The sequence below is a fragment of the Bos indicus x Bos taurus genome, chromosome 5 (assembly GCF_003369695.1).
Source record: "Bos indicus x Bos taurus breed Angus x Brahman F1 hybrid chromosome 5, Bos_hybrid_MaternalHap_v2.0, whole genome shotgun sequence".
Classification (NCBI taxonomy): Eukaryota; Metazoa; Chordata; class Mammalia; order Artiodactyla; family Bovidae; genus Bos; species Bos indicus x Bos taurus.
Window position 1 is genome coordinate 119301665 of NC_040080.1, and position 144179 is coordinate 119445843.

General features: G+C 39.3%; 1 protein-coding gene and 1 non-coding gene across 2 annotated transcripts; one reads left to right on the forward strand and one right to left on the reverse strand.

The window, feature by feature from the left end:
• The first annotated feature begins 28290 nt into the window (after positions 1-28290).
• TSPAN8 (tetraspanin 8) lies at positions 28291-94312 on the forward strand. Its single transcript, XM_027543661.1, has 9 exons — positions 28291-28362; positions 59651-59818; positions 68673-68735; positions 75766-75903; positions 80152-80226; positions 80326-80433; positions 87385-87519; positions 90836-90919; positions 94133-94312. Exons 2-9 carry the CDS (start codon positions 59759-59761, stop codon positions 94184-94186), a joined length of 717 nt encoding a protein of 238 aa, XP_027399462.1. The 5' UTR covers positions 28291-28362; positions 59651-59758; the 3' UTR covers positions 94187-94312.
• Positions 94313-122423: 28111 nt separating this feature from the next.
• Positions 122424-122496, reverse strand: TRNAC-GCA. The gene has a single exon. It is a non-coding gene; the product is annotated as a tRNA-Cys (tRNA).
• Positions 122497-144179: the final 21683 nt, after the last annotated feature.

Here is a 144179-nt window from a genome sequence, read left to right on the forward strand (position 1 = left end):
GGTGAAATACTGGACAGCTTCAAGAAGAGTGAATGGGAGGTGGGAAAGAGGGAATGAGAAGTGGTTAGATGTAGAAGGGGCCTGTTTGCAAACTGGAAGGTGGACAGGACACTTCTAGGTGTTTTACAGGGAGTGAATAAGTCCGTGACAACAAACACTCATACGTCTGCCTTGGAAAGCAGGGCATCATCACTAAGCACCGAGGAAAAAATTATGATCGCGCTTTTAGGGTTTAGCATTCATTCATTTATAAAATATTTATGAACATTGACTTAATGCCAAGCACTATTCTAGACATACAGAAGGTGCTAAGTAAATGAGTATGCATTTTACAAATGAGTGTGTATTTGCATAAATAGACACATAACCTGTCTCTCAGTCTAGTCTCTGTTAATGATCTCAAAAACTAACATTTTAAATGAAATTTTGCCGTTGAATTCAGCTTCCCCCTCCTCCAGCATTGGGATTGGGGATTTTGGATTATCTCCTTGACCAAGAAACATTCTTGGTTCTCACGTCTCTCTCTTTTATGGGGTGGAGGGTGGAAATACAGAGGAAATAAATTCACATTTACTAAGTGTTCACTATATTCGCAGTACTGTACATTGTCTTTTTACATCAATTATTTTATTTCATCTTCACCAGAAACATATGAAACCAGCATTACTATTCTCATCCAGATGATGAGAAAACTGAAGTCAGAGGCATGAAGCTGCTTACTGCTCAGCCAGAGAATGGCAGAGCCTGAAGTGGATATGGATTCTCCCAATCCAGAGCACAAACTCATTTCATTACAGCTTTCTTCCTTACAGGCTTTTTCTTCCTGCTATTCAGAGAATATTCATGTTAGTATTAGAGAATATTAGTGATAATTTGGCTTAATACTGTAATTTTAGAAGTAGATGTATAATTGGCCCAAAGGCTTTATCTTCAATTGGAAATTTGTTCAAACCCATTTCACCATTTTAAGCTGTGGGGCAATGTTGTAAAGGGTGAAATAAAAGATGAGATATTGAGGGCTCATAGATAAAGTTGATATATCACAAAAATAATCTCTGTTCTCTGGGAACACTGGGATTTGGAAGAGTTTGACCAAAGTGTTTGGTCAAGGTATTGGGCCAAAGTATTGGATGACTTGATACTCTCATTTCACACCCTGACTCCATCCATTAGTATCCAAACCATGTTAGTGATTATTCTTTGGGATATTGAGTGGGGAAGAACTGGCTAAGGCTCTAAAGAAACTTTCTATGGTTTAGGGAGCCATTAGGAAAAAACTCATTGTAAAAATGTCCTGAACTTTTAGGGCTGGATTTCTGCGGCTGGCCAAGAGTCAGCCTCAGTTAGGATGCTGCCAAATTGAGCATCAGCAGCTCATTTGGCTTGGAAGACAAAGAAATGAAAAACAACTGACATTTGTATACTTGAAATTACGAGTTGTTTCTCTAACAAAGAGACCAAACACTTTCGGCTTGTTTTACAGTAAACATACACATTGAACAATCTACTTGGTTAGCAGTTGGCTGTGCATATGTAGGGCATATGTGATCATATGTGGATGAATAAAACTCACATATGTTCCCTTAAAAGGACACTGTCAAATAATTTTAAGATCTTTTTTTTTTTGGTTCTCTGGGCTCCATTGTTTATAAAACCTTCTTAGAAGCTTAAAAATACGGTTTATTTCCCTGTTTATTTTTATTCCTTTTCTTTTTAAAGTATTTTGAATGACACTCAAATAAATGGGGCTGGTTCTACTTAATAATAAATCCTACTTAAGCATATACAGTAATACATTGCCCAGTCAGAAATGAGGTGCTAAGAAGTAGACAATCCCTTATGAAAAAAAAAAAACTATCTTCTGCCCTTAGAATAAACATTCTAGAATTGAATAGTACTCACAAGGTTATTTTCTGACATCTCAGTGCTTTTATTTAGTGGGTTAGACATCACATATAGATATTGATGACTATGATAAATCCTATTTTTCTGTTTTCTAAAATATATTAGCAATATTTTCTACCTTATTCACTAAGCAAAGGTACTTCTAAAATATCCTTGCTTTTGGGAAAAATCTGTGAAGAATCAAATCAAAATGGCCAAAACACCTGGAAAGATGCTCAAAATTACAATTAGTTGGGAAACAAAAAGTAAAACAATGATGAGATGTCTCTTTACATCCATTAGGCAGGAAAAATGAAAAAAGCAAAAACACACATTGCTTTTGGTGATGTGAATAAAAGTGCACTTTCATATATTCTTGGTGGAAATGGGGGTTTTATACAGATTATTTTGGAAATAAATCTTGCAACGCTTCTTAAAATTATAAATACATCCTTAACCTCAGTCCAGCATTTCTTTCTTCAAAATCTAACTCACAGAGACTAAAGCACTAGTATATAAGATATAGGCACAGGGTTGCTACAGCAGTTTTATTTTTTGTCACAAAATACACAAAAACCAAAACCAGGTGAATACCCTTCAGTAAGGGACTGTTGTTGAATAAATTAAGGAAGATCATGGCATCTGGTCCCATCACTTCATGGGAAATAGATGGGGAAACAGTGGAAACAGTGTCAGACTTTATTTTTCTGGGCTCCAAAATCACTGCAGCCATGAAATTAAAAGATGGTGACTACAGCCATGAAATTAAAAGATGCTTACTCCTTGGAAGAAAAGTTATGACCAACTAGATAGCATATTGAAAAGCAGAGACATTACTTTGCCAACAAAGGTCCGTCTAGTCAAGGCTATGGTTTTTCCAGTGGTCATGTATGGATGTGAGAGTTGGACTGTGAAGAAAGCTGAGCACCAAAGAATTGATGCTTTTGAAGTGTGGTGTTGGAGAAGACTCTTGAGAGTCTCTTGGACTGCAAGGAGATCCAACCAGTCCATTCTGAAGGAGATCAGCCCTGGGATTTCTTTGGAAGGAATGATGCTGAAGCTGAAACTCCAGTACTTTGGCCACCTCATGCGAAGAGTTGACTCATTGGAAAAGACTCTGATGCTGGGAGGGATTGGGGGCAAGAGGAGAAGGGGACGACAGAGAATGAGATGGCTGGATGGCATCACTGACTCGATGGACGTGAGTCTGAGTGAACTCCGGAGTTTGTGATGGACAGGGAGGCCTGGCGTGCTGTGATTCATGGAGTCGCAAAGAGTCAGACACGACTGAGTGACTGAACTGAATTGATACCATGGAATATTATGGGAATTTCCCTGGTGGCTCAGATGGTAAAGAATCTGCCTACAACGCAGGAGACCTGTATTCAATCCCTGAGTTGGGAAGATCCCCTGGAGAAGGGAATGGCAACCCACTCCAGTATCTTGCCTAAGAAATCTCATGGACAGAGGAGCCTGGCAAGAACATGGGGTAGCAAAGGGTTAGACATGACTGAGCAACCAACACTTTCCCCAAAAAGTGAATTGGAACAATGCTAGTTGTTTAGAAGAATTGCCACCAGAGGCTGGTGAGGGAGAAAAGCAAGATGTATAGAAAAGTATATTACATGAGCCCATTTTATAAATTGTTGATCAAAAACTTTTATAGGTATACATTTAACCTCTATAATTTCTCTATACACATATTTGTATAAGCTTATATGGTGATGGAAATGGATGAATACACACTAGGTTTTTTTTGGAGGAGGTGGGAACAATTGCAGCGGTGGCATGTGAGAAATATAAAAGAAGAGGCTAACATAAGAAAAATTGAGTATGGTCACATTTAGGCAAAATCATATGTATAATTCTTGCAAAAGAGGTTTTGAAATAACAGATCTTTATCAAAATGCATTCTATCTTTCAGTTTTCTGGGTCTCTGTTAGATTAAGATTAAAAGAGGATGTGAATATGATGGAAGAAGTCAAATAATGCTGAAAACTTTGGACCTTGAAGGTTGGCTGAAGACCTTTATGAGCCTAAAGTTTCCAGTGTAATGAAGAGGAGCAGGTTGCATTCAATCATTTCGAAGTGCTGATGCCACCAAATGGTGTCTGAAGCAATTGTTGGTGCCATTTTATTACCCTACAAACTCTTGGCTTACATATGCCTTGCACAGCAAAAGGTCTATGGAGGGTTCTAAATCTCCTTGGGATGAAGCACACACCTGTGATCCTGACACTGACGTGAAGAGGAAGCCAAATGGATAGGGAGCCAAATCTTTTGCCCTAGAATCTGAGCTCCCATTTTTTTCTCCAACTGGCAAGTGCTTCACTATGGCCAAAAGACCCTGGAGATGTGATCAATATTTTCTAACTACTAGGACTAATTTTACAACTTGTATGACTTCTTTGACTGCCTGATCTCTTTATGTAGGTTTTCTTTCTCTCTCTTTTTAAAATTAACTTATTTTTTATTGAAGGATCATTGCTTTACAGAATTTTGCTGTTTTCTGTCAAACCTCAACATGAATCAGCCATAGGTATACATATATCCCCCTCCTGTTGAAACTCCCTCCCCTCTCCTGCCCCATCCCCCCCCTCTAGATTGATACAGAGCCCCTGTGTGAGTTTCCTGAGCCATACAGCAAATTCCCATTGGCTATCTATTTTACATAGGGTAATGTAAGTTTCTATGTTACTCTTTCCATACATCTTGCCCTATCCTCCCCTCTTCCCATGTCCATAAGTTTATTCTCTATGTTTGTTTCTGCATTGTTGCTGTGTAAGTAAATTCTTCAGTACCATTTTTCTAGATTCCATATATGTATTAGAATACAGTATTTATCTTTCTCTTTCTGATTCACTTCACTCTGCATAATAGATTCTAGGTTCATCCACCTCATTAGAACTGACTCAAATGTGTTCATTTTTATGGCTGAGTAATATTCCATTGTGTATATATACTACAACTTCTTAATCTATTCATCTGTCGATGGACATCTAGGTTGCTTCAATGTTCTAGCTATTGTATATAGTGCTGCAATGAACAATGGGATACATGTGTCTCTTTCAATTTTGGTTTCCTCACAGTATAGGAGTGAGAGTGGAGTGGGATTGCTGGGTCATACGGTGGTTTTATTCCTAGTTTTTAAAGGAATCTCCATACTGTCTTCTGTAGTGGCTGTATCAATTTACAATCCCACCAACAGTGCAAGAGCATTCCCTTTTCTCCACACCCTTTCCAGCATTTATTTTTTGTAGACTTTTTGATGAGGGCTATTCAGACTGGTGTGAGGTGATATCTCACTGTAGTTTTGACTTGCATTTCTCTAATAATGAGTGATGTTGAGTATCATTTTATGTGTTTGTTAGCCATTTGTATGTCTTCTTTGGAGAAATGTCTATTTAGGTCTTTTCCCCACTTTTTGATTGTGTTGTTTGTTTTTCTGGTATTGAGTTTTATGAGCTGCTTTTGTATTTTGGAAATTAATCCTTTGTCAGTTATTTCATTTGCTGTTCTTTTCTCCCAATCTGAGGGTTGTCTTTTCACATTGCTTATACTTTCCTTTGCTGTGCAAAAGCTTTTAAGTTTAATCAGGTCCCACTTGTTTACTTCTGTTTTTATTTCTGTTACTCTAGGAGGAGGATCTGGCTTTGATTTATGTCATTGAGTGTTCTGCCTAAGTTTTCCTCTAAGTTTTATAGTTTCTTGTCTTATGTTTAAGTCTTTAATCCATTTTGAGTTTATCATTGTGTGTGGTGTTAGGAAGTGTTCTAATTTCATTCTTTTACATGTAGCTGTTCAGTTTTCCTAGCACCATTTACTGAAGAGGCTGTCTTTTCCCCATTGTATATTCTTGCCTCCTTTGTCAAAAATAAGGTACCTATACATCCATGGGTTTACTCTTGGCTTTCTATCTTGTTCCATTGATATATATTTCTGTTTTTGTGCCAGTACCATACTGTCTTGATGACTGTAGCTTTGTAGGATAACCTGAAGTCAGGAAGGTTGATTCCTCCAGCTGCATTCTTCTTTCTCAAGACTGCTTTGGCTATTTTGGGTCTTTTGTGTTTCCATATGAATTGTGAAATTTTTCGTTCCAGTTCTTTGAAAAATGCCATTGGTAATTTGATAGGGATGGCATTAAATCTGTAGATTGCATTTGGTAGTATAGTCATTTTCACAATATTGATTCTTCCTACCCAGGAACATGGAATATCTCTCCATCTGTTTATGTCATCTTTGATTTCTTTCATTAGTGTCTTTTAATTTTCTGTATACAGTTCTTTTGTCTCCTTAGGTAAGTTTATTCCTAGATATTTAATTCTTTTTGTTGAAATGGTGAATGGGATTGATTCTTTAATTGCTCTTTCTGATTTTTCATTGTTAGTATATAGAAATGCAAGTGATTTCTGTGTATTGATTTTGTATCCTGCAGCTTTGCTAAATTCACTGATAAGCTCTAGTAATTTTCTGATACTATCTTTAGGGTTTTCTATGTACAGTATCATGTCATCTGCAAACAGTGAGAGCTTTACTTCTTTTTTTCCAATCTGGATTCCTTTTATTTATTTTTCTTCTCTGATTGCTATAGCTAGTACTTCCAGAACTATGTTGAATAATAGTGGTGCAAGTGGACACCCTTGTGTTGTTCTTAATCTTAAGGGAAATGCTTTCAGTTTTTCACCATTGAGAATAATGTTTGTTGTAGACTTATTATATATGGCCTTTACTATGTTGAGGTAGGTTCCTTCTATGCTCATTTTCTGAAGAGTTTTAATCAAAAATAGGTGGTGAATTTTGTCAAAGGCTCTTTCTGCATCTATTGAGATGATCATATGGTTTTTATCTTTCAATTTGTTAATATGGTGTATCACATTGATTGATTTCTATATATTGAAGAATCCTTGCATCCCTGGAATAAATCCAACTTGATCATGGTGTATGAGCTTTTTGACTTGTTGCTGAATTCTGTTTCCTAAAATTTTGTTGAGGATTTTTGCATCTATCTTCATCAGTGATATTGGCCTGTAGTTTTCCTTTTTTGTGTTGTCTATGCCTGGTTTTCATATCAGGGTGATGGTGGCCTTGTAGAATGAGTTTGGAAGTGTTCCTTCCTCTGCAATTCTTTGAAAGAGTTTTAGAAGGATAAGCATTAGCTCTTTCTAAATGTTTGATAGAATTCTCCTGTGAAGCCATCTGGTCCTGGGCTTTTATTTTTTGGGAGATTTTTGATCACAGCTTCAATTTCAGTGCTTGTAATTGAGTTGTTCATAATTTCTATTTCTTCCTGGTTCAGTCTTGGAAGATTGAGCTTTTCTAAGAATCTGTCATTTCTTCCAGGATATTTATTTTATTGCCATATAGTTGTTCATAATAGTCTCTTATAATCCTTTGTATTTCTGTATTGTCTGTTAAAACCTCTCCTTTTTCATTTCTAATTTTGTTGATTTGGTTCTTCTCTCTTTTTTTCTTGATGAGTCTGGTTAGTTCAGCTCAGCTCAGTTCAGTAGCTCAGTTGTGTCTGACTCTTTGCAACCCCATGGACTGCAGCAAGCCAGGCCTCCCTGTCCATCACTAACTCCTGGAGTTTACTCAAAGTCATGTTCATCCAGTCAGTGATGCCATCCAATCATCTCATCGTCTGTCATCCCCTTCTCCTCCTGCTTTCGATCTTTCCCAGCATCAGGGACTTTTCAAATGAGTCAGTGCTTTGCATCAGGTGGCCAAAGTATTGGAGTTTCAGCTTCAGGATCAGTCCTTCCAATGAATATTCAGGACTGATTTCCTTTAGGATGGACTGGTTGGATCTCCTTGCAGTCCAAGGGACTCTCAAGAGTCTTCTCCAACACCACAGTTCAAAAGCATTAATTCTTCGGTGTTCAGATTTCTTTATAGTTCAACTCTCACATCTATACATGACTACTGGAAAAACCATAGCCTTGACTAGATGGACCTTTGTTGGCAAAGTAATGTCTCTGCTTTTTAATATACTGTCTAGGTTGGTCATAACTTTCCTTCCAAGGAGTAAGACTTTTAATTTCATGGCTGTAATCACCATCTGCAGTGATTTTGGAACTTTTCAAAATAAAGTCTGCCACTGTTTCTCCATCTATTTGCCATGAAATGATGGGACCAGATGCCATGATCTTAGTTTTCTGAATGTTGAGCTTTAAGCTAACTTTTTCACTCTCCTCTTTCACTTTCATCAAGAGGCTCTTTAGTTCTTCTTCACTTTTTTCCATAAGGATGGTGTCAACTGCATATATGAGGGCATTGATATATCTCCCAGCAATCTTGATTCCAGCTTGTGCTTCATCCAGCTCAGCCCTTCTCATGATGTACTCTGCATATAAGTTACATAAGCAGGGTGACAGTCTGTTGTTCCATGTCCAGTTCTAATTGTTGTTTCCTGACCTGCATACAGATTTCTCAAGAGGCAGGTCAGGTGGTCTGGTATTTCCATCTCTTGAATTTTCTACAGTGTTTTGTGATCCACACAGTCAAAGGGTTTGGCATAGTCAATAAAGCAGAAGTAGATGTTTTTCTGGAACTCTCTTGCTTTTTTGATGATTCAGTGGATGTTGGCAATTTGATCTCTGGTTCCTCTGCTTTTTCTAAATCCAACTTGAACTTCTGGAAGTTCATGGTTCACGTATTGCTGAAGCCTGTCTTGGAGAATTTTGAACATTACTTTACTAGTGTGTGAGATAAGTACAACTGTGCAGTGGTTTGAGCATTCTTTGGCATTGCCTTTCTTTGGGATTGGAATGAAAACTGAACTTTTCCAGTCCTGTGGCCACTGCTGAGTTTTCCAAATTCGCCGACATACTGAGTGCAGCACTTTCACAGCATCATCTTTTAGGATTTGAAATAGCTCAACTGGAATCCATCACCTCTACCAGCTTTGTTCGTAGTGATGCTTCCTAAGGCCCACTTGACTTCACATTCCAGGATGTCTGGCTCTAGGTGAGTGATCACACTATCATGATTATTTGAGTTGTTATCTTTTTTGTACAGTTCTTCTGTGTATTTTTGCCACCTCTTCTTAATATCTTCTGCTTCTGTTAGGTCCATAACATTTCTGTCCTTTATTGAGCCCATCTTCGCAGGAAATGTTCCTTTGGTATCTCTAATTTTCTTGGAGAGATCTCTAGTCTTTCCCATTCTATTGTTTTCCTCTCTATCTTTGCACTGGTCACTGAGGAAGGCTTTCTTATCTCGCCTTGCTATTCTTTGGAACTCTGCATTCCAATGGGAATATCTTTCCTTTTCTCCTTTGCTTTTCACTTTTCTTCTTTTCACAGCTATTTATATGGCCTCCTCAGACAGCCATATTGCTTTTTCCCATGTCTTTTTCTTGGGGATAGTCTTGATCCCTGTCTCTTTTACAATATCATGAATCTCTGTCCATAGTTCATCAGGCACTCTATCAGATTTAGTCCCTTAATCTATTTCACTTCCATTCATCATCTTTAGGGATTGGATTTAGGTCATAACTGAATGGTCTAGTGGTTTTTCCTACTGCCTTCAATTTAAGTCTGAATTTGGCAATAAGGAGTTCATGATCTGAGCCACAGTCAGCTCACAGTCTTGTTTTTGCTGACTGTATAGAGCTTCTTCATCTTTGGCTGCAAAGAATATAATCCATCTGATTTCGGTGCTGACCATCTGGTGATGGCCATGTGTAGAGTCTTCTTGTGTTGTTGGAAGAGGGTGTTTGCTATGACCAGTGCATTCTCTTGGCAAAACTCTATTAGCCTTTTCTCTGCTTCATTCTGTACTTTAAGGTCAAATTTGCCTGTTACTCCAAGTATTTCTTGACTTCCTACTTTTGCATTCCTGTTCTCTATAATGAAAAGGACATCTTTTTTGGGTGTTAGTTCTAGAAGTTCTTGTAAGTCTTCATAGAACCATTCAACTTTAGCTTCTTCAGCATTACTGGTCAGGGCATAGACTTGGATTACCATGATATTGAATGGTTGCCTTGGAAACAAACAGAGATCGTCCTGTTGTTTCTGAGATTGCACCCAAGTACTGCATTTTGGACTCTTTTGTTGACTATGATAGCTACTCCATTTCTTCTAAGGGATTCTTGCCCACAGTAGTAGATGGTCATATGAGTTAAATTCACCCATTCCAGTCCATTTTAATTCCCTGATTTCTAAAATGTCGACTTTCACTCTTGCCATCTCCTGTTTGACCATTTCCAATTTGCCTTGATTCATGGACCACATTGTGGGTTCCTATGCAATATTGCTCTGTACAGCATTAGTACTTGCTTCCATCACCAGTCACATCCACAACTGGTGTTGTTTTCGCTTTGGCTCTGTCTTTTCATTCTTTCTGGAGTTATTTCTCTACTGATCTCCAGTAGCATATTGGGTACCTACCGACCTGGGGAGTTCATCTTTCAGTATCTTATCTTTTTGCTTTTGCATACTGTTCATGGGATTCTCAAGGTAAGAATACTGAAGACTGGCTAAGGGTTTGTCAATTTTGTTTATCTTCGCAAAGAACCAGCCTTTAGTTTTATTAATCTTTACTATTGTTTCTTTAATTTCTTTTTCATTTATCTCTACTTGGATCTTTATGAATCCTTTCCTTGTACTAATTTCTTTTCCTTCTTTTTACAGTTGCTTTCGATGTAAAGTTAGGTTGTCTATTCTATGCTTTTCTTGTTTCTTGAGGTAGGATTGTATTTCTATAAATTTCCTTCTTAGAACTGCCTTTGCTGCATCCCATACGTTTTGAGTTGTGTTTTCATTGTCATTTGTTTCTAGAAATTTTTTGATTTCCCTTTTGATTTCTTCGGTGAAAGTGAAAGTGAAGTATAAAAAACCCAACATAGAGGCAGCAGTTTATGACGACAGTAAAAAATGTGACTGAGGAAAAAGAAAAAAATTGACAACTACACGGTGGGGGGGAGGGGGGAGCGCCATGAAGGGAAAAAAAAAAAAAGAAAAAGAATCCAAAATAATCTACAGAACAAGTCAAAAAATAAAAATAATGAATGGTTTTCTTGAGTCTCTGCTGTTAGAATCCTTTCCCTCTCTGGGAATCACAGTCTACCCTACCTCCCTAGGATGCCCTCCAACACTGTACTGATCTCTGGACCTAATCTGGTCTTACGCATGCATGTTCTTGCTTTCAATGTCCACAGCTATCAGAGCTAGTGTGTTTTCTTTTGTGGGAGTTCTCAATGGCATTTTATATATTCCATAAACACAGAGTCTACTTAGTTGATCATGTGGATTTAATCTGCACGTTGTACAGCTGGTGGGAAGGTTTTGGGTCGTCTTCCTTAGCCACACTTCCCCCAGGTTTCAATTGTGGTTTTATTTCAACCTCTACACGTGGGTCATCCACTGGGGTTTAGCTCCTGAGGCTGCCTTGGAGTTCTTGGGTTTGCCCCTGTGAGGGTCAGGTGTGAAGGTGGTGCAGCTGCTTGGGTCCCAGGGGTTCTGGCAGCTCCAGGTACACAGGGGTGTTGGTGGCTAGGGTAGTATGAAATATAGCACTCTAGAAGGGTATAGCAATGAGTGCGTTCCAGTATTCTTGCCTGGAGAACCCTCTCTCTGACAGAGAAGCCTGGCAGGCCACAGTCTACAGGGTCGCAAAGAGTCAGACAGGACCAAAGCGACCTTGTGCTCATAAATACAAGATTTTTTTTTTTTTTTTTTGCCTATGGCAGCTCTCCTCCAGTGAGAGTTGAGCGTGAAGGTGGTGTAGCTGCTTTGCTTTCAGGGACCCTGGCAATGCCAAGTGTTCAGGGACACAAACTGCCTCTGCTGCAGGAGTTATGGCCCTATCAGAGTCTTTTTTTTAGCCTCTTGTAGCTGGCAATCAGATCTCTTTGGCCAGTCTTTCTCCATGGGTCTGCCCGTTCAGGCACTTAGAGGGATCCCTTGCCTAGGGACCCTCTCTGTTGTTCAGCTCATCAGGCATATAGAAGGGCACCCTGGGTAGGGTCCTACTCTGTAGTTCAGTGTGTCAGGCATTTGATGGGCCAGCCTCTCTATTGTTCAGCTGCCAATGCTGGCATGTGGAGAGAGAGAGGCTATGGTGATGGCTCCACCCTCTACGCATGACTCGGCAGTATCACCTTGCTTCCATGCCTGCCTGGTTTTCCAATACAGGCATTTCCCACCACGATCTTCTCCCTCACATCCCCTTGATCAGTCTCTCTGCAGTCAACAGCAGCCCTTGCACTGAGATTGCGCCACAATCCCTAAACTCCAGCTCCCAGCTGCTGCACCTTCCAGGAGACCCGCATTCTTGCCTGCCATATATATATAGGTCTGGCAAGGACTGTCTGATTCTCATTACATTTAGGCTGCCACAGAACAGCTGTTTCACTCTCAGTCTTAAATGTGTCTCCTCTGACTCAGATAATTGCCCCACTGTGGGGATTGGACCCCTGCTTCAGTTCCCCCACCCACCGAGGGTAGGTCCAGTCCTACTAATACTCCTACTTTCCCCCAGTCCCTTCATCCTACCAAGTTTTGTGTGGTTCTATATATATATTTTCCACTGGTAATGTCCTCCTGTCCACTCTCAGCTGGTGTTCTGTATGCACTTTTGTGTCTGAAGGTGTATTTCTAATGTATCTGTGGAGTACTCTGATGTACTCCACGTTCACCTTTTCTTCTGCCATCTAGTTCTTCTAGGTTTTCTCTTTTTATTGCCACCATCCTAGCTTCACATTTTCATTATTTCCTTCCTAGCTACATCTTCATGTGCTTCTCTATCCTTAGTTTGTCTCTGCTTCAATCTAGCCATAATTCACTTTTAGACTAAGTTTCCAAAGTCCTCATCATTTAACAACACTACTCAAAATCCTTCAATTGTTCCTCCCTACCCACAAACTCTGACCTCAGAGCACAAGTTTTCAATAGGGTGACTGTATTGCCTCAGTTTGCCTCGGATGGTCTCAGGTTACTTCTGTTGTCCCAGTGTAATTCAATTCAGTTCAGTTCAGTTGCTCAGTCGTGTCTGACTCTTTGCGACCCCATGAATCTCAGCATGCCCGGCCTCCTTGTCCATCACCAACTCCCTGAGTTTACTCAAACTCATGTGCATTGAGTCAGTGATGCCATCCAGCCATCTCATCCTCTGATGTCCCCTTCTCCACCTGCCCCCAATCCAACCCAGCATCAGGGTCTTTTCCAATGAGTCAACTTCTCACATGAGGTGGCCAAAGTATTGGAGTTTCAGCTTTAGCATCAGTCCTTCTAATGAACACCCAGGACTGATCTCCTTTAGGATGGACTGGTTGGATCTCCTTGCAGTCCAAGGGAGCCTCAAGAGTCTTCTCCAACACCACAGTTCAAAAGCATCAATTCTTCAGCACTCAGCTTTCTTCACAGTCCAACTCTTATATCCATACATGACTACTGGAAAAACCATAGCCTTGACTAGATGGACCTTTGTTGGCAAAGTAATGTCTCTGCTTTTCAAAATGCTATCTAGGTTGGTCATAACTTTCCTTCCAAGGAGTAATTATCTTTTAATTTCATTGCTACAATCACCATCTGCAGTGATTTTGATGAGGTGGATGAAACTGGAGCCTATTATACAGAGTGAAGTAAGCCAGAAAGAAAAACACCAATACAGTATACTAATGCATATATATGGAATTTAGAAAGATGATAACAATAACCCTGTGTACGAGACAGCAAAAGAGACACTGATGTATAGAGCAGTCTTATGAACTCTGTGGGAGAGGAAGAGGGTGGGAAGATTTGGGAGAATGGCATTGAAACACGTATAATATCATGTATGAAACAAGTTGCCAGTCCAGGTTTGATGCACGATACTGGATGCCTGGGGCTGGTGCACTGGGATGACCCAGAGGGAGGGTATGGGTAGGGAGGAGGGAGGAGGGTTCAGGATGGGGAACACATGTATACCTGTGGCGGATCCATTTTGATATTTGGCAAAACTAATACAATATTGTAAAGTTTAAAAATACAATAAAATTAGATTGGGTACCTAAGAAATACAAAAAAAAAAAAAAAAAAAAGAAACATTTTAAAGAGAGACCTAATCTAGGGACCAGAAATCTAGTGACCCTTTAGGTCAAGGATGCCACACAATAAAGCATTCTTTAAGAGGGAAAAAATAAATAAATAAAGTCTGACACTATTTCCACTGTTTCTCCATCTATTTCCCATGAAGTGATGGGACTGGATGCCATGATCTTCGTTTTCTGAATGTTGAGCTTTAAGCCAACTTTTTCACTCTCCTCTTTCACTTTTATCAAGAGGCTTTTTAGTTCCTCTTCACTTTGTGCCATAAGGGTGGTGTCATCTGCATATCTGAGGTTATTGATATTTCTCCCAGCAACCTTGATTCCAGCTTGTGCTTCTTCCAGCCCAGCATTTCTCATGATGTACTCTGCATTTAAGTTAAATAAGTAGGGTGACAATATACAGCCTTGACATACTCCTTTTCCTATTTGGAACCAGTCTGTTGTTCCATGTCCAGTTCTAACTGTTGCATGTAGGTTTCCCAAGAGGCAGGTCAAGTGGGTCTGGTATTCCCATCTATTTAAGTCTTTTCCACAGTTTATTGTGATTGCTACAGTCAAAGGCTTTGGCATAATCAATAAAGCAGAAATAGATGTTTTTCTTGCTTTTTCCATGATCCAGTGGATGTTGGCAATTTGATCTCTGGTTCCTCTGCCTTTTCTAAAACCAGCTTGAACATCTGGAAGTTCATGGTTCATGTATTGCTGAAGCCTGACTTGGAGAATTTTGAGCATTACTTTACTAGCGTGTGAGATGAGTGTAATTGTGCGGTAGTTTGAGCATTCTTTGGCATTGCCTTTCTTTGGGATTGGAATGAAAACTGACCTTTTCTTACTGTGACTTTATTCACTCACCAAAGTCCTCTGGTTTTGATACTATACTATATTGATGCCCTAACATTTAATCACTTGATTCTCCTGGCTCTGCGTGCATGTGTGCTAAGTCGCTTCAGTCATGTCCAACTCTTTGCAACCCTATGGACTGTAACCCATCAGGCTTCTCTGTCTATAGGGTTCTCCAGGCAAGAATACTGGAGTGGGTTGCCATGTCTTCCTCCAGGGGGTCTTCCTTACCCAGGGATTGAACCAGCATCTCTTACAGTTTCCTGAATTGGTAGGTGGTTCTTTACCACTAGCACCACCTGGGAAGTCTCTAATACATCCAATAACTAAACTAACTGAAGTATGTAAAAATTACTGGTGTATGGAGGAATTGGGTACAGGTAGAAAGTACATCTTTTCCCTCAAACAATCAAAAACTAAATATAAATAACTTGGGATCTATTGCCATATGCAGATGACACCACCCTTATGGCAGAAAGTGAAGAGGAACTAAAAAGCCTCTTGATGAGAGTGACAGAGGAGAGTGAAAAGTTGGCTTAAAGCTCAACATTCAGAAAACCAGCATCATGGCATCTGGTCCCATCACTTCATGGGAAATAGATGGAGAAACAGTGGAAACAGTGTCAGACTTTATTTTTTGGGGCTCCAAAATCACTGCAGATGGTGACTGCAGCCATGAAATTAAAAGACGTTTACTCCTTGGAAGAAAAGTTATGACCAACCTAGATAGCATTTTGAAAAGCAGAGACATTACTTTGCCAACAAAGGTCCATCTAGTCAAGGCTATGGTTTTTTCAGTGGTCATGTATGGATGCAAGTTGGACTGTGAAGAAAGCTGAGAGCCGAAGAATTGATGCTTTTGAACTGTGGTGTTGGAGAAGACTCTTGAGAGTCCCTTGGACTGCAAGGAGATTCAACCAGTCCATTCTGAAGATTAGCCCTGGGATTTCTTTGGAAGGAATGTTGCTAAAGCTGAAACTCCAGTACTTTGGCCACCTCATGCGAAGAGTTGACTCATTGGAAAAGACTCTGATGCTGGGAGGGATTGGGGGCAGGAGGAAAAGGGGACGACAGGGGATGAGATGGCTGGATGGCATCATGGACTCGATGGATGTGAGTTTGAGTGAACTCTGGGAGATGGTGATGGACAGGGAGGCCCGGCGTGCTACAATTTATGGGGTCACAAAGAGTCGGACATGACTGAGCGACTGAACTGAACTGAAACCTATCTAAAATTTGTTTTCTTCTCCCATTTACATGAGAAGTGGAGTTTTTGATTCTAACTCTAGTAAGAAAATCTACCTTTGCATTGTTTATGTAGCTTATTTTGTTTCACACAGATAGGAATAGTCTTATCTGGGACTTGATAAATAGCACATTAATAATTTGTTAATGTGAGAAATCTTCTGCTAAGTAATTATATAGAAATTTAAAGAACTTTGAAGATGTTGAAACACTTATATTGTGAGCTCCTTCAGCAAAAAAAGGTTGTATCTTTTTTTTAAATCCAGCTGTACAAGTACAGTGCTTGTATATAAATTCTGTCAAATAGAAATTAGAGCATTCTCTGCAGTTAGAACTGGACATGGAACAACAGACTGGTTCCAAATAGGAAAAGGAGTATGTCAAGGCTGTATATTGTCACCTGCTTATTTAACTGATATAGAGAGTACATCATGAGAAACGCTGGGCTGGATGAAGCACAAGCTGGAATCAAGATTGCTGGGAGATATATCAATAACCTCAGATATGCAGATGACACCACACTTATGGTAGAAAGTGAAGGGGAACTAAAAAGCCTCTTGATGAAAGTGAAAGAGGAGAGTGAAGAAGTTGGCTTAAAGCTCAACATTCAGAAAACTAAGATCATGGCATCCACTATCATCACTTCATGGGAAATAGATGGGGAAACAGTGGCTGACTTTATTTATTTTTTGGCTCCAAAATCACTGCAGATGGTGACTGCAGCCATGAAATTAAAAGATAATTACTCCTTGGAAGGAAAGTTATGACCAACCTAGATAGCATATTAAAAAGCAGAGACATTACTTTGCCAACAAAGGTCCATCTAGTCAAGGCTATGGTTTTTCCAGTAGTCATGTATGGATGTGAGAATTGGACTAGAAAGAAAGCTGAGTGCGGAAGAATTGATGCTTTTGAACTGTGGTGTTGGAGAAGACTCTTGAGGCTCCCTTGGACTGCAAGGAGATCCAACTAGTCCATCCTAAAGAAGATCAATCCTAGGTGTTCATTGGAAGGACTGATGCTAAAGCTGAAACTCCAATACTTTGGCCACCTGATGCTAAGAGCTGACTCATTTGAAAAGACCCTGATGCTGGGAAAGATTGATGGCAGGAGGAGAAGGGGACGACAGAGGATGAGATGGTTGGATGGCATCACTGATTCGATGGACACGGGTTTGGGTAGGCTCCGGGAGTTGGTGATGAACAGGGTGGCCTGGTGTGCTGTGGTTCATGGGGTCATAAAGAGTCGGACACGACTGAGCGACTCAACAGAACTGAACTGCCAGGTTGTAGAACTGAAATTCAGACACTGCATTCTGATTTAACTATTTTTTGTTCCAGTCTTATTAGGATATAGTTGGCATACAGCACTGTATAAATTTAAGTTGTACAGCATGATTTGGTTTACATACATCATGAAGTGATTATCGCAAAAAGTTTAGTGAAAATCCATCATATCATACAGATATAAAACTAAAGAGATAGCTTTTTTTTTTTTTGTAATGAGAACTCTTAAGATTTACTCTCTTGACAACTCTCATATGTAACACAGGCAAGGTCAATTTTATTTATCATGTCACACGTTACCTCCCTAAATGCTTAATTATCTTATAATTGGAAGTTTGTAACTTTTTACTGCTTTCATTGTATCCTCCCTCCCCCTACTTCCCACCTGTCATGAGCACAAATGCAATCTCTTTTTCTATGAGTTTGTTTTTGAAGGAAAATTGACCTAAAATACTATGTTAGTTCCTGTTACATAACATAGTGATTTGATATTTTTGTACATTTGCACTGATCACCACCATAAGTCTTTTTATGATATGTCACCATACCAAGATACTTTTGACTATATTCCCCACACTGTACACTTCATACCCATGACTCATTTATTTAGCAGCTGAAAGTTTATACCTCATAATCTGCCTCTTTGAATTGATCCTGTTGGGACTCTCTGTGCTTCCTGTACCTGGAAGTCTGTTTTCCTTCCCATTAGGAAAGTTTTCAGATATTATGTCTTCAAGTATATTCTCTGCCCCTTTCTCTGTCTCTTTTCCTAGGACCCCTATAATGCAAATGTTAGTATGCTTGATGTTGTGTCAGATGTCTCTTAAACTGTTCTCATTTCTTTTTATTTTTCCACTTGTCTTTTTTTCTGTTCAGCTTCAGTGTTTTCCATTACTCTGTCTTTCAGCTTGCTTATCTGTTCCTTGGTATCATCTAATCTACTGTTGATACCTTCTAATGTATTTTTCATTTCAGTTATTGTATACTTCATGTCTATTTGTTTCTTCTTTATATTTTCCAACTCTTACTCTGTTCTAATTTTTCACTTCTCACTCAATTCTAACTTCTCACTGTTCATCCAATCTTCTCTTGATTTCTTTGGACATCTTTACAATCATCACTTTGGATTCTTTGTTGGGTAGATTGCCTAGCTGCCCTTTAGTTAGTTGTTGTTCTGGGGTTTTGTCTTGTTCCTTCTCTTTGAACACGTTCCTCTGTTATCTCATTTTTATTGCTATGTTTGTGGTAGGTTGGTTAAATTTTTTGACTGTGGAGAAGTGGCCTTCTGTAGGAGACATCCTATGTGTCCCAGCAACATACTCTCTTCTGGTCACCAGAGCTACATGCTCTAGGGGTGTCCCCTATGTGGACTGAGTGGTGCCCCTTCTGTTGTGGTGGTCTGACTACTATGGGTGGCTGGCCCTGGACTGGTTGCTTTCCATGCTGTGCCTTGGGTGGAGGCTGTTGGCTTCTGATTGGCAAGGCTGGGTCATGAGATGCCTAGCTGTGGAGCCCAGGGAGGGTGTGGGCTAGTCCAAGGCTAGTGCTGGCTCACTGGTAGGTGGAGCCTGGTTTGGATGTGGGTGATTGCCAGATTGATATTTCTGGATCTAGTATTGGCCTGCTAATGGGTGTGGCTGGTTCCTCATGCAGCTAGTTGGAGGATTTGTGGGGTCCCAAGCTGGCCCATTGGTGAGCTGGCTGGCTGAGGGGTTCAAGCTAGTGTTGGAGCTAGTGTTGGCCTGCTGGTGGGTGGGCTGGGTCCTGACTTGGCAGGCTGCAGGGCTGAGGTGGTCTCGGGATTGGTGTCTGCCTACTGTTGGGCAGAACCAGGTCCTGGGGTCTCTGGCTCTAGGACCTGGGATTCCCAGGGCTGGTGGGCAAGGCCAGGGCCCAGGGCATCCCAGGACTGGTGCTTGCTCACTGTGGGTGAGGCTGGGTTCTGGGGTTAGTGCTGGCTCATTGGGATTCATTACACTTTCCAGAGTAGAGTCTTGTGTTCCTGAAGAGAACAGATGTGTGGATCATCTCCATCTTTACACCTCCACAGGCTTCTCTCTGCCTACACAAAAAGTCCAAACTCCTTGGCCGAGCATGCAAGACTCTTGTGTGTCTCTTTTTGCCCATGGAATATCCATCCTCGACTTTCCTGGGAGCTGCACAACTCATGTTACTTTGGGGAATTACCCAGGTCCAATGCCTGCAGGCCTGAACATTTTCAGTTTTGAGTGAAGAGAAAGAAGGACTGAAAGTTGTTGGAAGTGGTTTATTTCAGGCACATATTGTAGATTCTGTTGCTGACACACATTCTAGATTAAGGCACTCTAAGAAGACAGACCATTTGCTCCAGTTACCTGGAATTACTTAGCTGTCATGGATTCTTTTAAAGACTCACTTATTCAGTGTTATCAACAACCTGTCAATAAATTGACTTCTTCTTTTTCTCTGTTTTCTTTGGTTCAAGTTGACAAAACTTTGCTTGTCCTGACTAGACAAAACTGTTAACCAAATGGAACTGGCACAATTCTTTCATGATCTGACCCTGAGGTAGTTGACCAGAAGCCACCTTCTGACTTTGGTTCCTAAAATGGGACATGTTTAGAAAATGAGACTCAGAAGTCTTTCTTATCTGCCAAATGAATTCCTAGTCCCTCAGTGCTGGGCTCTGGCACCTGTCTGGTAAAACTTCCCTGGTCTCTTCCCACACACAATTCTGCATCCTGTGTGTGCATAGCAAGATTAGAAGTCAACTTTTATTATGTGTCCAAGACCATGCTAAGCATTTTTGATTCATTAACTAATTTACTTATTCCTACTGTCTAATAAAAGTAAGTATGGTTATTATCATTCCATTTTATGGATGCTGAACAGGGGCAGAAGGTTAAGTAATACCCTAAAGCTCAACTAGTAAGTGGCACAGCTTGGGTCGTAACCTTGCCATTCAAAGCTGTGAATCACTGTGTTGTACTGACTCTTGGAGGTTCTTTACGATGGCCCTTTCGAATGTGTTCACATGCTTATCTCCATCCCCAGGCTGAGATTCTGTTGAGGTCAAGGATTTTTGCTTTTTTCAACATTGTAATTCCAGATCACAGCGTGTACCAAGCATACAGAGAAGACTCAGTAAATGAGAGAATGAACTAGTGAATAAATTCTCCATGGCACCTGTAACACTTAATCACTTATTTGATGTATGCAATTACTTTATTTCTTCATTCTAAGATGCATGTTTTAAAAACTGCTTCTGAAATTAGAAAATATCTTACAAATGTGTATATTTAATATGGTGGCTTTATGCCTCTCACCATCTTGAAAAATGATATTACAGTGATACATCCCACAATCCACAGAATCAAGGAAATATGAGGATAATTTTGGTTATACCTATTGCAAACCATAGCAATTGAGCTCCTCCTCATTGGTGCCTCCCTTCTGAAACATCACCTCTATCTGTCTGGCTCACTCTTACTGAATTGGGTTGTTCCTGTTCATTTCATTGAACCTCATGAGTTTCCCCTCCCAAACCAGGGTTGTGTCTGTAGATGGATGATTGCTTGTTACCATGGTATTAATAAATTTAGTCTGGCCTTGAAACAGGCCAAGACAAGTTTAGATATTGGAGAAAATGAGTTTGGAACAGTGGACAGGGCCTGGGCCTTTGTGGGTGAGGAATCAAGTGCATAGAAAGGGACCATGCTTTGATTACCTTCTCTACCTGCCTCCAGGTGTGGTCACAGAATGTGTCAGTGACACCGCTTTGTCTTCATTCTTCTCATTGCAGTCTACCTGCCCTTGCATGAGAGTTACTTTTGGAGAATAGGCTCAGGAAGGCCATTCACTTTTCCCCTCCCCCAGTTCTAAGTCTGAATAATGCTTACAATCAGTGTGGTTTTCCTCATGGGCCTATTCCTTTCCTCTCAATCCTAACCTAATTAGAATGACAACCGCATGTTGGAGGTGCTGTTGCTGAAATTATCTCTTAAATATCCACTGATTTTTTTTTTCAGTCCCCGAGAAATAGCCTTTAAATTGCTGACCTTGTTCTCAGCCTCCTGCTGCCCTCTCTAGTCCCTTTTCTCTACTAGTTTTGACTAGTTACTATAGTAAAATCAATCCAATTTACACACTCACTTGTTCAAAATACCTCTACTGCTTCTCCATTATTTTCCAAATGGAGACCCTTGCACATAAGTGGATATTCACAACCCGGTTTCTGTTGGTATTTTATGGAAAGATTCTATACCATATTCTTTCACTGTTAGAATATCATGGACATTAAGTTATCCTATCAATTTAATGCAACATTTTCAGGGAGAAACAATAAACAAAACAAAGAAAACTGGGGTTTTGGGGGGGTTGTCATCAAACAAGTACATTAAAATGCATTCTCAGAGCTCAGTAGCTAGTACATGGTTAGTAATTTTCCAAAACTGCATTCTTTTGGGTCAGCTGGAGGCCTTTTTAAATTGTGAGTGAGTGCCTAACCAGAGATCTACAGAGGTGACATTTTGTTTCCTCAGAGAATTTAATTGTTATTTGCAGGACAGCAAATGAAGCAAATCTTCCTCAATCTGTGCAAAACATTTTGTTGGTTTACCTCAGCTATATAAGTGAGAGAAAGTATGACCTGTTTCTTTCTTGCTTGCTTGCTGGAAGGGTATAACTAGCTCTTTTATATTTTGACCTATTTAAACCCATATCCAGGAACACTGTCTTCAGCCTGGGCAAGGAGGTGCTGTTGGGCAGGGTGCTGTGGTGAAGGAAGGCCCGGCACTCTGGGAAGGGTATACAGATCACCAGAAAGCAAGCATCTGACATGGCAGAGTGGAACCTCAGCCCTGGCTGCTGTCACGGGGCAGAGAAGGGCACAGAGTCCTCCATCAGTGGGGCCATGGAGGGTGGCTCCGGTAGCCTCAGGGCATCACATCCCAAGCTGCCCAATTCCAGGGGGTTCTATATTTGGGAAACCAATATGCATCCTGACCCCAGAGCATTTGTTTTCACATTTCACTTTTTATTAGTCACTGTTAGTCAAAAAAGAGATATTTTAAATCTTGAGTACTGATTCGGGTCACACATTCTGTAAAGGCCCTCATCTCCATCTCTCCCCATCCCTGAGAAACAGCTTCTTTAAAGAGTTAGTCTGCTGCTGTTACTTCATAGCAGCTGGGATTTATCCTTCCAGCATTAGGAGTCTATTACCGTAAGTTAGTATTGGGGAACTGTCTCAGTTTCTTTTTGGCTCAGAGCTACCTCTTGCCTGAAATACAACATTTATAGAAGGTACATTTAAGTGCAGCTTCCAAGAGCAAGGTTTCCTTTAATAGGCTGCGTCTCCTATGACACAGCAAGGATGCTGCAACCTTCTCTCAAAATCCAAGATGAGAGGTGAGAGGGCTCCTGTAGAACTAACCAAAGGAACAAATCTATAAGGGGATCAGAGCTATGGAAAAAATCCCCTTGGATTGAATTGTTTTTCTCTCTCTTCAGGTTTTCGGAGAAAGAAGCAAATGGCTGTAGCATAACTTTACAAAGAGATTTATTTAAAATTTTAAAACAAGGCTTCACTGGTGACTCAGTGGTGAAGAATCTGCCTGCCAGTGTAGGAAACATGGGATTCAATCCCTGATCCGGGAAGATCCCACATACTGTGGAGCAACTAAGCCCTTGAGTCACAACTGCTGACCCTGTGCTCTGCAGCCTGAAAACTGCAACTACGGAGCCCCTGTGCTGAAGCCACGGAAGCCCTAGCACCCTAAAGCCCACGCTCCACTGCAAGAAAAGCCACCGCAATGGGAAGCCTGTGCGCCACAACCGGAGAGTAGCCTGCACTCGCGGCAACTAGAGAAAAACCCACACAGGAAGGAAGACCCAGTGCAGCCAAAATCCATCGGTCATTAAATAAATAAAGTATGAATTTTTTTAAGCAAGCAAATAATTTTGAAAGTATATCTTGCAGGTGAAGTCTCCCCTCACGTTTAGAAGGAGGACAGCAAAAAAGGACAGTGCCTAGTACCTTACAATACTCAATAATGGTTTTGTAAATGAGTAAGGCTTGCTCTCTTTGTGCATTTAGCTGACTCCCTGTACCTTCGCAATCTTTTCGCTTCAGTATTTTTTTCTATATATACTTATCTTTAATGTCCAGAATGTCAGTGTTAATTATAAAGCTAATACTTACAAGCTTATATAGAACTACTGTTACTAAACTTACACAGAATTACTATTATGTGTGTGTTTGTGTGTATATATGTATGTGTGTGTTGTTGTTTAGCCACTAAGTCATGTCTGGCTCTTATGTAACCCATGGACTGTAGCCCACTGCAGGCTCCTCTGTGTGTGTATCTCTACACAATAATGCTAATAGCATAAGATTTAGGTATTACTATTATTCTAATTTTAAAGACATTATACTGAGGCATAGAAGGAATTCCCAGGTGGCTCAGTAGTAAGGAATCCGCGTGCTGCATGCAGGACCTGCAGGAGACGTGGGTTTGATCCCTGTGTCAAGATCCCCTGGAGGAGGACATGGCAACCCACTCCAGTATTCTTGCCTGGAGAATTCCATGAACAGAGGGCCCTGGTGGACTACAGTTCAGAGGTCACAAAGAGTAGGATATGACTGAGCTACTGTACATGCATGGCTGAAGTATAGATGGGGTTAAAAAATTTGCAAAGTCTCAAAAGTGACAGGATTCAGATCTGCACAGTCACTGCTAGGTCCTGAGTTACCCAAAAAAATCACCTAAATCTGTTGCTACTTGAAGCAGGAAAGTGAATCCAGGTTTCTCGGTGTCTAGGAGAAGGGGTTTGTTGTATAATCTCACTTTACCAGGAAGCCAATGACTGTGCCCTGGATTTTGACTTTACAGGACTTGACCAACACAGTCTGATTTCTTCAGAGAGGTTGACACTGATTGGAAGCCTGCTTTGTGCCTGATGCTTTCCTGAACACCCTCTTCTAGACAGCATGCCGTGGAATTCTCACAACAACCTGTAGGGATGAATTCCTACTTGTGTCTTGCAGATGAGAATACTGAATCTTGGGAAGTGGACATCACTTGGTGAGGTCACACTGCTAGTAGATGGTTGAACCAGAACTCAGATCTGGACCCACCTGCCTCTAGACTTTACTTCATCCTTGGTGTTACCCCTATTTCTTAGACATTTCCAATCAATCTGCCTTTCCAACACTGATAGGGCAATATGTTAATGGCTGTATATGGCCATAATAATGGCTGTAATGGCTGTATATGCCACTGTTAGTGGCATAATTAGTGTATATTTTAATGAGCTGAGTGTTCCACAGAGAATTTCTTGAGCTTTGTTCCTACCACAAAATATTAGTGAAGCAAATGGTAGGAAATCTTGCCAAACTTAAATTGGGACTTTCTTTCTATGTATTTTTCTTGAACATGGTTGATTGACCATCACAACCATTACATTAGTGTTGAACAACCAATGTATTCTGGTTACAAATGTGAGAAAAAAATATAAGCAAAAGGATCTGGTAGGCAGTCAACTCAGTGTATCATTATACTGCAGATTTGATTATAGGCTATTTTGAGTGAAAATGGATACTTCTGAAATTCCCAACTAAATCTGACTTTCTTTCTAGGGTCCAGTTGACCTTTTAGTTTAAAATTGGCTATTATTAACACAGGGATAATGCTCAATCATATTTCTGTGTTTGTAAGCATCATGAAGGTAAAGGTTCTGGTCTCCAACTTTGAATTGAGGAAGAGCTCAGTAAATGCTATGGAACAAATGGCAAGAATCCACTTAGTCTGAACTATGAAACTGATCAAGTTTGGGTGCTTCCTTCTTCTTGTTGACTTTTTTCTTCTCCTTGAATGTCTATTCACCCCAGGCCTCTACCACATGTTTATGTTTGCTCTAAGCCCTGAGTAAAATAATCTGATCAACACAAACATTGGTGACTTACTGAATTTTTTTTCTTTTGAGAAGTATTTGCAATTTCCAAAGGGAGTTAGAGGTAAGACTGAGTGTACATGGTATTAAACAGAATTTTCCCCTCTATAATGGGCAGGGGGCCTCCAAGGCCTGTGAAACCAGTTCAGGAGCCGATGATCAAGGTACTAGATAAGCTCTGTTAGAGAGCAGAATGCTGTGTTTCATGTGCAGACACCAACGTGGCATTGCCTGTATTGTGTGGGGCGCCCACTGTTATCTTCCCTTTAGTCTCATGGTGATTCTGGGGTGAAGGCAGGATCAGAGATCAGAGTACCTGCCACCTGGCTTCGGACTTGTATCCACTGCTCACCTTTGTCTTGGTGCCACCTGTGAGATGTTTGGTGTGGTTTGGTTTCTCTCTCGGTGTATTCACTTTCACACTGTCCCTTGCCAGGGGAATCAGTGCTGAGAACAGTGAATAACCACACAGTGTAACCCAGACAGACATCTCAACAGAGCCAGAGGAAAAGCCTCTATAATTTCCTAACATTCATCTAGAGATCTGCAAATTAAGGTCATTGGCCCAAATACTGGGGAATGCTTGCTTTTGTATACCAAAGAGCTAAGAATGACTTTTACATGTTTAAACAGTTGAGGGGGAAAAAAAAGAAGAATATTTTGTGATATGTGAAAATTATGAAATTTAAATATCTGTGACCATAAAGTTTCATTGGAACAGAGCCATACTTTTCGTGTACATATTGTTTATGACCGTTTTTGTACAATAATGGTAGAGTTACATAGCTTTGACAAAGGCCTGCAAAACTTAAAATATTTATTATCTGGCCTTCCACAGGGAAAGTTCGCTGAATCCCGATTTAGTCACTCATCTGGCATCCACCAGGAGAGCTGCCTGGAAATCACTGTGAGGCAGATCCATACCATTTTTCCCTTGTAGGCATCTGTTTTCTCTGGAAGTTCTGCTAGCTTGATTAATTGCATCAGTGGATATTAATACTGGACAAGAAAGCTTGTCGAGCCATCTAGGTTGCCTGGTAATAGTGGTATGTTCCCGGTGCCTTGCCTGGGAATAATGAAACAGAAATAGCAGAAGCTGTAATAGTCTTATAACAGTCTTGGAGAAGGAAATGGCAACCCACTCCAGTATTCTTGCCTGGAGAATCCCAGGGATGGAGGAGCCTGTTGGGTGCCATCTATGGGGTCGCACAGAGTCGGACACGACTGATGCAACTTAGCAGCAGCATAACAGTCTTACAATGTAATTTTCCCCTTCTGTATACATTTCAGTGACTGAGTTTAAAAACCTTTATGATTACAGGACAAAGCAAGACACACAGTTCCTATGCATTTGGAAAATATGAACAAATGAAAGCCCAGAGAATTTAGACAACCATTCTAACATCATATAGCTACTGAATGGGAAAACCAGGTCTAGAAAAAACCCAGAACCTGACACCTCATTGCATTATGCTGCTACCCATGAATGGGACTACCATATGTACGATATTGTGAAGAATGCATTTATAGTTTTCAGTCTGGGGTTCTTCTTTTTACTCATTTCCCTGGAAAAGCAATATACAGGCATTTAGCTAATTAAATTAAGTCTAATCTGTCTACTTTCTTCATTTGTGGCTAATTAAAAGATTCTTGGGGGAATCTTTTTCTAACTCTTTCACTTGAGAAGATGAGACTGTCCCTGGATGAAGCTTAGAACTAATACTGAAAGCATCTATGCTCTGAGATTCTCACCCCAATCAGTGAACCACTGATACATACACTTCTGCTTTACAGAGATTTTTGTTTCCCCAGAGATACGAACCTCTTAAAATACAGGATGTGTGTATACAGTACAGGCAGGTTTTCTACTGTCTGAGCCACCCAGGATGCCCCACTATGCAGTGATGCACCTGTGATCAAGGCTGCCATGTGAACAGGTTGTGGCAGTGTGAGTCAGAGTTAATGGCTTTTGACACTGTACTTTCCGCACCACTAGTTTTTATAACTAAACCATTCTTCCTGGAGATGATGAGTCTCTACTCTTCTAAATTGTTGTTTAGTCGCTAAGTCCTATTGGGCTCTTTTGCGATCCCATGGACTGTAGCCCTCTAGACTCCTCTGTCCGTGGGATTTCCCAGGCAAGAATACTGGAATGGGTTGCCATTTCCTTCTCCAGGGGATCTTCCCCACCCAGGGATCGAACCTGTATCTCCTGCAGTTTGATTTTGATATTGGCAGGCAGCTTCTTTACCACTGAGCCATCAGGGAAGCCCCACTCTTCGGAATATGTTGCCCCAATAAAGAAGTACATTTGTAAAGCTACATCCTTAGACAATTCAAAGGAACAATGTCAAGCTTCTGACGTTAACTAGTATTATTTTATATACAAAAATTCACAGGAAAACAAAGAGGACCAGATGTGTGAAACTAAAACGAATTAAAAGATTAATGATACACACCCAAATTGTGTGTAAATTTAGTGTCAACATTCCCTTTAATTTTCAGGATTCACTCATGGCAGTTCTGCTTTACTGATGGTGATTCTATGTATACTGTATGGACAAACATCTGATTAGTTTATTAGAGTGAAAGTGTAAATAGCACAGTTGTACCTTACTCTTTGTGACCCCAAGGACTGAAGGGATTCTCCAGGCAAGGATACCGAAGAGGTTTGCCATTTCCTTCTCTAGGGCATCTTACTGACCCAGGGATGGAACCCGGGTCTCCTGCATAGCAGGCAGATTCTTTATAGACTGAGCTACCAGGGAGGCATAATATATTTATGTTCATCTTAACAGCTAAAATATTTTAATTTGCTCCTTTACTTTTGACTATATGTCTTGGTTTTTTGCAGAAAATAGTTTGTTGAATTGTAACCAATTTGAAACAAACCATAATGGAGTAAGATTATTCAAATAATGGTATAACGGGGTGGGGTGGGGCAGTTTGGAACAGGGTGGGGTTGCTCAGGAGGAGGGCTTACAGTGGCACTTTACAGGTTCTAACTCGAAGAGTGTGGGCTCATTGGCCAAATGATGTCACAATAGACAATGTATGTAAGATAGCATCACTATATTTCATATACTGAAGTCCGCAGAGCAAATGGGTGCTTCCTGTCTCTACACTGACTCCTGTCCCAGGGTAACTGATTAATGCTAATGACAATACAACTAAGTATGTTGATTAGTTATGCCATAAAAAGCAATCAGGGCAATCTCTTATAAAAAGTTCTTCCTCTTCCCTCTCCCTCTCTCTTCCCTTCTCTTCTTCCTTCCCTCCTGTCCTTCCTCCCTTCCTTTCTGACTGTTAAAACTTGTTCATTCTCCCTATAAAAAGTACACTAAAGTTGTTATCCACTCTTATACTCATGTGAGACAAACAACAGTTAACTTTGAACATGGAGACAGGTGTCTGAGCAGACTTACCAGAAATCTGGTTAATCAAGTCTAGTCTGAAGACAAAACAGAAAGGAACACTCAGTAGTATTCCTGTGAGAGGAGGGACCTGCATTGCAGCTGTTCTCGCTAAGCTCCTTGAAGATATTTTAAATGAAACAAACTGCTTTGATGAAACTGTAACATATGATGTAGTTTGAAATGAGAGAAGAGTACAAATCTCTGAAAGTCATATAAGTGATGAGATTTTTAAGTTTAAGGGTTTCCCTTGGGTGTGACAGCCTCAGGTTTGGGATGTTTTGCATAATTATGAATGTGGAACTGTATTTTAAAGTTGATTGTGGGTTTAGCTGGCATCAGTGTGCAAATTTATTTTTTATTTTCTAACAAGATAGGCTTGTATAGCTTCTAGAATCTTCTTTGTGGAAAAAAATAAAAGTCTGTTAAAGTAGGCAGAGCTTTCTGAAGATGGCATATAGCATGCACAAGCATACTCTATTTTTTGATGTCCTTAGTATATTTAGATTTGGAGTATACAGCCAGATAACCATAGGAAGAATATATAGTTTTATGTGATTTTTAAAAAGAATTGAATTATCCTTTTCTAACTCCTGAGGGTGTGAGTTATTACAGTGACTTTGTGTATGCCAGTCCTCTGTCTGCTCCAACTGAAATAAATAAGGGCTTTTTCAATAGACAAGAATAAGATGTGAGGAAAGTAGAAACCATGATTAAACAGTTCAGGTAGTGGAAATTTCCCATGAAACTTTTGTTTTGGGAAAGGAGGTGCCCAAGGACAGTTTTCACATTGATTCTACTTCAAAAAATCTCAAGGTCAGGATAATTTTGTGAAGCCAGTTTTCCATAGACAGCAGAGCATTGTTTCCTGGTTCTTGGTGAGAACAGGCTGTCCTTTGAATATTGCGAAGCAGAGAAACTCTTGCTTTATCAGGAAAGAAATGCAGTTGTTCAGGGAAATCTTTTGTCTTTTAGAAGGACCAAGCACAGTTGTTTTCAGCATCCAAGGGATTGTTGAGCCTTGTGTTGTACAACATGAGACTAATGAATAATTTTTGTATGATCTTATATTTATGTTCAGTGAGCATCCTTGTTCTATTCCCCTATCATAAAAAAATAATGAGCTGAGTGTACCCTAATCCTGCATTAAGGATTCACTTTGTGTGTCTCCATTTAATGGTATACATATATAATTTCCTAAATCAATGCCATCCAGGGTCTTTAACAAAATTAATGAGAAATATTTACATCTCTTCATCACCTTTGGGCCATTTGCATAACAGCAACAGATAAGAGAAATACAGCTGTACCTTCTGTTGTATTCCCAGCTTTTGTATTCGGAGCTGGGTTCAAAGGTGGTTCTATGTTGCATTTTCTCCCAAACTCTTAGGCTCAGCAGTTCTGAGTTGTTTAAACAATACATCACTTAGCCATTTTGAATCCCAGTTTTCCCCACATAAAACATAGCACCATGGATAATCACAAATTGAGTTGTTAGTACAAAAGTAATTGTGGTTTTGGACCCTGAAATTTAAATCATTATAAAATTTAAATCATTATAACTAGGCTCAAACACATCTTTATTAATCAAAATAGGAACCATTTCAGTCAACACACTTTTGCCAAATGAGAAATAAGTTTGTTCATTCCAGTAGGGTAAAAATCATGCTTCAGGATTTGACAAACTCTTAGAAAGCACTTTGTGCATACTGGAGGTTGTGGAAGCATTTTCTCTGCAAAAAGTTATTGAGATGCTTGAAGAAGTGGTAGTCAGTTGGTGAGAGATCAGGTGAATATGGCGGATGAGGCAAAACTTCGTAGCCCAATTTGTTCAACCTTTGAAGCGTTGGCTGTGTGGGCATTGTCTTAGAGAAGAATTGGGCCCATTCTTTTGACCAATGCCGGCTGCGGGCATTGCAGTTTTTGGTGCATCTCGATTTACTGAGCATGCTTCTAAGATGTGTTGCTTTCACGAGAATTCAGAAAGCTGTAGTGGATCAGACAGGCAGCAGACCCCCAAACACTGACTGTGACCTTTTTTTGGTGCAAGTTTGGCTTTGAGAAGTGATTTGGAGCTTCCTCTCCATCCAACCACTGAGCTGGTTGTTACTGGTTGTTGTATAAAATCCACTTTTTGTCGCACGTCACAATCTGATTGAGAAACAGTTCCTTGTTATTGGGTAGAATAAGAGAAGATGACACTTCCAAATGACGATTTTTTGTTTTTTGGTCAGCTCACAAGGAACCCACTTATTGAGCTTTTTCATCTTTCCAATTTGCTTCAAATGCCAAACGACCACAGAATTTTAATGTTGAGCTCTTCAGCAACTTCTCGTGTAGTTGTAAGAGGATCAGCTTCAATGATGGCTCTCAATTCATTGTCATCAACTTCCGATGGCTAGCCTCACTTCAAGGTTCTTGTCTCCTTCGCAAAACTTCTAGAACCCCCACTGTGCTGTATGTTTGCTAGAAGTTCCTGGGCCAAAGGTGTTGTTGATGTTGTGAGTTGTCTCCAGTGCTTTACAATCCATTTTGAACTCAAGTAAGAAAACTGCTCAGATTTGCTTTTTGTCTAACATAATTTTCATAGTCTTAAATAAATATAAAAAAGCAATGTCATTAGCAAAAAAAAAAAAAAGCCAGAAGTGTACATTAAAGTGATGTATAACATAACCACAACAAATTTCAACAATGCAAAAACTGCAGTTACTTTTGCACCAACTTCTATAATTCATAATGTTATTGCTAAATTTGAAAAAGTAACATAGAGTTTCTGGCATATGGGCATACATGTACACACACACACACACACACACACACACACACACACACACGAGTCATCTCCAAGCCCTAAAGAATTCAGGAAGACTGTAATAGGAGGGAGAATTTATATAAGCTTTGTAGCAGATGTCAGCTCTATTAAAGGCTTGCATCAAATATGCTGTGGAGCAAAAAGGAGAAATGGCCTTTTCCAATGGACCACTGTCCAGGTTTTAGCCTAAACCTCACTCTGTTGCCCCTGTGCCCTGGGAGCAAGAGAGGCATAGTATCTGCTATTCTAGGACTCTGGAGGGAGACATGCCTGAGTTTGAATCCTGGCTCAGTCACTTCACATTCCTTAAAGCAAGGCCAGTACATATTCTACTTCTGCTCTAAGGTGGCTGTTAGGAGAATAACATAAGTTAATGAAAGTAAAATGCTGACATGAATACACAAAACATAAACAGTGTTTGACACATTATAAATTCTCCATTAATGATAGTTATTTGTGTTTAAAGTGCAACCAGGAATTTTACAAGGCACATAAATGTGAGAAAGCTGAAATTGAAATTTTAGCTCCATCAAATAGGATGGAGACAATTGATTACTTATTGCTCCCTGGCTAATGATTTATCATTTGGAAGATGTGATCTTACAGGACACTGACACTGTTGTTGGCACGATCGATTAACATGGCTCTAGAGATGCACAGGAAGTGTAACTTGATGAACCTCTTGTTGAACTGCCAGACCTAAATTAAGTGCAGTTGAGCTGGTAGCTGCCACAAGGTACCACTGCTGCTGTATCCTTTAGAGATGCAAACAGGAATAGATTTCTTTCAATTACAAGAAAATTCCAAAGCCTTCTTTGCTATGGTATCAGCATAATTTCTTGGGAAGCAGGCGCCTGTCAGTAAGTAAAAGAGGTATGGGTGTGTGTGTATACGTGAATGCAAACCCACATTTACTGCTGCATGAGTGACTTGAAAAGGTCAGGGATCACTGAGTGCACTGACTTCACAACATAATAACAAAAATAGTGGAGACTGATTTTGGATACTAGAAAGAGTATCTCAAATGTCTAGTGAAAATTCAAATCTCAGAGTTCATTGAATTTTGAGAATTTGGTGTTAGACCGTTGTATTTTTCCTGCTTCTCCCTCCCAAGATTACTTCATTTTTGTCTGTAGGCACACACACTTTCCCACCCCTCCTCAAATTTCAGAAGAGGTGTCCCCGCTTCTGTGCAAAGTTGTGCTTTCCAAGTCATTTCTCCCTACTCCATCAAGGGGAGGACCCTGTTCCCTTACAGTTTCCTCTCGCATTTATACTTGTGACTTCTTCCCATTTTCTGACTCTGACATTATGACTTATGTAAATGCTCAAGAATCTCATTATTTTTTTAAATAAAACTTTTTTTTTTTTTAATGTGAGCCATTTTAAAGTCTTTATTGAGTTTGTTACAATACTGCATCTGTCTTATGTTTTGGGTTTTTTTTTTTTTTTTTGGCCCTGAGGCATGTGGGATCGTAGTTCTCTGATTAGAGATCTAACCCACACTCCTTGCGTTGGAAGACAAAGTTTTAACTACTGGACAGCCAGGGAAGTCTCACTTCTCTGTATTTTTAAAAAACTTCTCTTGTCTTTCTTTACCTACCCACCTTACTTTTTCTTCCTCCACCGAATTCATCCAAAACTCATGTGTAATTATCTCAATGTCCTCAACTCCCATTCACTTTTTAAAAATTTAGTTTACATTTTTACCAAAATGTAAAATTTGATTAAAATTTCAGCTTAAGGGGTCAGATAGTTTTCCGAAGCTTATAACAAAACCCCAGACTTTGCCTCTCTGGCAGCCCATGGGCAACACACTTTTATTTCTTTTATTTTTTACTCTTAATATCTTTATGTAGCATACTACTCCTTGATTTTTACATTGTAGGCTCTATCTATTGACCACTTCCATGAAAAATGAGGTTTCTTCTATTGCTGACTCTGTCCTTCACACATGTACTTCCAAGAATTCCCTTTCCTGTATAGTTAAAGACCAATTTTGGTGTCACATGGCTATGACTTTTAAATGTCATTCACAGGGGACGCACAGGATTAGATGTTCTTTCCTGCACACTTTTAAAATATTCCCTGGAGTTAACTTGTCTTCATTTGCTTAGTTTTTCTATGAACTGATTCAATCCCTCAAAACACACCAGGGATTTTATCAGTTTCACCTTTTGCAGACTTCTTTACTGGAACTTCTGACCTGCTTCAGTTTTGACTGGCTGTGACATGCCTGTCCTTCTGTAGTCTTAGCTCATCACTCACGATTTCCTCTGCCTAACCCTTGAGGTGGGTTTCCTGTTTCTATACCCTCTTCTTGGCAGAATATTTGTAGTAACTTCTGGAGAAAGGGTACGTAGGGGATGTAAATATTTTGGTTTCCTGCATGTCTAAAAATCTCTGCAGTCTTTTAGTATGTCTCTACATAGAATTCTGAATCAGAAGGCACTTTCTATCAGAATTTTGAAACATTGTTTTTGTGTTGCTAAGAAATCCAAAGATATTCTAATCCTTGATTTTTTTGTGACTTAATTTTATTTATTTACCTTTATTAAACAATAGTCGATTTATAATATTAGTTTCAAGTGTATGACATAGTGTTTTAATATTTTTATAGCTTATACTCCATTTACAGAGAAGGCAATGGCACCCCACTCCAGTACTCTTGCCTGGCAAACCCCATGGACGGAGGAGCCTGGTAGGCGGCAGTCCATGGGGTCAGTAGGAGTCGGACATGACTGAGCCACTTCACTTTCACTTTTCACTTTCATGCATTGGAGAAGGAAATGGCAACCCACTCCAGTGTTCTTGCCTGGAGAATCCCAGGGACGGGGGAGCCTGGTGGGCTGCAGTCCATGGGGTCGCACAGAGTCGGACATGACTGAAGTGACTTAGCAGCAGCAGCAGCATACTCCATTTAAAGTTATTATTAAATATTGGCTATCCTCCCTGTGCTGTATGGTGCATCCTTGTATCTAATTCATTTTATACACAGTGGTTTGTACCTCTTAATCCCCTGTTCCTATATGACCCTCCCTACTTCCTTCTCCCTTCTCTGTATCTGTGCATCTGTTTGTTTTACTGTATTCATTTAAAAAAAATTTTAGGTTCCACATACATGTCAAAATGCAGAATTTGTCTTTGTTATTTTTACAGACTAATATGCTCCAGGTCCATCTCTGTTGTTGTAAATGGCAATATGTCATTCTCTCTCTCTCTTTTTTACAGCTGAGTAATATTCCATTATATACATTTTATATGTATACAATACATATATTATATGTATACATGTGTATACCTCACATTTTCTTTATCCACTCATCTGTTGATTGGACATTTAGGTTGCCTCCATATATTGGATGTTGTTAATCATGCTGCTTTGAACATCAGGTTGCAAATAACCTTTTTGAATTAGTGTTTTTTTTTTTTTTTTCCAGATACACTCAAGAGTAATGGAATTGCTGGATCATATCATAGTTCTATTTTTAGTTTTTTGAGGTGCTTCCATACTGTTTTTAACAGGGACTACACCAGTTTACATTCCCATGATGGGTACCAGGGTTCCCTTTTCTCCACCTTTTTGCTAACACTTGTTATTTGTGGTCTTTTTGAAAATAGCCATCCTGACAGGTGAAAGCTGATATCTTATTGTTTTGATTTGCATTTCCCTGATGATTAGCAATGCTGCACGTATTTTCATGTAATATAAGCCATCTGTATGCCTTCTTCCAAAAAATGCCTATTCAGGTCTTTTGCCCATTTTTAAATTGGGTACCTAATAAGTAGCTTTGTGGGGCTGGAGTGACTTTGAGAAGATACCTCACATACAAGGGCAAAGGAGAAGCCCCAGCAAGATGGTAGAAGGGGCAAAATCACATTTAGAATCAAACCCCATACCCACCAGAAACACTCAGAGGGCTCAAACAAACCTTGTGTGCACCAGGACCCAGAAACCCCACACAGACTGAGACAGAACTGTGTTTGTGTGTCTCCTGAGAAGGTATGGGTCAGCAGTGGACTGCCGCAGGGGCAGGAGCTCTGGGTGCAGCAGACCTGGGTATGGCATAAACCCTCTTGGCTGCCATTAACCCCACCATAGAACTGCCAGAACTCACATAGGACTGGGGAAACAGACCCTTGGAAGGCACAAATAGAACCTTATGTGCACCAGGGCCCAGGAGAAAGGAGCAGTGACCACCCAAGAGACTGACCCAGACTTTCCCGTGAGTGTCCAGGAGTTTCCAGTGGAGGCGTGGGTCAGCTGTGGCCTGCTGCAGGCTTGAGGGTACTGAATGTAGCAGTGTCTGCATGGGACCTTTTGCAGGAGGTCGCTATTATCTTCATTACCTCCACCACAGTTTGGCCTCAGGTAAATAACAGGGAGAGAACACAGCCCCGCCCATCAACAGAAAATTGGATTAAAGATTTACTGAGCATGGCCCCGCCCATCAGAACAAGACCCAGTTTCCCCTCAGTCTCTCCCATCAAGAAGCTTCCTTAAGCCTCTTATCCTTCTCCATCAGAGGGCAGACAGACTGAAAGCCACAATCACAGAAAACTAACCAATTTGATCACATGGACCACAGCTTTGTCTAACTCAATGAAACTATGAGCCATGCTGTGTAGGGCCACCCAAGACGTATGGGTCATGGTGGAGAGTTCTGGCAAAACGTGGTCCACTGGAGAAGGGAGGGGCAAACCACTTCAGTATTCTTGCTTTGAGAAACCCATGAACAGTATGAAAAGACAAAGATAGGACACTGAAAGATGAACTCCCTGGGTCGGTAGGTGCCCAATATGCTACTGGAGACTAGTGGAGAAATAACTTCGGAAAGAATGAAGAGATGGAGCCAAAGCAAAAACAATACCCAGTTGTGGATATGACTGATGATGGAAGTAAAGTCTGATGCTGTAAAGAGCAATATTTCATAGGAACCTGGAATGATAGGTCCATGAATCAAGGCAAATTGGAAGTGGTTAAACAGGAGATGGCAAGAGTGAACATCAGCATTTTAGGAATCAGCAGACTAAAATGGACTGGAATGGGTGAATTTAACTCAGATGACCATTATATCTACTACTGTGGGCAGGAATCCCTTAGAAGAAATGAAGTAGCCATGATGGTCAACAAAAGTCTGAAATGCAGGACTTGGATGCAATCTCAAAAATGACAGGATGATCTCTGTTCGTTTCCAGGGCAACCATTCAATATCATGGTAATCCAAGTCTATGCCCTGACCAGTAATGCTGAAGAAGCTGACATTAACAGTTCTATGAAGACCTACAAGACCTTCTAGAACTAACACCCACAAAAGATGTCCTTTTCATTATAGGGAACTGGAATGCAAAAGTAGGAAGTCAAGAAATACCTGGACTAATAGGCAAGTTTGGCCTTGGAGTACAGAATGAAGCAGGGAAAAGGCTAATAGAGTTTTGCTAAGAGAATACACTTGGCATAGCAAAGTTATAGCAAATACCCTCTTCCAACAACACAAGAGAAGACTCTACACATGGACATCACCAGATGATTATATTCTTTGCAGGCAAAGATAAAGAAGCTCTATACAGTCAGCAAAAACAAGACCAGAAGCTGACTGTGGCTCAGATCATAAATTCCTTAATGCCAAATTCAGACTTAAATTGAAGAAAGTAGGGAAAACCACTAGACCATTCAGGTATGACCTAAATCCAATCCCTTATGATTATACAGTGGAAGTGACAAATAGATTCAAGGGATTAGATCTGCTAGTGCCTGAAGAACTATGCACTGAGGTACATGAAACTGTACAGGAGGCAGGTATCAAGACCATCGCCAAGAAAAAGAAATGAAAAAGGAAAAATGGTTGTCTGAGGAGGGCTTACAAATGGCTATGAAAAGAAGAGAAGTGAAAGGCAAAGGAGAAAAGGAAAGATATACTCATTTGAATGCAGAGTTCCAAAGAATAGCAAGGAGAGATAAGAAAGCCTTCCTTGGTGATCAGTGCAAAGAACTAGAAGAAAGCAATAAAATGGGAAAGACTAGAGATCTCTTCAAGAAAATTAGAGATACAAAGGGAAAATTTCATGCAAAGATGGGCACAATAAAGGACAGAAATTGTATGGACCTAACAGAAGCAGAAGATAATAAAAGGTGGCAACAATACACCGAAGAACCATACAAAAAAGATCTTAATGACCCAGATAACCATGATGGTGTGATAACTCATCTAGAGCCAGACATCCTGGAGTTCAAAGTCAAGTGGGCCTTAGGAAGCATCACTACGAACAAAGCTAGCGAAGGTGATGGAATTCCAACTGAGCTATTTCAAAGCCTAAAAGATGATGCTGTGAAAGTGCTACACTCAATATGCCAGTGAATTTGGAAAACTCAACAGTGGCCACAGGACTGGAGAAGGTCCGTTTTCATTCCAATCCCAAAGAAAGGCAATGCCAAAGAATGCTCAAACTACTGTGCAATTGAACTCATCTCACACGCTAGTAAAGTGATGTTCAAAATTCTCCAAGACAGGCTTCAGCAATACGTGAAGAGTGAATTCCAGAAGTTCAAGTTGGATTTAGAAAAGACAGAGGGACCAGAGATCAAATTGCCAACATCTGCTGGATCATCAAAAAAGCAAGAGAGTTCCAGGAAAACATCTACTTCTGTTTTATTGACTATGCCAAAGCCTTTGACTATGTGATCACAACAAACTGTGAAAAATTCTTCAAGACATGGGAAAACCAGACCACCTGACCTGCCCCCTGAGAAATCTGTATGCAGGTCAAGAAGCAACAGTTAGAACTGGGCATGGACCAACAGACTGGTTCCAAATCAGGAAAGGAATTCGTCAAGACTGTATACTGTCACCCTGCTTATTTAACTTATATGCAGAGTACATCATTTGAAATGCTGGGCTGGATGAAGCACAAGCTGGAATCAAGATTGCTGGGAGAAATATCAATAACCTCAGATATGCAGATAACACCACCCTTATGGCAGAGAGCGAAGAAGAACTGAAGAGCCTTTTGATGAAAGTGAAAGAGGAGTGTGCAAAAGCTGGCTTAAAACTCAACATTCAGAAAACTAGGATCATGGCATCCGGTCCTATCACTTCATGGCAAATAGATGCGGAAACAGTGGAAACAGTGACAGACTTTATTATGGGGGGCTCCAAAATCACTGTAGATGGTGATTGCAGCCATGAAATTAAAAGACTCTTACTCCTTGGAAGAAAAGTTGTGACCAAACTAGACAGCATATTCAAAAGCAGAGACATGACTTTGCCAAAAAAGGTCCGTCTAGTCAAAACTATGGTTTTTCCAATAGTCCTGTATGTATGTGAGAGTTGGATTATAAAGAAAGCTGAGTGCCAAAAAATTGATGTTTTTGAACTGTGGTGTTGGAGAAGACTATTGGGAGTCCCTTGGACTGCAAGGAGATTCAACCAGTCCATCCTAAAGGAAATCAGTTCTGAATATTCATTGGAAGGACTGATGCTAAAGCTGAAACTCCAATACTTTGGCCACCTGATGCAAAGAACTGACTCACTGGAAAAGACCTTGATGCTGGGAAAGATTGAAGGCGGGAAGAGAATGGGTTGACAGAGGATGAGATGGTTGATGAATTGACTCAATGAACATGAGTTTCAGTTAACTCCGGGAGTTGATGATGCACAGGGAGGCCTGGTGTGCTGCAGTCTATGGGGTCGCAAGGTCAGACACGACTGACCAACTGAACTGAAAAAGTGACTCAAACTTCTCACTCACAAGGAAGGATATCTGGATATCTGAGACCGTAATACTTCTCTCCTCTTCCATGTCCCCTGTTAGGTGTGTGGGTTCTGACTAGGTCACTTCTCCATGCTTCCCATCAGACTCCATTTGGATCTTTCCTTACAGCCTAGAATAGTTTCTTCCAATGTGTAGATTGTTTTCAGTGAGAATTGCTCCTCATATGGTCATATTTTTTATGTATTTTCAGGGGAGGTGAGCTCAGCATCCTCCTACTGTGCCCTCTTCGTCTTCCTTACTTATATTTTCTTTTTCTCTACAGCCACTTTTTTAGGAATATATTTGTGAACAGTGTCCTGAAATTTCTCAGGATGTGCCTTGACATGGAATATTTTATCTGTTGTATTTTGGGGGGACACTCTGTGGATGCTTTCAATGTAGGACGGGTTCTTGAATTTGTTATTTGATGATTACTTTCCTCCATTTTCTTTATTCATTCTTTCTGAAACTTCTATTATTTGAATGTTGAACTTCCCTTGTTGCTTTTCCAATTTATTTTCTTGTTATCTTTTGACCTACTTATTAGGAGATTTCATCATTTTTCTTAGGTTTTCCTTTTCTAAGATTTCCCTTTTTTCATTTCTGCAAGCATATTTCTATTTTTCCAAGAGTTCTTTCTTATTCTTTGTTTCCCTTATCTGCAGCATTTCTGTTCATGTTTCAAAGGTAACATGTCTTATTTTTCTGACATATAAATATTAGTGTTTTGAGGTTTTCACCTCCCTGCACAGTTGATTTATTTGCTGCTTGTTTTGTTTTCTGCCTTTCATGTTAGTGGCTTTCTTTAGTTGTTTGGGGATCCTCGACTATATGTTTATGTTTAAGTTGAAGAACTTAAAAGCTGATGAAAATATCTGAGAGGGTAGTGTGCATTCTGCATCATGGACAATAAGCTTAATGGTGGAGATGCAGCTGCCTGTTTCCTCAGGAATTCCTGATGTCCATATTTTAGGACTTTCCCCTTGTGCTGGCTGGAGTCTCTGGGAAAGATGTTTCTAATCTCCTGCATGGAAGTTATAATTCTAGCTGCCAGTTTTATGGGGACAGACTTGTCGAAGAGGGCTGAAGATTTCAATATTTGGTATTCAAAAGTCCTCCTTTAAATCCCAATTCCCACTCACCTGGAATTCACTCTGGGTACACTTCCAGTGACCGTGTTGGCATCTTCTGGTGCAAGAACTTTTTCACCCTTTACAGACGATAAACTTCTAGTCTTCTGTAAGCGGTGAAGTCTTTCTACTGGAGAAGGCAGCCATCTTGGAGTCTGTTCTGTACAAATCCTCAAATGATTCTTCTCTTTTAACCCCTTGTGCATGCTAGTCACTTCGGCTGTGTCCGACTCTTCGCAATTCCATGGACTGTAGTCCATCAGGCTTCTCTGTCCATGGAGTTTTCCAGGCAGGAATACTGGAGTGGGTTGCCATTTCCTTTTCCAGGGGATCTTCCAGACTGGACCCAGGGATTGAACCCATGTCTATTATGTCTCCTGAATTGGCAGGTTCTTTACCACTAGCACCAGCCGGGAAGAGACAAACTTCAGCAGCATCAGAACCTGGTGCCACTACCTCCAGAATACTTGGATAGGGGATCTGTGGGAAGAAATGATTGGCTTCTTAACTGTCTTCACTGTTGATTTAGGATTCAGCGTTCTTGATATCATGTAGTCATTTGCCACTCATCCATCAGTTTTCCAGATTCCAAATTTTTTTGTTGCCTCCTCGCTTGTTGGGTTTGTCTCCACAGGTTAATGGGTTTCAAAATTTCTTTACTGTTATCTTGGTGAATTCAAGAAAGAACAAGAGTACACGAATATTTTCTATTTGCTATCTTTAACCAGGTATTCCTACTCATCTTTCTTTAAAAAAAAATTATTTTATTTATTTTTTATTTTGGCTGAGCCTCATGGCATACAGCATGCGGGATCGTAGTTCCTTGACCAGGGGTCAAAAGCCATGCACCCCCTGCAGTGGAAGCACAGAGTCTTAACCACTGGACAACCAGGGAAGTCCCCTATTCACCTTTCAAGTAACTTCTTTAACCACACTTTTCACTACCAAAAGCTCTCTGGTAAGGAAAGTGATGACGAGACCTCCACAGGATTTGTCTTACAAATGGCATTTGAAATGAGCCATTTTATCATCCTTGAAGGGCTTCCCAGGTGGTGCTAGTGGTAAAGAACCCACCTGGCAATGAGGGAGAACTGACATGGGTTTGATCTCTGGGTCAAGAAGATCCCCTGGAGGAGGGCATGGCAACCCACTCCAGTATTCTTGCCTGGAGAATCCCTTGGACAGAGGAGCCTGGCGGGCTATAGTCCATAGTGGCGCAAAAAACTGGACACGACTGAAGTGACTTAGCATGCATGCAGGCATCATCCTTGAAACCATTCCTTTCCCTAGGATTTGCAACTCTCTCACTCTTGAATCCCCCACTTCTCCTCATTCCTCATCCCTTCATAGGGTCCTTTTTCCTAGTCCGTACTTTTAACGCTAAAGTATCCCAACATTCTTACCTCTGTCTTTTCTCTTTTGACTTTTTGCCTATCTGGGGTCATTTTATTTTTTCTCATGGTTTTGATTATCCCCTTACAGTGAGAGATTCATGAATCTCTATCACTGCTGACTTTTCTCTTGAGTTTTAGTTTTTGGTATCCAACTTTCTGTTCTTTGTTTTTAGCCTCAACTTTAAAATTTTCATGACTAAGCTTATCTTTCCTCCAAAACTGTTTTTTCTTACCTTCCTGTCCTTCACTGTGAAAGTAGCTAACGTTGCCTCCATTTGCACATTCATTTCAGAGCTCTTGACCTACATATGGTCTTTGGAGTCTTTTTTAAGTTGCTTGTAACCTCTTACCAACTCCTTGATTAATGATTAATTAAAATCTAAATGCATGCTTATTTGATATCTACATGAATGTCATGACATTATTATTTTTTAAAAAATGCTTTAACAGTAACCAAAAGTTGTCTTGGATGATTGTCTTATCTTGGATATTTTAAAATACCTTACGTGATGGTCTGAATAAGATATACTCTAGAGATGATCTGAAACTGTCCTTCCTATGGGACATCAATATTATCATTTAAGATTAATAGAACACATTAGTCATTCAGGGTCAAGTTTAAAACCTTTTGTCTAAGGAGAGGCTTGACTTCAGGCTAAAACTTAACAGTTCATCTCCTGCCATGAGGCTGAGAACAAAGACAATTTTTTTTTAAAGGTATGTAGAGGACCATATGGGGCCCTTATGGGGCTCTGGGCATATGGAATTAGAGATGTGGAAATAGTCCTGAGGATTATAGAAAGGAAGATTTGGCAGAATAATAAAGGAAGGAAAATTACATCTTGAACACCCTTTCAATCTTTATCAAATTATAACAATTTAAAAAATCATTTAACCATAAAAGAGTATAACTTAATTAGATCCACTAACTTCTGGAAAATGACAAAGTATGAATTTTAAAAATCTATGAAAGGAAAGCAGGTCAATTTAGGACTGGCCACACAAAGAACTTTAATTTGGACTAACCAAAGAAAAGAATCTGTCTCAGTGATATACCTTATTTATGGCAAACTTTGACAAGAAAGATAAGTTTAAGAAGGTCAAGAGTTAAAGAGTAAGATCTGAATGTATCTTGCTTTAATGAAAAAGTCCATCATTTGTAATCAACACATTGATTGTATGCAAATGTATGTGGTTGCAAATGTTCAGAAACAAAAGGTTTCCTTAATTAAACATTCTACCTCCTTATATTTTGATTACATTATTCATTTGCTTTACAGAACAAATGTGAATTCCTTAATTATCATTATATTAATTAGTGAGGTTTTTCATAATATGGAAATCTAGAGAATGATTAATGAAGGGAAAAAGAGAGGAAGGAAGCTGAATTTCTAATGAGATTTTCTGTTTTGTAAAATTTTCTGTGTATTTCCCTCTTGTTTAAAGATGTAACTGCCAGTGCTTATTTTTTGAGTATCTGTTAGGGTTTAGAAGATTAGTCAGTGTTCTGCAGGTCTTTACAGACTGGCTACCAAGAGAATAAGGTCAACAGTCATAGCAATTACAAATATGATCACTTATTGAGAATTTACAAAATGCAGTCTTGTGCTGAGTGCTTTATATGTAGCTATCTTGTGAAAGAAGTAAAATACCTTTCCTTTTCCTGAATAATCCCCCCGTCAACTCTTTGTATGACTGACTCCTTATTTCTTCACATCAGCTAAAACACTACCTCCCAAAGAGTATCTTCAAAGTAGATTCTTACTATCATTGACATTCTTGATAACTTGTCCTTTTCTTTCATTGTTATTGTTGAGTTGCTAAGTTGTGTCTGACTCTTGAGACCCCATGGACTGTAGCCTGCCAGGCTTCTCTGTCCATGAAAATCTCCAGGCAAGAATAATGGAGAGGGTTGCCATTCCCTTCTCCAGGGGATCCTCCTGAGCCTGGAACTGAACCTAGGTCTTTGACATTGCAGCATATTCTTTACCATCTGAGCCACAGGGGAAGCATTTACTTAGGGAAAAGCAAAAATCATAATATCTATTTATTGATTAACATTCAATATTCACTAGATATGGATCATAGTATGAGAGACATAAAGTTGAAGAATATAAACCCTAGCTGCATGCACACTAGTAGAAAGAAAATGCAAATAGACTACTAATAGAGAATACTTAAATTGAGTTATGGGAAAAAAACGCCGTAAGAGATGAGAAGGAAGAGAATTGCTTTACAATGTTGTATTGGTTTCTGCTGTATAATAATGTGTATCAGCCATAAGTATATGGTTATTGGCTCCCTCTTAAGCCTCCCCCACCTATCCCAACCCACCCTTCTAGATTGTCAAAGAGAAATGGACTGAACTCCCTATTTTTAAGGCAACTTCCCACTAGCTATCTAGTTTACATGTGGTCGTGTATATATGTCAATGCTTCTATTTCAATTTATCCCACCCTCTCCCTCTCCTGCTGGGTCCACAAGTCTGTTCTCTACATTTGTGTCTCTATTCTTGCCCTGCAAATAGATTCTTCAGTACCATTTTTCTAGATTCCACAAAGTGTTAGTCACTCAGTCATGTCTAACTCTTTAGCCCACCAGGATCCTCTGTCCATGGAATTTTCCAGGCAAGAAAACTGGAGTGGGTTGCCATTCCTTTCTCCAGGAGATCTTCCTGACCCAGGGATTGAATCCACGTCTCCTGCACTACAGGCAGATTCTTTGTGCTCTAAGCCACAAGGGAAGCCAGATTCCATAAATATGTGTTAATATATGATATTTGTTTTCTGCTTTTTCTGACTTCACTCTGTATAATAGGCTCTAGGTTCATCCACCTCAGTTCAGCTGACTCAAATTCATTCCTTTTTATGGCAGAGACATTACTTTGCCAACAAAGGTCCGTCTAGTCAAGGCTATGGTTTTTCCAGTGGTCATGTATGAATGTGAGAGTTGGACTGTGAAGAAAGCTGAGCGCCAAAGAACTGATGCTTTTAAACTGTGGTGTTGGAGAAGACTCTTGAGAGTCCCTTGGACTGCAAGGAGATCCAACCAGTCCATTCTGAAGGAGATCAGCCCTGGGATTTCTTTGGAAGGAATGATGCTGAAGCTGAAATTCCAGTACTTTGGCCAACTCATGCGAAGAGTTGACTCATTGGACTCTGATGCTGGGAGGGATTGGGGGCAGGAGGAGAAGGGGATGACAGAGGATGAGATGGCTGGATGGCATCATCGACTCGATGGACGTGAGTCTGAGTGAACTCCGGGAGTTGGTGATGGACAGGGAGGCCTGGTGTGCTGCGGTTCATGGGGTTGCAAAGAGTCAGACACGACTGAGTGACTGAACTGAACTGACTGAGTATTCCATTGTATATATTAATATGTACCACAACTTCTTTATCCATTCATCTGTCAATGGACATTTAGGTTTTTTCCATGTCCTGGCTATTGTATATGGTGCTGCAGAGAACTTTGGGGTACATGTGCCTTTTTGAATTATGGTTTTCTCAAAGTGTATGCCTAGTAGTGGGTTTGCTGGGTCATATGGTAGTTTTATTCCTAGTTTTCAAAGAAATATCCATACTGTTCTCTATAGTGACTGTATCAGCTTACATTTCCACCAACAGTACAAGAGGGTTCCCTTTACTCCACATCCTCAGGGAAGAGATCTATTTTAAAAACATGTCATGAGTTAAGAGTTGAACAGACCTGACTCCATCAGTGATTATTGATATGGGGAGAATATTTGAGGCAGGAAGAATGGAAGGAATAAAAGGATATATAGAGCTGGTAAAGTCAGACAAAGTCCTTATTCATTGGCATGGATGGTACACATTGGGAAGTCTTAGGAATTAAGGTTAAAAGGGGAGATTGGGAGACTGGTGTTGAAGGGTTTCGAATGCTCTTCAAGGTGTTGAAAGGCCTCGAATATGAGGAATTTATATTTTGTTTAGGAAACAGAACTACCAAAGGTATTTTTGTTAAATGTAAGAGTTTTTAATTGATTACTTGTTCTGACTGTCCACCAGAAAGTAGAGAGATGAAGATTACATTGAGGGAAAATTCTCCATGGGTCTCTCACACTGCCGCATATCTTCTGAGCAGACATTGAAAACTTTTATTTTTGATAGGTTTTCAGGAATGTCCTTGGAAAATAGATACTGCATTTCCCTTGTGGCGGAGGGATTTTAAAGAGGACGATTTTAAGAAATTGGCGTTTCCTAACCTGAGTCTCTCAGTGTGATATAAATTAATTATCCTCAACATCCACCTAGACTGCTGGGCATTTCTCCTTTGGGACCTGGGGATCCAAAAGAACCAATGAAAAAGAGGCTCATAGAGGTTGCTGTGCCATGAGTTATAAAGACATTTGTCTTTGATTAGGAGTCTCATTGTTGTCAATTCCAATAGGCTAGTTTGTTAGTTTGAAAGTAGGGTAAAACATCAGAACCTTCACAGTTCTTGACAGACTGAAATGTTAAGATCCCAGGAGACAGTTAATGTAGTAATTTAATAATTACAATATGGTTTTGGCAGTGGACTTGAGGCTAGAAGTTTTCAGAGATGGAATTAACAAAATGTGTCAGTAAATTGGAAGAAAGAATTAAGAATAATATTTTTGAGTCTCAGTTTCCCATGTAAGGATGCTTGTTTCATTAAAAACAGCAAATGGGATTAAGGGAATGAAAACAAAAGCCATAGAATGGGAGAAAGTATTTGCAAAACACATTATCTGTCAAATGAGTGTCTCTAAAACCCTAGCAAATAAGAAAACAAACAACTCAAAGAACAACTGAGCAAAAGATCTGAAAAACACTTCACAACAGATCTATAGATGGTAAATAAAGGTATGAAAAAGGACTCATATGTTATTAAAGAATTGGACATTAAAACACAGTGAGATACCACAACACACTTATTAGAATGGCCAAAATCCAGAATACTAACAGCACCAAACGCTGGCAAGGATGTGGAGAATCAGCAATTCTCATTCATTGCTGCTGAGAATGTAAAATGGTAGATCTACTATGGAGGATAGTTGGCAGTTTCTTTCAAAACTAAACATACTCTTACCATATGATCCAGCAATCATGCTTCTTGGTATTTAGCTAATTGAGTTGAAAACTCCTGTCCATATGAACACTTGTATATAAAGGTTGACAGCAGCTCTATTCATGTTGCCAAAATTTGGACACAATCAAAATATCTTTCGATAGGTAAATGGATAAATAAGCTGGTATATCTATACAATGGAATATTAGTTACCATTAAAAGGAAATTAATTATTGAGCCATGAAAAGTCATGGAGGAAATATACATGCACATTCTTAAGTGAAAGAGGTCATTCTGAAAAGGGAACTCTGAACTGCTTTTATTCACAACACTTCTGTTACCAAATAACGGTTTTTTTTCCTCCCCACACCAACCAATTCTCCAACTTTCCCGACACCAGAGATATCCTACAACTCTGTTCAGTTCTGACATTAACTACTCAAAGTTAGCACAAACTCCAGGGGTTAAGGACTCAGTCTCATGGTGTGCCCACCCCCCGACCCCCCACTTCAAATGCTGGTCACTTCTGAGGGACTGGCTTCAGAAGTCCCCATATGCCGTCTTCAGGTTCTATAATTTGCTTATGTGACTCACAGAACTTAGGAAGGCACGTTCCTTAAAACTGCTGGTTTGTTATAAAGGATACAACCCAGGAACAACCAAATGGGAGAGATATACAGTAGAAGGTGCTAGGGCAGTGCTGTGCACAGAGCTTCCAGGCCTGCTCTAGTCGTGCCACCCACCCAGCCCCTCAATGTGTTCAGCAACTTAGAAGCTCTCTCAATATCATTAGTTAGGGGTTTTTACGCAGGTGTCATAAGATATACATGATGGGTTAAATCCTTAGCTATTGATGATCAATTCAATGTCCAGCCTCTCTTCCCTCCCAGAGGTCAGGGGTGGGACTGAAAGTTGCAATCAAGCCTTAGTCTCTCAGGCAACCAGCTACCATCCTGCAGTTATTTAGGGTCCTCCAGTCACCAGTCATTTTATCAGCATACAAAAGACATTGTTATTCTTCTGAAGGTTCTAGGGGTTTTGGAAGCTGTCTGCCAGGAACTGGGACAAAAGCTAAGCATATATTTCTTATTATGCCACAGGATCAAATGGTATAATTCCAACTCTGCAGCATTTTGAAAATGGCAAGACTATACATAGAGTAAAAAAATCAGTGGTTGCCAGGAGTTGGAGTGGGGGAGGGAAAGAGGATGGGCCAGTGGAGTATAGATTTTAGGGCCATGAAACTATTGTGCGTGATACTTGAACTGTGGGTTGGGTTTATGTCATACTTTCACCAATATCCATAGAATGTACAACACAGAGTGAACCTTACTGTGAACTATGGGCTTTAGTTATTAGTAATGTGTTAATAGGTAACACATCAACTGTAATAAATGTACCACACTAAAGCAAGATGCTGTTAATAGGGGAACTGGTGGGGTCAGGGGTTTTCTCTGTCTTGGTGACGTCACTAGTACCCTGTTGTTCACAGTAGGATCTGAGTGGCATCCAGGATCCTTTCTTTCTCTCACCTTCAACATCGATTTTAGCTCTAAAGCATATCTTGAATCCAATTGCTTCTCTTCCTCTGCACGTTCAACCTAGACAAACCACCATCATCATCTTCCTGGATCACTGTATCATGTCACTTAACTGCTTAAAACTTGCTGTGTTAGTTTGCTAGGGCTATGATACCAAAGTACTATAGACTGAGTGACTTAGGAGACATTAATCTTCTCACAATTCTAGAGGATAGAATTCTAAGATCAAGATATTGGTATGTTGATTTCTTCTGAGGTTTCTCTCCTTGGCTGGTAGGTGGTCTTCTCTTTGCATCTTCATGTGGTCTTTCCTCCATGTATGTGTCCTAATTTCCTGTTCTTACAAGGACATTAATCATATTGGATTAAAGTCCAATTTAGTGACCCCATTTTACCTTAACTACCTCTTTAAAGGGGACTTCTTTGGTGGTTCAGCCATAAAGAATCCTCCTGCCTATGCAGGAAACACTGGTTTGACCCCTGGGTGTATTTGTGTGTTTGTTTGCAGCCACAAGTTGGTGGAATACAAGGTTCATAAGAGCAGCCTCATTTTCCTTTTGCAGTGTTGTATCCTGGCACATATGGGTATTAAAATCCTCCAGTCACTGTGCTAAGCAATAAGAAGGTAATGGTGAATAGCTCTTTGTTATTATTAAAAAATAAGTTAATGTGTTCAGGTAACTTACTATTTAGTCATTCACTCAATAAATATTTACTGAACACCTACAACATTCTGAAAGTGAAAGTCACTCAGTCGTGTCCAACTCTTTGTGATCCCATGAACTATACTGTGCATGGAATTCTCCAAGCCAGAATACCAGAGTGGGTAGCCTTTCCCTTCTCCAGGGGATCTTTCTAGACCAGGGATTGAACCCAGGTCTCCCACACTGCAGGCGGATTCTTTACTAGCTAAACCAAAAGGGAAGCCCTATGTGAAGAACTGACTCATTTGGAAAGACTCTAATGCTGGAAAAGATTGAAGGTGGGAGGAGAAGGGGACCACAGAGGATGAAATGATTGGATGGCATCACCGACTCAATGGACATGAGTTTGAGCAAGCTTCGGGAGTTGGTGATTACAGTGAAGCCTGGTGTGCTGCAGTCCATGGGGTTGCAAAGAGTCGGATACCACTGAGAGACTGAACTGAACTGAACTGTATCCTGAGCCCCAGGGACAGGTAATAAACAATACATACAGAAAATGTTCCCAATATTCTGAAGTTTCCATTCCAGAAAGGAAAATTTCAATTGGACAAAGAAATATGTAATCCAATGAGTAGAGAGGATGAGCCATCTCACTCTGCAGATGAAGAGGATTCCCCAGAGGGGAGAGGAAATGGGAAGGCACCCAGTTGGGAGCACATTTGGCAAGTCCAAGGACCAGCAGGGAGTCCACTGTGGCTGGAGCAGCCTGAGCGAGGGAGAAGGGGAGGAGGAAATGGGGTCAGCGAGGCAGCCAAGGGCCCATCTTGTGTGGCTTTGGATTTCATCTTAGTTGTGATGGGATCCATTAGAGGGTTCAAAGCCTGGGGGTGACATAATCTTTTACTGCACAGAGCAGTGCTTTATGAACTATTTCCTGAAAGCTCTTTAGGGGATTGGCTGAGACTCAGTGGTTCTTGAGAAACTTGATATTTCTGGCTGATACTGCATATACATCAGGTCCTGTACTGGTAGCTAGAAATACTGGAATATGTTCCCAGATTTGCACATTCCTTTCAGATGGGCCTTAGCTAGGCCTGGATTTTTGGCTTAACAATACCTCTTCGCACTTGTGTATCCAAGAAAGCATGAAGAGTGAAGAGGAAAGAGAGCAGAACACTTACAGCAATTCTCTGGCTCGCTAAAGCTTCAAGAAGAAAATGCAGAGAAGGTTTGGGTCCTTTCCACAATTAAAAACAATCAGTACCCTTTCCTTTGGAATATTTTCTGGAAGTTTAATGATTAATGTAGGTAGAATTAGGAGTCAATATGACTCCATGTAGGGCTTCCCTGGTGGCTCAGTGATAAAAATCTGCCTGCCAATGCAGGAGATGCAGGTTTGACCCCTAGGTCAGGAAGATTCCATGGAGAAGGGAATGGTTATCCACTCCAGTATTCTTGCCTGGGGAAATCCATGGACAGAGGCGCCCAGCGGGCTACAGAAAATCAGACACGACTTAGAGACTGAGCACAAGCATGATGACTTCACGTAAAGTGAAACAATCCCTTGATTTTGTTTTACCCACAGGCACTTACATGACCCCAAGAATAGCTTATTTTAAAAAGTTTTGACCTCCTCACATGGTTGGCCTATGACTAAAGTATTTTTTGAATCAATCACGTTGTTAATAAATAAGAGAATTACTTGGAAGTTCACGGAAGGACACAGTACAGGCTGAGTATAAATGAAAAAAGGAGCTAGAGGAGATTTCTAGGAGAAATGGCGTATTCCATGCTCATTTCTGGAAAGATTTCATTTGGTTATTGTATCCTTAAAGATTGCATTTGAATAGTGTACTTTTATTTGATATGGATTGAAATTAGGGTGATCCATTCATACGGGCCAAGAGTAAGGAAAACGTAGCCAGGCCCTCTTGTTTCTAGGTGTTAGGTCATAGAATTCCTGGGATATTTATTTTGTTTGCCTTCTTACATTAAGAAAGGCTTTCCAAGTGTACAAGGAAAATCTAAATAGGACTCTCCATGATTAAAAAAAATTCAAACCAGAGTCTGAGTTCTTTTCTACCTGAGCTTATAAGGGATATATGCTGTTGCCTCTTACAAAGATGTGAAATGGAAGTTTGAGATTCCCTGATAAATGACTTCTTATAATTATTTCCTGTTATGTATTGTCTTCTGGGAAGCAGAATAGACATGCAATTTATTCCACTATGTGAGGTTGAATAAACATTTCTAATTTGGAATTAGTCACTTGTGAGATCCTAATGAGGTAAAATGCCTGTGTTTATTTCTGACTAGTCATGGAAGAGGGCTTCTCTGGTGGCTCAGAGGGTAAAGTGTCTGCCTACAATGCTGGAGACCCGGGTTTGATCCCTGGGTCAGGAAGATCCCCTGGAGAAGGAAATGGCAACCCACTCCAGTATTCTTGCCTGGAAAATCCCATAGACTGAGGAGCCTGGTAGGCTACAGACCATTGGGTCGCAAAGAGCCTGTGTCACATTTTCTTGGCTCCTTTAGTTTGAGAATCTTGTGTCTGATACAAACATTAAATATGCTTGTATCAGACAGCCTATTCTTTTTTTTTTTTTTATCCCTACCCTATGATATATATATCTTTCTTTTTAAATTCTGTGTTGGTGGCCTCCAGTAACTTCCCTACCTCTTAACCCCTGATACCCCAAGAGCCTAATTATACTGGCAGCTAATGTGTACCTGTGAACTGTCCACACAAAGGCTGATTCAGGAAGAACTCATGGGAAAGTACATTGGCTTTTAAACTGTACATTTAAAAAGCAAACAACCAACCAAATATTCAGCACAAAAATGGAGTATCCAGTGATCCTGGGCTGGTGATTACATAGCTGTGTTTTGCATTCTTCATTCTCTTCTTGAGTGTCATCCATACAAGGGCCCACATCCCAGTTTGGAGAGAAGAATAAGATTGACCTCTGAGAAATCAGCTAGTAAAATCTATATAAATGGAACAAGAAAGCAGTCATGTTTAAATGAAGAATTTTTGAAATATCTAAAATGCAATGAAAAGGTGATCTTGGAAGCAGGACTGAATTGTAATTGAGTGAGTGAGTGCTAATTTGCTTCAGTCATATCCAACTTTTTGCTACCCTATGGATTTTAGCCTACCAGGCTCCTATGTCCATGTGATTCTCCAGGGAAGAATACTGTAGTGGGTTGCCATTTTCTCCTCCAGGGGATCTTTTCCATCCAGGGATCAAAACCAAGTCTCATGTCTCCTACATTGGCAAGTGGGTTCTTTACCCCTAGCATGACCTGAGAAGGCAGTTTGGTAAATGGATACCTAGTCAATTTTGATGTATTCTTATCTAGGGATAGACTGTGATCACAAGACAGGGCATGAACTGAAGAGAGTACAGGGCAAGCCACCTGGAGGAGAAAGAATACAGTGGTGCATTACTGTCATATTGTGGAAGAAGAGTGTCTTTTGGTGGATTTAGTTTTTGGATTCCCGGGATGGTTCTAGACTCACCATCAGCCAACCAAATCTTGGCAATATGTCTACTTCCTCCTTTACTGAATTTACGGTTCCCTCCTTCCACCATGAAAACCCCTGTGTGTGCTCTGGCTTCTCTGTTGCTTTCTGAAGGAAATGGCAACCCAGCCCAGTATTCTTGCCTGGGAAATCCCATGGACAGAGGAGCCTGGCAGGTTACAGTCCATGGCATCACAGAAGAGGCAGACATGACTTACCAACTAAACAGCAAACAATAGTTGATGTACAATATTATATGTTTAAGGTGTAGAATATAGCAATTCACAATTTTTAAAAGTCATATTTCATTTATAGTTATTATAAACTATTGGCTATGATTTTTATGCTGTGTATATATCCTTGTAGCTTATTTATTTTATGTATGATAGTTTTTACTTAATCCCCTACCCATATACTGCCCCTCTCCCTTCCCTCTCCCCACTGGTAACTACCAGTTTGTTCTCTATATCTGTACATCTGTTTCTTTATGGGAGAGGATTTTATGATCATCCTGTATCTCTTGCTAGATGGCTTGATGGGGGCTATTTCTTATGATAAACTAAAAAATTGACATTCTGGCTCCTGTGAGATAATTTAAAGGGAATCTGTTCTAAGAAGCAGATCACTTAAGGAAAGGTTGCTGCTGCTGCTGCTGCTAAGTTGCTTCAGTCATGTCCGACTCTGTGTGACCCCAGAGATGGCAGCCCACCAGGCTTCCCTGTCCCTGGGATTCTCCAGCCAAGAACACTGGAGTGGGTTGCCATTTCCTTCTCCAATGCATGAAAGTGAAAAGTGAAAGTGAAGTCGCTCAGTCGTGTCCCACTCTAGCGACCCCATGGACTGCAGCCCACCAGGCTCTTCCATCCATGGGATTTTCCAGGCAAAAGTACTGGAGTGGGATGTCATTGCCTTCTCCGAAGGAAAGGCTGGCAAAGCTGAATTTAGGGAGCTGCCAGGCCAAGGACCAGACCCCAAGCCCACGCAGTAGCTGGCCTTTTTCTCAATGTGCTGTAATTTTTACAAATATAAAAGGAATATAAACACTACAGTGAGGACTAATAAGAATTCACTGTTGTTGTTCAGTTGCTAAGTCATGTCCACGACCCCATGGACTGCAGCACGCCAGGCTTCCCTGTCCTTCACTGTCTCCTGGAGTTTGCCCAAACTCATGTCCATTGAGTTGGTGATGCTATCCAATCATCTCATCCTCTGTGAATAAGAGGATTAGAGGTATCTATATTTCTTAGGTATCTCTAATCCATCATGGTCAAAAAACAGATTTTTAATTACCATACCATTTTGCTTCAATCTTAAAAACACGATAGATTTTGGTGATCCAAAGTCTGTATTCTAGTACATACTTCCATATTTTCTTTATGTGACCTTTATTGGTTATTAACTTTATGTCCAGGTGAAAATCCAGAATATTTTAGAATAAAAATACTCATAAAAGAGGAAGAATATTAGTACCCATTCTTCATAAACCATATTGCTACTTCACATTGACATTCACTCACATTTTTTTTTTTTTTGAGCTAGAACTAATACTGAAAGTAGATATGGTGGTTTCAAAATGTCCTACAAAGGAGAAGAGGGATCATTCTCATACCAGATGCTTCTTGTTCCTGGTGAGAATATGCAGAATGTTTTTATAAGCCAGGCTCCATAAGCACACAGGATAGGAAGCACAGAGCATTGTGTTCAGATGAAAGCATAAGAGGAATGTTGGTCTCTAGAATGCTGGAATCGGATCGGAGATCAAGAGCCAAGCTTCTGCTCCTATAAAACGGATCGTAAAACCCATAAACGAGCAACCTCGATTTTCCAAAAATAAGAAAAAAGTTTTATAAACGAAGTGCTAAAGAGTACCCAAACTTTCTCTTCACTCCTTTTAGAATGCATGACCTCATCCCCTCATGCACTGGCACGTTCGCACCTGAGCACAGTCATAAGGAAGAGAAAATGCAGCATCGTTTTCTTGCTACTGTTATCAGCCTTTGAAAAATGAACTGAATACTCAAAATGCCAAAAATGGCCTTCTAGTATAGAGTGATGGTGATAATGGGAGGCTATATAAAAGATGAAAAAAAATGTAATCTTTTCTCTAAAACACGTGGTTTGGTTTTTCAGTACCCACTCCACTGACAGGCGCTTCCCTGGTAGCTCAGATGGTAAAGAATCTGCCAGCAATGCAGGAAACCCAGGTTCGATCACTGAGTAGCAAAGATTCTCTGGAGTATGAAATGGCAACCCGCTCCAGTATTTTTGCCTGGAAAATCCCATGGACAGAGGAGCCTGGGGTTACAGTCCATGGAGTCCCAAAGAATCAGATATGACCGAGCAACTAACGCTTTCACACTTTCCACTGACAGATGTATTGGTTAACTAGATTTTTGAAGCAAGAATAGAAACAAGAAGTTGTCTTCCTCTCTGGTTGTGTAAAATTCAAGAGATCTGAGCATTTTTGTATTATTCCGTGCCATACCCCCAGGATATAGTGGATATTCAATAGATATTTGCTGAAAGAATAGTCTACTAAATAGTAAGTTATCTGAATATGTTAATTTATTTTTAAAAAATAATAACAAAGAGCATTTGTTTTCGTTCACATAGTAATGAGGAAAAAACTTCCTTTTTAAACTATTGTTACCAAAATATCTGGTTACTCAAAATATCTAGTTAGTATATATATATATGAATATATATACTAATATATATTATATATATAATACTAGATTATATACATATATGTGTGTATATGTGTATCTATATATACACACATATATCTATATAATCTTCCATGAAGGGAGGGATTTTTATCTTTTTTAGTAAGCTGCAGTGCTTCCAGCTCCTAGTATCATGCATGGGACATAGAAGACATTCAAAATATTGGTTGAATGAATTATTAGGCATATGTTGTAGAGGAAACATAGTGATAAAATTATGGACCTCTTATCAATGTCTGTTTTCTGGTTTACACCCCAAATGTAGGCCTAATTTGCTTGATGACCTAGAGGAAATGCTGTATAGGGTATCTGACTGTTCTATTCATGCCCTTTCCTCTGTTTTGAAAACAGGGAATCTTTCTTTTTTCTGTGCCAGGGTTCCCATACTGATATGAAAACCTAGGTTAATACAACTGCTTTGTGGAGAGACTTCATGATTATTCAGATTTCAATCCTCATCCTGCTTTACTCTATGCAGTCACTGTATGAGATAATACTTGACATGATTAGAGCATTAGGAAAACTTTATCTAAATTTACTGAGACTTTTCCTTCTGCTCTACAGCTGTCATTTCCTGTGATATCCCACTCTTCATTGTTTCTCCTTTCAGACCTGGGCTTTCACTGGGTCTAAGAGTTACTAGTGACACTCTCCACGCCCCTCCTGCACCTGCTGTTTGTCACTGTTAACTATGTTATATGACAATTTCTCCAAGTCTAAGGTGCTAACTAACTCATAATCACTCTATGTAACCCAAGAGATGGTTTATGCAAGTGGACAGAATACTGATATGATCATCATGAGATCTCATTTCTAGAAAGAGCTCTGCCAGTTTTGTGAGCTTGGGGTACTCAGTCTACCTGAGATTCCCTTTTCTCATGTGAGGATTTGTCTAGATCATTGTTTCTACATAGATCCATGTATATGTCTTTCAAAAATATGTTCTGAGGTCACATTAATTTGGGAATTGCTGTGTATATACTTTGTGGAGCTTCCCAGGTGGCTTAGTGGTAAAGAACCCACCTGCCAGTGCAGTAGATGATGGAGACTAAGAGTTCAATCCCTGGGTTGGGAAGATCCCCTGGAGAAAAGAATGGCAACCCGCTCCGATTTCTTACCTGGGAAATCCCATGGACAGAGAAGGGGCTTGAAAAGAGTGGGACACAACTGAGCAACTGAGCAAACCCATAGACACCCCGACACACCCACCTACCCCCACCACACACACACACACTTTATCACCTACTTGAACATTAGCAAGTTAAGATGCTGACAAGTCCTGAAACAAAGGAAATAATTTACTTGGTAATTGACTTTTATTGTGGGGAGAGGAAACATCTTGGTAGTTCCTTTGAAATTTATGAAGGAGTCTCAGTTGAACTTTCTAGAAGTCTTGGCTGTAATTGCACATCCCTTTGTTTCCCATGCTAGTTGCTGTGGGCATAGAGATAAATAAATAAGTCAGGATCTTGGCCTTTCATGCATAAAAATCAATGTTATAAAGGACAGTGATTTTAGACTAAAAAGTTGTTCAAATTTTAGTGGCATAACAACTGAGAAGCAAGGAGGTCTTCCCAGAGTAGGGGCAGTGGGTAAAGAAGAACAGGTTTCCACAGGTGAAATGCCATTTGAGCTGAGCACCAAGAGGTGGTTGCAATAACTCACCAAGTAGGGTGTGCTGCATGCTGTTGCTTCAGTCATGTCTGACTCTTTTGTGACACCATGGACTGTAGCCCACTATTCTCCTCTGTCCATGGGGATTCTCCAGGCAAGAATACTGCAGTGGGTTGCCATGCCTCCTCCAGGGCATCTTCCTGATCCAGGGATCCAACCTGAATCTCCTGCATTGCAGGCAGATTCTTTACTATCTGAGCCATCAGGGAAGCCCTCACCAAGTAGAGGAGGTAGGAAAGAATATTCCAGGCAGAAGGAGCAACATGCGCAGAGGCATAAAATCCCCAGGTATATTCTAGGCCTGTGAAATAATTCTGAGGTTATGGAGTCTAAGAGTGGAGGTTACCTAGGGAGAGAGGAGCAGGAGAAAGTTCTGGGAGATGTTTTAAGTCCCCTTCTGTGAAGTCTGAAATTTATCCTGTAGGTAATAGGAAGCTGTCCTTAGAATGGTTTTTAATCAGGGGAAGTATATGGCAATAAGTATTTTACAGAGGGAATTATGGAAAGACAAGAGAGAAAATTCTGGCATGGTAAGACAGATAGGAGAGGGATGAGACTGGTAGGAAAACAAATTATGATTTTATTAAAATGTCTCAAGTAAGAGATGATAAAGAGTTGAATGACAGTGTCAAAGGATGAGAAGTAAGAAACAGGTTTGAAGGCAATTTAGGAGCTCAACAGACCATGGGAAATGCTTGGATATGAGGCAAAAGAGAGAAATACAAAATGACTGTGTAGCATTTGGCCTGGGCAAATGTTGGTGATTATAAAATTTACTAAGACAGAAACAGTGAGATATTTCATATAGATTTTGTATTGGACTGAGGATTCTATTACACAGAATAATTTTCCTGTAAAAACACATAAATTTTCTTTTTGTTTCAGGGTTCAATAATAATTTAATCAAAGACTATATATACATATACATATTAAAGGAGATTCAGTATCTACAGAAAAATCTATTTCAAACTTAAGTTTGATAGGTACTCTCAGTACATTCTTGTCAACAAAACAGCATTTTAAATCTATACATTTCTTTTGATTTTACCTCTAAATGATCGATAATCATTTCTAGGACTATAAATCCATTTGTTTTTCATTCAGTCAGCAACTCTCTTTCAGCCATGGATAGTTCTGTATACATTAATATCTCAGTAGAAGTTTGTGAAATTATTTTTATTTTCTAGGAGGAAACTGCTCAGGACACCAATAATTTTGTGATTATTCAAATGTTAAGCCAGTATTTGTGTGTGTGTGTGCTCAGTCACTCAGTCGTGTTCTACTCTGTGCAACCTCATGTACCACAGCCTGCCAGGCTCCTCTGTCCATGGGATTTCTCAGGCAAAAATATTGAAGTGGGTTGCTATTTCCCCCTCCAGGGGATCTCCCCAACCCAGGGATTGAACCCACATCTTTTGTATCTCCTGCATTGGCAGGAAGATTCTTTATTACTGGAAGACCTGGGAAGCCCTCATTATTTTTTAAGTAACCCTAAATTTGGCCTTAACTCCAAATATTATTGCCACTATTACATTAAAAACTTAATATTTAGGGAATGGGATTTTTCAAAGTCATCTTTGTATGTCATTGAAAAATTAGAAAAATATTCTTTTAACTCATCAAATTTTTAAGAAGTCCATGCTTATTTAGTGTATAGAACTTCACAAAGATTTAAAAGAATAATTTTCCCCAACAATCTTTTGAAGTATAGAGTTCTTCGACTGGGGGGAAAAGGAACTCCCCTTTAGAAGCAGGATGTGGAAATTAGCATGACCCAAACTGTTTACACAAAAGCAGTCTACACCTCCCTGATTAGGGCAGGCAATTTTGCCTTTACCTGTGACAGCTGCCTTTTATTAGTACTGGAAACAAATTGTACAATCTATGATCACTGAACTATGACTACCTTCTTATTCTCAATTTTCTGTTCAAGAGGACCAGGGTATACAGAAACAGAGTCAGTGGAGAGAAGCGTTGTTAGATACAGTTTTTCAGAGGAAGAGAAGTACAGTGCCCACCTTTAAAACCAACTGAGCTATCAGAATGGCTACATGTTGGAAAATGACCGCAGTAGTGACAGAGAGTAACTCTTGAGAACTTTTCCCCTTTTACTTCACAAAGAAATAAAAATTAAAAAGCTGAACAGTCTTAGGATGGACAGGGCAGCTTCTCCCTCCCCACTTCCCTTAGCTGCAATGCATTTAAGGCAGCTTCATGGGATTGTTTTGATTTAAATTTCGAAGCTTTGGAAGGCAGGTCTAGGTAATGGTTGTTCTCACTCTTCTGGGGTTAAGGATAAATGATTGCTGTAGCTAAGCCTGAAGACTTTGCAGATTTCTAAATGCATTTTGTTGCATCAAGAACAAATTTTGTACTCTTGAGAAAAGGCAGTGCAAAAATGAGGTGACACACAATGTCCCTTTATCTTAGGGCAAAACAATCTTATTTCCCTGTAGTAGAAGTAGAAGCAGGGCAAGTCAGTTTGTGTTATCTGAATCCAACAATGTTGTATTACGGCTATGCCCTTCTCTCCCTGCTCCAGCCCCTCTCCCTTAACCTAGTAGTTACTTTAGGGGAGGCAGTTTTGGAGGAAGGATCATAAATATTCTGACCCAATACCCCAGGAGCCATGGCAAGCAAAAGAACACACCTGCCTAGAGATAGTCCTTGTGATATTTAAATGTGTAGGTTAATTTTTTTATCCACTTTAATAACCAGATTATCACTCTCCCCCCTCCACTTCTTTGCTTTCTATTTTTGCTCTGAAGGTGTGAATGCAGAAATCTCTGCAGGCAAATTACTCCAGAGCCATCACAGAACAATCCTAGAAGGAACAGTTAAACTCACAGTATCAGGATTCCTGATCCTTTCCCAACATGGCAGGTGTAAACGTCTGTATAAAATGTTCTATGTTTATCTTCAACTTTGTGTTCTGGGTAAGTGTTTTTCTTGTAATTATCAATTTTATGCAAGAAAGGGGATCTTGATACAAATAGCATAAATGAGAACAGACTGCACTAGAGAAATAGGAGGAGGAGGAGAATATATTTTCCATTGACTTGTTAGAACGTGTTTGTTCTTTCTTTGGTTATTTCAGTATTGAAAATGAGACAACGACCCCAAAAAGTGCACCTCAGGTTCTGTGCGGATAGGCATTTCATAAATATTTTGGTATTGTTATAAAACAATCACAGAGGAAAAAATATCCCTTAACTAAAGGACAGTTCTTAGTTGTATATCACATAGTTTTCCTTAGTTTAAGGACTCTGAAAAATCTGATCTGATTCCACCGGGAGCCCAATTCCATAATTCTAATCTTTACACCTGGGTTTGAAACAGATGAATGGTCAAGTGTAAAGACATCAGAAGAGGATCATTTATTTTCAAAGGTCCAAAGAAGAAACAATGGTCATTCTAAACTTGAGAGAGAAACAATAAAATTATTTAATCATGGAAAGATTAAACTAAGCCACTACTTTTGAATCAGAAATTTAAAGCCAGTATTTTGATGTATTATCACCTCATCTTTTATTCAATAAAGTTTGTGTTTTAGCCAACTCTTACATTTCTCTTGAAAGTCTACTGACATAAGAAATAACAGATTGATAAACAGCATCTAACACTGAAAAATGGAAAAATGAGATATCGATTGGGATGTTGGAAAATTGATGTTGTCATTTGTAATATAAGTGGTGCCATTAAAGATTGTTTAAAAGTAAGTCAGTAGGAATAGCTCAAAATGCTTAAATGAAAAAATTATTTTGTGTACTATATTGAAAAATGACTTATACAGTATAAGCAGAAGAAAGTTCTGTTTTTTTTTTTTTTCCACCTGGCAAATAGGCAGCTGGTATCTACATGTTGGTAAATTTCTATTTCCTATTAAAATAATAATATTCTTAATCAAACTTAAGTAGATGTATACCGTCTTACTGCCCAGAAAGACTTTCAATGTCAGTAGTCCTAATGAGTACAAGTGATATATTGGTAAAGTAAATAAGAGAGAATATAGATAAATAAAATAAAGAAGTTTTGTTCTTTGTGCTTCCTCTTTTCTTTAGAAAAATGGGCTGCTTTTGCAAATATTAAATGAGGCACATGAATACAATGCCAGATTTTAGAAGTTTGTTCTGATCAATTTCTCCCCTTTGAAATATTTAAAATTGATTAAACACTGAGAGTAGAATATAAACAAAGAAATGCCTATGTGCTTTGGTTGGCTTTGCTTTTAAGTTTTTATTATGGAGAATCTCAAACATTCACAAAATATAAAAGGGTAATCAATCCCATCAGCCAAGCCCAAGAGCCATGAAACCATGGCCAGTCTTTCCGTATTGATATTCTCATATACCTTCCCCCACCCTGCATATTATTTTGAAGCAAATCCTGGATATACCATTTCATCTGTAAATACTTTAATGTATATATCTAAAAGATAAAGAATTCTCTTTTTAAACAATGCAACCATCACACTAAATTAATGACAATTTTTAAATTGCTTATCAAGTATCTATTCAAGATTCAAATTTCCAGTTGCCTCACAAATGTTCCTCTTTGAATCTGAATACAAACAAAGTCCAAACACTGTGATGCGTTTATATATCTTTTATGTCAGTTTTCATCTTTAGGTTCTCCATCTAGGTTCATCTCCCCACTCCTCCCCCAGAAACTTCATATAGTTGCATGTTTGGTTTGTCATATATTTTCCATGATCTGGATTTTTCTGTTTGCATATCATAGTCCATGGTATCTAAAAAGCCTCTTGATGAAAGTGAAAGTGGACAGTGAAAAAGTTGGCTTAAAGCTCAACACCCAGAAAACGAAGATCATGGCATCTGGTCCCATCACTTCATGGGAAATAGATGGGGAAACAGTGGAAACAGTGTCAGACTTTATTTTTCTAGGCTCCAAAATCACTGCAGATGGTGACTGCAGCCATGAAATTAAAAGACGCTTACTCCTTGGAAGGAAAGCTATGACCAAGCTAGATAGCATATTCAAAAGCAGAGATATTACCTTGCCAACAAAGGTCCGTCTAGTCAAGGCTATGGTTTTCCTGTGGTCATGTATGGATGTGAGAGTTGGACTATTAAGAAGGCTGAGCGCCGAAGAATTGATGGTTTTGAACTGTGGCGTTGGAGAAGACTCTTGTGAGTCCCCTTGGACTGCAAGGAGATCCAACCAGTCCATTCTGAAGGAGATCAGCCCTGGGATTTCTTTGGAAGGAATGGTGCTAAAGCTGAAACTCCAGTACATTGGCCACCTCATGCGAAGAGTTGACTCATTGGAAAAGACTCTGATGCTGGGAGGGATTGGGGGCAGGAGGAGAAGGGGACGACAGAGGATGAGATGGCTGGATGGCATCACTGACTCGATGGACATGAGTCTGAGTGAACTCCGGGAGTTTGTGATGGACAGGGAGGCCTGGTGTGCTGCGATTCATGGGGTCGCAAAGAGTCGGACACGACTGAGCGACTGAACTGAACTGAACTGATCCATGGATAGTTTAATGTGTTCCCTTGTTTTCTATATTATCTCTAACTTAGTAATTGCATTTGGCAATTTAATAAGATTCAGGTTATTATTTGCGGTATATAGGGGATAACTAATTTATAAGTGATATTTTGTTCTTTCATCAAAAGGTATATACTCTCTGACCATCTCTCTTTTTGTGATGTTAGTAGCTATTGGTGCTTAAGAACCTAAACCTGTCAGTTCATTAAGGGTCTCAGAGCGGTGATATCCTATATTTATCATTCCCTTCATCTATTAGCTGGAATACTTTCAACAAGGAGAGATTTAGCATTTACTGATTGGTTAACATTAGTGCCAGTTTTTATATTTTAAGAAAGAAGATAAATGTTTTTACTCTTTACACAACAGATTTCAAAATGATGAGTTAATTTTCTGTTATCATACAGCAGTAATAAGCAAGTAGTTTTTAAAATATCCTTAAAAAATAATACTATCACCATTCTTATCCTCACTGATGTGTAATTTATTCCATTTTTGGCAATGGGAGCATCTTCAATTTGGCTCCTGAGTTCTTTTTACATGGCCCTAATAACTTTGATAACTTCTTCACTATTTAGGATAATAAGATGTTCCAGGCTCACTTTCTTGTTTCCTACCCCAGCCCTGGAATCGGCTATTTCTCCAAGAAGTCCTGATACCGGTTTTTAAAAAGCTGCAACCATTGTCTTTTTATGATACACAATATATACCAGCCATTTAAACAAACTGAAATAGAAATATGCTAATAAATATGCTTCTATTTTAATAACAAGTCTCAGAGTCTTCAAACTAGTAACAGTCCTCAAATTATAAAATAGTCAAAATATATCCCTGTTGTATAAAAACAGCATACAAAATTTTGATGACTAGTGTAAATACATAAGAGGTCAGTGTTTCATTAAATTGCTTATCAGGAATTTGAAAGAGATCTGAATTTTAAACTGAAATGAAAAGGACAGTCTAGGAAACAGGTATGTTACAGTTTCGGGATTATAAATTTACAATGAGCGTACAAGGTGAGCTGTAGACATCTGCACATGCTGTACCCGAACACTGTCACTGCTTTCCTGGGAAGCTGAGATTATTTTATGTTTACCTCTATCTCTGCTTTCCTGATAATCAAGTCTTTCTGATGATATGGATTTCAGTTAGATGTTTCTAACTTCCCTCAAAAGGCCTTGTTCTTCCCTTCAGCATAGTGGTGGGATTTACAATCTTTAGGTATCTTGAGTAAGAGCAATTGTCATGAAAAATGCAAGTGAAAGTCGCTCAGTCATGCCCAACTCTTTGCGACCCCATGGACTGTAGTCCGTTGAGTTCTTCAGGCCAGAATACTGGAGTGGGTAGACTTTCCCTTCTCCAGGGGATCTTCCCAACAGTCATAAAGGCTGATAATAACTTCTCAGCCAATAGGTGACATCAATATTTTCATTCAAAAGTTAGAGCAGGAGGAGTCTGTGAGGTTAGGGAACTATTCCTATTCTATTCTTCCCTGTACTCCCAACCCAGAGTTCTCAGCTGGAGTTTTACAATCCTTCATAGGAAATTAGCAATTTGTCACATTTCTAATGTTTACTTAAGCAAATATTTTACAGTCCCACTGATGTGGTTTTCTTATAGATATCCATGACCTTGTGTTTTCAAATGCATTCTTTCTGCTGTAACTTTCGAGAAGCTAAGCCTTTGTAAAGCAGGGCCAGATGTTGAAATAGCTCCAACATATGCATATGGTCATTTAAGCTAACATACCACTTTCTTTTGTGAGAGAACTTGAGACATGTCACATAAGTGGGCAGTCATTTCTATTGGTTAGAATAAGCAATTGAAGAAAAATAAGTGAAACTAAAAATCATTTTTAATCACTCATGCTAGAGTTTGATGCAAATTAGAGTGAATGAGAGGTATGGTAGAGAATAGGTAAATGATAGGTATAAAACCTATTTCTCCTATTGTGTTGAAACAGATAAACTACCCACATTTTCTTATGGTCCTCTTAGATAAATCTGGTTTAGGAGTGTTTTGGATGCTTGGAGTATCTTAGGGGTCTGGTGCTGAAGAAACCTGGCAGGTTGCAGTCCACAAGGTCACAAAAGAGTTGGACACGACTTAGTGACTAAACAATGATAATGACAACAAGCATGGAACACAAGGCCTGTAGCACACAGATACGGTGAAATCATTGCCAGAGGCAGAGATTGTGTAAAGGCCGGCTTTTCATGAAAGAAAGCAGAGTGAAGTAACTTTACTAAACCCAAATGGGGGAAGGTGAGAAGGAGGAGCCAGGTTATAAAACCAAATGTGTTAACAGCTGAAGGAAGTTGACACATGAAAAGTTTTGAAAAGAGCAGAAGAATGTCAGGAATTGAGAGAGTTCAGAAACCAACATTTCAATGTCATCGTTGCATTTTATATGGTACCTGGGACTCTAGATTGGATGTGCCGAGAGCAGTTAAAACAGTTAAAGCAGAGTAGGGGCTTTTGGTGGCTCAGTGGTAAAGAATCTGCCTGCCAATGCAGGAGGTGCAGGTTTGATCCTTGTGTTGGGAAGATCCCCGGGAAAAGGAAACGGTAACCCGCTCCAGTATTCTTGCCTGGGAAATCCCATAGACAGAGGAGCCTGGTGGGCTATAGGCCATGGGATCTCAAAGAGTCGGTCATGACTAGTAACTAAACAACAACAAAGCAGAGTAGACATAACTATGAGATGAGATCCCTGAAAAATAAGGCGCGATTATATTTCATTCTGATTGATGAAGTCCCCCTAGTTAAAACTTGACCATGACGAAAATGTGTGAACTTTGTAAATATAATGGTTTCCTACCACTATGCAGTTAGCTTGGAACTATAACAATGACAAAAGTCCTGGAGCCCAGAGGTCAAGAGCTGAACCTCAGTTTTTTCATCACCAGTTATGTGACTCTGGGGAAATTGGTTAACCTCTCTGAGCTTTACAGTTCCTTATCTATAAAATGGGACTAGTAATAGTTTTAACTTTATGGGCTTTTGTGAAGTTTAGATGGGTTCATACATACAAGGAACTCAGAATAATGCTGAATAAATATTTAAGAAACAGGTATTTCAGCCATCATTGTATAGGGAGTTTTATGAGATAGCAATATGAAACCATTCTGCATAGTGAGAAGTAAATTCCAATGTTGGATTTTGAAACAGAAGAAGAAATAAGATGGCAAGAATTATGATAAGGCAAATTCTTTTAGCATAAATTAGAAGAATGGAAAGAAAGTGGATTTTGAAGAAACTAACAGACTGAGATGCAAATCCTGAATCTACATTGCTTTTGTGACCTGTTTTCCTGATAATGAAGTCTTTCTGATGTTATGGATCTCAGTTAGATATTTCTAACTTCCCTGAAAAGGGCTTGTTCTTCCCATCAGCATAGTGGTGGGACCTACAATCTATAGATGAGATATCTTGTGTAAGAGCAACAGTTGTAAAGACCTATGTTCCTTGACTTTTCTTTGCCTCAGTCTCTGCACTTGTTCAATGATGGTAATTTTATGTGGTAGGATCAATGGTGAAGATTAACTAATTTACTTTATGGAAGCTTGTGACTAAGGACTGACACACAATAATTCAATTAATGCTATTTTTCCAGTTCCAACAATCAAATTGCCTTTTAATTTAAAAATACTGGAATCTTATGTGATAGTATTTTAGCCCTACTCTTATCCTTTTCCAACCTCCTGGAACAAGAAATCTGTGGGGCTAGAGGGAGGTGCTCACTCCACTTTGGGTACATACCCCAAATATAGTCATGTTGGGGATTAGGGTTTCAACGTAGAAAGTTAGGGGCCACATAACTCAGTCCATAGCATACTCTTAAGCAAGTGTCAATTACCTAATTACGTAGAATGCTGGTTCAGACCAACTGCATCCTAATTTCATAGAAAGAAAGATGTCTCAGGAGAGCTGAGTGGCAACAAAAATGACTTTCTTCAAAGAGAAACCAGAAAGGGGGGTGAAGTGGATGAAGAAGGCCTAGTAAGTTCTGCAGTATCCACTGTGGGGACCTGGGGGCCCAATATATCACTTCATTTCCTTTTACAACCTTAACAACAGAGAGGAGGACAGACCTGGATGCTTATTTTTAAATTAATACTCCAAATTATTTAAGACATTATAAAAAGATCAAGAGTGAATGCTTAAAGTCAAACTGGAGAAAGGGCTCCAAGAACCATTATGAAGGTCAGTGTTACAACAATTGGGATAAAACAAATTAGTATCAATCATGACTCTAGATTGATTATTCTTGATATAAAAGTTATTTAATTAATTTAATTAATAAATTATGCATTTCTTAAAATTGTCTCATGCATAATTTCATTAAAAAGTCAAGTAAATATAATCATAATAACTATTCATATAATTAATGTTATTTTCAGTTAAAGCTGAAAGTCAGAGTGACTATTAAGACAATTAATCTAAATCTACCTGTGAAAGGGAAAAAAGAGAAAGAAAGAAAAATGTCAGTCAACAAATTGAAATAACAAATAAAAATCCAACTGTTATAAAATTACTAAAAATCCCAGAGGGTCTCATTATCATTTGACATAAATTCTTACAGATTTATTTATTAACAAGAACCGCTAAAATGAGCATTGATCTCCATCTGCAAATGAAATTAGGATTTAGCAGAAAGAAGAAAAAGAAGTAAGAAGGGTTTTCAGACTCTAAAGTCTGTTTTTTTCAATGTTTTGTGTTTTACAGGGTGTGTGTGCACACCCATAAGATTACTAAATTATATAGGTTATTTGGTGCTTTGGCTAGGAGTTCTCTGGTAGAAAGCTTTGGTTTTCCATTGTGTGTGTCGGGTTGAAGTAAGGGCAGGGCTAAATTTGGAGTGGTGCTGGATTTTCGCCATGTGACAGTTATCTCTTGGGAGATTCCAGTTTCTTTATTGAAATGAAGTGTTTGAATTTAGATGGTTTCTGAGATCTATTAGGGAGCATAGGTTTAGCCACTCATTGCACTTACTATTGCTTTCACAAAGCCCTGGGTCTGCTTCCACACCCAATGTAATGAGAAGCCACTCAGTGAAACAGCTCTTTGGGGGTTTGGAGCATACAGCCCAAGCATGCATGAAAGCAAGGATGCCGCCAGGTCACGGGGTTTGGAGGACTCAGACATTTCTCTGTCAGAGCACCGTGAGGCCAGAATAGTCTGGAAACTCCTCTAAGGTCTATGCTGTGTCTGTCGGTTACCAGGCTTGTTCTCAGCATCTCTGTCTAATAATAGATCTTTGATTTTTTTTAAGGCTACAACATTTACATCATAAACAAACAAAACAAAAAACCCAAACCTAAAAGACAAGGTTTTTTCTTACACTAAAGTAAAATGTGTTTCACATTTTATGTGTTGGCCTTGGTCCAAATTAAATAATCTGGTACAGTCCTTACAGGAACTTAAGACTTTAGATACTGTTCCTCATCATTCCTCTTCTCTGGGTAAGCTTTACTACCTAAAAGAGCTTATTTTAAAGAGTTTGTTTGGGCACAAAAAGTGTTGTAAAACACCATTGTTGTTTAATTGCAAATTTTGTCAAATGTTCTACTATTGCCTGTAGAACATGTATCTGACTTGAATCTTGTAGGAATGTTTGGTGATTATCAGTTACACCCTTCCTTTTAGGTTTAAGACAGCTTCTGAGAGACAAGCCCAGAGGCCTGATAAGGATATTTTTTCTTAAAACTGTTATGACATAACTTTTGTATGTTGTGTGAGTGTGCATGTGTGTGCTCAGTCGTGTCTGACTCTCTGTGACCCCATGGACTCTAGTCCACGAGTCTCCTCTGTCCATGGAATTTTCCAGGCAAGAATACTGGAGCAGGTTACCATTTCTTACTCCAGGGGATCTTCCCAATCCAGGGATCGAACCCAGGTCTCTTGTGTCTCCTGCGTTGGCAGGTGGATTTTTTACCACTGCACCACCTGGAAGCCCTTTGCATGCTTAAATCTAGCAAAAACAGAGTTGAAATATGGAAAACCATCTTTCCTGTCCTCCATAGTGAAGATGACTTCTTGTCCTAGACCTATGAATGACTGTGAATGGGAAACAGATTATTCTTATCAAACTTTCCAACTACAGTGGAACATTCAAGCAATTATCTATACATGAATATTCCTCATTTATGTCTTTTAGGTTATAATGGTAGAATTAATGATAACCATTGTAAGCAGATGGCTAGGGTTGTATGGAATTAGAGTTTTAGTTTATCTTAGGCACACTCTAACTTTTTTTTTTCCTTTTTTCTGCAGCTATGTGGTGCCATTATCCTTTCTGTAGCTATTTCAATACGAGCAGGGAAAATTGGTCAAGAGGTAAATAAATATGTTATTCCACTGACAAAGTAGTTTATTTCTCTTATAGCGATGAAAGTAATGATAATAATAAAATGTTTTTATAGTATTTTCCTAACTGCCTCACATAATTATTTGTGCTAAGTGATTTTATAATTTAATTAATCAAGGTTACTCACTCTGTGCCTGGCACTGTGTTAGGCATTAATGAGTCCTTCTGGAGAACGGAGAGGATGTTACTCCCCAAATAGGAAGATTGCATTTAAAGTAGAGGTGAGAAGGGGCCAAAGCAGAAATTAGCCTTCTTCATTATTTGTTAAAGTATAGCCTGAAATTATCTACAGGATATAGACTGCTTTGTCTCTCCAACCAAGAGAAATTTTTGTACAAGACATTGACAATTAATTTGGCTGATTCCCAGGTGAGGTGGTACTCCAAAAGGAAAGACGGTAAGATGTTCTCTTGGAGAATAATTACTTGAATCTGTTTTGTTTTTTTAACTGTTTTAAAGGCAGCAAAATTCAAAGATAGCTGTAATGACTTGGGCAGCTGGTGTTGAGGGTAATCCCCTGTAACAGTAAAAGGCTGGTCATAGCCATGTAACTCAGCAGTTGACTGGTGATGTCCAACTTCCTGACATCAAGATAAGATTAGCAGGATCCCATTTCTCCCACCACATGCCATTCCATGGCTGCCAAAGCACTTATCAGGATTTCTGCAGGTCTGGAGGAAGTTTAGTTCATACAGTTAATTCTGTCTCTAGTCTTTATTTCCATACACATGGTTTCTGTTCCATACCACAGTGTCACAGTGTGGAAAGAGTGTGGGGGTGGGGGTGGGGGTGGGGAGGGTGTGTGTAGGGGGTTGTTCTGTCAATTTTAGTAAGCACAGGTGCCTGGCACCATTTCCTGACTTCCCTGTTTCCTTTCTCCTGTCTCCCTTCTTCTCAGGGATGTTCCACCCTCGAGATTATGATTCTTACCTCTTGCAGGGCAGTTACCTTGTACTCTGTTATCTGGATTCTCGCCACTGTTCAGGCTCACATATTCTATCTACTTCTAGGGCCATTTCAAAGTGTTTGCCCAAGTAAAGTTTCCTCTTTAATAGGAATATCAGTTCCTATCTAATAAGTATTAAGATATTCTTAAAACAAAAATTCAGGTAATGTATTATCTATTAAAACTTATTTGACCATGGTGCAATTATATGCTATTAGACATAATAACCTAGTTGAAAGAAAAAGAAAGTTGACATCTCTTCTGATTCTTTTTCCTAAAATGGGTGGGTTTTCTGGACCTTTCTTTTTTTTTTCCCCTCACCTTCTCTCTCTCTCACTGTTTCTTTCCTGTTTTTCCTTCTTTCTTTCCCTCCTTTTCTTTCCTCCTTCCCTCTTTCTTTCTTTTCCCTTTCTTTCTTTTCCTTTAAAATTTGCTTTTTAGAGAACCCAGAAAATCACAGTGGTGATTAAGCACATCTTCATTCTGAGCCTCGCCATGGTGAGGACACTGAGTCGGAGACAGGTGTGACAATGAGTTGATAACAGTCTATTCCATCTGGACTTTGTTGTTTTATACTTATAAATATAACTGTGACTTCTTGATGTCCTTGGATTATGAAATTTGAGTCAAGAACAGTATTCAAAAATGTATAGAATCATTGAGAAACTGGTGTCTGACTTGGGAACTCATAAATAAGCACAGAGATGAACAGCCATTGATTTAGAGGGTACTTTGGCCTTTTTTAAGATGGGTGTGCAACCTGTATTTCATTTTAAAATTTTATTATGTTTCTGGTAGATATGGGAATGCTGTATTTCCCCTCAGTGCTTCTGGTAAACAAATTTGGTGTTTAGTCTCAGAAATCACACACATTGAATGTATTAAAGAGCTGTCCTTGAGAGAGTTACTCCAAATCTGGGGATAAGAATGAGTTAATAGAGCTAGACATCATCTTGAGTTATATGTTGACTCTTTTACTCTGTCTCTATCCCTAAACAAAAGGCAGTATTTTCCAGGACAACTTTAACCAGCTTGACAGATGAGAAATGACATATTTATTCAAAGTCAGTGACAAAGAATCAAGACTGTGCAGAGAACCAAATTTTACTACTGGAAAAACAGGAGAAGTTTTAGAAGGAGACCTGAGAGCAAACACAGAAAAAAAGGATGCCAGGATGTCTTTGTGCACAGCTTTTAGCAAAGCCATGGGTGCTAAAGTGTCCCCTAGAGATGCCTTGTTCTCCCTCAGGATGAACTCAGCCCTGCAGGAGGCAAAGTGTATGTGCAGCCATCCTAGGAGATCCCTTATAATCCAAAGAGGACCCTGAGCCTTCTTCTTCAAGGTTCTGTCCTTTCCTATAGAAATTCCCCCCTCATCCGAAGACACATAGAGACAGTGTTCTTCCAAGACAGCTTTTAAAACTCTGCTGTCTCTCCCCCGAGGGCTTCCCAGGTGGCACAGTGGTAAGAATCTGCCTGCCAATCAATGCAGGAGATGCGGGTTCAATCCCTGGGTCAGGAAGATCCCTTGTAGAAGGAAAAGGCAACCCACTCCAGTATTCTCTCCTGGAGAATCCTATGGACAGGGGAGCCTGGCGGGCTACAGTCCATGGGGTTGCAAAGAGTCGGACATGACTGAGCCACCATGCACACACATCTATCCCCTGAAACAAATACCTGAACTCAAATTTTCATTTTGTTTCTAAATAAGAATAGCCACTTGTTGGGCTGGTCTTAAAACAGTGATCGTCAGGTAGCCAGCACATTGCTTTCTGGCCACGCTGGTAGAGGGTCGCTGTGCCCAGATCAGTCTCATAGAAGTGCTTCCGCCGCCACCGCTGCCAAGTCGCTTCAGTCGTGTCTGACTTTGTGCGACCCCATGGACTGCAGCCTACCAGGCTTCTCCGTCCATGGGATTCTCCAGGCAAGAACACTGGAGTGGGTTGCTATTTCCTTCTCCAATGCATGAAAGTGGAAAGTGAAAGTGAAGTCACTCAGTCGTGTCTGATTCTTAAGGGCCCCATGGACTGCAGCCTACCAGGCTCCTCCGTCCATGGGATTTTCCGGGCAACAGTACTGGAGTGGGGTGCCATTGCCTTCTCCTAGAAGTGCTTCATTACCTGCCGAATAAGTGCTGGCCACACTCCAGGGACCTCCCAGGTGGCTCAGTGATAAAGAACCCGCCTGCCAATGCAGGAAACTCAAGAGATATGAGTTCCATCCCTGGGTTGGGAAGATCCCCTGGAAAAGGAAATGGCAACCCATTCCAGTATTCCTGCCCAGAAAATCCCATGGACAGAGGAACCTGGCAGGTTACAGTCTGTGGAGTCACAAAGATTCAGACACAACTGAGTAACTAAATAACAGCAACAACATGCTGTTCATGTCTCACTGGTAGCTATTTGACCTACTGTTTCTATATCTGGGTTGTCTGACCAAAGTACTGATAACTCAGCTGGTGAAGCTTCAGCTGTCTTGGATATCTTAGGGTTTTCCTGACTGGCTACGATGTCATGAAACCACCTTGATGGTGAGTGGGTAGACCAGGTTTCCTGATGCTGCTTTTTTGGATTGTTATCTGTCTTTACTCAGATGCCATGCCTGGTTACTAACAAAACTGATTTCTTAGCTCCAATCTTAACAAGCAAACCAATTAAAAAAAAAAAAAAAAAAAAAGAACCCAGAAAAGCCTGAAAAAGAGGCAAAAAAATCTTTAGGACATAACCAAGCTTTCTAAATATGCAATTGAAACACTATCTGTAAGCATCAACTCTTAAAGACAAAAGAAGCATTGGGTATTCACAGAGGCTGACCTAATTCCTTTCATAAGTGGGAAACTGGAGCCCAGTAAAGTTAGTTGACTTTCATGTTTAGAAACTACTATATAAAGACTCTGAATATATATAGAATATAGATTTTGTTTTTAGTGCACTTACATCTTTGGCACATTCCTTCCTTCTGATTGTCAAACAAAGGCTTTGTCTAGGCTATGAATTGATTTTAAAAGTCTTTACAAATGTAAAGGTCATGAGTAGTAGTGAGTAGTAATAGTAGTCTGTGTTTTGGTATTTCCTGTTAAAGGCACACATCTGCATGCTGTGCCGCAGATGCCAGAAGGCACCTTCTTAGCTAGTGTAAGAACTAGTGGTCTGCCTAGAAATAATCCAGTAGATAAAGCTCCTGAGAGATGAATGGGTTGCTCACAGCATTCATATATCATGCAGGCACAAGGTTTCATTGTTTCATTGTGATTTGCTTCTGGTCATATCTGTAGAGCAAGAGATAGATTGAGGCTAGGTGTTATGATGGTGATGAAGGTTATGTATGTGGGGAAGAGAAGAACCAAATTATGCAGGGTTGGTTGTCCAGCCCATCATAAAGAGACCTAAGATGTTTTCCTCAATATCCCATTTCTAAATAGTCAGGCAAAATAAAGAGTTTCTGGAAGACTATAGACTATACTTCCTGGGAACAAGATAGACTTGATATGGAATATCAGGAGCTAGACTTATTTTCTTAGTTTAAAATACGGTTGGCTTGTTTTGGCAAATGTATAGACCTCTGTAATCACTATTACAATCAAAATGAGAAGAATTTTTATTAACTCATGAAAGTTTCCTCATATCCCTTTGCAGTCTGTTCCCTCTTTACTTGATACTCTGCTCAAAGTCCACCACTGCTCTGATTCCTATCACCATAGCTTAGATTTATCTACTCTTTTTTTAATTCCCCATCTGGATATTTTTTAAAAATAAAAATATAGTTGATTTACAATGTTATGTTAACTTCTGCTGTACAGAAAAGTGATTTAATTATACTGTACATATATATATATATACATTCTTTTAAAATATTCTTTTCCATTAGGTTTATCACAGAATATTGAATACAGTTCCCTGTGCTATACAGTAGGGCCTTGTTGTTTACTCATTCTGTATATAATAGTTTTCATCTGTTAACCTCAAATTCCCACTCCATCCCCTCCCACCCCACCTCCCCCTTGGCAACCACAAGTCTGTGCTCTATGTCTGTGAGTCTGTTTCATAAAAGTTCATTTGTGTCATATTTTAGATTCTGCATATAAGTTATATGATATGGTATTTATCTTTCTCTTTCTGACTTACTTTATTTACTATGATAATCTCTGGGGTCTTTGATATTACTGCAAATGGCATTACTTTATTCTTTTTAATGGCTGAGTAGTATTCCATATTGTGAGTATGTGTGTGTGTGTATGTGTGTGTAGCATTGTATGAATATCAGACAATGTTGAGTATCAGACCTTGTATGAATAACAGAGCATATCTTCTTTAAAAAATTTTTTAATTTTATTTTTAATTGGAGAATAATTACTTTACAGTATTGTGATGATTTCTGCCATACATCAACATGAATCAGCCATAGGTATACATCTGTTCCATCTCTCTTAAACCTCCCTCCCACCTCCCTCTCCATCCCACCCTTCTAGATTATCACAGAGCACTGGCTTTGGGTTTCCTGCATCATACAGCAAATTCCCACTGACTACATTTTACATATGGTAATGTATATGTTTCACTACCACTCTCTCCAGTCATCCCACCTTCTCCCCTGTCTACTGTAACCAAAAGTCTGTCCTTTATGTCTGCATCTCTTTTGCTGCCCTGTAAATAGGACCATCAGTACCATCTTTCTAGACTCTCTCTATATGCATTAATAATGATATTTGTCTTTCTCTTTTTGACTTCACTCTGTATCATAAGCTCTAGGTCCATCCATCTCATTGGAACTGACTCAAATGCATTCCTTTTTATAGCTGAATAACATTCCATTTTGTATATACACCACAACTTCTTTATCCATTCATCTGTCAATGGACATCTAGGTTGCTTCTATGTCCTAGCTATTTTAAATAGCATATGTAGCATATCTTCTTTATCCATTCATCCACTGATGGACATTTAGGCTGTTCCCATGTCTTGGCTGTTGTGAATAGTGTTGCTTTGAACATAAGGATGCATATTTTTTTGACTTATAGTTTTATCCAGATATATGCCTAGGACTAGGATTGCTGGGTAATATGGCTACTCTATTTTTAGTTTTTGAGGAACCTCCATAGTGCTTCCTATAGTGACTGCACCAGCTTACATCTCACCAACCATGTAGGAGGGATCCCTTTTCTCCACACCCTCTCCCTCACTTTTTTGTAGACTTCATGATGGCCATTCTAATTGATATGAGATATCTCATTATAGTTTTGATTTGCATTTCTTTAATAGCAAGCTATATTGAGCACCTTTTACATGTGTGTTAGCTGTCTTTATGTTCTTGTAGAAATGTCCATTTAGTTCTTCTGCCCATTTTTTGATTGGGTTGTTTTTGTTGTTGTTGCTGTTGATAGCATGAGTTATTTGTATCTTTTGTAAATTGATCCCTTGTAGGTCGCATTGTTTGCAAATATTTTCTCCCATTTTGTAGGTGGTCTTTTTGTTTTGTTTATGGTTTCCTTTGCTATGCATAAGCTTGTAAGTTTGATGAGATCCCATTTGTTTATTTTTTCATAGATTTATCTTTCTGGATTGCCATATAAATGGAATTATACAGCAGTCACTCTTTTGAATATGGTACATTTATCTCAACATAATGTTTTAAAGATTTACTCATACTGTTGAATCAGTAGTTTGAGGAATTTAGGCTTTATAATTTAACTAGACTACCATAAAAACATATTTATGATGCTACTTAGGTATAAAACACAAAATATGCCAATCAAAGATCACATCATGGATAAAACTGATCCTTCTAAACTTTAAAAAATTTTTATTTGAAAGCCTATTGCATTTCTTCCACCCAATATAAATCTTCAAAAGGCATAAAATTGGAACAGTGCACAAGTAACATCTCAATAGAAGGTAAGCTCCTTAAAGGCAGGAATTTCTGCTTGTTTACATCACTATGGCATCTTGGTGTCTTAGAACAAGATTTGGCACATAGCAGTTCCCCAGTGGATGTTTGTTGAATAGTAAATATTAAGAAAAGGAATTTTCTGTCATTAATCTCTTTTTCATTTTCAGATTCTCGCTCCTGGGGATGCTGACCTTAACCTCTTTATTGCTGTGAATATATTAATTTTTGTGGGTGCTGTCATCATGATTCTGGGTTTCCTGGGATGCTGTGGTGCCATGAAAGAAAACCAGTTCATGATGATTTTGGTGAGTTTTCCCAGTGCATCCCAATACCCAACCTTCAGACTTTGGAGGATTATTTCCCATCCCGATTATCTGTAAGAAGGACTTGTGAAGGTTGATGTAAGTCTCTTACTTAATTTAGAGGGTTTGGTTGTGGAAGCTAATATAATTATCTCAAATTAGAGGGTACCATGAGAGAAGTAATCCAAGTCTATGCCCCAACCAGTAACACTGAAAAAGCTGAAGCTGAATGGTTCTAATGAAGACCTACAAGACCTTTTAGTACTAACACCCAAAAAAGACATCTTTTTCATTATAGGGGACTGGAATGCAAAAGTAGGAAGTCAAGAAACACCTGGAGTAACAGGCAAATTTGGCCTTGAAGTACAGATTGAAGCAGGGCAAAGGCTAACAGAATTTTGCCAAGAAAATGCACTGGTCATAGCAAACACCCTCTTCAACAACACAAGAGAAGGCTCTATATATGGACATCACCAGATAGCCAACACTGAAATCAGATTGATTATATTCTTTGCAGCCAAAGATGAAGAAGCTCTATACAGTCAGCAAAAACAAGACCAGGAGGAGACTGTGGCTCAGATCATGAACTCTTTATTGCCAAATTCAGACTTAAATTGAAGACAGTAGGGAAAACCACTAGACCATTCAGGTATGACCTAAGTCAAATTCTTTACGATTATACAGTGGAAGTGAGAAATAGATTTAAGGGACTAGATCTGATAGACAGAGTGCCTGAAGAACTATGGACAGAACTCAGTTTCATTGTACAGGGGGAGGCAGTGATCAAGACCATCCCCAAGAAAAAGAAAATGAAAAATGCAAAAAGGAAAAATGGCTGTCTGAGGAGGCCTTACAAATAGATGTGAAAAGAAGAGAAGTGAAAAGCAAAGGAAAAAAGGATAGATATACCTATTTGAATGCAGAGTTCCAAAGAATAGCAAGGAGAGATAAGAAAGCTTTCCTCAGTGACCAGTGCAAAGATAGACAGGAAAACAATTTAACAGGAAAGACTAGAGAGCTCTTCAAGAACATTAGAGCTACCAAGGGAATATTTCATGCAAAGATGGGCTCAATAAAGGACAGAAATGTTATGGACCTAATGGAAGCAGAAGATATTAGGAAGAGATGGCAAGAATACACAGAAGAACTGTACAAAAAAGATATTCATGACCCAGATAATCGCAGTGGTGTGATCACTCACCTAGAACCAGACATCCTGGAATGCAAAGTCAAGTGGGACTTAGGAAGCATCACTACGAACAAAGCTAGTGGAGGTGATGGAGTTCCAGTTGAGCTATTTCAAAGCCTAAAAGATGATGCTGTGAAAGTGCTACACTCAATGTGCCAGCAAATTTGGAAAACTCAGCAGTGGCCACACGACTGGAAAAGGTCAGTTTTCATTCCAATCCCAAAGAAAGGCAATGCCAAAAAATACTCAAACCACTGCACAATTGCACTCATCTCACATGCTAGTAAAGTAATGCTTAAAATTCTCCAAGCCAGGCTTCAGCAATACATGAACTGTGAACTTCCAGATGTTCAAGCTGGTTTTAGAAAAAGTGGAGGAACCAGAGATCAAATTGCCAACATCCACTGGATCATGGAAAAAGCAAGAGAGTTCCAGAAAAACATCTACTTCTGCTTTATCGACTATGCCAAAGCCTTTGACTATGTGGATCATAAACTGTGGAGAATTCTGAAAGAGATGGGAAAATCAGACCACCTGACCTGCCTCTTGAGAAATCTCTATGCAGGTCAGGAAGCAACAACTAGAACTGGACATGGAATGACAGACTGGTTCCAGATTGGGAAAGGAGTATGTCAAGGCTGTATATTGTCACCCTGCTTATTTAACTTATATGCAGAGTACATCATGAGAAATGCTGTGCTGGAAGAAGCAGAAGCTGGAATCAAGATTGCTGGGAGAAATCTCAATAACCTCAGATATGCAGATGTCACCACCATTATGGCAGAAAGTGAAGAAGCACTAAAGAGCCTCTTGATGAAAGTGAAAGTGGAGAGTGAAAAAGTTGGCTTAAAGATCAACATTCAGAAAACTAAGATCGTGGCAATCATTCCCATCACGTCATGGAACCCATAAGGAAGACTGACAAGTAAACAATTAGCTACAGCAAAGGTGGTCCAAGAAGAAAAGAGCAATGATAGAGGAGGGAACCTTCAAGCTGGAAGCAGAAGTGGATAAGGTGTTTGTATGTATAAGGGTGTGATGAGCTTTCCAGGGAGAGAGGCTGGCAGTACATCTTTGGGGACTGAAAAATTTTGGGTATGGCTAGAGTGTGTAAGGACTATTTTCAGTAAATGATGGAACGTGGGTCTGAGTGTGGACTAGAGTCAAACCACAGTCTGTCGAGTCGGTAATGCCATCCAACCATCTCATCTTCTGTCGTCCCCTTCTCCTGCCCTCAATCTTTCCCAGCATCAGTGTCTTTTCATGAGTCAGCTCTTTGCATCAGATGGCCAAAGTATTGTAGTTTCAGCTTCAGCATCAGTCCTTCCAATGAACATTTAGGACTGATTTCCTTTAGGATGGACTGGTTGGATCTTGCAGTCCTAGGGACTCTCAAGAGTCTTCTCCAACACCACAGTTCAAAAGCATCAATTCTTTGGTGATCAGCTTTCTTTATGGTCCAACTATCACATCTATGCATGATTACTGGAAAAACCATAGTTTTGACTACATGGACCTTTGCTGTCAAATTAATGTCTCTGTTTTTTAATATTCTGTCTAAGTTGGTCATAGCTTTTCTTCCAAGGAGCAAGTGTCTCTTAATTTCATGGCTGCAGTCACTATCTGCAGTGATTTTGGAGCCCCCTCAAAATAAAGTCTCTCACTGTTTCCATTGTTCCCCATCTGTTTGCCATCAAGTGATAGGACCGGATGCCATGATCTTAGTTTCTGAATGTTGAGTTTTAAGCCAGCTTTTTCATTCTCTTCTTTCATTTTCATCAAGAGGCTCTTTAGTTCTTCTTCACTTTCTGCCATAAGGGTGGTGTTATCTGCATATCTAAAGTTATTGATATTTCTCCTAGCAATCTTGATTCCAGCTGTGCTTTATCCAGCCTGGAATTTCTCATGATGTACTCTGCATAGAAGTTAAATAAGCAGGGTGATAATATACAGCCTTGATGTACTCCTTTCCCGATTTGGAACCAGTCTGTAGTTCCATGTCCAGTTCTAACTGTTGCTTCTTGACCCGCATATAGATTTCTCGGGAGGCAGGTCAGGTGGTCTGGTATTCCCATCTCTTGAAGAACTTTCCACAGTTTGTTGTGATCCACATAGTCAAAGGCTTTGGCATAGTCAATAAAGCAGAAGTAGATGTTTTTCTGGAACTCTCTTGCTTTTTGAGAGAGCTTTAATGGAACTCTAATATCATCCCTGGTGGTTGGTTTTTGTTAATAAGGCCTCATTTGCACTCTGGGGACTTTAATTACTTGAGGAGCTTGTTTTTATGAAAATTAATTTGTGGGAACCTCTGAAATTAGAATTCAGTATATCTGAGGCAGGTTTCAGGACTACATTTGTAAAAGACTCCAGGTTATTCTCATAGTGGTAGAGACATTGTTTTGAAGCCAGTTCTGAAATTTGTCTTGAAGTTTGAGTTTGTATTTGATGAAGAAAAAAATCATATTCAAACAACTTCATTTAAGTTTTTGAACTTCCCTCCATTCAACATCATACTGATGCCTACAATCCTATGATTCAATTTTAGTTTTAATCATTTTCCTTAGTCTCAGAGAAGGCAATGGCACCCCACTCCAGTACTTCTGCCTGGAAAATCCCATGGACAGAGGAGCCTGGTAGGCTGCAGTCCATGGGGTCACTGAGGGTCGGACATGACTGAGTGACTTCACTTTCACTTTTCACTTTCATGCATTGGAGAAGGAAACGGCAACCCACTCCAGTGTTCTTGCCTGGAGAATCCCAGGGACTGGGGAGCCTGGTGGGCTGCTGTCTATGGGGTCACACAGAGTCAGACACGACTGAAGTGACTTAGCAGCAGCAGCAGTAGCAGTTAGTCAGTCTCTGGAGCAAATGCTTCTGAGTAGTAATGGCTCCAACTTTGATTCTTGAGGCAGAGAGTGGAATAAATGAAGAGCATGGTTAATACTCCTACTGTAATTAGGATCCCTACTGCAGAAAGAAGTGCCATGTCCAAAATGTCCCCAGGTGGTTAAGGAATGTACTGGGGATAATATTGAATATATTTTCCTTTTCTTTTTTTTCAGTTTTTCGTAGGACTGCTTATGATCCTACTCCTGCAGGTGGCGGCAGGTATCGTAGCAACTACTAGGAAATCTAAGGTGTGTACACATATTATACCTGACAGTTTTGGAAAAGTGTGAAAAATTGACATGCTACCTCCTGGCATGAATCATTTAACAGCACTTTTCAATTTTCAGACTGAACAAGCTCTGAATAAGACTCTCTTGATTAATGCACGTCTTTTGAGTTCAACAGATGAAAATGAAAGAGTATTCCAGAAAGCCTTTTCTGAACTTCAAGAAGAGGTAATTAGAACTTGTGGGTTATCTGGAGAGTTGGACATAGTTCTCCTTTTACTTAGTTTTTGACAGCTGTGTTCCTTAAGAATTGGAAAAATATCTCTCTTTTGCATATTTTGACCAATTATTCTGTCACTATGCAATAGGAAGAATCTGGGACTATTTCTAATTTTTTCCCCAGCTTCTTATGAAGTTCTGAGGCAGTTTAGGACAGATATTAAGAGGATATGTTTACAATAGATTAAGTCTTGATTGAGCCAAATCAATAATTGCTTTAATATTTACCATTTAGAAGGATAGTGTGTTTTGAATGCTTGGAATTTCCCTTCTCTCTTTCTCTGCCTCCATGCCCCACTTTTCTTTAAAAAATAATTATGCTGCTGCTGCTAATTCGCTTCAGTCATGTCCGACTGTGCGACCCCATAGACGGCAGCCCATCAGGCTCCCCCGTCTCCGGGATTCTCCAGGCAAGAACACTGGATTGGGTTGCCATTTCTTTCTCCAATGCATGAAAATGAAAAATGAAAGTGAAGACGTTTAGTCGTGTCTGACTTTTAGCGTCCCCACGGACTGCAGTCTACCAGGCTCCTCCATCCATGGGATTGTCCAGGCAAGAGTACTGGAGTGGGTTGCCATTGCCTTCTCTGAAAAATAATTATAGCTATTGTTTATTGCTGCTTAGCATGTATCAGATTTACATTCAATAGCTCACTTAATTCTGACAACAAGTCTATGAGATGGATAATATCATTACCCTCATTATCTTTATCCAGAGAAGACAATGGCAACCCACTCCAGTACTCTTGCCTGGACAATCCCATGGACGGAGGAGCCTGGTAGGCTGCAGTCCATGGGGATGCTAAAAGTCAGACACGACTGAACATCTTCACTTTCATTTTTCATTTTCATGCATTGAAGAAAGAAATGGCAACCCACTCCAGTGTTCTTGCCTGGAGAATCCTGGGGACGGGGGAGCCTGATGGGCTGCCGTCTATGGGGTTGCACAGAGTTGGACACAACTGAAGTGACTTAGCAGCAACAGCAGCAGCATTATCTTTAATAGACAGATGAGGGGATTACAACTTAGAGAGGCATGACAGCTAACAAGTGATGGGGTTGGAATTTGAATGCAGGTCTGTCTGACTCACTAATTCTTTTTAATCAGTAGACTAGCCCCCGTCCCCCTTGGTATGTATGTATGCATGTATGTATTTACTTTGGCTACTTCACTGTCTTCAGGGTAAAGTCAAGATTTGGATATAGGTTGAAGGTATTCCACTCTTTGGCTCTTACCTCATATTTTAATTTTACTAAAGACTACTCCATGAATAAAGCACTCTGGTCCAACCAGTGTCTACTCAGGATGTCTTAAATAATTCTGCCTTCCTGGCTTTGCATCATTCCTCATCCTTAGAATGTAGTTACTACTTTTCTTTTTTTTGACTTGCTTTCTTTTTTAAAAAAATTTTAATTGGAAGATAATTACATTATTGTGATGGTTTTTGCCATGCATCAGTGTGAATTGGCCATAGGCATACATATGTCCCCTCCCTTCAGAACCCCCTCTTCCCTCTATCCCTCCAGCTTGTCACAGAGCACTGGTTTTGACTGCCTTGTGTCATACACCAAACTCCCACTGGCTATCTCTTTTCCATATGTTAATGTGTATGTTTCAATGCTATTTTCTCAAGTCATCCCACCCTCTCCTTCTCCCACTTAGTCCAAAAGTCTGTTCTTTCTTTACAAATACTACCTGTACTTTGAGACTTGACTGAAATATCGCTCTGTGAAACTCCTCCCCTCTACAGATTATTTACTCAGAATTTCCATCATATTAAAGACATGTAGCATTTATTTCATGTATGTCATAGAAATCCTCAGAATCTCAGAGTAGAGCAGGATTTTACAGGACATTTAACCTGACTTATCATTAACTGGGGCTTCCCAGGTGGTATTACTGGTAAAGAACCTGCCTGTCAATGCATGTAGGTGTGAGATGCGAGTTTCGTCCCTGGGTCGGGAAGATCCCCTGGAGAAGGGAATGGCAACCCACCCTAGTTTTCTTGCCTGGAGAATCCCATGGACAGAGGACCCTGTTGGGCTACAGTCCATAAGGGACACGAAGAGTCGCACATGACTGAAGTGACTTAGCACACACGCCATTAACTGAAGTACTTTATGTTTATGTTCACCCACCTTCTAATTAAATATGGAAGAGCCGACAGTTTGCCCATTTTGCCCATCCCATCCCATTCCCTTTGCATCCAAGTCTGATGATTAATGTGTCCTTTCTTAATTTGAAACAAAATCTTTCTCCCCTAGAATTTATATAATTTAGTTTTAGTTCTTTCTTACGGAGTTTCAGAGGAAAGAGAAAATCTGCTTCTACAATTGCAACTTTTTCTTTGAAACTGGCTTCTTGTATGACTTCTAAGAGCTTTGATTTTCAAGTCAAAACATCCTAACATCCCTGGTTACTTGAACTATTTATCAGATGACATTTCCCCCAGAGCCCAGTTCCTATTTGGATAGACTCCAGCTTGTAAAAATTCTGCTTAAAGCATCATTTCCAGGAGCTGAAACCTGATACGCACTAGTCCCTGTTTAACTTCCTCTGTGTTGTGTTTCTCCTAGCTCAGCCAGAGCTGCATTCCTTGATCCTCTCTCTGCCTGGATCATTCCCACTTTAGAGTCCAGATTAATCCAGGTTTAAAAGCAGGAAAAATTTAGGCAACTCAGCTTTTCCACTGGGAGGGGCCAAGCATCCTTGATTTTCCCTGTTACTCTAGGACGAAATATACTTCAGGTAACCACGAGTCTCTGGGTGGGTCCTGAGTCACACTTGAGGCAGTTGTCCCTGGTATCCAAGGTCTTAGTGTCATCCATGGGATTCTAAATGTTCTGTTTGTTGTAGCACAATTCTTTTTTTTAATATATGTAAATTTATACTTTTCTTCTGAAGACAATACACTTACTGTCATATTTTGATACTGAAGCTTCAGTAATTCAGCCACCTGATGTAAAGAGCCGACTCATTGGAAAAGATCCTGACGCTGGAAAGATTGGGGGCAGGAGGAGAAAGGGGCAACAGTGGATGAGATGGTGGATGGCATCACTGACTCAATGGACATGAGATTATGCAAACTCATGTTTGGGAGATAGTGAAGGACAGGGAAGCCTGGGGTGCTGCAGCCCATGGACTTGCAAAGAGTTGGACTCGACTTAATGACTGAACAACAACAAAAACAAATAATTGCTTTACAATGTTGCATTAGTTTCTATTGTACAATGAAGTGAATCAGCTATTTGTATGCATACCTCTCCTCTTGCGCCTCCCTCACAACCCCCATCCCAGCCCTCTAGGTCACCACAGAGCACTGAGCTGAGCTCCCTGTGTGGGGCACAATTCTGACCTATTTCCGTGCATGAATTCTGTGCCTGAAGCTTCTTGGGTTCACAGGACTATGGTTCTTTTTTACAGAATTGTCTATTCTGGTTTTTGTTTGTTTTATAATATATATCCACCAGGACGTTCTTTTCTATTTTTTTGTAATGCTTCTTTGGAAAAAGAAAACTCTGGCTGGATGACCTGGGGTCCCATCATACAGAGATAATTTGTAGTTACTAAGTGACTTTCTTTTTGGTTTTCAGGGAATTCCCACACAAATTCTCTGCTAATATACTATTAGAACATGCCCATCTTGGATTCTTGGAAATGATTATTTGTATCATTCACTGAGAAGTGCCTAGTTCATCCAATGCTCTCACACTTTCAATACATCCCAGCCAACTTCTTCCCCAGCTGCTCCCACACCTGATCTGGTGACTAGCTTCCAAACCAAGTTAAGTCTTTCTACCTCCTTCTCTGTCTCCTGTGTATCTCTATGCTGTCCTAAGGGATACTGTACTCCAAAAATGGATTGATCTGTGAGAGTATATAGTGGGATTTATATTCTTTTTGATCTGCTGTGTCTGTATCAGTCATTCAAGTTTATTTAATCAGAAAGAGTGAGCAATTGATTGTGTCTACTGTGGAAGCAAGGAAAGAAGTTGTTTCAAGATTATTCTCTTTCCTAATATTGATTGACCTTGAAACCATCCGAAGTCTCCAACTGTTTGTCATGTGACTATCTAATGAATCATATATTTGAGCAAGTGAATCTTTGAGCCAAATCACAAGGCTTTATATCCGTCACAGTTGGACCTGCTGAAGGCCATTGTGTGAAATATCTTTGGAACTCCAGTTTGTATTCAAGTGTATTAATCATCATTCCCATCTCTATATCAACTATAGAGTTGAAAAGGTATTTTCCATAATGTTATCTAAAGTATTCATATCAGTGTTGAACAGATCCTGTTCACGCGAGAGTATAAAGGAAGCAATAACAACCACCACCACAAAACACAATCAACAATGATGACAATATATGTTGAGTACTTTCTAGCCCAGGCATTGGGCTAAACACTTCATATCTTCACATGGATATTCTAATTTTATCTTTGCAACAAATCTATGAAGGAATGAATGATACTATCATTAAAAACTATCATTATCTGTATTTTACAGATGAAGAAATTGTGGCATAGAGAGGTTTAAGGAACGTGAGTAACAGGTCACTCAGTAAGTGAAAGTCCTTTTAATATCCTTGTATGGCAATGCATCTGAGCCTAAAAACCACCCAGTCTTGGTTCTATTTTCTTAAGCAATTTTTTCTTCTTTTCTGCATGAAAAGTTTTGTCTCTAATTAGAGCAAATATGACAAGATGAGAGGGAATTACCTCTCACTTTCATCTGATAATACTATGACCCATTACTCTGAGTCATTGGGCTTGTTGCTTTCTTGTCTTCCTTTCCCAAACATGACAGCAACTTCCCTTAGTGTTTGTCCATGTTTAGTTGCCATAGGAAGCAACACGTCAAACAAAGCTAGTGGAGATGATGGAATTCCAGCTGAGATATTTCAAATCCTAAAAGATGATGCTGGTAAAGCGCTGCACTCAATATGCCAACAAATTTGGAAAACTCAGCAGTGGCCAGAGGGCTGGAAAAGGTCAGTTTTCATTCCAGTCCCAAAGAAAGGCAGTGCCAAATAATGTTCAAACTACCATACGATTATATTCATTTCACATGCTAGCAAAGTAATGCTCAAAATTCTCTAAGCTAGGCTTTAACAGTACATGAACCAAGAACTTCCAGATGTGCAAGCTGAATTTAGAAAAGGAAGAGGAACCAGAGATCAAATTGCCAACATCTGTTGGATCATAGAAAAAGCAAGAGAATCCTAGAAAAACATCTTATTCTGCTTCATTGACTATGCTAAAGCCTTTGACTGTGTGGATCACAACAAACTGTGGAAAATTCTTCAAGAGTCGGGAGTACCAGACCACCTTACCTGTCTCCAGAGAAACCTGTATGGTCAAGAAGCAACAGTTAGAACTGGACATGGAACAACAGACTGTTTCAAAATTGGGAAAGGAGTACATCAAGGCTATATATTGCCACCCTGCTTATTTAACTTCCATGCAGAGTACATCATGCAAAATGCTGGGCTGCATGAAGCATAAGCTGGAATCAAGATTGCTGGAAAAAGTATCAATAACCTCAGATATGCAGATGACACCACCCTTATGCCAGGAAGCGAAGAGGAACTAAGGAGCCTCTTGATGAAAGTGAAAGAGGAGAGTGAAAAAGTTTTTTTTAAAACAGAACATTCAAAAAATGAAGATGGCATCTGGTCCCATCACTTCATGGTAAATAGATGGGGAAACAATGGAAACAGTGAGAGACTTTATTTTGAGGGGGCTCCAAAATCACTGCAGATAGTGACTGCAGCCATGAAATTAAAAGATGCTTATTCCTTGGAAGGAAAGTTATGACCAAAGCAGACAGCATATTAAAAAACAGAGAAATTACTTTGACAACAGATGTCTGTCTAGTCAAGGCATGGTTTTTCCAGTAGTCATGTATGGATATGAGAGTTGGACTATAAAGAAAGCTGAGCGCAGAAGAATTGATGCTTTTGAACTGTGGTGTTGGAGAAGACTCTCCAACAAGAGATCAAACCAGTCAGTCCTAAAGGAAATCAACCCTGAATATTCACTGGAAGGGCTGATGCTAAAGCTGAAGCCTGATATGAAGGTGGCTATCTCATTGGAAAAGACCCTGAGGCTTGGAAAGTTTGAAGGTAGGAGGAGAAGGGGATGACAGAGGATGAGATGGTTGGATGGCATCACTGACTAAATGGACATGAGTTTGGGCAAGCTCCAGGAGTTGGTGAAGAGTAGGGAAGCCTGTTGCGCTGTAGCCCATGGCATTGCAAAGAGTTGAACATGACTGAGTGACTGAACAACAACCAAATGTTTGGTTTATTTTAAGCCTTAACCTTCCTGACATTATTCTAAGAATTTCATTCTTAATTTCCCCCTCTTTGTTGTTTTACAGATGTCTAAGTAAAATCCAATCTCATGGAAGGCCAACTGAGCATCTTCTTTGGGTTTTGAGATGCTTCTCCCCCTTTCCTCCAAAAGTGATCAAAGGTCATGAGATATAAGGTTCACCTTATAAACCTCTCATATTTTTTAAGTAAAGGTACTTTAAAGGAATGTTAACTTTCTCATGAGCCCTCTAGAAGCTTATTTCCTAAGATATAAGAAACATAAATCTGAATCTGCCTCTCTTTTGTCATTAAAAAATAGAAGGTGAGTGCTTAATATTTTTTCCAAATTCTTCAGACTTTTGCACCTGAAACTTTATTTTTCCTCCATTGATATGAAGTCCAAAATGGAATATTCTTTGATTCTTGTTTCTACATTCAGGGAGGTAGATGAGGTTACTCACATAATATTCTGGTTTAAGAAGCATCTTTATAGTGATTTCAAAAGAATGTGATTCAATGTATTGACAGTGTTTTTATCCTCTCTAGTGACTGTTTTTCACATCTACTTTTCATCAAACAGTTAAAATGTTGTGGTTTGGTCAATGGAGCTTCTGATTGGGGAAGTAATTTTCAACACTATTATAGGACATGTGAATGTCCAAGTGAATCAGATTCTTCTTGTACAAAGTATAGTGGAAAAACTATTTACAAACAGGTGAGAACAAATCCAATTTGGCACAGTAAGTGGTTCTGTTATTTTATTCACAATGAAAATCTCTACAAAATATTAAATTTCAGCAATTACAAAAAAAAGTCCCAGGAATTTCCCTGAGAAATAAAAAATAAATCCTTTTTAAAAGATAAAAGCAGATATAAAAGAATAAAAGTATTTTATTTCTTCTATGAGTTTGGCATCATTTAAACTCAACTTTACTAGATCAAAGAATCATTCTGCTGCAAGGGGAGGCAAGTACAAACTAACAGATAAAATTTATTTTGTCCTCTCTTTGGTGACTTTAATCATTTTTTCTCCACTATTTTTTTTTTTCTATTTTAACATATGCTTTAGAAATGTATATTTTTACTTTAATTTTCAAAGTAAAGCTTTATTTTTCAAATCAAAGTTTGCTTTCTCAAGTAATTGTATTGAATGTAGAAAAATAACTTGGGCTTTAGAGATTTCAGCTTTGAATGTTAAGTGTACCTACCAGTTTATCTAATTATTGTTTCAGTTGAGAAGTTGCTTCACACCTTTAAAGTCACTGAAAACTTGGGTTTGTGTTTCATGTGTTATAGACGACATATTTATGTTACTTGCAGGTGTTAATACGTGGATGTCGTATTCCTTATTATTGCTTAATTCATCAAATATTTACTGACCACTTTCTATGTGCTGGCCTTTTATCAGCTGCTGGGTATCCATTCCTGAATATGCTGCAGTGTCTGCACTCATGAAGTGAATGCTCTCCTAGGGAAGAGAGAAAAATAATCAGGCAACTTTAATTCAATGAACTACTGGTATTTCTTGGATAGGGACAGGCACAAGATATCTAACCCCATCTATCTCAGTCTTTGGAGTTCAAGATACAGCTTCCTGGAGGACATGATATCTACCCCTTACCGTAGGGTTTTACATAATTTATTCCTTCTTCCTGGAAGAAACTTTGGATGGATGTGTACAAAAATGACAGTTGATATTAATGTTTCACTTATTTGTTATTATTCTTTGGTGCCTACTATGTGTCAGATAGGCCTCCCTCATAGCTCAGTTGGTAAAGAATCTGCCTGCAGTGCAGAAGACCCAGGTTCAATTCCTGGGTTTGGAAGATCCCCTGGAGAAGGGATTGACAACCCACTCCAGTATTCCTGCCTGGAAAATCCCATGGACAGAGGAGCCTGGCAGGTTATGGTCCGTGGGATCACAAGGGTCAGACAGGACTTAATGACTAAACTACCACCACCATGTGTCAGATAGACTTTGCTAGACTTAGACATGCTTTTGGACCCTCTAGGAGATTATAGTCTAGTTGGGAAAGAGATACATGAAAGATATGATATTTCAATGGGTTAATTTCTATAATATCTAAAGATTTATTTTCAGTCTAGCATGGGTTGAGTACTGGCTACTGAGGTTAATTATATATTGGGAAATAAAAAGTATCTCAGGGGAGACATCTCACCTGTTGACTATCACAGCCCTTTTACTGATGGGTTGGCAAAAATATTCATTCAAGTTTTTCTGTAACATCTGCAAGATGTTATGAAAAAACCCAAATGAATTTTTTGGCCAGCCCAATAATTTTATCAAAATTAAGGAGACTGTTCTGAAGAGAAATTGCTGTTCCAATATTTAAAGTAACATATTGGGGGAGAAATTATCCATCAGATTACAGAGCTACCAAAGTGATCTGACTAAAATACTTCATTATTAATTTTTATACTCCTCTCTGTTCTCCTTCTGTCTACATAATTTTAGTGACACAATCTCCACAAGGAAAAGTGGGAATAAATATTTTAACAAATGCAGTTTCCTCTTAGGTTATTGAAGGAATTAGTAAATTAAATTGCAAATTGCTATCTGTGTCTTGTTAAAGATTCAACTCAAAGATATCTTTCCTAAGAATAGATTTTGAAAAGCCCTAATATTATCCTGAAAAATAATAGATATTCCCTCCAAATTCACACATAATTCAGCTGAAGGTAGTCTTCTGGTTGCACCAGTTTCCCAAAAGGAAGATCATAAAGTCACAAAATACTTTTGTCTGCCTTGTGTCATTTGAAAGAAGTCTGGAAAAATAAGAAATCTGGAATGTCCATATTTCACATTTTTTCCCTTCCCTTTTGCCAAGATAACCTGATTATCTAGAGGGGAAGAAGGGAGAAAACACCTAAAATATAATGAATGTGACTCAGTAGATATCATTAATCTCATAGTTTATCTTGAATGATATAATAATTCCCTCTAAAGTTTACCATTTTGAATCAGATGAGAATGGAGAAACCTATTACATGCAGGAATGCAGAGAAAAAAACTGTTTTACTCAACCACATGGAGAATTTTATTTAACAAACAGCAATATTTTGTTAACCCTTTGCATTTATAAGACTATTATAGGAATAATATATTTTCTGGCAATACAGACAATACCACTATTATATTGCATATTCTTTTTCCATTTAAAAAAATATCCACATAATTTACAGTTGCTGAAAATTTTAGGTCTAGCCTAAAATATTTTTAATGAATTTATTTTTAATTGTAGGATAATTGCTTTACAATGCAATCCCTATCAAACTATCAATGGTATTTTTCACAAATCTAGAACATAAAGTTCACAATTTGTATGGAAATACAAAAGACCCCGAGTAGCCAAAGCAATCTTGAGAAAGAAGAGTGGAGCTAGAGGAATCAACCTGACTTCAAAGTATACTAAAATAATTTGAGCTTAATATTTCATGCTGCTTTGAATAAATGTTTAAAAATGTGGCAGAGAGACAATTTTCTAAATTCTTTTTTTGTCTAAGGTAAGAATGTAACAGTAGATAGAATGATTTTTTTTTTTCCTTTTTAAGGTAAAAATAACCCTGAGACATATTAAGGGATTTTTGAAAAAGAACTTGTTTTAAAAATGAAAATCTATACTATAATTAGCTGAAACCTCAACTAGGGAACTCTCTGCTGCAGGTTACAAACCTAAAAGATACACAGTCAAGGTGATAATAGCTCTAAAATGAACAATCAGAAGTTAGGGTAAAATGAATATTTATAGCTAAATAGTCCTAGATTCAGCAATTAGGAAGTTGAAGCAAAACTTTGTTCCTCAAATGCTTCCTAATGTATGAACAAACCACAACAGTTACAACCTTTTAGGGGCACCAGGTAGGAGCTGGAATAATAGGAATAATCCAATTCCTTTTTGTTGAGTATATTGAGTCATGTAAAAAGTCAACCCAATGAATAAAAATCTGTACATATTACAACAAGGTCAAAATTTGGCAAAAAGTAATTTTGTATATTTTGTTTTTAACAGTCATGCTTTGCCTCGATTAGCCAAATGTTTTCAAAACGTCTTTTCATAGTTATTGCACTAGCATTTGGACTGGCGGCTATTGAGGTACAGTATTATCTTGCATTATTTATTCTTTGTTTATTCCCTTGTTTGTTCATTAATTTTTCTAACAAATGTATGAAAAGCAAAATACAAACCAGGTACTCCAGAAAAGCACTGGGTACCAAGTGCCTGAGGCCCAGCAGCTGCATCTATTGTCCTTGGGTCTGGGGAGGGGATTATAGTCTTAGGAATTCAGCAGGGCTGAAGCTATTCTTTCTGAATGATTTCTCTCCTGGGGGGAGAAAATGGAATTAGTTTCCATACAGTTTTTCGTCCCAGCTATTCTTTTCCCATTGAAAACTAGCACAGAGTTAATGTTTCTTCATTTGAAGAAACAGCACCAAACAAAATGAAAATACAAACTTTACGACTTTTTATCTCTCTTCCTGATTTTGAAACAGAAAATAACTGAGCTCAGAAGTGTGGAGAGCTATTTTCCTGTTATTCTGTTATAGAGAAATCTAACAAGTTCTAAAAATTAGACAGTTGACTTTGATTTTCTCACTGTAAGAACTATGGACTCACTTGGAGAAGTTTTTGAGGAAGCTTTGCTTGAGATGTCTGCATTTGCTCTCATCAATTTGATTATTGACTTTGAAAAACAAGAATTCTGTATAGGTTTTTATCTTGATGGGCCCTCCTGGTAGGACTTTTGCAGAAACTGAAAGTTTTTTTTTTTTTTTTTTTAATGTGACCTGAAATTCTTTGCAAAAAGATGAAATAAAACTTTCAGGGAAGCGTTTTGTAATCAATAATTGGATCTTGCTAATTTAGATATCAAGTGAGTCAAATTCACTCACAACCCACGTCAGGGCCTTGGCAAGAATCCTACCAGTATAAGGCATCTCCCTAGTTAACACCTCTGTAGGCTGGTTTGCTCAGTGAAGTAACTTCTGCTTCACTCTCACAAATGCTGCCCAGTGTTCTCCTTGGGTTTTCTGGTAGCTTTTACCTCTCTTGTGCCACATCACTGTCTGAGAGGAATTTTAGCAGAGATTGAAGCAATTTAGTATCCTAGATTGTCATTTAGGTTACTGGTGGACTTTCCCAGCCAAAGCATAAGAGAGAGGGTTGAAACTATGATTAGCAAATTGGGCTGTTAAACCTGACCTCCTTGTGCATGCTAAATCACTTCAGTTGTGTAAGACTCTTTGTGACTCTATGGACTGTATCCTGTCAGGCTCCTCTGTCCATGGGATTCTCCAGGCAAGATACTGGAGTGGGTTGCCATACCCTCCTCCATACTTCCTTCTAGCCCAAATGAATAGGTCCAGGTATGAAGCATTCTTGGTTGGTATATGTAGCTGTCTTTCTTTACATCCAATATATGACCAAAATCAAATGATGCTGGGCAATAAGTCTTTCTCTCTATTCTGCCCATTGTAAAAGTTCCTTTGTTTCTTATTTTTTTTTTTAATTAATTTCTTTGGTTTTACCAGGTCTTAGTTGCTGCATGAGGGATCTAGTTTCCTGAGTAGGGATTGAACCTGGGCCCCTTACTTTGGGAGCCCCGAGTCTTAGCCACTGGACCACCAGGGAAGTCCCCAAATGATTTATTTTTTATCTATAGACATTGGGATTCTCATTATTAAGTTAAACAGCCAAACTATGATATCTCTCCTTACTTGACTATAGCAACTTAAAAGCACAAAAAAAGATCAGTACTTTCTCTCTTCACTTTAATTAAGAAAAGAAAAAAGAAAAGAAAAAATCCATTGACACTGATAGTAACCACTTGTAGGCTAAAAGTTATACTAACAGAAGGTTTCAGGAATGGAGCAGTTAAATAAGAGCAAAAAGTAATTTTACATTTTTTAGATGGCTTCAGAATATGGGAGCTTGTGCACATTACTTAGCAAGATTATTCTGAGTCTTAGTGTATATTACTGTAGGATGAATCTCCTAATTATTACCTGTTTTTGTGAACAATGATACGTTTTCTCTTCAGAGGCAGTAAAATGCAGGAAAGTGTGATATTAACTGTCTAGTTTGCCGATGCATGGTGGGCTTCTATTTCAAGTTTGCAACAGCAAAAACCCACTTATATATTGGGAAATAAAAAGTATCTCAGGGAGACATCTCACCTGTTGACTATCACAGCCCTTTTACTGATGGGTTGGCAAAAATGTTCATTCAAGTTTTTCTGTAACATCTGCAAGATGTTATGAAAAAACCCAAATGTTTTGGACATTTTCTTCTTTCCTGGTACTGGTCTCCCAGATTTAAGGCTTGGGAGCAAAGCAAAAGACTAAATTGTAACATTTTCTCAAGTCATTCTAAAAGGATGACTTTTAGAACTTTCTGAATGAAAGTTGTTATCCTTCCAGAGAATTGGTGTTGATATATATATATATATATATATTTTTTTTTTTGGTAGGAAAAAAATATTGGGCATCAGTTCTCATCTGGAGGGCATTTCCAGGAAAGGAATAGTGAGCAGGACATCTTAGTACAGGGGGAGCACTGGACATGACTCAGCATAAATGGTGTCTCACCCTTTCTCTGCCTCTCCTTGGAGGAGGCTGGTGGAGCCAAAACTTTCCATCAACAGTACACACAGGTCCTTTCTGTCATTTCTGCAAAGCCACAGCATGCCACTCACCAACTTCAGAGCCAATTAGGCACTGTTTTGAGGTCCCTTATTCTTGGGGGAACCACCTAATGAGATGGAAATTATGCCGCAGATTTTCAGCTGTACATTCTCACTTTAAAGGAAATGCCTGGATGTTGCTATTCCCTTTAGATTTAGAAGATTTTTAAGAAAAAAAGTTACTTTTTTTCCCCATTCTTCTTGGAGATGCCTAAAAATATGGCAAGAGAAATTCTAGACTCCTCGATTTTGACGTGGATGATCTAAACCAGATGATAGAAGCAGTCGGTGTCTTTAGTCCCGGAGGCCTGAGTTCCCTGGAGTTCAGGGCCATGACCTACAGAAGGGTGTGTGTGTTTCAGAAGGTTGGGTTGCTCCAGAGGCAGTGCTACTGCACGATCAAATAGGGCCAGATGGAGGCAGACTGCCAGCTGAAAACCCTGATGAAGACAAAAAATACTCAGAAGCTTTCTCAATGTTAGACTCCCAGTAAGAGAGATGGCTTAGATTAATAATATTAGAATTGTCAATAGCCAGAATTTTTTCATAAATAATGTTCTTTTTATTTATAATATCTCTAGTGTATCCCTTAAATTCCACGTTCCTCCTGTCATTCTATTTTCTAGGTACTTGGTCTGATATTTTCAATTGTCCTGTACTGCCAGATGAGGAAGAAATAAAACTGTGGATGTGTCAAGCCATCATCAGTCAAACCCCTTTAAAGTTTTACTTTGGAGTTGTTACTTTAAATATATGAGTGCCATGTTAAGAGCAGCTTTCCTATTAAAATGTGTCATTTAGCTGGATCACAGAGATCTTCCTGTCATATTGAACATATTTAAAGTTTCAGAGACACAAGGAAATTATATGACTGTGCATTTTCCCCCAAAATAAAAGCAATAGTCTTTTCTTTGGTGCGATCCTGTCTGATTATTGTGTTCAGGTGGTACTGAACACAGCTTAAAGGATTCATCTGGAGCCACCCAGTGGAATAATAATCTCTGAGTAACAGGGCCATAGTTAGTCAGGGCTGTGTGTCTAGTCTTTTCAGAAGCAATACTCTCTCATGAGATGTCTCAACCATTGGTGATAAGATTGAATTAAGGCTCATGTTGGAAGACTGAGAGCGGCCTAGAGAAAAGTCACCACGTCTTGTCTATGTTTACTAGTGGCGTCTTGCCATTAGTTTGCCAGTCTTGCCAGGGTTTACTAATGGGGTCTGTTTTTCTCTCTGTTGAGGACAAGAAGATGCTTCCTTTCCAGCCAGTGAATTGCTGGTATGTCTGTGGATTTTCCTCTGGGACATAGTTATAAGTGCTTTTATCTTTTGAATTCTCATGAGCATTTTTGCATTTTACTTTATACTGAGGCATAATATCCACACAATAAGGGCTTCTCAGGTGGTGCTAGTGGTAAAGAACCCACCTGCCAATACAGGAGACATGAGACATGTGGGTTAGATCCTTGGGTCAGGAACATCTCCTTGAGGAGGCCTGGAAACCCTCTCCAGTATGCTTGCCTGCAGAATCCAATGGACAGAGGAGCCTGGCAGGCTGCAGTCCATGGGGTTTCAAAGAATTGGACACAACTGAAATGACTTAGCCTGCACGCATATGTACGTATATACAATAAAGTGTACAAATCTCAAGTATTCACTACCTGGATAGTATGCACTGTCCAGATGAAGATACAGAGCATCTCCAGCACACCAGATGCCCTTCATGCTACCCTTCACTGTGGGGCATGCTAAAGCTGGCTTTCACCATGTCAACTAAAAAAAGATGTACAACTTGAGAGTTGTGAATTAAGTTTTATTTGGGACAAAATGAGGACTGCAGCCCAGGAGGCAGCATCTCAGATAGCTCTGAGAGACTGCTCCAAATTGGCAGTGGGGGAAAGATAATTTATAAGGTTTTGATGAAGGGGGAGTTCAGTACCATGAAGCACTCATTTTACAAAAGGCTTTCTGTTAGTCATGATGATCTGATATCACCATGAAGGGATTTAGTGCTTCTCTAGATATGAGGAGATGCAAGGATTGAGATCATAAAATCTGTTCCTAAAAACATCCAACCATCTAAAGACCTGTCCCACCAGATTCCCTGGAGCACAGAGCGCCTCACTCCACCCTGACTCCCTCGGGGGTTGTTGAAGGCCAGCAGCTATAGCAGCTTGGGGTTCAGTCTCCATAGAGGCAGATGGCAAAGGCTTGTTGTTCAGTCGTTGGCAATGCTCTTGCAAGTGCCAATTTCTAGTCGACACAGCTCCCTTGTAGTCATAAATCCGACCATACTTTGGGGGGCATTTCATGACCATTTTGTCCCGCGTTTCTGGGAAGGCTCATTCCCAGTTCTGAAGAAGGTTTTTGTTGATAAGACACTCAGTGTATTATTACTGGCTTAGGTCTTAATAGTCAAAGATCTCTGGACACCTGTCTTCTAGTTATGGTCCAGGAAAGTATTCCTTCTCGTTGCAACTTTTCATACCTAGAGTTACACTGTTACAATCATGGATCATATATCAAGCTATACATTTGATCAACTGCTTCAAGTCTAGTTATCATTTTTGTTGGAGGCTCAGTCATATACTTGGTAATACAAGAAATAATAATCTTGTGAAACAAGCAAAATACAAATGGTATAGTTAATAACACTAGTGGAATTAAAAATAACTATTTTAGCAATGAGCCTCCCACACCAGTTTTTTTAAAAGATCATCAAGACTAGGGAATGGGTCACTTAAAGCAGAAATCTGATTTTTCATGTGGTTCAAATGTGTTACATTCAAGGATTTATAAGGTATGAAAGTACAGCACTCAGTTTGAATGATAGCACAAATATCTCCCCAAGATGCTCTAAGGTGTCAAGGGCCTTGCAATGCGTAGCACTGCCTTTCTCATTACAGAGACAGAATTCAATAGGCTAATAGCCCAGTTACTATCATTTAAATCTTATGAAAGTTGTTAAGGCTTAGATATGGTCAATTACATTCTCCAACCCCATTGAAGGCACACACACACAAGCTGCCAAGTGGTCATATGGGTAGAATACAGAACTTTGACCCATTGGGATCATACCAGTGGTAAATTGGTTAGCGTTACCTCTAATTTGTTAACACGTATGACCTTAAATTCATGCTACATAAATTCCCAGGCTACAGTTTCATATCCATCCCTGTAGATGTGAAGGCCATGAATTAGGGCCACAAATCCACTGAGTTCCATACCAACCACTGTAAGGGTAATAATAGGTATAGTTCATAAAGCACCCAGCCTTGTCTCATAATTACCAGGTTGACCATTTTTAGTATGATTTAACCGTTCGCAACATAGAGGAACCTTTAAACCTAAATGACCATAGCCTGGTGTTAATTATGTAGATTCTCCCCATAGTTGTGGGAGTTTTCCTTTAAATAGATGAGAAGTTGATTTTTTATTGAGACTTAGCTCATCACTCCAAATAAGTTTAAATGACTGTAAGAGAAAAGTTAAATCTATGGCCAACATTCCCAGAGCAGGTATTATTAACTGGCCAGGTGAGAGAATCCCATCTAATAATATCATGAAAATAGAAAAGGACTGAACATTCATCTAAAATAAATTTGCTAGTGGGTATCCCTAGAGAACAGAAATCCACCAAGGTAATCCCGTAAGTACTAGACATATGTAATTGGCCACAACCAAACAATTGGATTGAGTTTATACTAGGATAGAATCGTGTCCATGATAGAAAACATTTGATTGATAGGCACAGGTCCAAGGAATCAAGAAAACATTATAAATGATCATAAAAGTCAGACCAGCATCTTGGGAAAGCTGTCTACTTCTGATGTCATCTTCTCGTCCTTGTGTAGTTTAGTTTCCTTTGTTAGAGCATTGTTTTAAGGTGAGATTGACGTCAGCAGGCCTCTCTATAGACCAGTCCAGCTTAGGGGCCTTTGGAAGTGGGAGTTAACCCAAGAGTCAATTTTCCTTCAGTTTCACTGGGCATGAGCTAGTTAAGAGAACCTGATAGAAAGGTCCTCCCATCCAGGTTGGAGACAGTTCCTTAAATTACCTCTTCCAGTCTTGATTGCAGGTCATGTATGAGGCATCTGATCTTCATCCAAAGACAGATTACTAAGATAAGCTTCAGAAACAGCCCTAGAGTGTCCTTTAATAGTGCAATTAAATTTTACATTAATATATGCTAACAACATAGAACTATCCTCCATTAACCAACTGGGATTTAACATTCATTGAAACATCTTTTTCTCCCTAAAATCACCATCATTTTTACCAAATATAACCAAATTAAGACTTGTTTGTAATATAGGTCTTGTTGCAATAAACTTGGCCTGATGATTTATACAACCATAATTGATCATAGACTTTTTTGCTTTGCTGAGACTGTAAAAGTCTCAGACTGAAAGATCTAAGTGAATTCCTCCCTTTTAAAGATCTCCTTCTTTACCGGGAACATACTTCCTACTTCCCTCAAGCAACCAAAAACTGACTTTTATTTTAGCATTTTATAGATTGGTGAGCATAAATACCAGTAATAATTTCTAAAATCTTGGTTTTCTTAGAACATTTTAGGATGACACCAAGCATCACTTATTTTTAATCCCAAATCTCTTTAGTGTCTCTATAAGAGGTAATCAGTATTTAGTAGTAAATGTTTCAATAACTTAGCTATTCAATACACTTCCAACATTTAGTTAAGCACAACCCTTAGAAGTTCAAGTTACCCCAATGCTCTTGGCATGTGCCAGTTTGTAGTAGACAACTCACTTGTCAGAGCAAAATCTATACATGTACATATACATCTCTTCCCATCTTCGTGCTCAGTGACAACACATTAGTACCTTGAAATCCACCATTGTGGGAGTACTTAAGTATTTACATCACAGAAATTCTGTAAGATCAGGGCATTCTTTTGGAGTACTGGTTGTTAAACATTTATCAATACATCACTACCCTTCAGCAAATACCTCCCTAAAGGTAACCATTCTTCTAATTTCTATGACCATCGATTTATTTTGCTCCTTCTTGAACTTTCTACAAATAGAAAGTAAAGTCTGCATTCTAGCTTCTTTTGCTCAACATTTTGTGAGATTCATCTGTATTGTTTCATGTCACTTTAGTTTATTCTCGTTGCTGAGAGGGTAACAGGCAGGAAGGCCAGGGGTCTCCAAACAGAGGAAACAGGCTACAAGTGTCAGGCATTTTTTATCTCTTTCTTAAGTGGCAGGTGTCATCTGCATATCTGAGGTTATTGATATTTCTCCCAGCAATCTTGATTCCAGCTTGTGCTTCATCCAGCCCAGTGTTTCTCATGATGTACTCTGCATATAAGTTAAATAAGTAGGGTGACAATATACAGCCTTGACATACTCCTTTTCTTATTTGGAACCAGTCTGTTGTTCCATGTCCAGTTCTAACTGTTGCTTCCTGACCTGCATAAAGTTTTCTCAGAGGCAGGTCAGGTGGTCTGGTATTCCCATCTCTTTCAGAATTTTCCACAGTTTCTTGTGATCCACACAAAGGTTTTGGCATAGTCAATAAAGCAGAAATAGATATTTTTCTGGAACTCTCTTGTTTTTTCCATAATCCAGCGGATGTTGGCAATTTGATCTCTGGTTCCTCTGCATTGTCTAAAACCGGCTTGAACATCAGGAAGTTCACGGATCACGTATTGCTGAAGCCTGGCTTGGAGAATTTTGAGCATTACTTTACTAGCATGTGAGATGAGTGCAATTGTGCAGTAGTTTGAGCATTCTTTGGCATTGCCTTTCTTTGGGACTGGAATGAAAACTGACCTTTTCCAGTCCTGTGGCCACTGCTGAGTTTTCCAGTTTGCTGGCATATTGAGTGAAGCACTTTCACAGCATCATCTTTCAGGATTTGAAATAGCTCCACTGGAATTCCATCACCTCCACTAGTTTTATTTGTAGTGATGCTTTCTAAAGCCCACTTGACTTCACATTCCAGGTGAATGATCACACTATTGTGATTATCTGGGTCATGAAGATCTATTTTTTTGTATAGTTCTTCTGTGTATTCTTACCACCTCTTCTTATTATCTTCTGCTTCTGTTAGGTCCATACCATTTCTGTCTTTTATTGAGCCCATCGTTGCATGAAATGTTCCCTTGGTATCTCTAATTTTCTTGAAGAGATCTCTAGTCTTTTCCATTCTATTGTTTTCCTCCATTTCTTTGCATTAATCGCTAAGGAAGGCTTTCTTATCTCTCCTTGTTATTCTTTGGAACTCTGCATTCAAAAGGGTATATCTTTCCTTTTCTCCTTTGCTTTTCGTGTCCCTTCTTTTCACAGCTATTTTTGAAATATAAATATTTCACAGACAGCTTCAGACAGCAATTTGGCTTTTTTGCATTTCTTTTTTTGGGGGCTAGTCTTGATCCCTGTCTCCTGTACAATGTCACGAACCTCCGTGCATAGTTCATCAGGCACTCTGTCTATCAGATCTAGTCCATTAAATCTATTTCTCACTTCCACTGTATAATCAGTCAGGTTAGGCACAGCTATTTCAAACAATGGAAATAGTCACATAATATGGGAACTGCTGTTTTAGTTAACTCAGCCTGTCACAACAAAATACCATAGACTGAGTGACTTAAACAGCAGAAATTAATAGTCTCACAATTCTGGAAGTTCAAGATCAAATTCTTGGCAGATGCTATTCCTGGTGAGAGCTCTCTTCTAGCTTGCAATCGGCCACTTTTTCTCACATGACAGCAAGAGAGAGTGAGCTCTCTAGTGTTTCATCATCAAAGGACACTAATCCTATCAGATTTGGGCTTCACCTTTATGATCTCATTTAACATTGTGCATGCACACTAAGGTGCTCCAGTCACGTCCGACTCTTTGCAACCACATGGACTGTATCTTGCAAGGCTCCTCTGTCCATGGGATTCTCCAGCAAGCATTCTGGAATGGGTTGCCATTTCCTACTCCAAGGGATCTTCCCAATCCAGGGTTTGGAACTGTTTCTCTTATATCTCCTGCATTGGCAGGCAGGTTCTTTACCACTAGTGCCACCTGGGAAGCCCTCATTTAACCTTAATTACTTTGTTATTACAAATAGAGCCACCCTGAGGGTTAGGGTACAAACATATGAATTTGGGGTTGAAGGGGCATACAATTTAATGCATAGCAACTGCCTGCACAAGTGGGTGATAGAAGAAGAAGTCAAATGGGATGGTAAGGTAAACTAGAGATTCAGAACAGTAGGATATTGCTACCACTTGTAGAACTAGAGGGATGGAGAAATTGTAACCAGAAGCCAGAATCTTGGGCCACCTGGTGGAAGATGGAACCATGGCAGGGACATAGAAAAGAGACTGTCTGGTAGGAGACATGAAGGTGACTCAGCAGCTGCTGTCAGAACAGAGAAAGAGGGAAGTGCCCTGGTTTCTTTCCTCTTTCTCTCGCTAGCCTTCTGTCAGTGCCTTCCATTGGCTGACCTTACCGGAAGCCAGAAAGCAAGGGAACTTGGGAATTGTAGTTTCTACTGATACAAACCTAGTCTTTGCAAGGCAAGGATTGGACTGAGAAGACTGCCATAGCAATAGGAGATTTAAAAAGCAAGCACATGGGTGCTGAACTTTCTGATAAAGGGTATGAGAATTGTGGAAAGTATAAGTAAGATTTAAAATTTTCATGTGAAATTACACAAAGTTTCCTGGTTTCTTTCTCTTTCGATAAATACTCATTGTGTTTTAGAGACAGAGAAGACTTTAGAGCAGTTGTTCTTAACTGGAGGCCATTTGCCCGTCAGGGCGTAAATGCCTGAAGACATTTTTTGGCTGTCCCAACTGGGGTGGAAGGGGAGTGTTACTGGCATCTAGTGGGCAGAAAACAGGGATGCTTCTAGACATCCTACGGTGCATCTCTTTATCTACCATGTCCAATCGGTCCCTGTGCCTTGTTGATACTTTTATTCTATCTTCTCTCTTCCCCTTTCCTTAGTCATGGCCCTGGTTGAAGTCATCATCATTTCTCACTAAGATCATCGCAGTAATCTCTTGATGAATTTTTCTACCTTTTACTGTCTTCAAATACGTTCCCCATTGCACCACAGGAATATTTCTAAAATGCAGATGTTATCATGTTCCATCGTACTCTTCCTAGTTTGGACATGACTACAAGTCTTTTGGTAAAAACTAATTCTCCTTTTCCCTGCTCATCTCCAGACACTGCTTCATTAGCAGCCCATAAGCCTTCAACTTCGTTCTTCTGTTATCCTTTCATTTCTTTGCCACGCTGCTCCCTAATCCTGGAATGACCTCAGTATTCTTTGGTTGGATTCCTTCCAAAGTGAAGTGAAGTGAAAGTGGCTCAGTCGTGTCCAACTCTTTGCAACCCCATGGAGTACACAGGCCATGGAATTCTCCAGGCCAGAATACTGGAGTGGGTAGCCTTTCCCTTTTCTAGGGGATCGTCCTAACCCATGGATCGAACCCAGGCCTCCCACATTGCAGGCGGATTCTCTACCAGCTGAGCCACAAGGGAAGTCCAAGAATACTGAAGTGGGTAGCCTTTCCCTTCTCCAGCACATCTTCGTGACCCAGGAATTTGACAGGGGTCTTCTGAACTGCAGGCAGATTCTTTACCACTGAGCTATCAGGGAAGCCCACAGATTCCTTCCAAGGTCTGGCTCAAATGTCAGCGAAGCATTTCTGGATCTATCAGGACTGAATTAATTTTTCCATTCATCTGTGTTTTCCCATTGCATATTATATTTATATATCACTTACCTAGTTTTTTTTTTTTGCTTTCTGTTTATTATAAGCTTATTGAGTATTCCCAAGTTACAGAGTTGAATTTGTCCCCCAGACCCTGGCAAGATACCTAGAATATATAAAAGGCTCAATATTAAAAAGCAGAGACATTACTTTACCATCAAAGGTTTGTCTAGTCAAAGCTATGGTTTTTCCAGTAGTCATGTATGGATGTGAGTGTTGGACTGTAAAGAAAGCTGAGTGATGAAGAATTGATGCTTTTGGACTGTGGTATTGGAGAAGACTCTTAAGAGTCCCTTGGACTGCAAGGAGATCCAACCAGTCCATCCTAAAGGAAATCAGTCCTGAATATTCATTGGAAAGACTGATGTTGAAGCTGAAAATCCAATACTTTGGCCACCTGATGCAAAGAACCGACTCATTTGAAAAGACCCTGATGCTGGGAAAGATTGAAGGTGGGAGGAGATGGGGATGACAGAGGATGAGATGGTTGGATGGCATCACCGACTCAATGGACATGAGTTTGAGTAAACTCCAGGAATTGCTGATGGACAGGGACACCTGGTGTGTTGTAGTCCGTGGGGTCGCAAAGAGTTGGACATGACTGAGCTGAGCTGAACTGAAGTATATATTGTCACTAATAGCACCTGTCCATTTGAAGAAAATTATCCATTTTTACTTTATAAAGATTTTTATATTTATCAATTTTATTTATAATTATAATAAAAATAGTTAATAATATAGTGCTTATTATACATTAGGTAATGCTCTAAGGCAAGTGTCCCCAATCTCTGGGATCTGATGCCTGATGGCCTGAGGTGGAGCTAATGTAATAATAATAATAGAAATAAAGTGCACAATAAATGTAATGCACTTGAATCATCCTGAAACCATGGTCCCTGGAAACCCCAACTTGGTCCCTGGAAAAAGTGTCTCCCATGAAACCAGTCCCTTGTGCCAGAAAGATTGGGGTCTGCTGCTCTAAAGAATTCACACATATTATTTAAAACTCATTTAGTTCTCACAACAATTTCATTATTTAAATTATCCTCATTTTATAGATAAGGAAACTGAACCACACGGAGGTTTAGTAAGTTCCTTAAAATTAATGGAACTAGGATTCAAATCCAGCTACCGTGGCTCCACAGTGTACATTCTTAAATTACGACACTATAGTATATCTCTTGGAAAACTTATTTATTTAAGAAACAGAGTTTTAGATTCTTTCCAGAGTATTTACATTGTTGAGGGTAACAACTGAACATCAGAGTATGTTGACATATTATCACAAACCCAAATGGGAGTGGTCTCCTTTCCTTCAGCCTTATGCTTTGTGAACACTCCCATCATAACATTTACCACTTTGTATTTCAAGGTTCTGTTTCTGTGCCTGCTGCTTTTATTTTATAGGGAGCAACTGAGCCAACCTAGACAGCATATTGAAAAGCAGAGACATTACTTTGCCAACAAAGGTCCATCTAGTCAAGGCTATGGTTTCTCCAGTGGTCACGTATGGATGTGAGAGTTGGACTGTGAAGAAGGCTGAGCGCCAAAGAATTGAGGCTTTTGAACTGTGGTGTTGGAGAAGACTCTTGAGAGTCCCTTGGACTGCAAGGAGATCCAACCAGTCCATTCTGAAGGAGATCAGCCCTGGGATTTCTTTGGAAGGGATGATGCTAAAGCTGAAACTCCAGTACTTTGGCCACCTCATGCGAAGAGTTGACTCATTGGAAAAGACTCTGATGCTGGGAGGGACTTGGGGCAGGAGGAGAAGGGGACGACAGAGGATGAGATGGCTGGATGGCATCACTGACTCAATGGACGTGAGTCTGAGTGACCTCCGGGAGTTGGTGATGGACAGGGAGGCCTGGCATGCTGCGGTTCATAGGGTTGCAAAGACTCGGACACGACTGAGTGACTGAACTGAGCTGAACTGAGGCAATGAATGTGTCTTTTAACTTTATGCCTTAGCCACACATAGCATGGTACCTCCTGACAGAAGCTTACCCAACTAATGTTTATTAAATGAAAGAAGATACAGTGTTTGCATTTTAAAAACATTAAAGTTGCCACATACATAAATGAAAGTTGACAGATCCTATGACTTACAACCAATTAACTTGATTCCAAAAGATACCTGGAGATTAAAATATCTTGTCCTCTTTCCTGAGAAGATTTGTTTAGTTGATCACTTTGATCTCCTCTTTATTATAACAATGGGTGGTGATTAAGAACTATAGAATCTGGAATCAGGTATGTCCAAGTTCCAATCATGGCTTCAATGTCTAGTCATTGAGTTATTTTGAACATGTTACTTACTTTCTCTGTGCCTCATCTGAAAACCAAGGAGATGGCTATTATGAGATTAAATGAGGCAATCAATGCATACAAAATATTTAGAATGTATGCTACAGTTACTACTCAATAAGTGTTAGTAGCTATAATATCATCATTATAAGAAAAGCAGACCTAGCATTATCATTAAATACTTACCAATTTTTGGTTTTGATTATGAAGCTTATTTATACTTCAAAGAAAGTTTGGAGCCATCATGGAATTCATCTTCAAAGATCTGAATTTTTGAAATGGATTTTGACACCAGCTCCTCCACAGAATGATAAATTTGCTCAAAATCTTTTTCCAAGACTGCTATCCAGTGATCATGTTAAGTTACAGAACCAAGAAAACAAGGAAGGAATAATAGGCCAGGAATCGAGCTGCATGGAATGACAGACAGTGAATGAAAACGGATTTAATCCAGAGCTCATCGTGATGTTAAACAGCATGCATCAAATGGAAAGAAACGTCAGTTAACTTTGCCAGTAAGGTGAGATGTGAATAAGTTGTGTCTATTTAATACGATCTGAGATGTTCAAGCTGGTTTTAGAAAAGGCAGAGAAACCAGAGATCAAATTGCCAACATCTGCTGGATCATCGAAAAAGCAAGAGAGTTCCAGAAAAACATCTATTTCTGCTTTATTGACTATGCCAAAGCCTTTGACTGTGTGGATCACAAGAAACTGTGGAAAATTCTGAAGGAGATGGGAATACCAGACCACCTGACCTGCCTCTTGAGGAACCTGTATGCAGGTCATGAAGTAACAGTTAGAATTGGACATGGAACAACAGACTGGTTCCAAATGGGAAAAGGAGTATGTCAAGGCTGTATATTGTCACCTGCTTATTTAACTTATATGCAGAGTACATCATGAGAAACACTGGGCTGGATGAAGCACAGGCTGGAATCAAGATTGCTGGGAGAAATATCAATAACCTCAGATATGCAGATGACACCACCCTTATGGCACAAATTGAAGAGGAATTAAAAAGCCTCTTGATGAAAGTGAAAGAGGAGAGTGAAAAAGTTGGCTTAAAGCTCAACATTCAGAAAAGGAAGATCATGGCATCTGGTCCCATCACTTCATGGCAAATAGATGGGGAAACAGTGGAAACAGTGTCAGACTTTATTTTTTTGGGCTCCAAGATCACTGCAGATGATAACTGCAGCCATGAAATTGAAAGACGCTTACTCCTTGGAAAAAAGTTATGACCAACCTAGATAGCGTATTCAAAAGCAGGGACATTACTTTGCCAACAAAGGTCCATCTAGTCAAGGCTATGGTTTTTCCTGTGGTCATGTATGGATGTGAGAGTTGGACTGTGAAGAAAGCTGAGCGCCAAAGAATTGAGGCTTTTGAACTGTGGTGTTGGAGAAGACTCTTGAGAGTCCCTTGGACTACAAGGAGATCCAACCAGTCCATTCTGAAGGAGATCAGCCCTGGGATTTCTTTGGAAGGAATGATGCTAAAGCTGAAACTCCAGTACTTTGGCCACCTCATGCGAAGAGCTGACTCATTGGAAAAGACTCTGATGCTGGGAGGGATTGGGGGCAGGAGGAGAAGGGGACGACAGAGGATGAGATGGCTGGATGGCATCACTGACTCGATGGATGTGAGTCTGAGTGACCTCTGGGAGTTGGTGATGGACAGGGAGGCCTGGCATGCTGCGATTCATGGGGTCGCAAAGAGTCGGACACGACTGAGCGACGAAAATGAACTGAACTGAACTGAGCCTCAGTTGTGGCAAAGCCAAGAGCAATAACAAACTGAAGTGAACATGACATTGCACCTGGCTCAGGATACCTCCAAGAGTAATTTGTGACATTATTTCAAGTGATTCCAGCAGAACATGTTGTTCTCTGAAGAAATTGCAATTTGGAAAACAGGTTAGGGTCACAGCAAATGGAAATAGTCAGGAATGTCATAAACATGCAAGAAATCATTAATAAGCTCATACCTGGAAGCTATAATAATTGGCAATCAAATTTCTTTTTTTTTTTCATAACCAAAAGAGAAAATCTTATCTAGAGACAGGCAAGTCAAAGAAAACTAAGCCCAATAAGTACTAAGAATTAAAATGAGTATCAAATGTGTATAAAGGGCATTAAGATATGAAGACTAGGTGACCTGGGAAAAGCACAGTCTCATGGGTCTGGAAGCTGGAGCTCTCAGGCTGTGGGTCTGGCTTTGTGTGATGCTGGCTAAAATCCCAATACCATTTTTATCCTCATTAATTATCCCCCAGTGGTTAAAATTCTGGATTTTGGAAAGTACTTTCCAAAGATCTAAAGATCTAAAAATACTTAGATAGAAAGAGAAAATCTCTGATGGAATAACCAACTTTCCTGGGCAGCATCCAGCCATATATAGTCTAAAAATATCTTGGAAACAAAAATATTCGAGACACATAAAGCAGACATGTTACTTCCTTATGCTCAGATTACTCTTATATATAATTATCCTATATCTTTATGGTTAAATGGTAGTAATGTGTGTCCTGGTTAAACAACTGAGAAAGGGGAAAAAGAAAGAATGGTGCTGGGATTACAAGACTGCTAAGTCTCCAAAGAAAAATAGTTATTCAAATAAGCTTTTCTGAGATGGTTGGGTTAAACTGAAGTGTTGAATTACCTGTTGTGAAAAAAATGTTGGTAAAATAATTAAAATTCTTTGGGAAACTTACCCAATCATCCTAGGAAAAGGAAAGACCACATCATATAGAGATGGAAACTGGGACAGGCCCCGTCATCTATCTAGTAGACACCAGCTATTTGTCAGGCTCAAGGCTAGGCACTTTGCATACTTTATTCCAAGTTGATATCTCAGTACCAGTGCCTGGCTCCTATCCCTCGAGTTTTTGAATTAATTGATGTGCATTGCAGTTGAGAACCATGTCTTCAGAGGAATTCAGTGAGAACCAGTTTCTGCTCCTAGTACCCCCTTTAAAAATTTTTTTAATTTATTAATATACTAAGCTGCATCAGGTCTTAGCTGAGGCACAAGGGCTCTTCAATGAAGGACAAGGGCTTTTTGGGTTGTGGACTTCAGGCTCTAGAAGGTGGGCTCAGTTGTTCTGTGGCCTGTGGAGATCTTAGTTCCCTGACCAGAGAGCAAACCTGTGTGCCCTGCATTGGAAGGTGAATTCTTAACCACTGGACCATGAGGGAAAGTGAAAGAAAGTGTTAGTTGCTCAGTATCTTTTCTGTGTGCTGTTGAATTCCAAAAATTTTGCCAAGCACGTTCCCATCAGAGCACCTGCAAACACCTACAATATGCCCAGTAACTCCTAAATGTCACCTTGACATGTGCCCAGTAACTGCTAAATATTTTCTGCTCTTGAGCCTGTGGATAAGCTTTATAAATTCAACATTAGTTTTTCCATGGGTTCCATCTCAGCCTTGTTTCAGAGTGAAAGTCGGGGTAGCTGATCAAACATTATTCTGTCTTCTATTGTCTAATGTGGAATGACTGCCTTCCTACAGACTGGCTCTAATAATTCATAGCTATAATCTCCTTAGTGTTTGGTAGCATGTAAAGAACTTAAGAAATCTTGCATTGAAAGCAGCAAGCAGGGAATCCTTGGTGGCTGAAGGGGTACAGAATCCACCTGACAATGCAGGAGACGTGGGTTTGATCCCTGGTCCGGGAAGATCCCATGTGCCTTGGATCAACTAAGTCCGTGTACCACAGCTACTGAACCTGTGCTCTAGGGCCCGGGAGTTGCAACTAGTGAGCCCACGCACCACAACCACTGAAGCCCATGTGCTCTGAGGCCTGAGCACCACAACAAGAGAAGCCAGCACCACGAGAAGCCCATGTACCACAGCTAGAGAGTGGCCACAACTGGAGGAAATCCCTGCAGTAAGGCAGACCCAGCACAGCCAGAAACAGACAAGTCATAATGAAGAAAGTAGCAAACATGATTCTGTCTTCTATTGTCTAACGTGCAATGACTGTCTTTTCTTTAGACTTGAATCTTTGCCTCAGGTGTGCCTGTGGAGTAAGCACAGCAGCCTGTGCTCTGAAACCTCCACCATTTGGCTTAGGATCGGCTGATGGCAAACATCTTTCCTGAGATCTGCACTGCACCTCCTCGGCCCATGCCAGGTCCTTCCACCCCCATGCCTTTGCTGAGGCCTCCATGGTCCAAAGACTGTCCTGCTTCTATGAAACAGCTGCTAACCTGTGGACAATATTGCCAAAAGTGTTAACCACCTGCCAAGGTCAAGCTGCAGCAGTTAAATTCCAGTCATGCCATAGTAAAAGCCCTCTTGGCATACTGTAAGTAGGGTTTTATGAACTGCCAAAGGAGCATTCCCTCCCCACTCATTTAAATCCATGGCCCATGAATACAAGCCCTATAAGAAAATTGGGTCTACTCCCAGTTTATAAATTCTACTCCCAAAGCACATACACCAAAAGTTGGGTTTGAGATAACATTCCCCAAACTATAAAATACAGTCATGAAGTAAGCTGAGATGAATGCTGGCTTCTAAAGGGGAACAGGAGGCATTAAGCCAAGGAGGCCCAGTGTATTATTTTCTAATTCACCAGCAGATGAATCGCTCTACCTTCTCTGGAGAGGGGATGGCTGTAGGATAGCTTGATGTTGAAGAGGGTCTGGGGATAGCATGCAGAGAGCCCTCCAGAATTAAACTAACAGGGGTCCCTAAATATGAAAGAAATATCAGATATGGGGAAGAAGCGCTTCTCCATAACAGTGCTCATTTGAAATAAACTTTTTATTTATTTTTTAGGCTTAAAGCCTTTATTTCCAGTTTTATTGAGATATAATTGACATACAGCCTTGTATAAGTTGAAAGAGTATTAATTTTAAAAATTGTGTTGTTTTACCATCTACTCAAAGAATGGTATACATTAAAAAAAAGAAAAAAAAAAACTACAAGTGTAAGTTTTTTTTTTTTTTTTCCCCAAGCTTTAAACTTTGTTTTGTTTTGGAGTATAGCCAATTATCAATGTTGTGGTAGTTTCAGGTGAACAGTGAAGGGACTCGGCCATACAGATACACTATCCATTCTCCCCCAAACTCCCCTCCCATCCAGGCTACCTCATGCCATTGAGCAGAGCCCACTGAGCATAGGGCTACACAGTAGGTCCTTGTTGGTCATCCACTTTAAATATGGCAGTTGTCTCTATTACCTTCCCAAAGTCCCTACAAGTGTGAGGCTTTTAAAGCAAGTCTACAAATTCTCTACTACCCCTTTCTCCAAATGTAAAGTCCAGTTCTGCTGCCCTTGATTGTGGGGATGTAGTGACTCACTCTAATGAATAGAAAGCTGTAGAAGTGATAGTGTGTGACTTCTGAAAGCAGATTGTAAAAAGCACTGTGACTTCCTCCTTGCCCTGAACTACTATATGGAAGAATCCAGGTGCTAGATTGTGAGGACACTCAAGCATCCCTCTGGAGACATCTGTGTGGTGAGGAACTGAGGCCTCTCACCAATAGTCTGTGAGTGAACCTTCTTAGAAGCAGATCCCTCAGCCCCATCCTGCCTTTAGATGACTATTGCATTCAAACTTAACTCTCTTGATGAGAGATCTTGAACCAGAACTACCTAGCTTAGGCTTTCGCCAATTTCTAGCCCAAAGAAATTATATAATAATGATTCATTGCTCTTTTCGGAGAAGGCAATGGCACCCCACTCCGGTACTCTTGCCTGGAAAATCCCATAGATGTAGGAAGGCTGCAGTCCATGGGGTCGCTGAGGGTCAGATACGACTGAGCGTCTTTACTTTCACTTTTCACTTTCATGCATTGGAGAAGGGAATGGCAACCCACTCCAGTGTTCTTGCCTGGAGAATCCCAGGGACAGGGGAGCCTGGTAGGCTGCCGTCGATGGGGTCACACAGAGTCGGACACGACTGAAGTGACTTAGCAGCAGCAGCATTGCTCTTTTAAGTCTCTACCTTTTAAGTACTTTGTTAGCCAAGAAAAACTTACAGCATCTTTTATCCAGATTCTCAGAATGGTTTCCAGTAAATGCTACTTTATCCCAAGAGCTCAAATGGTAGGTTTCTATTTCTCCTGCCCTCTCTGATTCTGTTACTACATGGAAAGCCCTAAGGTTCACAGCTAATTAAAGACAGTTGAAAGAAAAAAAAAAATCAGTAAGTGTACAGCTCAAAGAATTTTCAGAAACTGAACACCCTAGTACTCAGATTGGGACACAGAACTTTACTCCACTACTTCCATTAATTCAGAAGCCCCTTTTCTGCTCCTTTTGAGTCATCAGTGTGAGGGTGATGCTATTAGTGACTTCTAAAAGCATACTTCATTTTCCCCTTTTTTGTACTCGATATAAATGGAATTTAACATATACTACTTTGCGTCTGCCTTTTATCACTCCATGTTATGTTTATAAAATGTAGTCACACTTTTTAGTGTAGTTGTAGATGATTACTTTTCATTGCTTTATAGTTCTCCATTGTATACATACAAAATTATTTATCAAAAAGCATATATTGTTTATTAATTTTACTTAATAATTTTTACAGCTACCTTTTAAAATAAAGTTTTACGCTTGGAAACGTAGCTGCTGTAATCCCCGCTTTCTCTCCCATCTGGAGAAGGAGATGTTTTCTGTTAGTGCTTGATTCAGACAGATCCGACTCTGATATTTAATTTGGTCATTTCCATTGTGTGTGTATGTGTGTGCTTTTGATCAAGTTAATGAGAGACACACACATAAATCTATGCATGAATATATGTAGTACACAAATATTTAATCTACAAAGGGAATAATGAGAAAAATCATATAATTATCTCCATAGACACCAAAAAAACTCCTTGAGTAAAGTTAAATGCCCTTTCCTGAAAAAAGAGAACATAATAAGATAGAAGTCTGAAGATATTCCCTTAGCTGGTTCCCTCAATTCAATATCTTACTTAATGAAGAAACTCAAGAAAATCAATGCTAAAGCTAACATACTCAGTAACAGAATTTGCAGAGGAAACAGACTATAAAATGTGAGAATAGAGAAACCATTAGTCTTCATATTACCAAAATGTGGTTAAACGGGCTCCCCAGGTGGCTCAGTGGTACAGAAATCACCTACAATGCAGGAGACACGGGTTTGATCCTTGGATGAGGAAGATACCCTAGAGAAGGAAATGGCAACCTACTCAAGTATTCTTGCCTGGGGAAATCCCACAGACAGAGAATCTGGAAGGTTACAGTCCATGGGATTGCAAAAGAGATGGATACCACTTAGAAACTAAACAATAACAATATCAAATGGGGTTAAAAGATAGAGGGAAAGATTGCATTTATAATAGAAACAAAAAAGATATAATACTTAAGGATAAAATTTCACATAAAATGTTTAAAATCTGTATGAAGAAAACTTGAAAATGCTTGAAAAGCACAAATGAGGCTTGAAAAAATAGATAACTCTTGTTCTTGGAGTAGAAGATTCAATATCATAATTATGTCAATTACCTCATTAGTATGCACATTTAATGCAATCTGAATATGAATATCAAAAAGCATTTTTTTCAGAGCTAGATGAATTAGTCTAAAATTCATATGCAAAAAATAAGTATGCAGCAAAATGAAGAGTAATAATTAAAACAATAGATAATATGATACAAATAGAATAGAAATTCCACAAACACCCTGAAGTCTATCTGACTAGTTTTTGGTAAAGGTGGCATCTCAAATCACTATGGGGAAAAATGAGTTTTAGTAAATTCTGTTGGAGCAATTGGACAGCACTTGATAAAGAATAAAAGTGTATCTTCACTTCACACTATACCATAATAATTCTAAGTGAACCTTAAAAAAGAAAACATAAGCAGCAAAAAGAACCATTCTATTCTTTAATAATCTAGAAGTAAAGAAAATTTTAAAAACTATTTCATAAAATACAGAAGCAGTAAAAATTAATACATCGAGTTTTTACATAAAAGTAAAGAATTTTGGCCCGAGATATACCCATACTGTTGTCTATGTAAGAAGTAGTATAAAAAAGTGAGCCACTATTAAAGTCAAAAGATGAAGAAAAAGCTGGAGAAAATATTTACAACTTAAAAGTGCTATTGCTGGGAAAAATATCAATAACCTCAAATATGCAGATGACACCACCCTTATAGAAGAAAGTGAAGAACTAAAGAGCCTCTTGATGAAAGTGAAAGAGGAGAGTGAAAAAGTTGGCTTAACTCCTTGGAAGGAAAGTTATGACCAACCTAGACAGCATATTAAAAAGCAGAGACATTACTTTGCCAACAAAGGTCCGTCTAGTCAAGGCTATGGTTTTTCCAGTAGTCATGTATGGTTGTGAAAATTGGACTCTAAAGAAAGCTGAGTGCTAAAGAATTGATGCTTTTGAACTGTGGTGTTGGAGAAGACTCTTGAGAGTCCCTTGGACTGCAAGGAGATCCAACCAGTCCATCCTAAAAGAGATCAGTCCTGAGTGTTCATTGGAAAGACTGATGTTGAAGCTGAAACTCCAATACTTTGGCCATCTTATGTGAAGGGCTGACTCATTGGAAAAGACCCTGATTCTGGGAAAGACTGAAGGCAGGAGGAGAAGGGGATGACAGAGGATGAGATGGTTGGATGGCATCACTGACTCAAAGGACATGAGTTTGAGCAAACTCTGGGAGTTGGTGATGGACAGGGAGGCCTGGCATGCTGCAGTCCATGGGGTCACAAAGAGTTGGACACAACTGAGAGACTGAATGAACTGAACTGAAAAGTGCGAATTTCCATTATATGTAAAGAGCTATTTACAATCAAGAGGAAAAAGATCAAGCATCCAATAGAAAAGTGGGCAAAAACATGAAGACAGTTTATAGAAAAAGAAAAATAAATAACTGAAAATAAGAGAACTATAAATTAAACTGCTCTAAGAAATCATTCCTCACCTTGCAGGTTGACAAATATCTGAAAGCTTTAATGATGTGTTTTGTTGGCAGCACTATAAAAAATAAGCCCTTTTATATAATGCTGTTGCTGCTGCCAAGTTGCTTCAGTCGTGTCCGACTCTGTGCAACCCCATGGACTGCAGCCTACCAGGCTTCTCTGTCCATGGGATTCTCCAGGCAAGAACACTGGAGTGGGTTGCCATTTCCTTCTCCAATGCATGAAAGTGGAAAGTGAAAGTGAAGTCACTCAGTCGTGTCTGATTCTTAAGGACCCCATGGACTGCAGCCCACCAGGCTCCTCCATCCATTGGATTTTCCGGGCAACAGTACTGGAGTGGGGTGCCATTGCCTTCTCCTATAATGCTGTAGGCTTGCAAAAATGTCTAACCTCTGCAGATGGGAATTTAGAAATATCTGACAAAGCTATATCTCTGATTAACCATTGATCTTGTAGTCTCAACATTTAGAAATCTACCTTGTAGTTCCACCTCCACAAATGAAATGGCATGCACAAAGCTTATGTGTTGGTGTTATCTGCAATAGCAAAGACTGGGGGTCCAAATAAAGAAGATGAGTTAAATAAACTATGGTCCACTTATGAGGTACTATGCAGCTGTAAGGAAAGAATGAGGAAGATCTCTGTGAGCTGATTCCTGGCTATGAATTGATTTCTAGGCTATCTTGTTAAGGGAAAAGCAATGTGTGTTGCAATATCATACGTCTGTGTATAAGAAATAAGGAGATATAGGGATATGTAATCATATTCACTCATTTGTGGAAAAGGAGACCAAAGGATAAAATAAAAACTAATGAAAATGATTGCCATAGAGGGAGCATGGAAGGGAAGTGGAGGGAAAAGAATCAGGATGAGAGTTCTCTGAACATATCCCCTCAAAGAGAAAGTGAAAGTGAAGTCGCTCTGTCGTGTCCGACTCTTTGCGACCCCATGGACTGTAGCCCACCAGGTTCCTCCGTCCATGGGATTTTCCAGGCGAGAATACTATTTTGTAGATCAATAATTAAAGGGAAACCAATTTTGAGTTTCCCTTGTGGCTCAGCTGGTAAAGAATCCGCCTGCAATGTGGGAGACCTGGGTTCGATCCATGGGTTGGGAGGATCCCCTGGAGAAGGGAAAGGCTGCCCACTCCAGTATTCTGGTCTGGAGGATTCCATGGACTGTATAGTCTATGGGGTCGCAGAGTCGGACACGACTGAGCAACTTTCACTTCGCTTCAATTTATAGGTTAATAAATACATGTTTAAAGATTACAATTTTAATTTTCTCATTGCCTCTTTCATCTCATGCTTTAATATGTCCTGCTTCAGATATTAAATTATCAAGTCATCTTTCTTCTATGATTCTTATTTTATGTTTGTGTGCATACATATATATATATATATATTTTGCTTTCTCAGCATAGCTTCCACATAACTGAATCTCTTATAGCTCCCTGCTTTTAACTCTCTGAGCTATACTATAAAATTTTAGATTTATCTTCCAGTTCAATAATTCTTTCCCTGGGTCCTCTCCCTATGTTTTCTCATAAAAAATAAAATAAAAAATCCTGGATCACTAAAGTAACTATTTTTTCCTCTTCCTTTAAAATATTCAAAATGTATACTTTCTAAAAATATAAAGTTATAGAATTAGCCAAGCATACAAAAATGATATCTAGAAACCATAATTTTAGATGAAAGTCTTTTTTAGATATTATATTCTTGCTGAATTGCACGGAGAGAGTTTATTTGCTACCTCAATGAGCAATTATCCTTCAAACATAGTCATTTTATGACTGTTTAGAATTATTTATAAAGCTAAGTTACAGGTCAAGTAAAAATTTCCACAAACTGCTGTATCATGGTTCATTTATTACCATCCTCAGGGAACTTGACCCTTTGAGAGGGGACAAAAAACTCAGGAAATAAGAATAATTCCATTAATTCCCTTAGTAGTCTTATCAATGGGTGGCGTCAGATGAAAAGACAAGCTAATATTTTTAAGAATTGAAACATTATGTTCTGACTCACAACGGAAATGCAGGACTATAGGGATTCTCTTGTACATAACTGTGAAATCAGAAATCTCATTCTTCTGTTGGAAATCTCATTTGTCTGCACTGCTCTACATTCTCTTTCAGAACGCTTTCTCCAATGCCCTTTCCCCCGCTATTTCCCTTACCCTGTAGCTGTACACCTGTATGCTTAGAGTTTGTGTCTGCTGTTTTAGCCTTACGTACATTTTTTGCTTTTAATCTGTTATTTTTTGTCTTTTAAGGTGTCAGAAAAAAAAGCTGAGGGCTCTACAAAGTGGAATGAATACTTGACTGAGACCCAGACAAACGAATAGCTAGTGGTTTTGGCACCATGCTTAAAAGGAGGTATTTTGGCTCACATTCCATAACATATTGACTTTTTCCTTACTTATTCATAAATTAAAGCATAAATTAATGAATGATAAAAATAATAAATAAATGTAAGTAAATGTATACTCACTGGGCAGCCAGCTAAAATCAGTTTGCATGGATATTTTGCTTAGTAAGCATTCTATATAAATAGGATGAAAATAGAATCAAGCTAGGCAGGAGGGTTACTCTTATGATCACAATAATACATATTTTAAGCATTTATTTTAAATAATTAAAATTTAAAGTGCTTTTAAGGGTATAGTAAAGTGGAGTAAACATTTAACTCCATTTTGCAAAAATTAGAAAGATGATGCTGTTGTGACGTCATTTAATGAACATATAATCTGAACAATATTTGGCAAGGAGAAATTGTTAGTCTATGAGCATATAAAGCCTCAGCTGGGGAGAGTTATCTCTTAGATTCTTTTTATCCTCCTATTACTGAGTGAACGCTTGGGCTGGGAAGCAGTCAGTCATGCACAATCAAGATGAGAAATGTGAGCCGTGCTCTGAAAGTGAGTTCTGTCTAGTAGCTAAGGAAGTCATGTGTAGTCTCCTCCAAATACTGGGAGCTCACTGAATGGGCTAGTGCAGGAGTATGGCCCAGAGGAATGATAACTCTAAAACAGCAGGCGTACCACTCTGTTGGCCTGAGACAAAGGCAATAATAAAAGCAAGTGTCTAATAGTTTCTATTGTTGTGTTCCCCAAACTCATGGTTTGTTTTGTCTTCAAACCTCATCATTTTAATGATATTCTCCAAGGGGGTGGCCAAAGTGATCTTTTAAAAATGTAAATCAGATCATGTCACTTCCGTGCTTAACCCTCTCCCCTCCCACCCCATCCATGGCCTTCCATTGCACCTTGAATAAAATCCAAAGTTCTTCAAGGTTCTATATGACCCAGGTCCTGCACTCTGTTCAAACATCAGCTGTGACCTTTGCTGATAGTCCTCCAGCCTTTTTTTTTTTTTTTCTCCAAATCTCCAGTGTTCAGAATAGTCCTAGGACATGGTTGGTAGTCAATACACACTTGTTGAGTAATTGAATGAATGAATGGTTCAGAGTTCAGTTCAGTTCAGTTCAGTCGCTCAGTCGTGTCTGACTCTTTGCGACCCCATGAATCGCAGCACGCCAGGCCTCCCTGTTCATCACCAACTCCGGAGTTCACCCAGACTCACGTCCATCGAGTCAGTGATGCCATCCAGCCATCTCATCCTCTGTCGTCCCCTTCTCCTCCTGCCCCCAATCCCTCCCAGCATCAGAGTCTTTTCCAATGAGTCAACTCTTCGCATGAGGTGGCCAAAGTACTGGAGTTTCAGGCTCAGAGTAGCTGTTATCAAAATCGGCAACACATTTGAATCACCAAGAAAACTTTAAAAAGTAAAGAGTCCTGAAACCCACACCTAGAGTGTCTGGTTTACTTTCTGTTGTGAAGTGAGGCACTGATATTTTTTAGAGTTTCTTCAAAAATACTGATATACAGGTAGAAATGAGAAACAGTGACCAGGAGGAAATAATAACATGGCTTGATAAGAACCTGGACTCTCCCCCTCTATCACCATCATATAACCTTATATATTCCCCCAAAATAAATATTTCCTTATTTATTGTTAGAAGAATCTGCTAGATTTCAAGTTGCTAGCAGATGCTGACTGTAATGATAGAATAAACTTTGGTTTACTTTTATTTATTCTGTCCTAAAATCACTAGGTTAGGTTCCTGGAAATTTCTGACATGGAAAAAGGAAGGGCCATTTGAATCTGGTTTCATACACTACAGCTTTGCTGATTAAAAATATCTGGGTCTCAGCCAAAGGTGTCGTCATGTTGACTACAAGACTATTGCAAACAAACCCCAGCACCCAGGCAGATCTGAAGTTCAAAGCTTATTTAGACTGGGAACTCTTATTAAAGAAACTGTCATCTGTGCTCAGAATAATGGCTTGTAAATCTTCCAGCACTATTTTTCACCTAATCGGATTTGTCTTCTACAGAGCAAACTCAAAGAAGGAAATCTGGAAATTCTGGCCTGGTATGTACACAGACACCAGATGGCCGACAGGTACCGAGCTGGTTTTTGTAGTAGGGTACACTGAATGAAAAAGACAAATCTCTATAAGATGACAATAAATTTCCCAAATGGCCTGTGTGAAATCTTTAAAGGTTGAAGATAAAGGTTTTGGGTTACATTGTCCTTAATATGAAAAGGGGATAAATGGAGCCAGGTGGGCTGCTATTTCAGGTCTGAGCAGAGCTGTCTTCTGAAACTGTGAACATCATAAAAGAAATTGGATGGAGTTTGGAAGCAGTAAATTACAGTAGGGTCTACATTGGAAGCACAGATGCTTGCTATCTACTTGCAAGGATCCTTTTGAAGGTAGAGAAGCTGATGTCTCAGTTACAGAGGATCAACCCTCAAAAGATTCAACTATTGAAAATGGAGATATCTTTTCTTTTCTAGACAGGAAGAAACTAAAACAAACTGATTTTTCTTTCCTTCTTCCTTTCTTACACTCAAATCCTAATTCCACTACAGGTCCACAATCATGAGTCCCAATTTCCAAATCCAAAAAATTCTAGAAAGTGAGTTGTTTTCATAATTCATTTTATTACAAAACTTGTCCTGAATTGACTTGAAGCTATTAGTAGTCTTTATTCTACTGAATGTGGCTGAAGTCATAATCATATAACTGATTGTGTGTTTCCTGACTTCCCTGGGGATGGTGCTCCATATACAATTCTTAATACCTTTTCCAAATCTGAAAAACATGAATTCTAAAGTATATCTGGCTTAAGTGAGGAATAGACCCAAACTCATGAATTTACATGAATTGAAATGCTCCCTAAGGTTGATGGATTGGAGATGCCCCATCTGATACTTTTATTTTTACCATGCCAAAAAGTGGCCGTAGCTATGACTATTTACAGGGATACATACCTCTGAGGTAGTCTGAACAGAGTAGAAAGACTCTCTTACAAGTTAAATGGTTCTTAACTCACAAAACAGAAGTCAACATCTAGTCATGTATTCCGAAGGTTCTTTTTAGCACTTCAGAGCTGGTAAAAGTGGAGTCAAATATGAATTTTTACCTTTAAAAAATTATTATTCTTTTGGCAGCCTTCAAGCCAAACCCTGAGTACTGATTGTGATAAGATTTGTGTAAACATCACAGAGATAAAAGAATTGGTCAATTGAACTGAGTTTGAGCTGGGCTTGGGTAATTATTTTGGACTGATATGTAACAGATTTATTTGGATTAGATTTATTACAAGTTCCTTTCTTATGAAGTAGTCAAAGTTGGAAAAAAAAATGAGTTGATTGTTTTGAGTTTTGCCTATTAGGAATCAGATAGGCAATTTTATCAGAGAACCCCACTCCAGTACTCTTGCCTAGAAAATCCCATGGACGGAGAAGCCTGGTAGGCTGCAGTCCATGGGGTCACGAAGAGTCGGACACGACTGAGGGACATCACTTTCACGCATTGGAGAAGGAAATGGCAACCCACTCCAGTATTCTTGCCTGGAGAATCCCAGGGACGGGGGAGCCTGGTGGGCTGCTGTCTATTGGGTCGCACCGAGTTGGACACAACTGAAGTGACTTAGCAGCAGCAACAGCAGGCAATTTTATATCCCTGAAGACAGTTAATAAGAATTTCACCTAATTTGGAGGCCTTAATATGAAGAAAAAAGCCTTCCTCAGTGATTAATGCAAAGAAAAAGAGGAAAACAACAGATTGGGAAAGACTAGAGATCTCTTCAAGAAAATTAGAGATACCAAGGGAACATTTCATGCAAAGATGGGCTCGATAAAGGACAGAAATGATATGGACCTAACAGAAGCAGAAGATATTAAGAAGAGGTGGCAAGAATACACAGAAGAACTGTACAAAAAAGATCTTCACGACCAAGATAATCATGATGGTGTGATCACTCACCTAGAGCCAGACATCCTGGAATGTGAAGTCAAGTGGGCCTTAGAAAGCATCACTATGAACAAAGCTAGTGGAGGTGATGGAATTCCAGTTGAGCTATTCCCAATCCTGAAAGATGATGCTGTGAAAGTGCTGCACTCAATATGCCAGCAAATTTGGAAAACTCAGCAGTGGCCACAGGACTGGAAAAGGTCAGTTTTCATTCCAAACCCAAAGAAAGGCAATGCCAAAGAATGCTCAAACTACCTCACAATTGCACTCATCTCACATGCTAGTAAAGTAATGCTCAAAATTCTCCAAGCCAGGCTTCAACAATATGTGAACCGTGAACTTCCTGATGTTCAAGCTGGTTTTAGAAAAGGCAGAGAAACCAGAGATCCAATTGCCAAAATCTGCTAGATCATCAAAAAACAAGAGAGTTCCAGAAAAACATCTACTCCTGCTTTATTGACTATGCCAAAGCCTTTGACTGTGTGGATCACAGGAAACTGTGGAAAATTCTTCAAGAGATGGGAATACCAGACCACCTGACCTGCCTCTTGAAGAATTTGTATGCAGGTCAGGAAGCAACAGTTAGAACTGGACATGGAACAACAGACTGGTTCCAAATAGGAAAAGGAGTAAGTCAAGGCTGTGTTTGTCACCTGCTTATTTAACTTATATGCCGAGTACATCATGAGAAATGCTGGGCTGGAAGAAGCACAAGCTGGAATCAAGATTGCTGGGAGAAATATCAATAACCTCAGATATGCAGATGACACTACCCTTATGGCAGAAAGTGAAGAGGAACTCAAAAGCCTCTTGATGAAAGTGAAAGAGGAGAGTGAAAAAGTTGGCTTAAAGCTCAACATTCAGAAAAGGAAGATCATGGCATCTGGTCCCATCACTTCATGGCAAATAGATGGGGAAACAGTGGAAACAGTGTCAGACTTTATCTTTTTGGGCTCCAAAATCACTGCAGATGGTGATTGCAGCCATGAAATTAAAAGACGTTTCCTCCTTGGAAGGAAAGTTATGACCAACCTAGATAGCATATTGAAAAGCAGAAACATTATTGTGCCAACTAAGGTCCGTCTAGTCAAGGCTATGGTTTTTCCAGTGGTCATGTATGGATGTGAGAGTTGGACTGTGAAGAAGGCTGAGCACTGAAGAATTGATGCTTTTGAACTGTGGTGTTGGAGAAGACTCTTGAGAGTCCGTTGGACTGCAAGGAGATCCAACCAGTCCATTCTGAAGGAGATCAGCCCTGGGATTTCTTTGGAAGGAATGATGCTAAAGCTGAAACTCCAATACTTTGGCCACCTCATGCGAAGAGTTGACTCATTGTAAAAGACTCTGATGCTGGGAGGGATTGTGGACAGAAGGAGAAGGGGACGACAGAGGATGAGATGGCTTGATGGCATCACTGACTCAATGGACGTGAGTCTGAGTGAACTCTGGGAGTTTGTGATGGACAGGGAGGCCTGGTGTGCTGCGATTCACGGGGTCGCAAAGAGTCGGACACGACTGAGTGACTGCACTGACCTGAATATGAAGAAAACATATACTCACACACATACTCAATTAAGTAAATGGAATTTTTGAATGTACTGAATTCAGCTGTAATATCTGAGACAAGAACAAACGCACTGACATTTTTTTATCCTGGCTCAATAGTTGGTTAGAATATTGACAGTTGGTAGTTGACCACTGTGGACGATAGTTCTCCAAAAATCTGAGCAGGAAACTGTAATTTATGATAAAAAGATTATTGGGTTTAGGATCTCTTTGGGGTGTGTTCATTGTTAAGATGTTCACTACACAGACTATTTTTTTTTTTATGGGTAATGTGTTGAAAACTACAGCAAGCTTACAGATGGTATAAATTTCTTTTCCTATACCCCAACTGTAAACCTGGGAAGCATTGCCTTGAATTATTGCTCCTTTGGAATAATATAGACATCCTAAAAATTCTTGAACTGGAAAGATTTTTGCAGATCACTTACCAATCTCTATGTTTTACAGGTGAGGCAATGAAGAGTACTTATCGTTTTGCCTGTTATACACTGAGATGATGAAATCCCAGGAAATGAGCTGAATGTCAATGTAACTTGTATCTTCTAGTCTACTTGGAACCCAGTTTAGAAAGCTCTCTGTTTTAGGCATCATGAAAAGGAAGAATTTATATTTAATTAATCTCTTTATTATGAGAAACTTTCCCATATCCCATAATGTGACTAGAATATGTTGACCATTAAAAGTATATGGTTTATAATTTAATCTTTTTAGAGAGTGCAGAAGGTTCTGTAGGACTATATTTGGTGTATTTTGCCAAGTCTTTTGACTTACATGGTTTCTTTAAAGGTTCCTCAAACCTTTAGAAGTAAATAAAATAGACATTATTATTCTTATCTCTGTTTTGCAGATGAGAAAAACATAGATAGTGTTTTAAGTCTGTTGACTTAACTAAATAGCTTACTGGAGTGGGTAGACTTTCCCTTCTCCAGGGGATCTTCCCAACCCAGGGATGGAGCCCAGGTTTCCCACATTACAGGTGGATTCTTTACCAGCTGAGCCACAAGGGAAGCCCAAGAATACCAGAGTGGGTGGCCTATCCCTTCTCCAGGGGATCTTCCTGACCCAGGAATTGAACCGGGGTCTTCTGCATTGCAGGCAGATTCTTTACCAACTGAGCTATCAGGAAAGCCTACTGAGAGTTCGGACTTGAACCCAATTTTTGTATTTCTAAATAATGTGATCTTTTCACTTTATCATTCTTTCGGGTGACAAATGAGCTAGGTAAGAGAACACTCTAAATCAGTTGTAGATCAGTTGGATGTTAGCTTCTTCTCTCAGCATTGCTATGTTTAGTCACTAAGTCATGTCTGACTCTTTTTGTGAACCCATAGACTGAAGGCTGCCAGGCTCCTCTGTCCATGGGGTTTCCAAAGCAAGAATGCTGGAGTGGGATGCCAGTTCCTTTGCCAGGGGATCTTCCTGACCCCAAGGTTGAACCCACGTCTCCTGCTTGGCAGGCAGATTCTTTACCACAAAGCAACCAGGGAAGCCCTTTCTCAGCATTATAGGCATATAATAAGGGTTTAGCAGACTTATGACCCACTCTCTAGCCTGTCCGAGCCTTTGTTCAGAACATAATTAATTTGGCAACAAAAAGCCAAGAGCCTGAGAATTTATCTGAGATTTCTCAACCTCAATTCTCTAATGTTAGAGCTGAGCCTATTTATTTTTTCTTTTTAAAAATTTTTTGTTATTGAGTATAGTTGCTTAACAATACTGCGTTAGTTTCTGCTGTATAGCAAAGTGAATCGCTATAATGTTTACATATATCCCCCCTCCCGCCCGCTGTTTTGGAGTCTTTCCCATTGAGGTCACCATAGAGCATTGAGCAGGGTTTTCTGTGCTACACAGTAGGTTCTTATTAATTACCTATTTTAATGTATTTTTCTACATGAATGATTTTTATTTTTTATCCTGCTTCCTGGCATTTATTTTTAAATCTTTTTTATTATAATATACTCATTTAATTTTGGAATAATTTCAGAATTACATAAAAGTTTTAGACAGTAGAATGAGTTTCCATATACCCTTTACCCAGCTTCCTCTAATGTTAACATCTTAAGTAACCATGCTATATTTATCAAAATGAACAAAGCTAACATTGATGTTAAACTATTAGCTAAACTATAAACTTTATTCAGATTACACCAGTTGTTTCACTAATGTCCCTTTTCCTGCTCTAGGATCCTAACCAGGATACCAAATTGCATTTACTACTCTTGTCTCCTTAGCTTCTTCTAATCTGTGTCAGTTTCTCAGTCTTTCCTTCCTTTTAATGACCTTGATGTTTTTAAAAAATATTTCATAAAATGCCCCTTAATTTGAGTCTGATTGATGTTTTCTCACGGTTAGACTGAGGTAATGTATTTTAGGAAAGAATACCAGAAGTGAAGTGCCCTCCTCACATGGAAACATGGCTCATCACTGGTAATGTTGACCTTGGAGAGCAAGGAGATCAAACCAGACAACTCTAAAGGAAATAAACCCTGAATGGTCATTGGAAGGACTGATGCTGAAGCTCCAGTACTTTGACTACCCAATGCAAAGAGTCAGTTCACTGGAAAAGACCCTGATGCTGGGAAAGATTGAGGGCAGGAGGAGAAGGGGGTGACAGAGGATGAGATGGTTGGATGGCATCACCAACTCAATGGACATGAGTTTGAGCAAACCCCAAGAGATGGTGAAGGATAGGAAAGCCTGATGTGCGGCAGTTCTTGGGGTCACAGAGAGTTGTACACAACTTAGCAACTGAACAGCAACAAATGTTGTGAAAATGGTGTTTGTCAGCTTTCTCCAATGTGAAGTTTCTACTTTTTTTCCTTTCCATACTCTATTCTTTGAAAATAAGTCACTAAGTTCAGATCACACTCAAGGGGAGAGAAATTAAGCTCCACATCTGGAGAGAGGAGTATCAAAGAATTTTTGGATGTATGTTAAAACCACCATAGTAATTAATATATATTTTGAGGGAGTCACATTGAGGCTATTCAAACATCCTGTTTCTCCTAAAAGTTTCACCCACTAATTTTAGCATTCATCCATGAATCTTGCCTGCAGCAATTATATTGTGGTGTTCTAATGGTGGTTTTCTATTTTCCTCATTCTTTTTACATTTGGTATTTTAAATTCTCTTAGAATATGTATTTACTGTCTTTTATTTATTTAATCAGTCATCTATTTATATCAGTGTGGACTTATGAATGTCAATTTTATTCTTTCACATATTATCCAATCCCATCATTATTTTTTGCTCAAATTGTTCTAGTTTGGGCCATTGGAAGCTACTAGAATGCACTGTTTACAGCTGTTTTGCCTTTACCTTTACGATTTTATGACAATATCTTGAAGTTATCTCCCATTTCATCCTTCCTGGGTGCCCTGAGTCTGACTGTTAAGCATGTTTTCTTTCCTGAGAATTTCATTCTAGGTGTCTCTGGGCTGAATGTGCTTAATTGTGGTGTGCATTTCCTGTGTTGATGCTCAGCTCTGGTGCCAGACTGCTGTTCCTCTCGAATTAAGAGGCATCGTCTCTGACATGACTGAGGCAGAGAACTGATTCTGCGGTTCTGCATTGCCCCTGCTCTACCGTACATGGTTGATATATTTACAGAAGGTGGTATAAACAAAACCTAGGCTTACTATCTTTATATTTTAGGTACTTTTGAAGAAAATAGCTCTAAAATACATCGCAGATTTTTCCAAAGCAACACGAGCACAATAGATATTTTCTATGCTCTATAATCTATGTAGCATCAAGAATATTTTTTAAAAATTCAATGTTTATGAAGTAAAGCCTTAAGAATATTTGATATGCATAATGCTGTTTGTAATTATAACCTGAATGTCCCCTGAATCCCACAAGGTAGTAGATCTTAAATGAGGTCATTCTAACCATCTGTATCCAAGTCTGCTGAATCAGTATTTCCCACTTGTCAGCTGAGACTGTCAACTGATCTCAGCTCTTTCCCTCAAGAGAGGGATGTTTTAGATATCATCATGCTCCTCCCAGCTTCTTCATCTCACTGCTCCAGCTGCTGTCACTTTCTCTTGTGCTGATTGTCTGCTGTGGGTCTACTCATTGCCTGTTCTTCCTGTTAATTGATTCATCCATCAAAATCATCATTTATTAAATACCTACTACTCACCAGGCACTTTCCTATAGACTTGGGCTACACAGTAAACAAAATAGGCAAACACCACACTCTTCTGAAGTATTCAAATCAGCAGAGAAAACAATAGGTGATATAAATCTCCTTGGGATGGTCTCTCCACTATTACTGCTCTAAGTACCTTGCAGGTTCATGGGCCTCTGGATCTCAGGGTCTTACCTTTCTGTCTTTAACTAGCAGCCATCTCCTGGTATTCCTATAGCAGAGATGCTAGGACTTCTGAATTTATAACCTTTCAGGGATAGAATGGGAGGAATTAGATGCAGTTCTCATGTCCTACCCCAGAGTAACTGCTTCTTATCAACACATCATGTTCTGTTTCTAAACTTCCTTTCAAAAGAATAGAGTTTTTTTCATGCAAGGATCCCATGCAATTTTAATTCTGTGACCATCCACTCTTGTTCTCTTTCACATTTCACATAATCTGCAATTATGTGAGAGCCTTTGTTCTTCCTATGACATACTTTTATACAATTGAAATCTTGGAATTCTGTTAGATACCAGAGATGGCATCACCTAAAATCATCCACATCTGAGCCTCAGCTTTGCCCCAGCTGTCAAAGTATAGTGAATATCTTCTCTAAGTTCCCTGTGTTTAGGAGTTCCTTTTCTATTTTCTAATTAGTCTGAGTGGGCAAACTATATAATTAATGTTGTTAGATTTCTATATAAAGTAAGGGTAAATAGTCTTAGGGAAGGCTTTAGGGGTTCTCTTTTAAGAAATGTGCATGAAATTAGAATCTTGGTTTTGAGTTGTTCAGAGACTTGCTTTTTGATTTCCCTTTTCCTTTCTTCCTTCTGTTTCTGATTCTGTTCTTGGTAGGTAATTTCTAGTAAGTGAACTATGCTGAGTAAATAATTCATGTGGCACATTTCAAAACATTGGCATCAGGTATTGAATAAGGGCCCAGGATTAGAAGTTCAAAAGCTTGGAGGATTTTGTCTAGTTTTTCTGGGGACTATGATTCTAGGGCAAATCCTTGAGACTCTCTGTCTTTATATTTCAATTTGGCATAACAACTTGCTTCAAAACTTTCCAGGTTGACTTTCAGGTTGTAGCATTTCTACATTCTTATTTTAACTTAAAGGGCATCTGATGGTTAATATTTTTCCAAATGTACTGAAGGGAACACTTTACTATAAAGAAGCTAAGTGGCAAGTTTGAGATCTCAGGGAGCTAGCTGATTTCAAATATTCTGTCCTTTCATCATTTTGCTGCTAAATCATGCCCGACTCTTTGTGACTCCATGGACTGTAGCCCACCAGGCTCCTGTGTCCATGGGATTTTCCAGGCAACAATACTGGAGTGGGGTGCCATTTCCTTCTCCACTTCTGTCCTTTACATTACTCTTAACAGGGGCATGGATATGTGTTCTTATACATATGACTGTAATATTGGAAAAATAAGCAAATTAAACCTTGAAAAATTTGAAAAGGAAGTATTATTTTATCAAATATAATGACTTATATTTTCTTGTTACCCCCAAAGTGTCCTGGGAAGACAATTGAGATTTTTTTTTGGCATGTTCCCCATCTTGTGAGGCATGAGGAGAAATGGGTTTAATACAATGGTGTAGAAAAAGTGGCCAAATGTAAATTGAATCCCACTTTCATGTAGCAGAACCATATTTATAAACTTTGCAAATGTTTGTTTTCATATTTGTGTAGTCCTTGACTTTTACTTTCCAGATTTATATACAGAGAAGCAAAGACTGGCGAGAAAAGAAGACACAGACAGACAGAGTGAATGCTGTGAGGAAAAACTGCTCAATAAAAAACAATTAAGCTCAATTATGTAGGCTCACGAGGTTTATATCATTTCGACATGCTTTGAGTAAGTATCTAAATTGAAACAGAGCTAGAAAATGTTTGATGTTCGTCCATCACTAAATTTACCTTGCTTTTTGCATTATGTGTATTGCTGTGTTGCCTTACCAGTACTTGGCATCCCTGGGGACAGTTTCACATCTTTAGGATTTTTCCTCCTGTGGTTAGGAAAACAAATGTCACTTTTTTATATGAAGCGTTCTGAACTCTTGAACTCTAATGTGACAGACCAGGGCATGAGTGCCTTTGAAAGACCATCTTACTTTTCTCATCTGTGCTACAAAAGAATTTCATTTCATGCCTTCACTTCAAATAAGACAATTTCAAAAATCTGTTTCTCAAAGTATGAAAAGTCAGTGCTGTGTGCAGTATGGTGGTGGATAAACATAGAAATGCACAGTGATGGGAAAAAACTCTAATCATCAACTTACTCCTATTATTTTGGTGAACTTTACTAAAAAGTAAATCCTCTACATATTCAGCATAGCCTGTGTTACTCTGATCATCCTCCAAACACTTCTCTTTTGGGGGCATCTGAACAAGGATTTGAAGCCAGGATCCAAGGAAATGTGCTTTCTGTAACCTTCCCAGATCTGACCTCATGCAGATGTTCCGCACTATCCTCTGGAATTCTTTGCCTTCTGCGGTTTACCCTAGGACCTTGACCTTCAGCAGTGCTTTGAGGTCTTTTCCATCTGACTTATTCTCTCTGTGCAAGTGTAATGTTGGATCAGGGTGGGCACTGTTTTAAATAACTCAATGTCATTTCATGTGGTTAATTATTACTGTCCTGTTACTTCTAATGCGTTTTCATTAACATTTTATTGTAGCCTGATGCTAGTTTAAGTCCAAGAGACACTTTTATAAACCTACACCCCTTCTCTTCCAATTCTCCACCTGCACTCACTAACTGGTTCACTGTGGGTCAGTTGCAGAGCCTGCAAGTGATAAAGATGTCAGGACAGCTGACTTTATTTTTAGTGGAATAGGAGCTGAACTTTGATCAATAAACAGCCATAAAAGAAAAAGAAACACATGCATTTCTTTTCTCAGCTTTTTCAGTGAAGAAATACAAGCATGCTTCTGCTCTTGCTGCTAAGTCGCTTCAGTCACGTCCGACTCTGTGCGACCCTATGGACAGCAGCACACCAGGCTCCCCATCCACAGCATTCTCCAGCCAAGGATACTGGAGTGTGCAAATACAAGCATAATCCTGTTGAAATTCTCATTTTTTTAAAAGCATTTTCTTTTAAAAGCTTGTGACCTTGAACGATGGAAATCAGAAAAGCTTTCTCTTTATTCTCTTAAATTTCCAACAGTGATTGGGTTCATACAACACAAGCAAATTGATAGCTCTTGGTTATAAAGAAATGTAGGAAACAAAAGAAAGAGAGCAGGTGTACCAGAACCTGGATTAGGTAGAAGGTATTGGAAGAACTTTGTATTTCAGGCCTAGGAACTTTGATCCAGTGGCCCAGCCTCATGTTGAGCCCTCTCCAAACTCCCAACTCCTTTTCTACCCTGTTCCCTCTTCAATTCTCCTAGAGCCCAATTTCAGCATTTAAGCTTAATGTGATACTTCCATGGCATATGTAGTTGTTTTGACTAGTAAACACCTGTTTTTGTTTGTTTTCCTGAATCTCCTTGAAAGGTTGTTGCTGAACCATGCAAAGACGCTGGGATTCTTGACCTCCAGAGGAGAAGAATTCAATCCAGGACCAGAGATGAGGCTTGATTGCTCAGAGCTTTTGTGTAATAAAGTTTTATTAAAGTGTAAAGGAGATAGAGAAAGCTTCTGACATAGACATCAGAAGTGAGTAGAAAGAGTACCCACTTGCTAGTGTTAGCAATGGAGTTATATATTCTCCAATGAATCCAAAGAATGTCTGGAGGTGGTAAAGACCTCACCAGACCTACTTCCATAATTTACATTTTAAGATAACAGAATTAGCCAGAAGGTTTAATCCAGAGACTGTCCTAAGGCAGGATACAGTCAGTTCAGTTCAGTTCCTCACTCGTGTCCGACTCTTTGCAAGCCCATGAATTGCAGCATGCCAGGCCTCCCTGTCCATCATCAACTACCAGAGTTCACCCAAACTCTTGTCCATCAACTCGGTAATGCCATCCAGCCATCTCATCCTCTGTCATCCCCTTCTTCTCCTGCCCCCAATCCCTCCCAGCATCAGAGTCTTTTCCAATGAGTCAACACTTTGCATGAGGTGGCGAAAGATTTGGAGTTTCAGCTTTAGCATCAGTCCTTCCAAAGAACACCCAGAACTGATCTCCTTTAGAATGGACTGGTTGGATCTTCTTGCAGTCCAAGGGACTCTCAAGAGCCTTCTCCAACACCACTGTTCAAAAGCATCAATTCTTTGGTGCTCAGCTTTCTTCACAGTCCAACTCTCACATCCATACATGACCACTGGAAAACCAGAGCCTTGACTAGACGGACCTTTGTTGGCAAAGTAATGTCTCTGCTTTTCAATATGCTATCTAGGTTGGTCATAACTTTCCTTCTAAGGAGTAAGCGTCTTTTAATTTCATGGCGGCAATCACCATCTGCAGTGATTTTGGAGCCCAGAAAAATAAAGTCTGACACTGTTTCCACTGTTTCTCCATCTATTTGCCATGAAGTGATGGGACCAGATGCCATCATCTTCGTTTTCTGAATGTTGAGCTTTAAGCCAACTTTTTCACTCTCTCTTTCACCTTCATCAAGAGGCTTTTTAGTTCCTCTTCACTTTGTGTCATAAGGGTGGTGTCATCTGCATATCTGAGGTTATTGATATTTCTCCCAGCAATCTTGATTCCAGCTTGTGCTTCATCCAGCCCAGCATTTCTCATGATGTACTCTGCATAGAAGTTAAATAAGCAGGTGACAATATACAGCTTTGACGTACTCTTTTTCCCATTCGGAACCAGTCTGTTGTTCCATGTCCAGTTCTAACTGTTGCTTCCTGACCTGCATATAGTTTTCTCAGAGGCAGGTCAGGTGGTCTGGTATTCCCATCTCTTGAAGAATTTTCCACAGTTTATTGTGATCCACACAAAGGTTTTGGCATAGTCAATAAAGCAGAAATAGATATTTTTCTGGAACTCTCTTGCTTTTTCCATAATCCAGCGGATGTTGGCAATTTGATCTCTGGTTCCCCTGCCTTTTCTAAAACCAGCTTGAACATCTGGAAGTTCATGGTTCATGTATTGCTGAAGCCTGGCTTGGAGAATTTTGAGCATTACTTTACTAGCATGTGAGATGAGTGCAATTGTGTGGTAGTTTGAGCATTCTTTGGCACTGCCTTTCTTTGGGATTGGAATGAAAACTGACCTTTTCCAGTCTTTTGGCCACTGCTGAGTTTTCCAAATTTGCTGGCATATTAAGTGCAGCACTTTCACAGCATCATCTTTCAGGATTTGAAATAGCTCAACTGGAATTCCATCACCTCCACTAGCTTTATTCATAGTGATGCTTTCTAAGGCCCACTTGACTTCACATTCCAGGATGTCTGGCTCTAGGTGAGTGATCACACCATCATGATTATCTGGGTCGTGAAGATCTTTTTTGTAAAGTTCTTCTGTGTATTCTTGCCACCTCTTCTTAATATCTTCTGCTTCTGTTAGGTCCATATCATTTCTGTCCTTTATCAAGCCCATCTTTGCATGAAATATTCCCTTGGTATATCTAATTTTCTTGAAGAGATCTCTAGTCTTTCCCATTCTGTTGTTTCCCTCTTTCTTTGCATTGATTGCTGAGGAAAGCTTTCTTATCTCTTCTTGCTATTCTTTGGAACTCTGCATTCAGATGCTTATATTTTCCCTTTTCTCCTTTGCTTTTCACTTCTCTTCTTTTCACAGCTATTTGTAAGGCCTCCCCAGACAGCCATTTCGCTTTCCTGCATTTCTTTTCCATGGGGACGGTCTTGATCCCTGTCTCCTGTACAATGTCACGAACCTCATTCCATAGTTCATCAAGCACTCTATCTATCAGATCTAGGCCCTTAAATCTCTTTCTCACTTCCACTGTATAATCATAAGGGATTTGATTTAGGTCATACCTGAATGGTCTAGTGATTTTCCCTACTTTCTTCAATTTAAGTCTGAATTTGGTAATAAGGAGTTCATGATCTGAGCTACAGTCAGTTCCCGCTCTTGTTTTTGTTGACTGTATAGAGCTTCTCCATCTTTGGCTGCAAAGAACATAATCAATCTGATTTCGGTGTTGACCATCTGGTGATGTCCATGTGTAGAGTCTGCTCTTGTGTTGTTGAAAGAGGGTGTTTGCTATGACCAGTGCATTTTCTTGGCAAAACTCTATTAGTCTTTGCCCTGCTTCATTCCGTATTCCAAGGCCAAATTTGTCTGTTACTCCAGGTGTTTCTTGACTTCCTACTTTTGCATTCCAGTCCCCTATAATGAAAAGGACATCTTTTTGGGGTGTTAGTTCTAAAAGGTCTTGTAGGTCTTCACAGAACCGTTCAACTTCAGCTTCTTCAGCATTAATGGTTGGGGCATAGACTTGGATTACTGTGATATTGAATGGTTTGTCTTGGAAACGAACAGAGATCATTTTGTCGTTTTTGAGATTGCATCCAAGTACTGCATTTCGGACTCTCTTGTTGACCATGGTGGCTATTCCATTTCTTCTGAGGGATTCCTGCCCACAGTAGTAGATATAATGGTCATCTGAGTTAAATTCGCCCATTCCAGTCCATTTGAGTTCCCTGATTCCTAGAATGTCGACATTCACTCTTTCCATCTCTTGTTTGACCACTTCCAATTTGCCTTGATTCATGGACCTGACATTCCAGGTTCCTATGCAATATTGCTCTTTACAGCATCGGACCTTGCTTCTATCACCAGTCACATCCACAGCTGGGTATTGTTTTTGCTTTGGCTCCATCCCTTTATTCTTTCTGGAATTATTTCTCCACTGATCTCCAGTAGCACATTGGGCACCTACTGACCTGGAGATTTTCTCTTTCAGTATCCTATCATTTTGCCTTTTTATACTGTTCATGGGGTTCTCAAGGCAAGAATACTGAAGTGGTTTGCCATTCCCTTCTCCAGTGGACCACAATCTGTCAGATCTCTCCACCATGACCCGCCCATCTTGGATTGCCCCACAGGCATGGCTTAGTTTCATTGAGTTAGACAAGGCTGTGGTCCTAGTGTGATTAGATTGACTAGTTTTCTGTGAGTATGGTTTCAGTGTGTCTGCCCTCTGATGCCCTCTTGCAACACCTACCATCTTACTTGGAACATAGAGGAAAGAAAGTTTGTACTTTCCTCCTCCTTGAGAATTCCAGACCCCTCTCTCCTTGGGGACCCCTAGACTTCTTATCAACCTGCCTAGGAAATGACTCTCTCATCCTTCCCTGAAATTCAGTTGTCTGAACGACTCTTCTTTTGGTTCATTTCTTGTTTCCTGCCCTTCCTAGCCATAGTGTCTAGAGTTTTTAAATACTAGCAACTTCACCCAGACTTATGATCCTGGACACCTTACTTGACAGTTTAGCTTTGACTTTCTTTAGGACTATTCCTCTATGGTACTCTGCTTAGAGTGACTCAGGTCAAAGAGCTGGAATCCAGTTGCTATGGATGGAGTCCTTCCATCTGAAGCTACTCTCTTCATTTTTGTCACCTACAGACTGGGTGCTAGGGGTTGGTTCTGCATGAAGGCCACACAGTCCTAGAAGCCTCTTAAGACCTTCCCACAATATTCAGCCCTTCTTGCCAATGGAAAGAGCTGTACTCTCTCTGCAATGATTTTTCAAAGTGGATGGCCTCTATTCTTGGTCCTGCTCTACTGAAGCAGTCACTTTATTAGAACTATGGTGAGAATTCATCCTGATGATCTTCTTACATCCTTTCCTTCCTGTTGAGTTTGCAGCTCTCCTCTTCAAGAACTCAGTGTTAATGGAAGACTTCACTAAGATTCACCAATGAGTACTAACGCTAACACATAATTTATTTGTAATATGAAGCATTGCGACAGGGGCCTGCAGAGGGAGGCAAGAAGTTACTCAGAAGTGAAAGTGTAACTTGGCCCTCCCTGCTTACAAAAAGCTTAACATCTAATTAATCTAATTGAGAAGACAGCTTAGGTAGAATTTGTGAAGAACTGAACAAGTTGTAGTGATTTAAAATGAAGCTGGAGTTTGGAAAAGGGAAAGCAGATCATTCAGGGTAGCTTGGTCCAGAAGTTCTTCATAAAGGAGTCTGGAACTTAAACTGGCCTTTGAAGAATGTGGAGAGCTCCAACAAGAGGGGAGAGTTTTGTGGAGGTATGTTTTTCAGACATGATTTCTATGTCCAGTGTCCATTTTCCTATATGTTTCTACTTTACATCCATACATCCATCACATTATTGTCAGCCGACTTTGATCATAGGTTCCAGGATGCAAAAAATAAATTTTCTTTCACTCTTTTTGATAAGCACTGATGAATATGCTTGGTGAAAAGAATGAAATTGCGATTTCTAGCTGTCTTCTATAACATTGCAAGTAAGTGCTCTGGGATTTGTATTATTCTTTTTTTTTTTTTTTAAAGAAGCAACAAAAATGTACTTTTGAAAATAACAGAAAATTTACAAAGAGGAAAATAAAAATGCCTATAATCTTTCCAGAGAGATGATTTCCAATATTATATTAGTTGTAGGTGTAACATAGTGACTCATTTTTATAGATTACACTCCTCCATTTAAAGTTATAAAATATTGATTGTATTCCCTATGCTATTCGATATATCCTTATAGCTTATTGATTTATTAAAAAAATTTATTTATTTATTTATTTGGCCACATCACATCTTAGATGTGTCATGTTGGATCTTTCCTTGTGGTTGCTTGGGTTCCAGAGCTCAAGGGCTCAGTAGTTACAGCACACAGGCTTAGCTGCTCTGTGACATGAGATCTTACTTCCTTGACCAGGGATCAACCTGTGTCCCTTGCATTGCAATGCAGATTCTCAGCCACTGGACCATCAGGGAAGTCTCTAGCCTTTTTATTTTATACATTATAATTTGTACCTCTTAATCCCCTTTGCTTATCGTACCCTGGCCCATCTGTCTCTGCACTGGTAACCACTAGTTTGTGCTTACCAGTGAGTCTATGAGTCTGTGTCTGTTTTTTGTTTTTTTGTTTTTAATTAATTAATTTATTTTTAAATTGAAGGATAAATTGCTTTACAGAATTTTGTTGTTTTCTGTCAAACCTCAACATGAATCAGCCATAGACATACATATTCCCCTCCCTTTTGAACCCCCCTCCCATCTCCCTCTCCATCCCACCTTCTAGGTTGATACAGAGCCCCTGTTTGAGTTTCCTGAGCCATACAGCAAATTTCCATTGGCTATCTATTTTACATATGGTAATGTAAGTTTCCATGTTACTCTTTCCATATATCTCCCCTCTCTTCCCATTTCCCCATGTCCATAAGTCTATTATTTATGTCTGTTTCTCCATTGCTACCTTGTAAATAAATTCTTTAGTACCATTTTTTTTTAGATTCTGTATATATGCATTAGAATATAATATTTATCTTTCTCTTTCTGACTTACTTCACTCTGTATAATAGGCTCTAGGTTCATCCACCTCGTTAGAACTGACTCAAATGTGTTCTTTTTATGGCTGAGTAATATTTCATTGTGTATATATACCACAACTTTACCCATTCATCTGTTGGTGGACATCTCATTTGCTTCCACATTCTAGCTACTGCAAATAGTGCTGCAATGGACAATGGGATACATGTGTCCTTTTCAATTTTGGTTTCCTCAGGGTATATGCCTAGAATTCGGATTGTGGGGTCATTTGGTGACCTTTATTTCTAGTTTTTTAAGGAATCTCCATACCATCTTCCATAGTAACTGTATCAGTTTACATTCCCTTTTCTCCACACCCTCTCCAGCATTTATTGTTCGTAGACTTTTTGATGATAGCCATTCTGACCCGTGTGAGGTGATATCTCATTGTAGTTTTGATTTGCATTTCTCTAATAATGAGCGATGTTGAGCACCTTATCATGTGTTTGTTAGCCATCTGTATGTCTTCTTTGGAGAAAAGTCTGTTTAGGTCTTTTCCCCACTTTTTGATTGGGTTGTTTGTTTTTCTGGTATTGAGCTGTATGAGATGCTTGTATATTTTGGAAATTAATCCTTTGTCAGCTGTTTCATTTGCTATTATTTTCTCCTATTCTGAGTGTTGTCTTTTTGCCTTGCTTAATGCAAGAAAGTCCCAGGAAAATATCTATTTCTGCTTTATTGACTATGCCAAAGTCTTTGACTGTGTGGATCACAAGAAACTGTGGAAAATTCTGAAAGAGATGGGAATACCAGACCACCTGACCTGCCTCTTGAGAAATTTGTATGCAGGTCAGGAAGCAACAGTTAGAACTGGACATGGAACAACAGACTGGTTCCAAATAGGAAAAGGAGTATGTAAAGGCTATATATTGTCACCTGCTTATTTAACTTCTATGCAGAGTACACCATCAGAAATGCTGGGCTGGAAGAAGCACAAGCTGGAATCAAGATTGCCAGGGGAAATATTAATAACCTCAGATATGCAAATGATACCACCCTTATGGCAGAAAGTGAAGAGGAGCTAAAAAGCCTTTTGATGAAAGTGAAAGAGGAGAGTGAAAAAGTTAGCTTAAAGCTCAACATTCAGAAAAGGAAGATCATGGCATCTGTTCTCATCACTTCATGGAAGGAATGAAGCTGCAACTCCAGTACTTTGGCCACCTCATGGGAAGAGTTGACTCATTGGAAAAGACTCTGTTGCTGGGAGGGATTGGGGGCAGGAGGAGAAGGGGACGACAGAGGATGAGATGGCTGGATGGCATCACTGACTCAATGGACATGAGTCTGAGTGACCTCCGGGAGTTGGTGATGGACAGGGAGGCCTGGCGTGCTGTGATTCATGGGGTCGCAAAGAGTCAGACATGACTGAGTGACTGAACTGAACTGAACTGAACTGAACTGAATAGTTTTCTTTGCTGTGCAAAAGCTTTTAAGTTTAATCAGGTCCCACTTGTTTACTTCTTATTTCTGTTACTATAGGAAGTGGGTCATAGAGGATATTGCTTTATGTCATGGAGTGTTCTGCCTATGTTTTCCTCTAAGTGTTTTATAGTTTCTGATCTTACATTTAGGTCTTTAATCCATTTTGAGTTTATCTTTGTGTGTGGTATTAGAAATTGTTCTAATTTCATTCTTTTACATGTAGCTGTCCAGTTTTCCCAAGCACCATTTATTGAAGAAGCTGTCTTTGCCCCATTGTATATTCTTGCCTCTTTTGTAGAAAATAAGGTACACATAGGTGCATATATGTATGCATATATGGGCTTTCTATTTTATTTCTGGGCCTTCTATCTTGTTCCATTGGTCTATATTTCAGTTTTTGTGCCAGTACCATAGTGCCTTGATGACTATAGCTTTGTAGTATAATCTGAAGTCAGGAAGGTTGATTCCTCCAGCTCCATTCTTCTTTCTCAAGGCTGCTTTGGCTATTCAGGGTTTTTTGTGTTTCCATACAAACTGTGGAATTTTTTGTTCTAGTTCTGTGAAAAATGTCATTGGTAATTTGATAGGGATCACACTGAATCTATAGATTGCATTGTAGTAAAGCAGAGACATTACTTTGCCAACAAATATCCGTCTAGGCAAGGCTATGGTTTTTCCTGTGGTCATGTATGGATGTGAGAGTTGGACTGTGAAGAAGGCTGAGCACCGAAGAATTGATGCTTTTGAACTGTGGTGTTGGAGAAGACTCTTGAGAGTCCCTTGGACTGCAAGGAGATCCAAGCAGTTCATTCTGAAGGAGATCAGCCCTGGGATTTCTTTGGAAGGAATGATGCTAAAGCTGAAACTCCAGTACTTTGTCCACCTCATGCGAAGGGTTGATTCATTGGAAAAGACTCTGATGCTGGGAGGAATTGGGGGCAAGAGGGGAAGCGGACGACGGAGGATGAGATGGCTGGATGGCATCACTGACTCGATGGACATGAGTCTGAGTGACTTCCGGGAGTTGGTGATGGACAGGGAGGCCTGGCATGCTACGATTCATGGGGTCGAAAAGAGTCGGATACGACTGAGCGACTGATCTGATCTGATCTGATCTGATAGCCATTTTCACAATATTGATTTTTCCTACCCAAGAACATGGGATATCTCTCCATCTGTTTATGTCATCTTTGATTTCTTTCATTAGTGTCTTATAATTTTCTGTGTACAGTTCTTTTATCTCCTTGGGTAAGTTTATTCCTAGATATTTAATACTTTTTGTTGTAATGGTGAATGGGATTGATTCTTTAATTGCTCTTTCTGATATTTCATTGTTAGTATATAGAAATGCAAGTGATTTCTGTGTATTGATTTTGTATCCTGCAACTTTTCTAAATTCACTAATTAGCTCTAGTAATTTTCTTATAACTGTCTTCAGGGTTTTCTATGTACAGTAATATGTCATCTACAAACAGTGAGAGCTTTACTTCTTTTCCAAACTGGGTTCCTTTTATGTCTTTTTCTTCACTGATTTCTGTAGCTAGGACTTCAGGAACTATACTGAATAATATTGGTGAAAGTGGACATTCTTGTCTTTTTCCTGATAGTATGGGGAATGTTTTCAGTTTTTCACCATTGAGAATAATGTTTGCTGTAGACTTATCATATATGGCCTTTACTATGTTGAGGTAGGTTCCTTCTGTGCCCATTTTTTGAAGAGTTTTAATCATAAATGGGTGCTGAATTTTGTCAGAGGCTTTTTCTGCATCTATTAAGATGATCATATGATTTTTATCTTTCAATTTGTTAATACGGTGTATCACATTGATTGATTTCTGTGTGTTGAAGAATCTTTTCATCCCTGTTCAAAGCATGATACAGGATGCTCGGGGCTGGTGCACTGGGATGACCCAGAGGGATGGTATGGGGAGGGAGGTGGGAGGGGGGTTCAGGATGGGGAACACATGTACACCCGTGACGGATGCATGTTGATGTATGGCAAAACCAATACCATATTGTAAATTAATTAGCCTCCAATTAAAAGAAATAAATTTATATTAAAAAAAAAAGAATCTTTGCATCCCTGGAATAAACCCAACTTGATCATAGTTCATGAGCTTTTTGATGTGTTGCTTAATTCTGTTTTCTAGAATTTTGTTGACTTTTGTATCTATGTTCATCAGTGATATTGTCCTGTAGTTTTCTTTTTTTGTGTGTTTCTTTGTCTGGCTTTGGTATCAGTTTGATTTTGGCCTCGTAGAATGAGTTTGAAAAAATTCCTTCCTCTGTGATTTTTTGAAAGAGTTTTAGAAGGATAGGCATTAGCTCTTCTCTAAATGTTTGATAGCATTCTCCTGTGAAGCCATCTGATCCTGGGCTTTTGTTTTTGGGGAGATTTTTGATCATAGCTTCAATTTCAGTGCTTGTAATTGGGTTGTTCATAATTTCTATTTCTTCCTGGTTCATTCTGGGAAGATTGAACTTTTCTAAGAGTCTGTCCATTTCTTCCAGGTTCTTTATTTTATTGCCATATAGTTGTTCATAATAGTTTCTTATAATCCTTTGTATTTCTTTATTGTCTATTGTAACCTCTCCTTTTTCATTTCTAATTTTGTTGATTTGATTCTTCTCTCTTTTTTCTTGATGAGTCTGACTAGAGGTTTGACAATTTTGTTTATCTTCTCAAAGAACCAACTTTTAGTTTTATTAAACTTTACTATTGTTTCTTTCATTTCTTTTTCATTTATTTTTGCTTGGATCTTTATGATTTCTTTCCTTCTATTAATTTTTTTTTTGTTGTTGTTCTTCTTTCTCCATTTGCTTTAGGTATAAGGTTAGGTTGTCTTTTTGATGTTTTTCTTGTTTCTTGAGGTAGGCTTGTATTACTATAAATTTCCCTCTTAGAACTGCTTTTGCAGTTCTTTTGCATCCCATAGGTTTTATGTTGTCATGTATTCATTGTCATTCGTTTCTAGAAGTTTTTTGATTTCCCTTTTGATTTCTTTGGTAACTTGTTGGTTATTTAGAAACACGTTGTTTAATCTCCATGTGTTTGTGTTTTTTACAGTTGTTGTTGTTTTTTTGTTTCCTTGTAATTGATATCTAGTCTGATAGCATTGTGGTTGGAGAAGATGCTTGATACAATTTCAGTTTTCTTAAATTTACTGAGGTCTGATTTGTGACCCAAGATGTGGTCTATGCTGGAGAATGTTCCATGTGCACTTGAGAAGAAGATGTATTCTTCTGAACTTGGATGGAATGTCTTGAAGATATCAGTGAGATCCATCTCATCTAATGTATCATTTAAGACTTGTGTTTCCTTATTAATTTTCTGTTTTGATGATCTGTCCATTGGTGTGAGTGGGGTGTTAAAGTCTCCTACTATTATTGTGTTACTGTCAGTTTCTCCTTTTATGTCTGTTAGTATTTGTCTTATGTATTGAGGTGCTCCTATGTTGGGTGCATATATATTTACAATTGCTATGTCTTCTTCTTGATTTGGTCCCTTGATCATTATGTACTGTCCTTCCTTATCTCTTGTAATTTTATTTAAGGTCTATTTTTTCTGATATGAGGACTGCTTCTCCAGCTTTCTTTTGCTTCCCATTTGCATGGAATATATTTTTCCAGCCTCTCACTTTCAATCTATGTGTGTCTTGAGTTCTGAAGTGGATTTCTTCTAGACAGCATATATATAGGTCTTGTTTTTCTATCCATTCAGCCAGTCTGTGTCTTTTGGTTGGAGCATTTAATCCATTTACATTTAAAGTAATTATTGATATATATGTTCATATTGCCATTTTCTTAATTGTTTGGGGTTGATTTTGTAGATCTTTTTTCTTCTGTTGTATTTCTTGACTATATAAGTCCGTTTAACATTTGTTGTAATGCTGGTTTGGTGGTATTAAATTCTCTTAACTTTTGCTTGTCCAAAAAGCTTTTTATTTCTCCATCAATTCTGAATGAGATCCTTGCCAGGTACAGTAATCTTGGTTGTAGATTTTTCCCTTTCAGTACTTTAAATATATCCTGCCATTCCCTTCTGGCCTGCAGAGTTTCTACTGAAAGATCTGCTATTAAACGTATGGGGTTTCCCTTGTATGTTACTTGTTGCTTCTCCCTTGCTGCTTTTAATATTCTTTCTTTGTGTTTAGTCTTTGTTAATTTGATTAATATGTGTCTTGGTGTGTTTCTCCTTGGGTTTATCCTGTATGGGACTCTTTGCATCTCTTGGATTTGATTGACTACTTCCTTTTCCATGTTGGTGAAATTTTCAACCATAATCTCTTCGAAAATTTTCTCATACCCTTTCTTTTACTCTTCTTCTTCTGGGACCCCTATAATTCGAATGTTGGTGTGTTTGATTTTGTCCCAGAGGTCTCTGAGACTATCCTCATTCTTTGCATTCTTTTTACTTTAGTCTGCTCTTCAGAAGTTATTTCCACCATTTTATCTTCCACCTCACTGATTCATTCTTCTACTTCAGATATTCTGGTATTGATTCCTTCTAGAGTATTTTTAATTTCAGTAATTGTGCTGTTTGTCTCTGTATGTTTATTCTTTAATTCTTCTGGGTCTTTGTGAATTTATTCTTGCCTCTGCTATAGGAGTTATGGCCCTATCAGAGTTTTTTTTCAAGCCTCTTGTAGCTGTCGATCAGAAGGCCTCTTTGGTCAGTCTTTCTCCATAGCTCCCCCCCATTCAGGCATTTAGAGGGCTCCCATGCTTGGGGTCCTACTCTGAAGATTAGTGCATCAGGCACTTAAAGAGACACCCTGGGTGGGGTTCTCCTCTGTAGTTCAGTGTGTTAAGCGTCTGATGGGCCAGCCTCTGTATTGTTCAGCTGCCAAGGTCAGTGCATGGGGAGAGAGAGGCTATGATGATCGCTCCGCCCCCTACACGTGACTCAGCAGTATTGCCTTGCTTCCATAGCTGTCTGGCTTTCCTCCACAGGCGTTTCCCACAACAATCCCCCCCACATTAGACTGACATATCAAATGTACTCATACAACCTATTTTCACTAATTAATATTTCAAGATATTTTTATGTATAATAAATAGCTATCTCAAACATACTTTTTAAAAGCTAACTGTATTTCAGTTTTTAATATGTCACAATTTTAAAGAAATTTCCTATTATATGATATTTGGAATTTTTTCAACTTTTCAATTTAAATTAATGTCAAAATGAACACCTTTGTAGGATATATATTTGAACTTTATTGTAATGCTTTTCCTCAGGTTAAATTCCTAGAACAAGACCTGGTAGGAAAAATAATCAGAGCACTTAAAGAAATTTATGTTGGAGTTTAAGGTAACTCTTAAAAAGTACACAAACCATAAGTATACAACTTATGAAAGCATAACCTAGAACAAGAAGCATGGTATTACTGGAATCCCACAGTCTTTCCTTGGGTTCCTTTTTAGTCATAAAATTCCAAGGGTAACCCCTACATTGACTTCTAGGACCACCGATTATTTTGCCAACTTTGGTACTTTATGCAGATGGAGTCATAGAGTGTTCATTGTTTCTGAGGTTCCTCCATATCATGGCATATAGTTGAGGACAGTTTGTTCCACTTCTGCTAGACTTTCATTGTAAGACAATGCCACAATTTATCTTTTCATTCTACTATTGAAAACCCTTTGATAGTTTGCAGGTTTGGACTGGTACGAATAGTACCACTAAAAAGACTCAGTACCTGTCTTTTGGTGAACATATGTAGGAGTTTCTGTTAGGCATATGCCAAGGTAGAAAGCTGTTGTGTTGTAGGAAATACAGCTATTCAGGTTTAAAAAACTGCCAAACCATTTTATAAAGTGTTTTTATCTATTTACCTTCCTAACAGCAATGTGAGAGTTTTGGTCGCTTCACATCATTACTTGTGCCATCTGTCTTAGCCATACTGGTTAGTGTGCATGAGTATTTCATTGTAGTTTTAATTAACTTTTTTTCCCCCTCTAATGGCTAATATAAGCACCTTTTTGTGTGTTCAGTGATTGGCCATTTGGAAATCTACTTTTGTGAGATATTTGTTCAAGTCTTTTGCCCATTTTTGTAACAAGCTTTCTGTCTTTTTTCTACTGGTCTATAGGAGGGACTTAAACATTTTGTTTAAAGATCCTCTTCAAAATTGAGTGATTTACACAAATATTTCATCTGTTGTGCACTAAGAAGAAGAGATAGTCCCTCGAATTCACACAAGCAAAAGGGAAATTTGTCATGTGAAGAGAACCAAAAGGATTTACTTTATATTTTAGAGCGTATTTTAATTCTGGCAGAAAATTTTAACAATAATACTTTCTATAAAATTCCTGATGTCTTATAGAACATGAAACAAAATGCAAAAATATAGATGTTTGTGCTCACATTTAATTTAAAAATACTAAAAAAAAAAAAAAAAAAAAAAAAATCAAATTGTGTGAATGTTCCAGTCTGGCAATCTGGAAGTATAATGACAAGGAAACAATTTTAAATTCTCTAAAGAAGAAATGAAGAAAAAATTTATTCTAAAAATGTTCAAGTTTCAAAATGTATCTCCATTTAGATGGTGATGATATATCCAGGGATATATAGCAGATGTGCTGGCCTGTTTCCAAGCCCTGCTTGGAGGCTTTGCATCAAGGAAGACCGTTACATTATGTATGAAATGCCACTTCAGTTCAGAGTCTGCCAATAAATTGGAAATACCAACTTCATATCTTTTGCAGCTGATTAGTGGGAAAAGCATTCCCAGGTGTAAATATCCACAAGTTCAAATCATTTCTAAGAAAAGAAAAGGGGGAGGGGCAGGAAATATATTCTCCATCTCTGGGCCATTCTGAACACTGTAGGCTGCACCACTTTGTATTTTTTGAGATTAAGTGGATTTAAGGGCCGTAAGAGAGCTTACCGGGGGTTCAGTGATAAAGGCTCCACCTGCCAATGCAGGAGTCACAAGAGACATGGGTTCAATTTCTGGGTCAGGAGGATCCCCTGGAATATGAAATGGCAACCCACCCAGTATTCTTGCTGGGATAATCCATGGACTCTAATCCATGGGGTTGCAGAGTTGACACATGCCAAGGACCATAATATTCCTCTTTCCTGAGGAAAAGAATAATTCTATGCCATTTTAAGCCTATACTGTATAAATTCTGTAGGTAAAAAAGATTGTCATTAAGAGTTAAGTAGAATGGAGGAATTGAGAGGCCAAGACTCTATGTTTTCACTGCTGAGTGCCTGGGTTCAATCCCTGGTTGGGGAACTAAGATCCTACAAGCCATGAGACATGGCTGGAAAACAAACAAACAAACAAACAAACAAACAAACAAGTTAAGTAGAGTGGACACTCACTAGTTCCCTTGGGCATTCTTCCAAAAAAATCTTTACAAATTGTACAACTTTCCTCAACTTTGGGTCAGACAATCTACTGTGCAAGACTGTTCATTACTTTCTTAGCTGTGAAAGGATCATCATTAAATACTAAGCATAATGTGCTGTGAGCTTGTATTAGGCAGTCTTTAAAACATTAGGAAAGGGTATCCTGTAGAGATAAGACCAAAGAGATCTTCTAGAGTGTCTGCTTAGTCTTTGTGTATCTAGCTTTACTCTCAGTCTCTTTTTCTTTCTTGTGGAGCAGACCGATTTTTACTGGTTTGTGGAAAGGTCAAAAAAAAAAAAAAAGGAAAAATATTTAAAATTGATAATAAAAGTCAAATAAGAGGCCATATAAACAAACATTGAAGAAACAGAGGTGTTTTTTTGGTCCCATCAAAAATTTCCTAAAGAAATCACAGAATTCACTGAGGTAATCAGTGCCTTATTAAGTAC

What these genes read in the sequence shown, in the direction of transcription:
- TSPAN8 (XM_027543661.1), top strand. Translation starts at nt 59,759, where the DNA reads ATGGCAGGTGTAAACGTCTGTATAAAATGTTCTATGTTTATCTTCAAC. An exon ending in GAAAAACTATTTACAAACAG is followed by an intron (nt 87,520 to 90,835) that starts GTGAGAACAAAT and finishes TGTTTTTAACAG; the next exon opens with TCATGCTTTGCCTCGATTAG. An exon ending in TTGGACTGGCGGCTATTGAG is followed by an intron (nt 90,920 to 94,132) that starts GTACAGTATTAT and finishes TCTATTTTCTAG; the next exon opens with GTACTTGGTCTGATATTTTC.